General features: G+C 47.7%; 4 protein-coding genes across 25 annotated transcripts in view; 2 read left to right on the plus strand and 2 right to left on the minus strand.

The window, feature by feature from the left end:
• The first annotated feature begins 13,112 nt into the window (after positions 1-13,112).
• Positions 13,113-36,335, plus strand: RAB9A (RAB9A, member RAS oncogene family). 7 transcript variants are annotated; one of them, XM_058714034.1, is made up of 6 exons: positions 13,211-13,251; positions 29,115-29,207; positions 29,684-29,711; positions 30,135-30,165; positions 34,705-34,923; positions 35,232-36,335. In XM_058714034.1, exons 5-6 carry the CDS (start codon positions 34,751-34,753, stop codon positions 35,866-35,868), a joined length of 810 nt encoding a protein of 269 aa, XP_058570017.1. In that variant the 5' UTR covers positions 13,211-13,251; positions 29,115-29,207; positions 29,684-29,711; positions 30,135-30,165; positions 34,705-34,750; the 3' UTR covers positions 35,869-36,335. The 7 variants fall into 7 exon arrangements, with proteins under 7 accessions (XP_058570023.1, XP_058570017.1, XP_058570024.1 ...); XM_058714037.1 differs by lacking the exon at positions 34,705-34,923 and having other exon boundaries at positions 13,233-13,251; XM_058714041.1 differs by lacking the exons at positions 29,115-29,207; positions 29,684-29,711; positions 30,135-30,165; positions 34,705-34,923 and adding an exon at positions 16,954-17,043 and having other exon boundaries at positions 13,225-13,251.
• OFD1 (OFD1 centriole and centriolar satellite protein) lies at positions 13,152-94,299 on the plus strand. 9 transcript variants are annotated; one of them, XM_058714028.1, is made up of 23 exons: positions 29,125-29,207; positions 30,135-30,165; positions 52,173-52,271; positions 56,454-56,654; positions 58,616-58,684; positions 58,772-58,802; positions 66,296-66,403; positions 68,382-68,518; positions 69,025-69,198; positions 71,246-71,352; positions 73,139-73,258; positions 75,686-75,759; positions 77,020-77,111; positions 78,210-78,399; positions 79,549-79,679; positions 80,229-80,340; positions 80,875-81,468; positions 81,960-82,083; positions 86,086-86,186; positions 87,100-87,219; positions 90,346-90,503; positions 93,118-93,270; positions 93,783-94,150. In XM_058714028.1, exons 3-23 carry the CDS (start codon positions 52,179-52,181, stop codon positions 93,948-93,950), a joined length of 3,057 nt encoding a protein of 1,018 aa, XP_058570011.1. In that variant the 5' UTR covers positions 29,125-29,207; positions 30,135-30,165; positions 52,173-52,178; the 3' UTR covers positions 93,951-94,150. The 9 variants fall into 9 exon arrangements, 8 of the variants coding, with proteins under 8 accessions (XP_058570013.1, XP_058570011.1, XP_058570014.1 ...); XM_058714026.1 differs by lacking the exons at positions 29,125-29,207; positions 30,135-30,165 and adding exons at positions 51,632-51,987; positions 94,154-94,299 and having other exon boundaries at positions 93,783-93,847; XM_058714030.1 differs by lacking the exons at positions 29,125-29,207; positions 30,135-30,165 and adding an exon at positions 13,152-13,251.
• Positions 40,211-51,522, minus strand: TRAPPC2 (trafficking protein particle complex subunit 2). Of its 3 annotated transcripts, none has more exons than XM_058714044.1 (6): positions 51,392-51,476; positions 48,913-48,980; positions 45,640-45,749; positions 43,072-43,220; positions 42,559-42,640; positions 40,211-41,314 (listed from the first exon to the last, which is right to left on the minus strand). In XM_058714044.1, the coding sequence occupies exons 3-6, from the start codon at positions 45,730-45,732 to the stop codon at positions 41,216-41,218; spliced, it is 423 nt and encodes a 140-aa protein (XP_058570027.1). In that variant the 5' UTR covers positions 45,733-45,749; positions 48,913-48,980; positions 51,392-51,476; the 3' UTR covers positions 40,211-41,215. The 3 variants fall into 3 exon arrangements, with proteins under 3 accessions (XP_058570027.1, XP_058570026.1, XP_058570025.1); XM_058714043.1 differs by having other exon boundaries at positions 48,844-48,980; XM_058714042.1 differs by lacking the exon at positions 48,913-48,980 and having other exon boundaries at positions 51,392-51,522.
• Positions 94,300-113,674: 19,375 nt separating the features above from the next.
• Positions 113,675-140,811, minus strand: part of GPM6B (glycoprotein M6B) — a 147,535-nt gene continuing 120,398 nt past the window's right edge. For 4 of the 6 annotated variants that reach the window (XM_058714360.1, XM_058714358.1, XM_058714355.1 and 1 more), the window contains 6 exons: positions 127,257-127,443; positions 125,566-125,722; positions 121,383-121,554; positions 119,499-119,572; positions 118,551-118,616; positions 113,675-115,789 (listed from right to left, as the gene is read on the minus strand). In XM_058714360.1, coding sequence (XP_058570343.1) covers positions 115,640-115,789; positions 118,551-118,616; positions 119,499-119,572; positions 121,383-121,554; positions 125,566-125,722; positions 127,257-127,443 — 806 coding nt within the window. In that variant the 3' untranslated portion in view covers positions 113,675-115,639. Of the gene's footprint in view, positions 115,790-116,762; positions 117,335-118,550; positions 118,617-119,498; positions 119,573-121,382; positions 121,555-125,565; positions 125,723-127,256; positions 127,444-140,811 lie in introns of those variants that run through there. The other 2 variants (XM_058714356.1, XM_058714359.1) reach the window with 1 other exon arrangement.

Below are 140,811 nucleotides of genomic sequence, written 5' to 3' on the forward strand. Positions count from 1 at the left end.
GGGGATCCCATCACCATATTTGCTAGATTCCTGGCCCTTTATATACAGCATCTCCTTTCATCTTCACGACTACCCTGCCGGCATTTTAGAGATGAGGAAACTGAGGCAGAGAGAGATTAAGTGACTTGCGCAGGAGGCACACAGCGACAAAACCAGGTAGGGTGCTGTTTGGGGGCTTTTTTTCTTGCATATCCGTTCGCTTCCAGAAACATCCTGACTTCCTGTTAATCCCACCCAAGGTACCACTGTTTTTTAGTTGTGGTTTGTTTTTTCAATGACAAGAGTGTGTGATTTATAGATTCCACCTTGCTCCAGTGCTGTGCATTCCTCCCTCTGATGGAGAGATCAGCCGGGGGCACCGGCCACCCATGCTGGGGCTCCTGACACGGGACCCTTCCCAAACCTTGTGGCGTCCATGCGGCTTATCCGGCTTTCTGAAAAGCAAGTGATTTTTAAAATACTTAAATTTTAAAGCAGAAAAACATATAGCTTTTAGGGGCACCTGGGTGGCTCAATAGGGTAAGTGTCTGACTTCGGCTCAGGTCATGATCTCAGGGTTCGTGAGTTCCAGCCCCGCATCGGGCTCTGGGCTGACAGCTCGGAGCCTGGAGCCTGCTTCGGATTCTGTGTCTCCCTCTCTCTCTGCCCCTTCCCCACTCGTGCACACGCATTCTCTTTCTCTCTCAAAAATAAACATTTAAAAAAAAAACAGAAAAACATGGAGCTTTTAAAGGGACATTTATATGTTTTTATATATATATATATATATATTTTAATTTGAAGACTATAAGTGTATAAATGCAGCTTCAAATATCATTTCCTCTAAAATATAGTGGCGTTAATATCTTCATTCTCTGTGTGACATAGGGAAACTATATAACAAAGATAACAGTCAATTATGACAAAGTAACCAAGCTGTTTTCTATCCTTTGTTAAATTATTGCAAGCATCCTGCAGGACAATTTTTTAAAAAAAGAATTAAATTTGTTGGACATATTCTTGCTTTCTTTTAAAATATAAACAAGGTACAAATAGGAGTCATTAATCTTTTTCAAATGATGACACATTTTTTTAAGATTTTTAACATTTATTTTTTATTTACTTTTATTTATTCATTTTCAAAAAAATTACATCCAAGTTACTTAGCATATGGTGCAACAATGATTTCAGGAGTAGATTCCTTATAGTGCCCCTTACCCAGTTAGCCCATCGCCCCTCCCACACCCCCTCCAGGAACCCTCAGTTTGTTCTCCATATTTAAGAGTCTCTTCTGTTTTGTCCCCCTCCCTGTTTATATGTTATTTTTGCTTCCCTTCCCTTATGTTCATCTGTTTTGTCTCTTAAAGGACTCATATGAGTGAAGTCATATGATCTTTGTGATGACACATATTTTTTACAAAATCTAAAACGGCCATGGGAAAGTTACAGATCTAATTATTAAAGAAAATATTGCCCATTCAAACACTTGACTATTTTTAGACGGTGTTCATTTTCAAAAAGTGTAACAAACATCGAGAGAGCTCCCCAGCTGCTGCTTTGAAATCATAAAAATGGCATCCTAATTTGCTAAATTCACCCTTGTGGATGGAAACAATTAAGACGTTTCCAAGTTTGCCCGGTTGGGGTCCTCCGGCCAGGTCCGCCTAGTGCACCGAGAGCTGTCCCCAACCACAGCATAGCCAGAACTTGTCCACGCAAGCACTGCTCCACTTGGCTCTGGCCCATGGCAGGGGACCCAAGCGCGCGTCTGTCGGGCCAGCTGAAGGGGGTGGTCACCCACATCTGACCGGAGAGAACCCCCAGGTTTAAGTGGCTTGTGTGTTGGCATCTGTGAGTCCACCGGGGGGGGGTCTCGCCTGTCGTGTCATCTCACACCGAGGACTTCCATCTCTACAGCTCTGTTTTCATGCAACAGATGTATTCTCCCCTCCCCCCAGCTTTGTGACATCTCACAAGTTGCTGAGCTGAAAGTTTCCAGGCATGTTAGTGGATTTCAATATCATTTCAAAACCAGCCGGTGGCCAAAGGGCCTGGGGGTTTCTTTCCAGGACGATGAGGATGTTCAGAAATTGGCGGTGGTGATGGTTCACGACTGCGAATATGCTAAGCACCATCGAATTATGCACTTGACACGGGCGAACTGTGTGGTCTGTGACTGAGATCTCAGTAAATAAAGCTGTTGGAAAAAAATCAAACGAACTGAGGGAGGGAATGAGACATAGGACCTCTCTTGGATATTTATCTCAGCGAGTCATTGTGAACCTTTAGTATATTCCCGCGTGTAATGGAGAAATAATGGCAGTCTTCCTCAAAGGGGCCTTGCGGGAGGCTCCCCTGCCAGTTTGCACTGAGAGAGAGAGAGAGAGAGAGAGAGAGAGAGGGAGAGGCCTCTGTCCAGGCAGTTGGCTGGGCCCCAGCCTTTGCATTTGTGCGTAGAAGGCCCCTCCCGCTTTCACGAAACAAACAGGGCTAAAGTTTCCACCCACCGTCATGGCTCCTTGCGTTTCTTCCCCGCTTGTCAGGCCACAGACCTGAGCTGCACTGTGTCAGTGACATCAAGCCCCTAGAACACAGAAAATCTTAGAGCAGTGCCATTCGAGTGCCCGGTTAGATCTGCACTCAGAGAAGAAACGGCAGATGAATTCAGCGCGCCACTCCCGCCGCCTCGCAGTGAGGCCCTGGGCAGCCAGACCTGGGAGCGAGTACCAAACCGCTTAGACCCGTTGGATCGGAACGTATGTTGTCGCCAAGCCCTCGGTGACTCCTCACAAAGCGTGTTACCGTCTGCGCACGCTCTCCTGACCGCAACAAGTGGGCCTGGAAACTCCGCCTTCCTGCTTCTGCTTGGGGATGAGATGCCCGAGTTTCTAGCTAACACGGGTCTCTCAACTCTCATCTTGGCCACGAACCACCTCCACCGTCCACACTGCTACATGCAGGGGACAACTCTCAGCCCCACTCGACACGCTCGCTTCCTTCTCGGGCACGCTTGTCACGTGGCTGGCAGTGGGTTGCGGCCACTCTGTCTCAATGTTGTTTGTTGGTTCCTCGCGACTTTCTTAACCTCTTAACTTTGTAGTGTCCAGAGTTTCCTAATCGGACACCTTCTGTATCTACATTCATTCCGTACCGTCTATGTGCGAATGACTCCCCCTCTTTATGGTTCAGCTTGTGTCTCTCCTCTGAATTCCAGTTCCCCAAATCTAACAGCCTCCTTGAGAACCCTACTTGGATGTCTAAAGCGTCTCAGACTTTGTCTATCTTTCTTTAAGTTTATGTATTTGTTTTTGAGAGATACAGAGACCATGAGATCACGACCTGAGCTGAAACCGAGAGTCGGACGCTCAACTGACCGAGCCACACGGGCGCCCCTAAACTCAAGCTTCTGACCTTCTCTCCAACACGACTTCTCCACTTAATAGCAACTCCACACTTGCATAACTTAAGCTAGAAACCAGGCAGGGATGATCGACTCCTTTCTTTCTCTCGTATTAAGCTTCCAATCAATCAGCAAATCCTCTTGGCTCTATTCCAAAGAATAAGAAGGCCAACTTAAAAACGGGCAGAAGATTTGGGGCGTCTGGGTGGTTGAGCGTCCAACTCTTGATTTGGGCTCAGGTCATGATCCCAGGGTTGTGGGATCGAGCCCCGCATCAGGTTCACCCTGACAGTGTGGAGCCTGCTTGGGATTCTCTCCCCACCCCCCACCCCCACCCAGCCCCTGTTCTTCTCCCACTTGTGCATATGTATGTTCTCTCTCTCCCTCTCCCTCTCTCTTTCTCAAATAAATAAACCTAAAAAAATAAATTCTCTCTCTCCCTCCTCCCCTCTCCTTCACTCACACTCTCTCTAAAAATAAATAAATAAATAAATAAATAAACAAACGTTTTTTAAAATGGGCAAAAGTGGGGCTCTTGGGTGGCTCAATCGTTTGAGCGTCCGACTCAGGCTCAGGTCATGATCTCACAGCTCGTGAGTTCGAGCCCTGCATCAGGATCTGTGCTGACAGCTCGGAGCCTGGAGCCCGCTTTGGATTCTGTGCCTCCCTCTCTCTCTACCCCACATTCTGTCTTTGTCTCTCTCAAAAATAAATAAACACTTAAAAAAATTTTTTTAACAAAAAATAAATAAAATAAATAAGTAAATAAAAATAAAAATGGGCAAAAGATTTAAATAGACATTCCAGCAAAGAAGATCAAAGGAGATACAGTCATGTCCAATAAGCACATGAAAAGATGTTTAACATCATTAGTCGTGGGAAAATGCCAATTAAGACGGCCATGAGACACCACTTTGTGCCCGCTATGGTGGCTCTAATCAAAAAACTGGAAAATAACGAGGGTTGGCGAGGATGTAGAGAGATCGGAAATCTGCGCTTTGATGGTGGGGATGGAAAATGGTGCAGCCACTTTGGAAAACAGTTTGGCAGTTTCTCGAGAAGTTAAATGCAATTTTACTATGCAACCCAGTAATTTCACACCTTGGTACCTACGCAAGAGAAATGAAAACGTAAGCCCCCACAAAGACTTGTATGGGAGAGTTCACAGCCGCATCATTCACGATAGGCAAAAAGTGTAACAACCCTTGGGGCGCCTGGGTGGCTCGGTCGGTTAAGCGTCCGACTTCGGCTCGGGTCACGATCTCACGGTCCGTGAGTTCGAGCCCCGCGTCGGGCTCTGTGCTGACAGCTCAGAGCCTGGAGCCTGCTTCCGATTCTGGGTCTCCCTCTCTCTCTGACCCTACCCCCTTCATGCTCTGTCTCTCTCTGTCTCAAAAATAAATAAAAACGTTAAAAAAAAAAAAAAAAAGTGTAACAACCCAGCTGTTCATCAACCGGTGAATGGACAGACAAATGATGGTCTGTCCATTAAAAACATACATTTACTAAGGGCAAGAAGCCAGTCATAAAAGACCGCATTTTCTGTGACTTCAGTTACATGAAATGCCCAGAATAGGCAAATCCGTAAGGACAGAGGTAGATGCGTAGTGGCCGGGGCCTGGGGGTTGGCCTGGGGAGTGACTGCTAATGGGGGTCTTTAAAATATTTTAAAGTTGGTTTGCGGTGATGGCTGCACAACTCTGGAAAACTCTGCCCAGACGCTCTAAAAATCATTGAACTGTGTACTTAAGATGAGTGAATTTTGCTGTATGTAAATTACACCTCAGTGAAGCTGTTATAAACATCTAGAATCTGACTGTATTATGTTCTCTGCCACCGTAGATAATAGATAATTGTCTGGTTGCCTTCTTTGTACGTTGTTTTCCATTTTAGTGTTCAATAGCACTGTCATCAGAAATAAAAAAGGAAAAGGAGATAAAAAAAAAAGTTCTGTATGTTCATCATTTTAGTTCCCAGAAGACCCTGCAAATCTTAGGTAAGGAACATAGTTGAAAGAGTTGTGGGGCGCCTGGGTGGCTCAGTGGGTTGAGCGTCCAACTCTTGATTTCGGCTCAGGTCGTGATCCCAGGGTGGTGGGATCAACCCCGCGTCATGCTCTGTGCCCAGCATGGAGCCCACTTATGATTCTCTCTCTCTGCCTCTGCCCCTCTCGCTCTGCCCCTCTCCCCTGCTCACATGCGCGCTCTCTCTCTCTCTAAAATAAAAAAAGAAAAAGTCATTTGGTGATTTTGTTGCTGTTGATTTTTTGTCTGTATTACAGAATGTGCTTGGCTAGATATATGTCAGTAATTCTGAAAGTGCCTCTTTGAAAATAATCATCCCCAAATCACATTATATGAACACTATTTGCCACTTACGAGGTTTTTTTTCACTCGTTTCTAGTATAGTCACAAAATTGTACCACCATCACCATCATCTAATTCCAGAACATTTCCATCACCGCCCCCGAAAAACACCTTAAACCCATTAGCAATCACTTCCCATTCTGCCCTCTGCCGAGCCCCTGGGAACCACTCATCTACTTTTTGTCTCTATGGATTTGCCTACCCTGGACATTTCCTATCAGTGGAATCATGTAACATGTGACTTTGTGTCTGACTTGTTTCACATGTGCATTTTGAGGGGTTTTTTGTTTTGTTTTGTTTTTTAACTCAAGAAGCAAACCTTATTTTACTAACCAAAGGAACTGAACTGGCCTTTATTTAAAGTGCAGCTTTAACTGAATTTACATAAATAAATTAACATTTACATCTGTCATAATTGCACTTCTCCACATTTTTATGTCAGTAATTTTTGGTAATCACATGTTAAAACTTGACATTTTGAGGGTGCCTGGGTGGCTCAGTCGGTTGGGTGACCCACTTCGGCTCAGGTCATAATCTCGCGGTTTGTGAGTTCGAGCCCTGCGTCGGGCTCTGTGCTGACGGCTTGGAGCCTGGAGCCTGCTTCGGATTCTGTGTCTCCCCCTCTCTCTCTGCCCTTCCCCAACTCATGCTTTGTCTCTCTCTGTCTCAGAAATAAACATTTAAAAAAAAACTTGACATTTTGAAAGACAAAAAAAAAAAAACCCACTTATCTACAAGATAAAGGTCACAAGATTTTTTTTTTTTCTTTAAGAAAAGGGAAATGATATTTTCCCCTAGTTACTTACTGTCATTGGCCAAGTTGAGTTCAGTCTGATTTCATCACTACAACCCATTGTCTTTAGTAAAGACTTGTAGCCGTTGTTTGGTAAGGAGCAAAGTTAGGAATTCCTAGCCACATGTTGGATCGGTTTTTTCTCCCCTGCATGCCTTCTTCCAAACACACATACCGTGCGGTATAAAATTATTGTGCATTTGCAATCTATGACTTCCCAAAAAAAGAATTATGTGGCTTGCTATAAGGCAGTCTGTTCCTCACACAATTCCATTGTATCTCTAGGCTGAGAGATTTCACACTTGTGAATTCTCTCCAACCTATCTCTCCTCTATTTTCTCACTGCTTCATGTTATTTGGGGGCATGTTTTTTCTCCCCCTCCTCTAACTGCCCATTAAATTCCTGTGCCCATCTTAGTGATGTTTGTATCCCTCAAAGCCCCAAGATTAACTCCGGGTGTGGTAGATGGCTTAATTCAATGTTGTGAAATAGGTTTTTACTTAGAGTGGAATTTCAACCATTCATATGTATTTCTGTTCTACATATGCCACCCCACACTTTGGAAGGACTGCATCTAACTTTAATAAAGTGGATCAAATGTGACTATTGTTAGCGTTTCAAACCCAATATCCAAAAAAAAAAAAAAAAAAAAAACCAAATTATTTGAAATAAATCTATTTCATTCATGTTATGGCATTTGAAACTTACCAAATCGATCACACAAAGCCCTGAGTCATAAGAGCCGTGTTAGACTGTGTTATTGCTCAAGTATTTGATGACCTTCCCAGGGAGACAGTTCTAGAATACCATACTACTGACATCAGATTTGCCACGTGACTTGCAGCATCCCGTCCCTCCCTTTAGAAGGATTGTATATCCTAATTCGCGACTTGCTTTGGCCGAGGACACATGGGTGGAAATGATGCCTGTCACTTCCAGGCAGAAGCTTGAAGAGCCAGCAGTATCTGGTATCTGTATCTGACAGGGGCCTCTCCTTTAGCTCAGGTTCATCAGCTTGGGTCCAGAGGGAGCATGACCTAGAATAAGCCCCTGAGAGTTGGTGGGGGTGGGGGAGGTCATCTTTTTTACCACAGCATGGCTGAGCCTAAGCTGGTCGATACAAAAGTGTTGAGAGGTATCATTCCAATTACCTGAATTTATATTATGAATCACGGTAAATTTGTACTGGATGATCCAGAAGATACATTCTAACTTTGTACCACTCAGAGTTTGTACAGTTGACCCTTGAACAGCACAGATTTGAACTGCTCAGGTCCATTTATACGTGGATTTTAAGTATATGTATACACACACACATATATATTTATTGTATGATTTTATTATAAGAGTACAGTATATAATACATATACAAAATATGTGTTAATTGACTGTTTATACTATTGGTAAGGCCTCTGACCACAGTAGGCTGTTAGTTTTGGGGGAGTCAGAGTTTTATACAGATTTTTGACTGCATGGGAGTCAGTGCTCCTAACCCCCATGTTGTTCAAGTATCGACTGTGGTTTCAAATAAAGACATCAAATCCTTCTAACTTAGAGAAGGGATTTCTCAGGGAGATATGGAGTAGTTCTTAGAGGCAAGGCTGGAGTATGGAGTTTGGACAGTGGACAGGAACAATGGGAATCCACAACACGAATGGCCTGATCAAGATGCGGTCACTGCTGGGCGGAAGGCGCTGCCCCTGGCATCGTCACCTCTGGCACCATCTGTGGTCACGAGATACCAGAGGCCGCCACTACACGTGCTGGAATAAACTTTGAACTATTCCAGCATCTCTGTGTTCCCTGCCTAAGATTCAGATCTTCAAAGAGAGTATCTGATTGGCCTTGGGTCTCATGCCTGTATTCTTGTTGCCAGGGTTCTGGAAGAGCGAGTATCTAAGTATCTGGCCTTTAGAGCTTCTATAATGAAAAGACTCACAAAATAGTTGGCTCCCTGGGGCGCCTGTGTGGCTCAGTCGGTTAAGCATCCCACTCTTGATTTCCACTCAGGTCATGACCTCACGGTTGTGAGATCGAGCCCCTCCTTGCGCTGGGCATGGAGCCTGCTTAAGATTCTCTTTTCCTCTCCCTTTGCCCCTCCCCCCCCCCAAATATCCTACTTATTGCTGAAAAAAGTACTGTAACATGGAATTCAAAATTTAAATAAAAATTACCCAGAATCCTGCTGCCCCAGTGATTCAACTGTTTTGATTTTCCTCGTTGCTTGCCATTCTTTTTTTAAATAAACACTCATATGCAGAAACACCCACAAACACACACAGACACACAGGCACACACACACACACACACACACACACACAAATATACTTTTTATATCATGTAGCCATGGTGTCCCCGGAATTTCCCTTCTACTGCCTTTAAAGGCAAAGTTCATTTATGACTCACATTCATCAGGCAATCAGCAAAGGGATCAGATTCCCCCCTACATTCCAGAATCGCAATGCCTGCTCCGTTCTGCCGTCTGTAATTACCTGAGTGAAGCTATGTTTAGAATGTGGTAGAGAAAGATCACTATTCCAAATGCACCTAATATTTTTTAAGAGAATACTTTAGATCTAAGCGTGGCTAGAGAAACGACTCTAATTTCGGTTCTCCCATCAATTATGAAGATTTTCTAATAGTTTGCCTCTTTTCTTTAGAGTTGTATTGAGTGCTACTGTGTTCTAGGTTCTTAATAGACTGTTGTTCTCTCAACCAGTATCACCTGTCCACACCCTTCCCACTGCTGTTTGCTTGTCTTTAGGGCTCAGCACACGTCACCGCCTTCATGCCTCCTCTGATACCATCCCCCTGCATTCCCAACTGCACCTTGTTTATTTTCTTCAAGGCCCTTAATCCAATTTGTAACTGCACATTCGTTTCGTTCCTTATTGAATGTCTCTTCTCTTCACGGAGGTAAGTGCATATGATGTCAACACAGCTGGGAGACAGCAGCGAAGATGCAGGGGTGCTTGGGGACACCCCTTGAATTCTTCTGCAGCTTGTCCCACCGTCGTATTCTCCGCACCTGGAGCAGCGTGGGCCCTCACTACATATTTGCCGAATCACCAAGTATTAGCATGAAATGACTTTGCATTTCCCGCAAAATCCGAAGACCACCCAAGGGAAGGGAGTAGATGTGTGTCTATACCGCGGGCATTGGAAGGGTTTGGGCTGGTGTGGTGGTGACCCAGAGACTGGGAACGTGCCAGTTGCGTTGGCTCCTGACTCTTATGCCCCCTCTTCTGACAGTGGGCAGGCCGATGGAAGGAAGTATGTTGGGGGCTCTTGATTCCCGGGTAACCGTTGAACACCAACCACTATATAGAAATCATGGGACCCATGAAAGAACATACGTTCCGTCACGGCTGCGAGTCAGACTTTCCACTTGATCGCTTCAATCTGAAGATCGCAAATTCTGAAAGTTTCTCGCTGACGATATACAGATTAAGGACGATGCTACTCTTTGTGTTTTGATTTAGTCTTCCTTTTTAAGCTAAGCAGGGAAGAAATCAGATTTCTGGTATTTTCTCATAGTTTTTGATCTGACTTAAGGATCAGGATAAAAAGTTTGCATTAGCGTAAGAAACATGCGGAATTTAGTTTCTCGGCAAATAGGATGGGTGTGACGTTGGTTTGGAATATTGAAAATGTATGTGTCATATAAATGTATAAATATAAGTAAATAATGATTAGATGAATCTTTGAATATTTACTGAACTTATATAAGAAATGTTTCCTCCACCAAAGTGGGATTCTTTCCTTCATATAATATTTGATAATCTTCTTTTTCACTTATTGGATGTTGTTGCTTATGTTCCCTCTGACTTTAAAGCCAAATATAATGGATTTCAAATTACTTTTTATGCTTTTCTCTCTTCTTAGTACAGCTATACAAGTACATCTATGTAATATTGAGAACAGATCTCTTATTTTGGTGATGGTTTAGGGAAAATATAAAATTTCTGATTATTTAGATACGTCATTTAATGGTCAAATTGCCTACCATTGAGTTCTGTGTTTTTCCTTGTATGTGAGAAGTATGGTCGATTTAATTACATCAATATTTATGATACCTGAGTCTGGGGCCCACTTATTTATAGTTTTTCTTCAGAGATTCCAGAGATGATTTTTTTTCAGACTCCAGCTGGAAATGGGGTACTAACTCGCAGTGCTCACAGTAATAAGTAGGTGTCATTTAATGAAAGAAATCATTAATGCTTAGCAGCCTTGACCTCTTTTTCCTCCATGAGTGACACAGTGGATGTTGACAGAATAGAAAGACAAAAATGTTAATTAGATGAAGTGAGTCAAATGAGGTCAACTTTTTTTTTTAATGTTTATTTATTTTTGAGAGAGAGAGAGAGAGAGTCAGAGCACAAGCGGGGGAGGAACAGAGAGAGAAGGAGACACAGAATCCGAAACAGGCTCCAGGCTCTGAGCCGTCAGCACAGAGCCCGAAGCGGGGCTCAAACTCACAAACTGTGAGATCATGACCTGAGCTGAAGCCAGAGGCTCAACCGACTGAGCCACCCAGGCGCCCCAAATGAGGTCAGCTTTTAAATGTTTTTCATCAGTAAACAAGTTCATGGAACAAGAGAGAGAGAGACCACATATCTAACTTGTGTCAGCTTGCCAACCACACACATCCAACAACAAAAATCCCCCAAACTTGCCCTTCAGGGAAAAATCTTTTGACCCACCCTACTGTTGCATTGTCAACCAATTAGGTAAAGAAGTGAATGGTGGGAGAGACCAGAATATGAGTATTTTTTTTTAGTGTTTATTTTTTGAGAGAGAGAGAGCATGAGTGGGAGAGGGGCGGGGGTGGGGGGGTGGGGGACAGAGCAAAGGATCTGAAGTGGGCTCCGTACAGTACGCAGCAAGCCCGCTGTGGGGCTCGAACTCCTGAGATCAAGACCTGGGCCAAAGTTGGATGCTCAACTGACTGAGCCACCCTGGTGCCCCAGAATGCATGAATATTCTTAAGTGTCAGTTGTCTAGTGTCTAAGTAATAGTTATTTCAGAAAAAGTAACTCATTCTTCAGGTGCTGAGTATAAGCTACACTCTGCCTTGCTTACATTTTGGAACAGCGTATGAATAACTTGTAGAACCTTCTTAGAACTTTTTTTTTTTTTTTAAAACTCTTGGATTTCCCAAGGCTTACTTTATTTATTTTTTAAATGTTTACTGACTTTTTGAGAGAGAACAAGCTGGGGGGTGGGGGGGCAGAGAGAGAGGGAGACACAGAATCCAAAGCAGGTTCCAGGCTCCGAGCCATCAGCACAGAGCCCGACGCGGGGCTGGAGCTCACGGACTTTGAGATTCATGACCTGAGCCAAAGTTGGACACATAACCGTGAGATCATGACCTGAGCCAAAGTCAGATGCTCAACCAACTGAACCACCCAGGTGCCCCTTTTTGTAGTTTTCATTATTTTGTGTTTAAAATAAGATAATGAATATCTCTTTCCCCTACCTACTTTCAACAGATTTGTATTTTATAAAACTTTGCTCATATTTCCTTGGGGAAAAATTCTGCATGGATAAAAAATAGATTTTTAAAAAATTTTTATTTGAGAGAGAGCACGCTAGCAGGGGAGAAGGGCAGGGGAGAGAGAGAGAGAGAGAGAGGGAGAGAGAATCTTAAGTAGGCCCCATGCTCACCATGAAGCTCAAACCCATGACCCTCGTATCATGACCTGGGCTGAAATCAAGAGTTGGGACGCTCAACCAACTGAGCCACCCAGGTGCCCCAAATAGATTTTTTTAATAAAAGAAAAATTCATCTAAGCTCAATCTAGAACTCAATCTTTATTACATTTTCACAGGTATTCTAAAATTGTGTTTTATACTTGCAAGAAACTCTCCTAAATATACTTTTTCTACTGCTGAATGAAAAGACTACATTAGATCCTCTACCTGGAAGTGACTCCCTAAAAAGCCAGAGGTTATTTCATGATTGTGGGCCCAGCAAATCATAAAAGTGAGGCCCTTCTCTTGCGATATAAACAAACTAAATTCACCCCACGAAATATATTGAGAGGTCACTGAAAGGTCCCTCGGGTCTCCAGGGACATGTATCATAAGAGCGATGCACTCAACTCCATATATAAAGTGAGGAACTGAGAAGAAGCTTTTCCAATACAGCCTTTGCCCACTGCTGCTTTATATTTAGAGCTAACAGAGGCAGCATTTTAACAAGATTACGGAGAAGTTTTAAATTTAATTTTAACGATGCCTGTTAGGCCACAATATCACAGCTGTTTCCATTTTCCATCCAGCCGTTTGCACACTCGTTTTCTTATGGTAATCACAAAAGCCCGATTGTGCTGATGCGATCTGTTTATGCCCACGTTAGTAAACTTCTAAAGATAACTAAGATTCCGTGCCCTCTCTCGCTGGAACGCAGCCGAGCACACGAGGAGCGGCCGATCCCGGAGGGGGGGGCGGGGGAAACCACCGTTGAGCCAGGGGACAGGCGGTCTAGGAGCGAAGGTGAGGGCGGGGCGTACCGCGGCCTCGAGGCCCCGCCTCCCCGGGCCCCGCCCCGGCCCGCCGCCATGTTGTTCCCTTGGTGCTGGACGTGAGCCGCCGGAGTCGGACCCGGGCAGCGCCGCCGCCTCCTGCCCGCCCGTCCCTGACTTTCCCTCCTCGTTGCATCTGGACGGGCCGGCCGCGAGCTCCCGGGCGTCCTCTGCGTGGCCACGAGGTGAGCGGAGCGCGGACGCCCCTCGGGGCGGGGGCCGGGGGCCGGGGGCGCCCGCGTCAGGGTCCGGGGCGGGGGGGGCCCGTGCGCCCCGAGTGCGGCCTGGCCCTCGGGCAGCTGGGGCGCGCGCTGAGCGGAGCCGCGGGGCGGGCGTCGGTCCCGGGACGGGGACGGCTTTTTGCCTCCTGGCTCGTAGTGGACTGACGCAGGAGAAAAGACGAGTTCCCACACCCACACGACCCGGGGAGAGGGACACACACCCTAGCGCGCGGGGACCCACGGAGAGACGCGCAAACATCTGGAAGACGCACGGGGACACACGCACACACACCCGGGGCAAGAGCGATCCACAAACACCCGGGGCGCACACGGACCCAAACAGCCAGGGAGAGAGACACGTACACACGTACCCCGGGGCCGGGGTAGTAGGGGGGGGGGGGGGAGACGCGCGCGCGCGGAGAAATACGCCCAGTCCTCCGGGGACACACAACAGAACGCCAGCCTTTCCCCCGACCCTTCGGGGACACCCGTGCACACACCCCAGGCCACGCAAGACCAAACCGTACCCCCGAAGGATTAATGTAGACGAAGCAAAGGCGCTCGCGCGGTTTGATTTGGCGACCTCTGCCATGCTGCCTCGGTGAACATTTGCCCTACTGTTAAGATCAGTCCGGTGAGGGCTTTGCAGTGTTTATAAAGCCACTTCTAGGGGCTGGAGGCAGTTTGGGGCGTTATCTGATGGCGACGCCAAGCTAAGGTTTCAGAATCGTGTTCCTTTCTTCCAACCTTGTATGTCGAGAGGCGAGATGAGAATTTAAAGCGCCGGCCAAATCGTTGGGGAGGTATTAGTCGCCTTTTTGTTGTTGTTTTTCCTTTTAAGTGACGATACATCCCGTGACCACGGTTCCTTTGAGGAATGACTTTTCTGCTAGTTTCCAAAATGTCATGTGACCACGGGCTCTTTATATAATATTTCAGCGAGCCGAGAAAAATCAGTAGCATTTGATTGCTTTTTTTCAAATAAAAGAAACTGTTTTCACACGTTTGTCTGTCTCTGGCCCCGTCGTGATGGAAAATCCCTAACTTGTCTGTGATCTCAAAAACTGTTCCGTGGAGCCAAACTGTAGAGATGAAGGAAACGGAGAACTGTTCAATCGGGGGACTTTTAAGAAGGGTGTGAGTAGTTTCTCTTTCAGAAGCTTCTGTTGAAATTGATCATCGCGACTTGTCTGTAACTCTCCCTATGGCCTGTAGATTACCAAAGCGAAGAACGCTGGGTGCTTTCAGTATTTCTGTGCAGACACCGAAGTAAATGCCTCTTGCTTTATACGAAACGCTTTCTGGCTTGGTGACTTATTTTGGAGAGTGTTCTGATTTGGGGATATTTGGGGTTTGTCGTTTGTGAGGTCAGAGAGAGTAGACCAGAGAAAAACTAAGAACGTCATTGGCCTCGACTCCCTTGAAAGTTGGGGAAATAGTTTAGTGCCCTTCCTCTTTTCCATCCTCGCTTGTCTCTTCCGTTTCTTCCTAACCCCGCCACTCCTCCCATGGGGGCTACAGTACTCTGGAGGCCTGAGGCCAAGTTCCTTTGGTTCTAGAAGACGATTTTTAGCCTCCCCTCATTTCTTACACTGCTCGGGCAGTCACTCTGGCACTGAATGTTATGTGCGTGTAAATCGTGTTCGTACTTCATTTTATTTCATTCTCCCAACGTTTCTGTGGTGTCAGCTCCATTTTACTGATGAATTTGCTGGGAGGTGGAGGAGGGTTAGGTCTGTTTCCCCGGTCACGCAGGTAGTGAGAGGGCAGGGCAAGATCCAAAGCCAGCCATAGTGAGTTCTAACCCCAGGGGACATTTGATGGTGCCTGGAGGCATTTTTGGTTCTCCCCCGAGAGGGAGAGAGGCTGGCATCTAGTGGGTACAGGCCCGGGTGCTGCCCAGTGTCCTGCAGGGCGTAGCACAGCCCTCGGCGACACAGTGGTCTGGCCCCAAATGTCACTAGTGCTAGGGGTGAGAAACCCTGCTTTGCAGCAGTCTGTGTAACCCTGGGGCTCACGTTCCAGCGCTTCTGTAGTTCTTCCAATGCAGTGTCATTTTCCTGTTGAGGATACCTCCTCGTCGTTTTAAGAAAGAGCAGTAGGGGGGCGCCTGGGTGGCACAGTCGGTTAAGCGTCCGACTTCAACCAGGTCACGATCTCGCAGTCCGTGAGTTCGAGCCCCGCGTCAGGCTCTGGGCTGATGGCTCGGAGCCTGGAGCCTGTTTCAGATTCTGTGTCTCCCTCTCTCTCTGCCCCTCCCCCGTTCATGCTCTGTCTCTCTCTGTCCCAAAAATAAATAAAAAACGTTGAAAAAAAATTAAAAAAAAAAAAAAAAAGAAAGAGCAGTAGGGAAGGTTTGAGAACTTGGAGAGATTTCCCTTGACCAAGAAGCTTATTCACTCATTTGAAAGATTAAGGAGTGAGCAAATAATTTCTTTTTTAAAAGATTTTTTTAATGTTTACTTATTTATTTAGAGGCGGGGGAGAGAGCGCGCACCCACATGAGTGGGGGAGGGGCAGAGAGAGGGAGACACAGAATTGGAAGCTGGCAAAGCAGGGTTCGAACCTACGAACCGTGAGATCATGACCTGAGCTGAAATCGAACGGTTAACCGACTGAGCCACCCAGTGCCCCCCTCCCCCTTTTTTAAAATATTCTTTTTTTTTTTTTTTTTAGTTTATTTTTGAGAGAGAGAGAGAGAGAGAGAGAGAGAGAGAGAGAATCCCAAGCAGGCTTCTCACTGTCATCACGGAGCCCAATGTGGGGCTCAAACTCACAAACCTGAGTGCGAAACCAAGAGTGAGACGCTTAACCCACTGAGCCACCCAAGTGCCCCAACCCCCACCCCCCCTTTTTTTTAAACGTTTATTTATTTATGTTGAAAGAGAGAGAGTGTGAATGCAAGCGGGGGAGGGGCAGGAAGAGAGAGTCACAAGCAGGCTCCATGTTGTATCTTACACAGGGCTCTATCTCATAACCGTGAGATCACGACCTGAGCTGATAACAAGAGTCCGACGCTTAACTGATTGAGCTACCCAGGCGCCCTGTGAGCAAATAATTTCTGATAGCAGAATCTTTTCTTTTTAAGGCAGAAGTGTCAAAAAGGACTTGAGAACAATTCAGAGCTGTTGAAACAGACTGAGGGGTTTGGTTTCCGTATTACTGCAATTGTCAGTAAACAGTCTGTTTATGGGCAATCTGTTGGGCACTGATACGGAGGTGCTGGTGATATGAAGGGCAGTAGGCAGTGCCCAACTCAGCGAAGCTTACGGTCTAATCACAAGCGTAAGAGCAGGTTCTCACTTTGTCCTAGAACAAAATTTATTGCCTGGGCTCCTGAGGGTGGGGCTAGGTGTCAAAGAAACAAAAACAAAAACAAAATAGCTACACACCCACACACAGGTACCTGAAGGGCATTTATCATGGGGTGGACCTACATGAAATGGGGAAGAGTTGATGCGTTTTTGATAGGTTTTTAGGTTGACCGCATGTGAATATTTACAAGAATCCAATCGAGAAGCCATTCTTGTTGGGCATAAAATTCTGCCGTAGATTTAGCCTTAGTAGACAACAGCTATACATGCGTTTTTATCGTTGAAATCAAGAAAGGAATGATGACATTTTTAAAAATGGCTTTTGCATCGTTTTCTTTCTGGTGTCTTCCAGCCATTTTCACCGTACGTGTCTAAGACCGGGCCCTTCAGTATATACCTCTTCATTTTGGTGGTGGATGTAACTACTGGGTGAACTTTGGGGGTAAGTGATTGAGAGGAGGAGTCACACAGGCTGGGCTCTCCTTTTCGGAATCACTGTGAAAGTGTTATTCATGCAGTCAGCATGTGTCTTTTGTGCGTAGCTTTGCTTTTGACTCCGTGCTGCTGGACAGTGTGTTCTTTGTTAGTATATTTCCCTGCCTCTTAACAGGAGTTGTCTCCAGTGGGGCAGAGGGGATGCTGAAGTGTTCAGCTCAAAGTGATTGCTGTCACACGGGCTCTAACACCGGGATCCGCGTTCTTTCCTGATCGCAGGGGTCTTATTCTGGGAAGGGTCAAGAGGAATCGGTGCAGGAAGAACATCCATTCGGCCTCCGACGAGTCTTGCTCCATCTGTAGTTGGCCTGCCGCTCTGCCCAAGCTAGGTCACCCCATTTCTTTCTTCGTGAAATGAGACGGTTGTGCTTTATAACCTCTGTGAGATTATAGGACACCCGAGTGGAGACACCAGATGATTGGCTTCCAAGTAGTTCTGCTTCAGGCAATTTGCTAGTTAAGCAGCAGGAGGAAATCAGGCAAATGGAAGTGTGCGTGCGCGTTTGGCGTTTGGGAAATGCGTCTCACTTGAAAGCTAGCTAGGTAATAAATTGGTTAGTCAAAACCGAGGGCCGGAAAACAGGGCTTGTGACTAAGTAGGTCATCAAGAGAGAACATTTATTCGGGGATTTGGGGGGTGGGGTGTGAAGTCATAAAACGCCTCGGGAGTTTGGAAAGCTGTGATGCAGATGTAAGGTCAGGATGCCTGAGGGAGGGGGCCTGGGACTCCCGGCTGTATAAGTAGGTGGGGGAGGCCTGGCTGCCCCCTGCTGGGAGAGGTGAGGCCTGCGGGGGGCGGGGCGGGGGTGGGGGGTGGGGGGTGGCGAGAAATCTGGTTCCCAAAGTGAATCTTGATATGGTACGGTTGTGAAAGTTGAACTCTGGGTATGTCCACATTCTGTATTCTTCCGTTACTGTTTGTTAATTTGTGACCACGGCGGACTCAGGGTTTAGAATCCTGTTGCCTGTGGTGAACATAGAGAGGACAGCCAGAAGTAAATGGGCGTAAGTAAGGTGACCGCGTGAGACACATGGCTTCGTATTTTGAAAGAAAGATAGACATGAAACAGGCAGTCGAGGTTTCACATCCCGGCCTCACCGAAGCCAGCTCATTTCAGGGTGGCGAGTCTGGACACAGACGCCACTTTCGTCTAAGGCCCGGTGCCTTACGAGTCCATGCTGTTGTTTGGCCGCGGCCGGAGAATCGGCGTGGAACAACTTGACGTCTTCATTCCATGGCCACATTCATTATCCAGGTGTGGGGGACGGCGGAGCAGTGTGAGCCAACAAACTGAACTGGCAGTTCAATGTAAACTAAACTGCCTTAATTCCAAGTTCTTGTGAATTGGACCCGGTTTTTGGGTACAGAGTCCAAGGTAGTTTTCAGAACGTAGTTTTCGGAAGAGTGGTTGCATCATCAGTGTTCCAGAAGCCTGGAAAAAGCCTTACAGATTTCTCTTTCCAGAACTCGCTATGTAGAACACTTAGAGGAGTGTTGAAATGACGTAACAGGTTCAGGAAAGTCAGAACTCATTGGGCTGCCGTGTGCAGCTAGGCGGCTGCTATGGTCTGTGCAGTTTCACACGTGTGTATTTCATCAGCGCTGTGATGGGATGGACATACTGGAAAATAGCTACTTGGTTTAGTCGGAAGTCAGAACAGAACAGTGGAAGAACTGCTTGAGGACCACACGTTGGTGAATGCAGAACATCTGGAATGAGTTCTAGTATTCTCATTTCAATTAAAAAAAATTTTTTTTAACGTTTTGTATTTATTTTTGAGACAGAGAGAGACAGTATGAACGGGGGAGGGTCAGAGAGAGAGGCAGACACAGAATCCGAAACAGGCTCCAGGCTTTGAGCCATCAGCACAGAGCCCGACACGGGGCTGGAACTCACGGACCGTGAGATCATGACCTGAGCCGAAGTCGGACGCTCAACCGACTGAGCCACCCAGGCGCCCCTCTCATTTCAGTTTTTGAATGTTAATTTATTTTTGTGAGAGAGACAGACAGATAGCAAGTTGGGGAGGGGCAGAGAGAGAGGGAGAGACAGAATCTGAAGCAGCCTCCAGGCTCCGAGCCGTCAGCACAGAGCCCGACGCAGGGCTCGAACTCACAAACTGCAAGATTATGACCTGAGCCGCCCAGGCGCCCCTGAGTACTAGTATTCTGAAGTGAGGTTTCCTAAGTTGTTGTTTTGGAGCAAACAGCTGCCACCCTCATATCCTGTTCCACATTAATATTTGAGCAGTACTTGATTTTTATCACACCAGCCCTGGAAAACCCAGCTTTGCAAAGCTAGCAGCATCCTCGCCCGGAATGTCCGATCTAACGTGGAAACCGTGAACCCCCTCGGGCGCCGGTTTGCGTGGTGCCTTGCAGACACTCAGCTCTTCGGTGGTTCCTGCAGAAATTGAGAAGAGCCTGCCCTGCCCCTGTTGCCATGCGGACTGTCCCTTGACCCTCCCTCCCCTGTCCCTATGCCTTTATCCCCATTTTCTGCTGCACATGCTTCTTTAGTGGAGAAGGGAACCGCCAGGTGTGGAGCGGGTGGCCGTGGGCTCTGCGGCCTTTCAGGACAAACCCTTGTGCTTCCAGCCCGGCCAGCCTGTCTCGGTAGGCGTCCACAAGTGCCAGCATGCTTCTCTCCGGCCTGTGCCTCTTGGAGTCTGCCCCAGGAATGGGCTTTCTCATTGCTAGATGCTTCTCCCACAGTTAGGGTTCCTTGCCTCTTCAGTTTGGCATTTACTGGAACATTTGCTTCCCACCCAATTTCATTGCTCTCGTCTACAGTTGTTCCCTCTTGTCTTTTTGGATGAGTATGTTTTTTAGATGTTTTCTGTCATTCGGTGGGAGTGAAGGGAACACGTGGTAGACCCGCCCCGTTCAAGTAGACTGGGGGAGGTTACTTAATCTTTGTGAACTTGTGTTTATCGATACATAAAATATTGAGATAAAAAAATCAACTTGCAGGTGATTTGAAGGTGCTGTATGCCAGGTACCTAGTAGATACTCAGTAAATAGTGGTGGCGAATGTTTTATGGTCGTAGCATTTGTTATTTGAGCAAACGACAATGGCGGTAGGTGGGGAGGAAGTAGACGCTTTCTTGTGTGGGTGAACGGAGAAGACAAAAGAAGAAAGATTTTTCGAAGTGGGGGAAATAACTCGCTTGGTTTTGTAGATGTTGAATTTGAACTGCCATCAGCGTACCAGGTGAACATACTATAAAAGGGGTTGGAATTCTTGTCCTGAGGAGGGGGACTTCAGGAATCACTGGGTTTTATAACCGGGAAGAAGTGGTTTGGGAAGAGGTAAGGGCTTCCGCCTTGCCACAGACCTGCTTTGAGAGCTTGTTGGGAGAGGGAGCCATCTAAGTTGCCGAAAGCTAAGGGGCGTTTTATGGACCATTAAATAGGAAGTATTTTCAAGGTCGCTGCCAGGCTGTGTAGACCTTACAGAGGCAGTAATGGAGTCCTGGTTAACACTTGCGGGTCCCACCTATGCCTCCAGCTAGAGGTGTGATACTTCCTAAGACCCTTTCCCAGTTGGGCCTCTGGTCCCTTATTTGTTTAAAAACAAAGTCTTGAGTACCCTTTGAGATTTTATGTCCCGTACATCCAGACAAGTGGCTACATCTGAGAGAATTCACTGCTTACTAGGTGGGCTTCCCGTGGGAACACTGGTCAACTGTGAAGGTGTTTTCTGGAAGCGTGCATAGCCAAGTCCTAAGAGAAGCACTTTTCTCTTTGCTTTAGGGCTGCATGTACCTTAGGGCGTTTGGATGATGACTGAGGAGAAGCCCTTGGACTGGCATTTAGGAGGTCTCTGGTCACTTCTGCTGCCACTCATGGGGATGGAGAAGTTGGCAGCCTCTGTGGGGGGAGCGGAGTAGAGGGGCGGTCAGGTGTAGAGGTGAAACAGATACTGATGGCAGAGTGAGTTTGGGCTCGGGAGCCTGTTCGTAAGCCAAGTCCGCTTCGGTACCTTGGTTGGGGCAAACAGACATGATTGATGGAGAAGTGGGATGAAGTGAACTTTCCCGAAAGCCGCCTGCAGTGCTCTTCCATTTCTTCTGCTTTTGACCTGGTGCCAACTACCCCGCAGAATGGGAGCGTCTAGTCTAGTTGAGTCCTACATGCTAGACATATAGCTGTCCTCTTGAAATACATCTTGGGAAATCCCCGTTCCTCTTACTTAATTTCTTAACAGCCAAGAAGTTTTACTTCGCTGTGGTTTCACGTCTTGTGGGCATTGTTTGTGTACTCACTCTTCCCTGGGCTTCTAGGCAAGTTCTCCAGCCCTTACCCTTTTCTGCTCCAAATTACAGACCCCTGGTTTCTTATCTGACTTGAGGAGGCAGTCAGTGTTCTCTTCAGTTACAGCAGATCATTGCAGATCACATTTAATTTGTGTTTTGCTGCTTTAATGCATTTTTCTAACATGCATATTTAAGTTCATTTCTTTCACAATGCAGTCTCCTTCCGGAAATACCTAGCCAGAATTTCCAGTATTTCTATCTTGTGACCTTTATCCGTTTCTTTGTCTTTGAATTCTGCCCCTCATAGTGCAACCTTCAACTATCCCTACTCTTTTCTTTATTATTAAGCACTTTAAGTGCCTTTCACAGGTCAGTGTCTTATTACAGGTTGATTTACGCGTGTTCCTTTTCAGGACCTCATTAAACAGAACAAAACAGAATCCTCACTTCCAGGATTAACAGTTTCCCATGAGTAAATCTGTTCACTGAACTGTCACAGTTCATGGTCAAAGTGTAATATTAATAAAGTCTCGCAGGTGAGGGGGAGCATGGGGAAATGGTGATGCCAAGTAAAGACGAAAGTCTGGAGGGTGTTAGGAGTTACACAAATGGATCACACATGATATACAAATGATGTGGGGGTGTCTGGCTGGCTCAGTCAGTAGAGCATGTGACTCTTGACCTCAGGGTTGTGAGTTTGAGCCCCACACTGAGGGTAGAGTTTACCTTAAAACAATATATCAATATATCTATAGATAGGTACATATACATACAGAGAGATACATATATATGCATATATATGTATATATATAACGTAAAAGCGCACACACATGATCTGGACATGTATTGATCGTTCCAGATCCCTTTAACAGTCAGATGAAACCCTTTGTACTCTTTCCGGAGAAAAGCTGAAGCACACGCTTGCGTCCACACACTCATCCTTATTTTCACGTGTCATTCTAGGAGGTGCGTTTTCCCCCTGCAGCTCCTTCATGGGCTCCCAAGTAAGCACTCTGTACCCGCGCTGTCCAGTACTCATGTAGCAATTTAAATTTAAACCAATTAAAATGAAATAAAATGGCAAGTTCAGTTCCTCAGACCAGTCCCATTTCAAGTGGTCAGTAGCCACGTGTGCTTGATGATCACCAGATTAGATGCTGCACTTCTAGAGTATTCCCACTGGAGAAAGTTACGTCCGACCGCGGTGCTCTGTGTTCTCAGGATGGTTTAAGAAGACTTGTTCCTTAACCTCTCTTTCCCCTCCACTCTCTCTCCACCACTGTTAATGATTAGTTTGTATAGCTAACTACAGGGGTGCCTTGTTGTAAACAAAATTGTGAGTATATGTTTCTTAGAAGTTTAATTAGAGGACTTATCTTCAAAAAAGAGTGCTTATTGAAACGAGTTCTTTGAACAGGGTGTGCTGCTCTGGCATCGTGATAGTGTAGTTTGGTTTACAGTTTTTTCCTTCTCACTTTCTCTGGGCTCAGTGGTCGGCTAGGTAATTTATTTCAGTTGGCAAGTTATGCCTCCAAGTTGGTCTCTTCCTATGGTATTTTGCTTAATTCTTCCGTGTGTGTGTGTGTGTGTGCGCGCGCGCGTCTCGACCTGTTGCTGTAGAGCTAGAGCACCCATTAGACTTAGAGACTTCCTTGGCTTGCTTCTTGCTCATGCATTTCAGCGAGACAACCCAGGAAGACTGGGAACAGAGTGGAACTGATTAATTAGGCTGTTAAGTGAGACACACCGATATTAAACCACAAGGAAATGATCACAGCTCTAAGCGACAATAGACATCATTCAGGGATCATCCGTGCTTTTGTTTCCTGGGTTAGTTCCTTTCAGCCTCAGAGTAAGTGGTATGTGTCTAAGTAGGACATTCAGGGTAAATGCAAAAGGAATGTGTGAGTTTGAGAGGGAAAAAAATGTTCCTAAATTTAAACCAAGAGTGATAAATTCAAGTTGAGTGTTTGGAAGTGAGAACTAGTCAAGGGGTTACAAAGTATGTGTTATGTGTTCCAAATCTGAAATTTTGAGAAGAGCAGTTCACAAACCCAGCCTACTCTCCTTTTGGCCGCTTATTAGAGGAACGTTGTTTTTTTTTTCAACGTTTTTTTTTTTTTTTATTTTTGGACAGAGAGAGACACAGCATGAACGGGGGAGGGGCAGAGAGAGAGGGAGACACAGAATCGGAAACAGGCTCCAGGCTCCGAGCCATCGGCCCAGAGCCTGACGCGGGGCTCGAACTCACGGACCGCGAGATCGTGACCTGGCTGAAGTCGGACGCTTAACCGACTGCGCCACCCAGGCGCCCCATAGAGGAACGTTGTTTTTTAATGTTCACCAGCTCCCTGTTGCAGTCAGAAGTACTTATTTTAAAGTGGCGTTTTTGTTAGACTTGCAAGTAAGAATCAATTTTTTGGTCCCTTCCCACACAGTGTAACAGACTTCAAAAATAGAATGGGGGAAGAACTGATTGAATAGAGAAACAAAGAATTGTTAAGTGTGGAAAGTACGATTAGAAGAATAAGAATAGAATAACGAGAATAAAGGAGGAAGTAATTTACTCTTTGTTCTCGATTTTGCCTTTATTTGCTACCTCACCCCATGTAAAGTTTTGTACGAGATGTTGCAGAACCAAGAAAGGACAAATGAATGGATGGAATTAGGTGTTGTGTGTCCCTCCCAGGGAGTTGAGTTTGGAGTTAGGAAAGAGACAGATACGCGACTGACAGTGGTTAGGGTGTGAGTGAAAGCTGTAATCCGGTGGGGATGGCGAAGAGAAGAGAACCATTAGGCTTTTGGGGCCACAGCGGGCTTTTTGGGTGAGGTGATCTGAACGAAGCCTTTGCGTGACTAGGATTTTCATAGCTCTGTAGGTGTAGGGAGGGAACTCCCAGGCAAGGTAAACTGCAAATGCCTCTGAAGGGTGTGGGGACAGTGACTTGTAGGGATATAACTGGGACATGCTTGTAAGTGAGGTTGGATGGCACTGTGGATGCCATGCTCAAAACCTTTAATAATAATAATGAGGAAATAAATGGAGTTAGTTATCTGTCTAGAATGGAGGCAGTTAGATCTACAAACAATAAAAAACATGTCTGCCTTTAATCCCTGCAGGTATTCCTAGTGGAGATTTAGATATTCTCTGGGCTTGGATCTGACACCCCCCCCCCCCCCCGTTTATTGTAAAAAACCAGCAAGGGATTGGGACAGGCCAGCGAAAATGGTACTGCCGATAAACTGCCCTTAATAAACAACTGATAGTTAAGATAAGAAAGTACACAGCAGAAAAATGGGAAAAATTGTGTTGTAAAAAGAAAAGGGTTGACATACAAAGCTCTCTTTTTACCTTTAGTTTTGAGGGCTCTTCCAAAAACATGGTTCATTTTCTTTCCTGCCATGACCTACTTCTCCATTTTCCCATTCAGAGTAATGTGTGCTGTATACAAGTGTGTTTGTGCCAGTACATGGTATTGTAGCCCTAAGGGACCTATTGTGTGCATAACTGGTTTCTTTAAAAGGACACTGCTGAAGGGACAAAGATCCTTTGTGGCTTTGCATAAATCTGATTTTAGGGTCTCATTGCTAATTCTTAGGCCATATGCATACTATAGTTTGTTTTTCTTCCAAATTCTTATTTAAATTCTAGTTAACTATTCTTTAGATATAACTCACATAGCATACAATTTACCCTTTTAATGTATACAATTCCTTGGCTTTTAGTATATTCACAAACTTGTGCAGCTCTCACCACTAATTCCAGGATATCCACCCCCCCCCAAAAAAAAAAAAGAATCCCCGTACCATTAGCAGTCACTCCCCATTTACCTCTCCACTCCCATTTCCTGGAACCACGAATCTGCTTTCTGTCCATGGATTTACCTATTGTGAGCATGACATATAAATGGAATCATGTAATACGAGGCCTTTTGTGTCTGGCTTCTTTCACTTATTATAATGTTTTTGAGGTTCATTCACATTGTTGTCTGTATCAGTACTTCATTTTTATGGCTGGTTAATCTTCCATTGTATGGATACACCACACTTTACTATCCATTCAGTTGAGGGCCATTTGAATGGTTTCCACTTTTTGGCTATTATGAATAATGTTGCTGTGACCCTTCATGTACAGGTCTTGGTGTGGACTATGTTTTCATTTCACGAGCAGGGGAGGGGCAGAGAGAGAGGGAGACACAGACCCTGAAGCAGGCTCCAGGCTCCGAGCTGTCCGCACAGAGCCGGAGGTGGGGCTCGAACTCTTGAACTACTAGATCATGACCCGAACCGAAGTCGGATGCTCAACTGACTGAGCCACCCAGGTGCCCCACTTTATGTTTAACTTTTTGAGGAACTGCTGGTCTGTCTTCCATTATTGCACCATTTTACGTTCCCACCAGCAGTGTATGAGGGTTCTAGTTTCTCCACATCCTCCTCCTCAACACTTGTTATTGTCTGGCTCTTTGATTGTGGCCATCCTGGTGGTATGAAGTGATGTCTCATTGTAGTTTTGATTGGCATTTCCCTACTGGCTAATGATGTTGACTGTTTTTTGCCCATTTAAAAAATTTTTTTTTTTTTTTTATTGATGAGTTGTAAGAGTTCTTTATATATTCTGGACACAAGTCTCTTATAAGGTACGTGGTTTGCAAATGTTTTCTCCCATTCTGTGGGTTGTCTTCACTTTCTGGTTAGTGTCCTTTGAAGCACAAAAATGTTAAATTTTGAGGGGTGCCTGGGTGGCTCAGTCAGGTAAGCACCTGACTCATGATGTCAGTTCAGGTCTTGATCTCATGGTCATGAGGTCAAGGCCTGTTTTGGGCTCCACGCTGGTCATAAAGCCTGCTTTAAAAAAAAAATTAAAAAGTTTAATTTTGGTGAAGTTCAGTTTATCTTCTTTCCTTTTGTTTTTTGTGTCATCGAGTTATTTTTTAATATAACCTGAATTACAGAAAAATTTAGGAAGCATTGTACTTGAGGTCTGGTGGATAGCAGTATTTGAAGAAAATTTAAAAGAAAATGATTTCCGTTTCATTTTAATCGCAGCATACAGTCAAGGTTAGGCTTTAAGGGAAAATGAAGCTTTAAAAAAAATACTTTTGATAAACAAAAGTGACTTTGCAATCAAATCGAAACTTTGAAGCTTGAACTCAGTATTGATGGTCTGGGTTTTCTTGCAGACTTTCACATAAACTGTAAGCTTCTATATGGTGTGATGGCGGTGCGCGTGCTATTTTCTCTCTCGGCAGTAGCCCGTTTCTAACCGTCCCGCGTCCCCGTGCTTCCTCGGGGCTGCAGGACACCCCCAGTTAGGCGTTTAGGGCATCGGCATTTGCCCTATCGTTCACATTTTTGCAAGTTTTTTTTTCTTTTTGAGATGATTTGAGAAGAGTATAGGGATATATTTTTTGCTATAGTTGAGAAAACTGATAACTCGGGGGAAAGTATGGGCATTTTTATGATGGTATAATGCGTTTCCACAAAACCGAACTGTTTTAGAGAGCGTGATTCCTTTTTATTAGGCATGTGGGCATGGCGATCTCAGCATCGTTACCTCTGCACTTGGAGGTTTGTGCAGGGTCTTAGGAATGTGGGGGAGGCGGCATCGGTGGGGGATGAGCTGCGTCTACAGGGGTGAGCACGACTTAAGGAGCAAGAGAAAGAGTTCAGAGGGAGCGAGGTGAGGCGCAAAGCCTCGGTGTGAACGTTTTGCTACAGGATCCCCCGCAAGGCACGAAAGCCAGTTTGCAGTCCCAGAGCCGGCCGGTGCCATCGGTAGTCGAGGGATCTAAGAGCATCCACTGAAGCTCTACCCGAGGCCGTCCTCTTCCCCTCCCCTCAGCCACTTACCTTTGTGGACTCCATGTCCCATCAGGTGGCCCGCTGCCGGAGCTGTCTCGGTGCTGTCGTGCTGTCGTCGTTGTGAGGGTGGCGGCAGAAAGCCTTCCCAGGCCCTGCCTGGAGCCACTGGGCCAGGCTGCCTCGGCCCCGCGGCCCCCTCCACCTTTCTGGAGTGTTCTCCTCCTGCTGCTGAGCTTAGCCTGTGATCAGACCCACTTACCCTGGATCAGATCCCCCTGCGGCAGAATCAGGGCGTGGTGAGGCTGCGCTCTGAGGACCAGCATGTGGCCAAAACGATCACTGAGACGTGGCTCGGGAAGAGCTCACCCTGGAAACTGGCGGGGAGGCTCTAACACACTTGAACACACCAGTTTCCCTCTGGCCTTGAGCCTCTTGAGCAGCGGGCGACGCAGCTGGCGGCATCACAGGATGGTGGTGTACGGAAATGAAGTCCCCCAGCGCCTGGGATCACGTGTGGCCCCCTGACATGTCACACGTGGGGCCTGGGCCTGAGGGAGCCACAGGTGTGCACACGGCGTGCCCCTCACCGAGGGGGACTCTGGGCAGAACCCCCCGCACTGTCTAAGCTGGGCTTCGGTTTTTGGTTGAGGAGGAACACTTGCACTGTCTGCCACGTACCTTTCATTTGTGGGTCTTGCCACGTTGTAACGCATACGGGTTTGCGTGCAGGCTGTCACTTCCCCCAACCCCAGGTTGCACAAGGCAGCGACTAGGTGTGGCCCCATCCTCAGTGTCTGGCACGCGGGAGGCCCCACTAAGTGCTTGCTGAAAAACTGCTTTCCCGCTCGTTCCATGGAACTTCTGGGCTTCTGGGGAGATGCTTCAGAGTTCTGCAGACATGTCATTCAAAACATGATTAAACTACTGAAACTCTGTTAAAACTTAGCCACAGTTAGATGCGCTTTATTTATATCACATGCTAATGGATTGAATACTCCTAGTCTGTCAGGTTAACCTGTTTTGTTCTAAGGTTTATTTATTTTGAGAGTGTGCACGTGTGGGGGCGGGGGAGGGGCGGAGAGGGAGGGAGAGAATCCCAAGCGGGCTCCATGCCGTCAGCACGGAACCCGACATGGGGCTCGATCCCATGAACCATGAGATCACGACCTGAGCCGAAATCAAGAGGGACGCTCAACCGACTGACACCCCGCCCCACCCAGGTTAACTTGTTTTTGTGCAGCTGTTGAAATAAAGCAAACAGGTGAAAGACCCTTAGCTCTGCAGCTGCTTATTTTCATTCCACCTGCAGCTAACATTCCAACAGCTAACAGGAAACCCTCGCAAATAACTGCAAAGGCAGCTGTACCTAAGGGGTGAGTAAGTCAGCTGCCTTGAGATCTCCCTCCCCACCTTTTCCTACCTGTGTGACCTCAAGCAAGGTCGTAGACCTCTCTGAGTCGGTGTCCTAGTCTGTGATGTAGGCATAGGGAGACAATTGAGAATGGATGCAGTGAAGCGGAGTAAATGGCTTACGCGCTTCGTCCGTGTTAGCTGTTGTGCTTGTTGTTGCTGTCGTTATTGTATCTTGAACCCCAGATGTCAGCATTTTGTAGAGTCTCATTTATTTGTTGATGGCATTTATAAGTTACGAGCTGCTGTCTGTAAGTTCCACAAAGATGCCCTGTGCTTAAAAAAGATGTGTGTGGGGGGTGTAAAACTTTTGGTTTAGATCAAGAGAGGCTGGTGCGCTAGCCCAGCTTCGCATAGGCAGGCCGTCACTCCGAAACCTTCACATTGAATTTGGTCTCTAGGGCTTCCTCGTGTTTGCCTGCATAATCCTCTTTATTTGTTCTGCCCGGGGCTCTTAGTGCAATTTGATGTGAGAGATGGTCGTGAAAGAAACCAACCTTTCCTTAAAACCGCCTGTGAAGACTTCTTCTTGTGTTTGTTCCACAGAAACTTCCTGCGCTCCTATCATGAGCCTGGCGCTTTGGTGAAACGCCTTTCCCTTGTCCATGTCCCAGTGACTCTTCCCAACGGTCCTAGGAGGTGGGTACTGTTGTGGCCATTGTCCCGTGAGCTTCAGGAGGGCACGTGGCTTGGCCCGGGGTGTGTACCCTTGGCCTCTGTGCCAGGAACTGTTCTCCGTTCTGACGGTGGGCTAGATTCTGTCGCGGGAAAGTTTTCCCCTCTGCCTTGGCTGTCCAGAAGCTTCTGGACAATGCGCTGCCTTAGCCTTAGCCCAGCATTGCCTGTGTCGCAGTGGTGCGCCTCCCCCTCGAGACCCTTTTTTTTCCCTTGTTTGTGCTCAGTTTATTTAATTCTTTGAAATAGGGTTATATTCTAAGCCCCTCAAAATTTGGGCAAGTTTTGAAGAATGAGTGAAATATTTTACATTTTCATCCTAATAAAATTTTATGGTTGTCTGAGTGTGAAACTTTGAAAAGAAGGGTGGGTAGGCAAAAAAACTTCTTGAAAGAATGATGAGTAAAGTGTAATATTGATTCTAGGATTTTTTTTTTTAGGCTGAGAAAGGTCATGGACAGCTTTCAGGTGTGGTTTTCCTTTTATTTTATTTTATATTTTATTTTATTTTAGTTAGATGTAGGCTCTTTAAAAAATTCTTTTTATGTTTATTTATTTTGGAGAGAGAGAGACAGTGCGAGCCGGGAGGGGTAGAGAGAGAGGGAGAGACACAGAATCTGAAGCAGGCTCCAGGCTCCGAGCTGTCAGCACAGAGCCCACCGCAGGGCTCGAACTCACAAGCCGTGAGATCATGACCTGAGCCGAAGTCAGACGCCTAATCGACTGAGCCACCCAGGCACCCCACTGCTGGTCTTCCTTTTAAATGAAGAATCTAGCTGCTAATACAGCCAGATATTTATTTACATTTTAGTTTTTGTTTTTACTCTTAAAACTATGAAAGCAAATTGAAAGTGCATTGCTAAGGTGAGCTTCCTAATTTTTTCGTTGCAGATAATGATGCTGCTTGAACTGAACAATTAAGGTAACATTTATGACCTATGTAATATGCTTTCTTATTCAGGTTTCTTTATCGAATTTAGCTGAATTGTTAAAGTCATGTTTTAACCTTGGTGAGGATTATTATTATTGCCCTGGGGCAGTCATTCCAAACTGGGACGTATAAAAGACTTCACATTACGTTTTCAGGTGAGTTCTGAAAATAACATAACAGTATACCTTTATTCATTCAGCTTATACTGAAGTTTCAAAGCATTTTACTATTTTTGGAAAAGAAAAGGGACATTTTTAGGGTCTGTAAGCCAATTATGGTTATGTTCTTGTGTAGCTTGTCTGAAGCTAGCTTTTGTTCGATTCAGTGGGAAAGAAGATAGTTTTTATAATTATCTGTATCACGTGTATGCCTGTAGACAACTGTACAGTGAGAATCAGAAATGGTTGTATATAGCTTAGTTGTTTTAGCGAATGCCAGCGTACTTGCAAATAGGATGTCCGGGAGGCCCCAAATCATACATGGGAAATGTACAGAATCGTACCCTCCTTCCTGGTGCGTGGGTCCAGCATCCCCCAAATTTGTTTAATCAGAGTAATGGCACAAACTAGGAGATCCTACATTATTACGAAAAAAGAAAAGAACCGTGTCAGAGTATGCTGATAAAATGATAAATGGCAAATCGCAAGGAATTTCTAAGGCTTAATTTGGTAGATACGTGCAACCGGTCACCGGGGTGGAGGTTGTTAGATTGCACCGTCTGGTTTATAATTCGATGTGGAGATCCTAACAATTCAGTGAATGCCGTGCGGTAAAACTTTGTGTCTGGTAAGATAATTGGAGACTTACTCAAATACTGGGATGAATGGTCTTTGGGAATCACGCACATCTCTTACGTCCCCATACCACAGCATGGGACTTTTGTGTTCACGTATCTTGAAAATCTTGTGAAAGGAACAACCTCGGTCGGGATGGGGGCCTCCGGGGAAGGTTCTCAGTGTAGGTGGTGGCGGTGCCGCGTGGTTCCGAGGTGGTTGGGGTGAAGTGGGGCAGGGTCACCAGCAGAGGAAGCAGCGTGAGCCGGGGCGAGAGGCAAGGGAGAGCCTGGGAGCCGAGCGAGTGGAATGGAATTTCAGTTCCACCCGATGCGTTTCCAGATGACTGAAGCCAAAGATGGGGAGCCAGGCTAGGTGTCTTGTCTTAGAAGTTGGACTCCGATCCGAATGTCTGGAGAACCACCGAGGAACGTTAAGGATGGGGCATTAGCCCAACGCTTTCCCCATGTCAGAATAGCTGGTGTGCATTTTTGGTTTTGTTAGTCTTTTTTCTGTAAATCGAAACTGTTTGGGCAGGATTGCAAAGAATTAAGCCAAGGGACCGATTTATACATGTGTCGGGGGTGGGGGGGTGGGCGGCGGGCCTTGAGACTGTCTCAGTTTCCCCTCTAACACCAACGTAGTTTGCGCTTTGAGCAGAGTGATCCATTGAAGGCAAAAACGTCTCCAAGAGGTATGTACTTCGATTGCCTCACAGTTTTGTTGGCCGGTTTAAATTGTATCAGTTATAGTGGTAATTAGTAGAAATGTAAAAGAACCAGTAAGAGGGACAGGTTGCTACAGGTTTTACCAGAATCGTGTAACATGTAGTTGGGAGCGCGGAATTCTTACACATTACAGGAAGCGTTTAATTTCATAATACCGGCTCACGTTTGCACATAACCAGGAGATGGCCAGATAATGTTTACTGCACTGATTTTGCGGATTCATCCTAGTCACTTTAACCGTTATTGTTCATGGCTTCATTGCCTTCCCGTTGAGGGATCCCCAGTATCCACTTTCATGTTAGTGACCATTTTTGCCCCAGAACTGTACTCGCCACTGCAGTCGTCGTGTCTTTAAATGTGGCTATTCAAATCAGTTACAATTTAAAAAAAAAATTAAAATTCGGGGCACCTCGGTGGCCCAGTCGGTTGGGCGTGTGACTTCGGTTCAGTTTGTGATCTCACGGTTCGTGAGTTTGAGCCCCACGTTGGGCTCTGTGCTGACGGCTCAGAGCCTGGAGCCTGCTTTAGATTTGCTCTCCCTCTCTCCCCCTCTCCCCCTCCCCCCTCTTCCCTCCCCCTCTCCCCCCCCTCCCCTCTCCCCCTCCCTCTCTCCCCCTCCCCCTGTCCCTCTCCCCTTCTCCCCCCTCCCCTTCCCCCATCCCTCTCCTCCTCTCCCCCTTTCCCCCCTCCCCTCCCCCTCTCCCCTCCCCCTCCCCCTCTCTCCCTCTCCCCCCTCTAAAAATAAACAATTTAAAAAAATTTTTTAATAAAAAATTTAAAAAAATTAAAATCCAGTTCCTCATTGCCTTCAGCCACACGGCAAGTGCTCAGTGGCCACATGTGGCTAGTGGCTGCCGTACTGGATGGTGCAGATGGAAGAAGATTCGTTAGTGCTGCTTCATAGGTGGTCTTCTTTTACAAATTTTAATATACTTAAAAGCCACGGGGCGCCTGGGTGGCTCGGTTGGTTGAGCATCCGACTCCGGCTCAGGTCACGATCTCGCGGTTCGTGAGTTCGGGCCCTGCATCTGGCTTGTTGCCGTCGGCACAGAGCCTGCTTCCGATCCTCTGTCCCCCTCTCTCTACCCCTCCCCTGCTTGTTCTCTATCTTTCTCTCTCAAAAAGAAATAAACATTAAAAAATATATATATATATATATATATATGTATATATATATATATATACTTAAAATCTATGTAATAGTAAAATATTTACAGATTAAATGATATTGGGGAGTTTTGGAAGAAACAGTATTTGCCATAAGTTGATAATTGGTGAAGCTAGGTTTAGGATCCACAGAGTTTCATTTATATTCTCATTATTCAGAAATTTTGTGTATGTTTGAAATTTTCCATAATAAAGAATGAAAACAGCCCTTAATAGGAACAGTGCTTCTGGCAGCACTTAAAAGTAGCCATCTGTAGGGGCGCCTGGGTGGTTCGGTCAGTTGAGCGTCCGACTTCGGCTCAGGTCATGATCTCACGGTTCGGGAGTTCGGGCCCCGCGTCGGGCTCTGCTGACAGCTCAGAGCCTGGAGCCTGCTCTGGATTCTGTGTCTCCTTCTCTTTCTTCCCGTCTCCTGCTCATACTCTGTGTCTCACTCTGTCTCTCAAAAAATGAATAAATGTTGGGGCGCCTGGGTGGCTCAGTCGGTTAAGCGTCCGACTTCAGCTCAGGTCACGATCTCGCGGTCCGTGAGTTTGAGCCCCGCGTCGGGCTCTGGGCTGATGGCTCAGAGCCTGGAGCCTGCTTCCGATTCTGTGTCTTCCTCTCTCTCTGCCCCTTCCCCGTGCATGCTCTGTCTCTCTCTGTCTCAAAAATAAATAAACGTTAAAAAAAAATTAAAATAAAAAAAAAACAAAAAAAAAACACAAAAAATGAATAAATGTTAAAAAAAAAATGTAAAAAAAGTAGCCATCTGTAAATGGGCATCTGAAATCCCACCCCACACAGGCTGCTGGGAGAGCTTTAGTCCTGAACCTGGGCTTCCCCAGAAGGGTGTGCAGAGCACCACATTTTTGTTTAAGGTTTATTTCATTCCCTCTCAGAACACACGAGTGACAGCCCAGGTTCACATTTATTAGGAGTTGGAACTGCCCAAATGAGTCTTGTGGGCAGAATGTGCTAGATGACGATATGCTATTAAAAATTCTATTGCTGCAGGCGTCTGGGTGCCTCAGTCGGTTAAGTGTCTCTTTTTTTATGTATTAATTTTATTTTTTTAATGTATATCCAAATTAGTTAGCATATAAGCGTCTGACTCTTGATTTCAACTCAGGTCATGAACTCATGGTTCATGGGATCGAGCCCTGTGTCACGCCCTGTGTCACTCACTCTCCGTGTTGACAGCATGGAGCCTGCATTGGATTCTCCCTCTCCCTAGCTCGTTCTTTCTCTCCCTCTCTCTCAAAACAAATAAATAAAAAAAGTGAAAAAATTCCAGGGCGCCTGGGTGGCTCACTCATTGAACATCTGACTTTGGCTCAGGTCATGATCTCATGGTTCATGCGTTCGAGTCCCACATTGGGTGAGCTCGAGCCCTGCTGTCTCTCTCTCGCCCTGTCTCTCTCTCTCCCTTCCTTCCCCTCTGTCTCTCTTCCTCTCTCTGCCCTTCGTGGGATTCTCTCTCTCTCCCTCTCCCTTTTTCTCTGCCTCTTGCCCACTTACGCCTTCTTTCTCTCTCTCTCTCCAAAAAAAATTCCATTGCTGCTGGGGTGCCTGAGTGGCTCAGTCAGTTAAGCGTCCAACTCTTGGTTTTGGGTCAGGTCATGATCTTAGACTCACAGTTTCGTGAGCTCGAGCCCTGCGTCAGGCTCTTGGCTGGCAACAAGGAACCTGCTTGGGATTCTCTCTTTCTCCCTCTCTCTCTGCCCTTCCCCCACTTGCACTGTCTCTGTCTCTCTCAAAATAAAAAACTTAAAAAAAAAAAAACATTCCTGCTGACATTAATGTTAGCAAACTCCAAATAGCGTTCCTAACGAAGAGAATGGAGTCCATTTACTCGGTCGATGGCTTATTTTTGTTCACAGCCAGATCAGTCCGCTTCTGTCTCTGGTTTCCTGGTTACCGGCTTCTATGGTGATAGCATTGGAAGAGAGAAAGGGGAGGTCATTGAGGAAACCCCTGGCACAAGACGAAAGCCATCGGCGAAACCGTCACTGTGCCAGCAGAGGGCCCTTTGAAGTTGTCACGGACACCTGCCTGCTTCGGTCTCCTCCTGCATCTAACACGCGGTGGCAGGGCTTAAAGTGAGGAGAGGGGAATGGTTGAGAGCAAGGTCTTCGGGGTGGCCGTTGGCTTCGAGTGCCCACCTCGGTCAGCTGCGACCTGAGGGGGCGGGGAAGAACGAGTCCTCACCGCCGTAGGGAGCGGCAGTAGGGCTGTGCCTGCTACGTGCTTGAGCGCTCAGTACGTGACCGCTCTTGCTACCCGATGACTTTCTGTGCAGAAGGGAGTGGGGACTCTGCGTTCTGTTTCCCTCGAGCGGACATCTGTCCGCTCGTGCGTGGCAACGTGCGGGTCGGAAGGAATGTAATGGTGCCTTTTTATTTTACAGGGTTCTAAAGTCAAAGATCTTGAGAGTCATAATGGCAGGAAAATCGTCGCTTTTTAAAGTGATTCTCCTTGGAGATGGTGGAGTTGGGAAGAGCTCTCTGATGAACAGATATGTGACCAATAAATTTGATACCCAGCTCTTCCATACAATAGGTGTGGAATTTTTAAATAAAGATTTGGAGGTGGATGGACATTTTGTTACCATGCAGATTTGGGACACAGCCGGTCAAGAGCGATTCAGAAGCCTGAGGACGCCGTTTTACCGAGGTTCTGACTGTTGCCTGCTCACTTTTAGTGTCGATGATTCTCAAAGCTTCCAGAACTTGAGTAACTGGAAGAAAGAATTCATCTACTACGCAGACGTGAAAGAGCCCGAAAGCTTTCCTTTTGTGATTTTGGGTAACAAGATTGACATAAGCGAACGGCAGGTGTCCACCGAGGAAGCCCAAGCCTGGTGCAAGGACAACGGCGACTATCCTTACTTTGAAACAAGTGCAAAAGATGCCACGAATGTCGCGGCAGCCTTTGAGGAAGCAGTTCGAAGAGTGCTTGCTACCGAGGATAGGTCAGACCACCTGATCCAGACCGACACCGTCAGTCTGCACCGCAAGCCCAAGCCTAGCTCGTCCTGCTGTTGATCGTTCGGGAGGTCGCCCGTGCGGTGTAACCAACTCCCGCACGTACACGAAAACACGGGCTGGGGACGAGAATTAGCGTTTGCAGCAACGGACCATCCACTTATAAAATTAAACTAACCATGTTGCTGCCTCGTTAGTGGGTGGGAGGAGGGATCGATCCATCCACTCCTGGAAGAATCAATTTACTCAGTAGTGGCACCTTACACTTGTAATTGGTAATGGTTGTCTAATAACGTTTAATTTAAATACGTAAGTTACAGAGCTAATAGATGATCGAGACTTTAATTATGATTAAAACAAAACACTTGAATATTCTAGAAGTTACTGGTGTTTTTTTTTCCCCCCCTGGGAAAATGGAGAACTACTTTTTTATGTGTATTTTATGTAATTAGCAGTCAATTCCTGGTTGAGGGAGAAATATTCCCTAAAGCAATAATGTTCAGTATTAAAGATGAAAATCAAATGCATTTGCGTTGCAGTTATTTCATGACTTCTTCATTCTCTTTAAAATCACTGAGGTGTTCATATTTTTATTATTTTTTAAATTTTATTTAAATCCAAGTCAGTGAACATCTAGTGCAGTAATGGTTAAGTGTTTCACATGTTCCTTCTCCACATCACAGTTGGGCTCACTGGTAACCAACCACTCGTCATTTGCGTGCCACATGTGTGCCCCCACCCCCACCCCAACACAGAAGCGCACTTTGTCACTCTTGGAGGAAATCCTAAGGCTTGTTTGTCCTTTGTGTGAGGGTAAATGAAGACATCTTTTGTTCGGTCGCGTATTTAGTGCCTTCTCCATCATTGAACGTTGTGTAGGGATTTGCTCTCAAGGAGATTTTTTCATCCTCAGACTGACTGATCGAGCGGCTCGCAGTCTTCCGTGGATAAAGTTCATATGCTGCGCCGTTTGTGCCTCTGCCGTCCTCCGGAGGCCAGCTCACCCGCTGGGGGTCATCAGGGGACCTGCCCGGGCGGGGCTGTCGTGCGCTACTCATTGGGAGCCACTGAAAAAGCGTTACCATCATCATTCAGTAAGCTAAGCTTTTGAAAGTCTAATTTCCTAACAAATTGGCTCTAAGCCAAACATTTTAACACGTTGAGTTTGGGGGGATAATGTTCTCAGGTCAGAGTTGTAGTTTTTTTTTTTTTTATCTATAAAAAATGCATTCCCTCCCCCCACCTCCCCCCGCCGCCCCGGGTGCCTGGGTGGCCTAGTCGGGTGGCCTAGTCGGTTAAGCGCCCTGATTTGGGCTCAGGTCACGAACTCCTGGTTCATGAGTTTGAACCCCACGTTGGGCTCTGTGCTGAAAGCTCACAGCCTGAAGCCTGCTTCGGATTCTGTGTCTCCCTCTCTGTCCCTCCCTTGCTCCCACTCTGTCTCAAAAATAAACATTAAAAAAAAAAAAAAAGGTGCTCTTGAAAAACATCCTCCCCTCCCCAAACTAACCCTCCATTAAAAAACTAAGGAATCCACCATTAATAAATTAGTGCCTATGATACTTTCTTCCTTTTGTTTTTTCTCTGGGGGATTTTTTTTTTTTTTTTTTTTTTTCAGTTAAAAGTGTACCCGTTGTCTTGTGATTTGCTGTTTTCTCTCAGTATATGGATATATTTCCATTATACTACACCCACCTCATTTATCAGCTGTACAGAAACCATTCTCTATTGATATCTAGTATTTATCAATATCACTTGTTCAACATTGGGTATTAGGAGTAAGTTTTTTGTCCCTTTTTTAAAAGATTTTATTTTTAAGTAGTCTCTACTCCCAACGTGGGGCTTGAACTTATAACCCCAAGATCAAGAGTCGCATGCTCTACCGACTGAGCCCGCCAGGCACCCCTTGTTCATTTTTTGAATAGATGGGTCACATGTTTCAGAATCATAAGGCATAAGGGTTTCAAAATCACAAGGCATAAGGGACAGAGATCTCTAACCTTGCCACCCAGTTCCTGTCCTTGGAGGCGGCACGTGTCAGTTTCTTGGGTATCAAGCTATTTAGTATGTGAGGAAAGCATATTGTTATTAGTTTGCTGGGGCTGCCATAACGAAATGCATTCTGGGTGGCCTAAACAGTGGGAATTTTTCTCACAGTTCTGGGGGCTACAAGTCCACGATCAAGGTGTTGGTAGGTTTAGTTTCTCCTAGTGTCTCCGTGGCTTGCAGATAACCTTACCCTGTGTGCAGTACTCTTTCCCCCCCCACACCCCCCATGTCTCTCTGTGCAAGTTTCCTCCTCTTACAAGGACACCGGTCAGATTGGATTTAGGGCCCACCCTAACGGGCTCATTTTAACTTGATCGCCTCTTACAGCGCCCCGTCTCCAAATACGGTCTCGTTCTGAGGGACTGAGGCTGCAACATACGAATTTTGAGGGGGACACAGTTCCCCCCATAATACATATATATGTGTGTAGGTATTTACATGGTGTATGGTTTTGATACTTGTAGAGGTTTTTAAAAAACTACAGCTTTTCTGTAACCTTTTTTCAGCAGACTATTCGGGGATTAGTTGGTCAAGGGGTCTAGAGCTGGGAAGCAAAAAATGGGCCAGGGAACAGATCTTCACGCGTGTGAAGACCGGCGGGTGGGAAGGGAGAGTAATTCAGTTTAACACCGTGGCTTAAAGGGATCCGGGGGCTGCCTGACCGAGCACAGTACTGATATGTGACAACTAAGAGGAGGAACTAAACCTGACCCGATGTCTTCAGTCTTCAAACGGAAGGAGCTGATGGTAAAGCTCTTTAACAAGGAGCAAAAGGTAGCTGCAGATCTGATTCGTTTGAAGGAAGGAAAAGGTCCTTTGGTTGAATGGTGTTGCTTAAAGACGAGAAATACTGAAACGAGAGTTGGGGAACAAAGCAGCGGGTGACCCCGGCGGGGCAGGCGAGACGGCCGGGCGGCCGGACTGGTGGAAGCAGCTGCAGAGCCCCCAAGCGGGCGGCAGGGAGGGACTGTGCGCGCGGCCGGTCCGGGGAGGGGGGCCCGGTGGGGGCGGGCGGCGCTGCAGTGCCGCTGCTCGCCACACGGCGGCGGGCGCCCGCGCTTCTGTGTCTTCTGGTGGGACGTCTTTGAGGCCGGTCATCGCTAGAGGGCAAAACGGAACCTGGAGAATGGGCAAATGGACGTTTGAAGCCGGTGTAGCAAACGCAGTGTGCGGTGTGGAGGCTGGACACGTACGATTGAATCGATGGGGTAACGTTTTTGTCACCGCCTTGTGAAAACTTCCCTAGTTGAAGTTAAAATATCCTAGATGTTCATTTTTTAAAATTAATGTGAGCGAGGGAGCGGGGGAGGGGCAGAGAGAGAATCCCAAGCAGGCTCTGCACGGTCAGCACGGGGCCCCGATGTGGGGCTCGAACTCGTGAACCCGTGAGATCATGACCCGAGCCGAAATCGAGTCGGACGCTTAACCTACCGAGCGCCCCCCAGGCGCCCCTAGATGGTCCTCCTCTTGAGAAAACCTCGAGTTTGACATTTCTGTGGAAACGCGTGTACGCTTTCCCTTCAGGATCGTGACCCCGCAACGCCACCTCTCTCACAATACCAGTGGCTCGTGGGCAGTGAGCGCGGGGAGGAAAGCGGCCCTTGTACCGTCAGGGGACGCGGAGAAGTCCCCGCCGCGGCCGGCAAGCAGGAAGGGCCGCCGAGCCCAAGTGGACGCGCACGTCTGCGGGCCCGGGGAAGGACGGCCGGACGGCAGACTTGCGGGCTCCCTTCGGGGCGCCCTGGGAGCGCTCACACACGCGACAGGTCTAGTGCTGACCTCCTCTGCTCGGTAGGGCGCCACTCACGTCACCCGTGGCCTTTGTGTTCTGTTCCCGAGCCTTCAGTGTGACCTCCCCTCCCTCCCACCACACCTAAGCGCTGCCGGCTCCCCTGTCAGATGGCCTGCCCCTGCCCCGGGTCCCGGCGCTGCTTCTCTCCGCGCGTTCGAGGCCCACGTCCCCTCCCCTTCGAAGGCAGTCACGCGCACAGGCTGACACACCGGACTAAGGTAACCCGCTCCCATGGGGCTCCCGCTCCTTGTCCCCAGCCCCGCCTCACAGCCTGGAGGGAAGGACCCTGTGTGCGGGGTGCCCCGCGACCCCCTGCGGCCAAGGCGCCGCTCCCCTCCCCGCGCGCTCCGGGCTAATTAAGGGCGCAGCAGGTCCCCACGGGCTCCGGCCAGCAGCCGGTCAGCGGGGTCCCCCGGCTCCCACAGCTCCGCTCCCGCACCTAGTCCGAGGCGCTCCGAACTCTGCAAAATGGGTTAAGATACGGTTTGCAGACCTTCACCGGGGGAAAGAGGACCACAACAGCAGCGGTGGCGGGTGAGCGGCGCTTACGAGACTCCACGCTCTCGGACAAACACCTTTATTGAAGAAACCAAAGAGACAGATGCGGCAAGCAATTACGGCACCAGCTTCACACAAGGGTATGAGACCAAACAGAAGTACTTGCCCGAGTTACTCGGGATGGAACACAATTCTGCCAGTGCTCGCCATCTGCACGGAACAGATGTGGTCACGGTACTTGTATTTAAGTGGACATTTACCAGTTTACAGTAAGATCCCACTTATCACAGCAGAGCTCTCCCCTCCCCCTCGGCGTACAGCCTAAAAAGCAAAGAATGCCAACGCTAACGCAATATAAACGTTTCTTTGTTAACAATTTGACAGATACAATTTGTTACTAGTCGAACTATCCACCAGTTCGCTTAATCTTTAGTTTACTGTCTGAGGGAAAGGCAGTATGAGAACATAACCTGTTACTTTGGTCCCGGCCTCCCATTTTACAGACCCGGACCCAGGATTCTAGATGTATAGCACAATCACTATCCCCGGTCGTTGACCGAGGCAGGCGTGTGGCATCTGGCACCGTGAAAACCGCTCCAGCTTCCTGGGCAGCGCTACATATGCCGCCTGTGTGGTTTCGTAACAACATCTCTACACGTATCGAGGCCCGTGTGCGTGCCGTCAGCTTCATTCCCTACTGCAGAAGCTTAGCTTTAAATCTGTCTACCAAATCCTGACAATGACATTTGGTTCTGGATCGCGACATCAAGATCGAGCTATCTGAATGAGTCAAGTCAAAAGCTCATTCTTAATTTTTAGAATAAAGGTATTTTCAAGGTTATAAAGAGTTTATAAATAACACTGTTCACAAGCAGATATCGATCGATTGACAATCGTTAAGAAACTGAATGTACTGTTTTGAAATATATAAGGATTTTCATTAGGTTTAGATAAATTCAGACCACAGGTAAAACTTTTCCAGGCTATTTACTCAAGTTACTTACAATGTACACATTCCTGAGAATACCCCATTGTAGTGACGTTGTTTATTTCCAAATTGTTCTGCATTCAACTTAAAAGGTGTTTCTTCCCAAGAAACTGAACTTTTCTGTCAAATGCGCTCGATCGAATAGGAGAATTGGGTTCATAAAACGGATTCATCGCGAACTAGGAAAGACGAAGGCATTAGTGAGCTTGTGAACGTAAAAAGGCTGCAAAATCACAGATCTCTAGAAGGAAATTATTTTAACGTTCTAAATAAAATCATCAAAGACATCCAAAACGAAAGTCTGAAGATCATGTTTTCAAGTTGCACGAAAATGTTCCATTGTTAACAGTAACGCCCCCTTGGGGAAATTTTTGCCTTGGGGTTTTAGTTTTGAGGAGTACTTATGGCAAACTAATGGTGGTAGGATAAGTGTTGCCCATGGAAGCTAAACAAACTTTCAGGATTCACTCTGCGTCTGAAATACTGATCTTCTCACATTCATTATAAATATGTGGATTAATCAGTAAGGCCCTTTGGCCATGAAACTAAAATCTACCATATGCTCATAGGTAAAGAAAAGAAGTTATACCACGTTGCTATTAGGTTACTCTCATGTAATTTCTTCAACAATCTGGTTTTCAATACTGTCCTTTAACACATGGCTAAGTGATCAGTTTCTCAGTGTAGTGACTATATCATAATATATGGGAGAAAACTGTTAAATGGAATCACTAATAAGGAAAAGGAGTTAACCAGTTTTTACAGCTTAAATCACTTGACGTTGTCCATCTTTATAAGAGGGCTAAAGATTCTTATCTGCTATTTCTCACTAGGAATATTAACTGTGCTGATATGCAAAAAAAAATCCTGTCGAAGTACAGAACACTTAAATTACTAAGAACATACTTCTGGCAGTGCAGTTTAACCACCGACGTCCTAGTAATATTTTATTTTTTCCAATTAAGCTTCAAGATAGGCGAGTGGCATCATTCTCCTTGAGTGACTGTTTGGTAAACTTCCCACCAGTTTATGATCTATATAGTCACTGCGTTGTAACTTACTTGTAAAGCAGATGGAGAACATTTTAGATTAAAATTACGAAGCAATTTCCCTTATGCATGTAGCCTGCTTCCTTCTCTTTTTAGGATTCCCTGATAAAATCAAAACTCTGTGCCAAAAGGGGGAAACTGAAATCAATTTAAAAATAACCAGCACGAGTTCTGTCCTAAGCACACGTTAGCCTGGCGGGGAAGACATGCCCGACGGGGGAGTTACCAAGGGCTACTTCTGACGGGGGCAGAGCTAGTCTGAGCTGGAAACCAGCTGGAAACCACCGTATATAAGGGAGTTGCTGCCACGGGCCAGTTTCCGGTCACAGTTGCAATCCCTTTCTACAATCGGATTTGAAAACAACACACCATACCTTTATGTATAAATCGTAGACATCGGTAAAGAAGTTCTTTATTCCATCTTCTTGCCTTATGTCATGAAGCATAATGAATCTCATATGTAAAATAATTAAGGCATAATCTTAGAAGTGAAAAATGAAAAGTACTCAGGTGATAGGATACCCTTCCAATTAGTCACACGCACTGTATTATTCTGTGACGGAAAAGCAAAATACGTAAACTGGGTCTGAAGTTAGGTTTTATCTTAAAGAAAACATAATTTTTAAAGTTAGAAAAGAACTATAAAATAAAGTAAAATCAACCATATCGTTCAGATTAACCTTAGTTTTATAGGAGACTTGGTTTTAAAATTATCCGTTAAACAAAATGTGGGGTTTTTTTCCTGTTAAAAAAAATAAAAGTAGCCCCCTAAATGGCAATTTCTACCCGACACTCTGAAGTCCCCAGACTCGTAGTCTGGCATCGAGGTCCCATGTTGTTCTAGTTCGTCACCCCAACCTTTGGAGACCTTCGTTACAAAGGTAAGGATATGACCTGCAGTGACAAACGCTGAAACAAACCACTCGTTGAACTTGTCCACGGTTTTCAAGTACATGTTGTTCGACAGCCACATGTTCTCGTCCACGAGGTCGAGAGCAGCATGAGCTATGAACTGGTTCAGGTGACGATGATCATCCTAGACGACAGTGTGAGTAGCAGCAGATTAATATTTGCAGACAGCATCGAGAACGCCACCATCTCATTCTGTAAATTCTACGCAGTTTTCGGGGGTGGGGGAGCATTTTCTGCTTACTTCATTTATTACTGTCATGGGACTTACAAGAGATCTTAAGTGTTTTCACCTCACAGTCTGCTTTTTAATTTGGTAGCTAAAAGTCAACAAGTAGGAACAGCCAACCCACTAATAAATGGAACATGCTCAACAAATTATACAGATTATTTTTCTAATTCTGCAAGAAGGAAGTTACCAAATTCAGTAACCACTGAAGCATGTGAAGAAAGAGGAGGTTAAAAAGAAAAAAAAGACATTCACATCTTTTTAGAGGAAGACGCGAAAAAATACGTAAGTGGTTATGGATAAAGGAGGGCAGTTTAGGTAGGCTGCAGCCGAGGAGGTGGAGAGCTAGAGGTGACCTTGGCTTGGGTCTCAGGGTCAGCGGGGGGCGGGGGACACAGGGCAAGCGCGGGGACACGAGACAGCTGAGGTGGGGCTCTCGAAGGCCTGGCACAGGCCTCTTTCAGGCGGATGGAGCTCACGTGACAGGGGACCCGGGAGCGGCGGGAGGCCACGCTCCGCCTCGGCTGTGAGCCGGCACCTGTCTCAGCGGCAGGACACGGTCCCGTCAGAGCAGAGTGTCCTTCACGTGGGCTTCACTGGGAGAGGCGGGACTGTCCCACCACAGTGCGGAGCGGGAATTCTCAACCTGGAATGGTCTTACTCCCGTGGAATTCTCTATTTCCAGATTTTTCAAAGCACACTTCTTATGGGCTGAACTGAATTCTTATGCCGAAGTCCTACCCCCCGTCTCCGGTACCTCAGAACGTGGCCTTATTTGGAAAGAGGGTCACTGCAGACGTGGTCGGCATGCTAGGGCACAACAGCCCCTAACCCGGGATCCCTGGTGCCTTTCTAAAACAGGCGGTTTAGAGACAGACGCGCGCGTGGGGAGCAGGCCGCCACAAGCCCAGGGGCTACGGAAGCTAGGAGAGGGGCCTGGAACAGGCCTTCCCTGGCACGTTCGGAGGGTGCTGGCCCTGCCCCCGCCTCGTGCTCAGACCCGCGAGGCCACGAGCTTCGGTTACTCTAGGCCGCCCGGTCCGGTGCTCGGTCGGGTGGGCCCTGGGAGAGGCACCTTAATATGACCTGCTTGCTGAGGATGCGGTTCCTGGACCGGGCTGGGGGAGGGCCGCCAGTTGCCCCGGGATCCCCCACGCAGCCAGGCAGGTTTACCTCGCGCACGTCACCGTGACGAAGCGAATTTACTCCTTAGAGAAAGAGATTATTTGGTGTCCGGCTTACCGCCGTGTTTCCCTCACTTTACGTGGATGACCAGTCACGAGGTCAGAAGAAAAACGCAGAACTGCCTCAAGAAGGTGAGTGGTAACAGAAGGGCTAAGGTCAAGTCACGCCACAAAATGTTTTTACGTGCCCGAGAAACCACGTAAGCAGCCCTGTGCCACACGGCAACCGTTGTACGGAGACACCCCAACACAGAGTCGTAATGAGCCGCGCGCTCACGTGGATGTGGGAAAATACTGGGGCAACAAAGCACCTGGCAGAGAACACAAATTCCTACGCATTTGAGTGGCAAGATTTAAGTAGCTGAAAAGCATCATACGCTGGACATTATGCGTTACGATTCATTTCAAAACTCAGTTCTTGTCTTGAAGGACGTGAAAGCTTATTCTGGAAGCTGGGAGAGACACAGCATAACCTGCCGGCAGTTCATCAGCAACACAGACGAGTACAGAGAGATGGGAGGCCCCCAGGGATTCTGCAGACCCTACGTTTACTCTGAACGGCAACAAGGAAGTGGGGTGGCGTCGCCGAAGAGGACGGCATGTGGGCACCCAGTCAGTGGGTGGTGCAGAAGGTCCCTGCAAACCGCGCCAGTCTCAGGGGCAGCGGGGGGACACGGAGGCAAGGGTCCTTCAACCCTCCCAGGTGTAAATGGACCTGCCGCGTAGGTCCTGATGGAAATGTCACTTGGGCGGAATGCGCTTCCGTGGCATTTCCGATCAGTAGCAACTGTTCCTCCAGCCCCACAGCAGCTGGAAGTGTGTTTCTACGCGCTCACGGAGCAGCTTTTCAGAACGGGGGGCATGGGGAAGCACGTGTCAGAGAAGAGACCCAGGGCCTCCTGCTCGTCCGTGCCAAGGGTGTGCTGAATGTAAGGGTGAGTCGACGACTCAGAGGACGGTCCCTCGGTGGCTTCTACAACCCTGTGGGACTGGGGAGCAAGCCTCATGTAACCGTGGTGGATTCCAGCTACCTCCCCGGTCCAGACCTCCCCCGGCTGTAAAATCACACCACACCCTTATAATTGCAACAGCATAAATCACGCTTACGAAATTGTTTATGTTTCCTTACGCACTTTGGATTCTGCTTTTCCAGCTGGCAAAAACTCCATTTCAAAAACTGGATTATCATGGTGGCCAACAATTACAAAGTAGAAGCTTCCAGACATTGTCTTCAATATAGCTCCTAATTAAATGAAAATAACACACACTTTTAGTACTCCATACTGAAAACCAAAAAGGTTTAACAAGAAGTCTGGAATTCAATTTTTTCCTTAAACTTGACATTGTAGCAGGGACCACAAAGCTTGTCGTGCTTTCCACTCTACTGCCATAGACATTTGGCTTTTGGACTATACAGATTACATGCCTGGGATATGTCCTGTAGAATCCAGTACTTGAGTTTTCACAGGGAACCTGGAAGACCTCTGATACAAAATCATAACAACAACATCCTCATGACCTGAGAGTTTAGAATATTCAGAGTAAGCTGGGCCAAACTTGGACTGGACCAGTTAGCATTATTAGCACAAACAATGGGAAAAACGAATAAAGGGTGATTTTGTCCTCTTCCTACCTGAAGTATGTATACTACAAATCTAAGTCTCTGCAAATACAGGAGCCTAGGATATGCCTCCTCCTCCAGCAATATTCCTAAGAAAGGAAGACATGGGGCCCCCGGCTGGCTCAGTCCACGGAGCGTGCAACTCCCGATGCTGTGTAATCCTCAAGGTCCCTCTAAGGGATCCATCATCGTTCTGTTTCTTCCACCAGAAGGAAACGGACATTGGGAGGTTAAGGTCCGTGCCTGTGGTCACATCATCAGTAAGTGGCAGAGCGAGACCTGAACCTAGCTTTGTCTGATTCCAGAGACCCTGTGCTAAAAATACATACAGAAATCCTTCCGCCCATCTGTCTGTCCATGCAGATTTTGATGATGCTAAAAGCCACAGAAGCACGGATCCTCCCCTGCGACTGCTTCCCCCCTGACCTTGTCTTCATTTTATTTCTTCAGCAAACCTGTTAATCCTAGTTCTAAGACTTCTTAATGCCTCAGATGTCTTTCTTTTTGGATTATGATTTCTTCCATCTTTTCTAGAATATAAAATTGTGTCTTCCTTTGTTTTTTTTCTTTTTTTTAAGATTTTATTTTTAAATAATCTCTATACCCAACCTGGGGCTTGAACTCACCACCCCAACATCAGGGGTGCGAAGCACCAGGCACAACAACATCTGGCTCACGGGAGGTGCTCAGCAAATGTGATCTAGAACAGCATGGAGGAGCGTACGCACATGGAGGTGTGTGGACTCTTACAGCCTCCACACGGGGCAGCAATCTGGTTACCTGAGAGTATACAGTCTCACAGAGTGTACGGTGACACATGTCAGAGCCCAGGGCTCATCGAGCCACACTGGGACTTCTGCTCATTCACAGAGAACATCAGAACACCTGAAACGTATTTCCTAACCAGTACAACCTTTGTTAAGGAAATCGAGGGACAGCTGGCACTTCTACCTCTGGATTTGGAAGGCCCACGACTGGAAGACAAAGCAGATGGGACATTCTTTGGGCACGATGAGGCCAAGAGGACTTCAAACGTTATTTGGGGCAGGTGTTGGCACACCACAGCCCGCAGGCCAAATCTGGCCTTGTCCACCCTTTCATTACGGTCTAAGGCTGCCTTTGTCCGACAACAGAATGGCAGAGTGGGGCAGCTCCGACAGAGACCATCCGACCCTTTACAGAAAAGTCTGAGGGGGAAGATGAGAAAAAGGCCCAAACAGTAAAACTGAGTAACAAACACAAGCAAGAATGCTATAAAAGCTATGCAGAACCAGGAGAATCAGCAGTGATTCTCAAAAGAAAGAAATTCTCAAGGGGAAGGGGGATGGGAGCTGGAAATGTCAACAAAGTCGACAATGATCTCATTAATTGCAATAGGTTTCACGGCTAGAGTGTGCCAAGGGAAGGGCTTAATTCATTCGGTACGAACACTTAAGCAGCAGCAGCAGCAGCACACTATACACGTAGAAGGAAGCTAAGCCTCATTCCTATACCCGCAGAGTGTCAGTACAGGGTGAGGATAAACAGAAAGGGGACCGAAGGAACCATAACCACATAAAGGTTATGTCACAAACCATCCCGCTGGGCAGAACTTGAACTGCCAAGAATTTCACAGCAGCTGAAGGAGTACTGTAACTACCGGATTCTATGGGAAAAACTGGAAGGTTACTCCTTTAATATTTGAGGCTTATTATGCCCAGGTGGTAGGCAAAAGGGAGACGCACTTTAGAATTCTGTGCTGATACACTCAAGTTTGGGGGGGTGGGGTGGCGGCGGGGTGGATGTTTTATGTCTGCACCGTCCGATGTGGTAGCCACTGGTGGCTACTGTGTCTGCAAGACTGAATCTGGAACTTCATTTAATTTTCATTAATTGAAAAGGCCACATGTGGTTAGTGGCTTCTGTATTGGACGGTGCAGCTCTAGAACAGTGATTTGAAACGTTTTTAAAGCTTCCAACCTCTTCAACCTTCCCTCCATCCGCAAAGCAAGTATTACTTAGAGCTACAGCATGTAATACAAATAAAGCAACTGCCGTGTGTGTGTGTGTGTGTGTGTGTGTGTGTGTGTGTGTGTGTGTGTATGTGTCTGCTTGATTTTCCCATCACCCAAAACGGGCCCTTCAAGCATCTCCAAGGACGACTAGGTCTCGGGGTGTGGAGGAAATGGCTACACAGAACTTGGCAACGGATTAAACTGGGGAACTGAGGAAGCAGCAAGAACCAAGGATGTTCCCAAATGCCTGCCTGAGATGATCAAGCAGAATATCAAGATGAGTCGATTCGCCAAGAAAGGAAATAGGAAAGGGAAAAAAGAGGGATGAAACGAACACGTCGCTTCTAAACATGTGGTGGCAGGCAGAACAGCACGCCCCGTGGTGTCCACATCCTAATCTTGAAAATCTTCGAGTGCTAATGTACGGGCAGAGGGGAATGAAAGCTGCAGGTGGAACTGAGGGCGCTCGTCAGCTGACTTCAAGATCGGGAAAGGAGCCTGGACGAGCCAAGTGGGCCCAATATAATTACCATGCTCTTTAAAAGTGGAAGAGAGAGGCCCACGCGAAAAGTCAGAAGGAGGGTCACGAAGACGCCACGCTGGCGGGGGCTGAAGATAGAAGAAAGAGCCAGGAGCCAAGGAACGCGCGCGGCCCGAGAAGTTGGAAAGCACAAAGAGAGCCACGCTTTCTGCTCCAGAGGGGAGCACGGCCCTGCGGATACCTGGATTCCAGCCCGGGGAGGCCCGTGCTGGGTTTCTAGGCTGCTACGGAACTGGAAGAATAAATTCACGTTGGTGAAGCCGCTCAACTGGGGAGGATTTGTTCAGGAGCAGAAAACAGCCGTCGAGGCTGAAAAACCTGCAGGAATGAAAAAAAGGAAATACTTGAAGTACTAGCAGAAGGTAGGTGCGTTTTATAGGGAGACTGAGGACGGAGGGAGTTCGCTTACCACGGGAGGAAGCTTTCAAAGCACTGTAGGAAAGGCCCAAGGGAGGGGAATGAGGGGCCGGAGTGCGGCAAGGGGAAGCTACTTAGGCAGCTGGGGGACGATGACGTAGAGAACGGAGGCTGTGTCTGTCTCCCAGCACCCATCCCTCACGCCTGCAGGGGAGCCCGGCACGTAGGAAGGGCTCCACGCCTGCAGGGGGGAACTGCGCGGGTAGGGACAACAGCTGCGAGCGGTCAGGCAAAGCTGAAAACACGAGAACGAGAGGCAGGCCAGGATTAACTAGCCTCGACGCAGCAAAGAATCTCCTGAATGTTCTAGTGCTGAGCCCCTCCTGGTCCTAGAGGCCTAATAGAAGTCTGTGATGAAATAACTGCACCTTTGTATGAAGCTGAAGTTGAGGCGCTCGTGAAGAAACCCTCCATGACCAGAGACTGGACTCTCCCTGGGGTGCGAACAGCAGCCGTCACTGATGGCTATGCTGACCTGAGCTGCTTCGGAGACGGACAACTAAAATTAATGTAGTGATAACAAAAAGCTCCGCACTACCTTGAACGGAGAGAAGGTGTCTACGTGATGGAAGAACTAGGGCGATGATGGGGTGCCTGGCTGGCTCGGCCGGAGGAGCGAGCGACTCTTCATCTCAAGGTTGTGAGTTCAAGTCCCAAGCTAGGTGTACAGGTTATCTAAACCTTAGTGCCCCCTCCCGCGCCTTTCTAACTTTTCTTTTTTTTAACGTTCATTTTTTTTGAGAGACCGCATGAGGTGGGGGGGGGGGGGGTAGAGAGCGGGAGACAAAATCCGAAGCAGGCTCTGGGCTGTTAGCACAGAGCCCAATGTGGGGCTCAAACCCACGGACCGTGAGATCATGACCTGAGCCGAAGTCAGACACACAACCGACTGAGCCACCCGGGGGCCCCCAGCCCTTTTTTAATATAAAAATGAGACCACAAATCTGTGAGGCTGGCATCAGAAGGGCAGAAGCACAAAACGAATGGAAATGTGTCCAGTTAGAAAAACAAAAGTCACCTTACACTACCATCAGGAAAACGGAAGGTCACCTGGTACAGAAGTAACAAGACGCAGGTCTGCTGAATCAGCATGATTTTCAACCTGTGTGTGTGTGTGTGTCTCTAGAATGTGCCTGCACGCAGGGGAGGGGCACAGAGAAAACGTTAGGCAAGCTCCACACCCTGCGCAAAGCCCGACCTCTGGCATGGGGCTAGAGCTCAAGACCCTGGGATGATGAGCTGCACCTAAATCCAGAGTCAGTAGCTTAACTGACTGAGCCACTTGGGCGCCCCCCAAATCATGTGGGGTTTTTTTTTTGTGTTTTTTTTTTTTTTTAAAGAGGCTGCCGGGTGGCTCAGTCGGTTAAGCCTCTGACTCTTGACTTTGGCTCAGATCACAATCCCGTGGTTTCATGGGATCGGGCTCTGCTGACCGTGCGGAGCCTGCTTGGAATTTTTGTCTCCCTCTCTCAGCTCCTCCCCACTAGTGCAGTCTTCCTCTAAAAACTTAACTCTGAACTGGGTTGGAAGGAATGCTCGGGAAAGAGCTAGCGCAGGAACAGAGGATGTTTAAGCTGGGGGGGGGGGGTGGGGAGTGAGAAAGAGCAGGATCTTACCATCAAATAGAATATATGCCATCTCAAAGCAAAGATTTGACTAGGGATGGCAAATTGGCCCCTGCTGGTGCGGTTCTCATTAACCAGTAGTGAGTGCCAGGACTTGGTGCTGATTTAACATGGAGACAAAAGTTCTAGCACGAAAGCTAGCTGTGATCAATGATCCACATCTTCTGGGGGTTTGGGAAAGGGCAGTACGCTACGAGAGTGCCACGTACTTAACTCTGGACTAAACACCTCTTTCAAATCGCTCCGGAGGCCGAGTCTTGGGCTGCTCCTTTGAGGTCAAGTGGAAACTCCTTTGGGTCAATGTTACTGAGCACTTTCCAACAATTAAAATAGAACTACCAGGTTGCCTTTGAGAGGACTAAACCCTTCCTCTCACAGGACAGGGCCCACGATGAATTTTCCAGCTCCAAACGACAACCGTACCCTCGTAAACAAAACCAAATCCGATTAGCTGAATGACCTACAAAAAGGCAAGATGAAGCCAAGCTCCTGAGCTGGCCGACGCCTGCAGGCCGAAACGCGATGTGCCCTGGCCGGGCGGCCTGTGATAAGCTCAGCCGCCCCGGGGCTGACCAGATCCGGCCCGGCTGTCCGCGGGCGGGGTGGAGGGACCAGGCCAAGACCCGCGTCACGCGGGCCCCGAAACGTCCTTGGGAGCTCCCGCCCCCTACTTACTCCATCACCTACCTGCTGGGAGAAGCTGACGACGGAAACCGCCACTCCGCTCCCTCGGCGGACCCGCGCTCGGCAGCCTCTATGGGAACTCCCTAGGCAATGCTCGCGAGACTGCGCGGTTGAGGTCTCACGAGAAGTGGGAGGGACTTCCGGCCAGAGGACCGCGCCGCAACGCGCGTGCGCCGTGGTCCTCCAGGCAACGGCCGTTGGGCTTGGCAGCGTCGGGGAGGGGCGGGATCAGCGCTGAGCCGGGCGAACCCTGGTCGTACCTCGTTTTCTCTCGTTGCCTCACTACCGGTCCCCGCCCTCCAGCTGCGTGGGAAAGCCGCGCGTGAACCGCGGCCCCGCCCACCCGTGAGAACCTCGGGGGAAAGGAAGTGCGTGTTTGCCGGAGTTCCTGGTTCAGAGCGGGAGGCCGATTAAACCGTTGAACGTTTTTGTCGTTCCCGACTGCCTTCCTTTTTCCCCCCGCACCCAGGCAGAGCATGGGCTCCGAAGGCAAGGATTCGCCTCGTCCTGAGCCTGCAGCTGGGGCTGGCTCTCGACTTGGGCCGAGGCAGCCCGGGCTGGAGGGGGCTTGGCGGGGAAGCCGGCACCTGATGTCTCAGGTACCTACACTGGCCTCCTCCTCGGGGACCAGCGGAAACGTGGCCTCTTGTTTGCTTTCTTTATAGCTTCTTCTCTCCTCCTTCCCGCTTGGCCTCTTAGGGTTTCCCCGGAGGCCACTAGTCTGTCGTCAGAAATTCATGGTTCCTCCTCCCGCCGGGTAACCCGTAACCATTCTTTTTTCCAGTTCGCCATGCCCCCCACATCTGACGTGTTGAGTCAAGATGAACTGCGAAAAAAGCTATACCAGACGTTTAAGGATCGGGGTATACTGGACACGCTCAAGGTATCCGTTTTGGGCCTGTCACATAACTTTGACGAGTGTAATCGTGTAACCGGTAGTCCCCATTTAAACCTATCCAGGTTTTGGGTTTTAAAAATAGGACATAGATTGTATTGGTGAGTTACCTTTGTACGTTCCTGCAAAACTCTTTGTTCTGGAACAGAAGTCTTGAAGATGGTGTAGAGTTTGAGCCGTCTTAAAAGGGCTTATTCAAATAATAGATTTACCGGACTGACATTAAGGTAGTGGCAGGTAACTATAAAAGGAACACATTTTGGTAAAGTTGGACTCGGTTTATAAATCTAGCTTGCAAGTCCTGAATGACTAAGTGGTTTTGTAATAGTACTCCCTTTTGAATAAGGGATATTGGCATTCTACAGGAAACATTAAGTGTACTGCTTACCATAGAATAATTTAGGGAATGAGAAATTTCTTCCTTAAGGTGGATTGAAATGTATTACTATTTGGGCGGCAAATATTAGTACGCATTGTATGAACAGCAAGGAGTAGGATTAGCTTACGTGTTTTCATTGTATACATTTCAAAAGTATATTTTATATTTAAAAAGACAAACTAGGGAAAAGTGAGCTTCTTAAAAAATCTTTCTCCCTCATTGTTTTGGTAACCTCAAGCTTTAGATTCACCTGAGAGAGAAAAACATGGAGGAAGGTCATCTGTAACACAACCGCTAATTGTGGTTTTGTTTTTTAAAGACTTTATTTTTAAGTAATCTCTATACCCGATGCAGGGCTCGAACCCACAAACCGGAGACTCGGAGTCCCACGCTCTGACTGAGCCTGCCAGGCACCCCTCCTTTTTAATGTTATGTAGTGAACATTTTCCTGTGTCCTCGAAAGTTCCTTGAAATCCTCATTTTCAATGATAACAGGCCTGTCTGAATGTGTGGGTAATTTATGGAGCAGGCCCCTGTTGAAGATGTACCTTCTACCCAGGTGTACACATTCTTTCAATTGTCTTTTTTTGGTCTAGGATAGGTTAAGTGGCATTACTGACTCAAAAGGATGAGCAGTTTTAAGGCTCTTGGTAGGAGTCTTTTTCTAGAAAGGTAGTAATAGTATATATTTCACCAGCAACTTGGTAATGCTTATTTCTTGAATGCTACAATGACTTTTTTTTAAACATTGGAAAACCCTTATTTTAAAAGTCTTCTTTAATGCTTATTTTTGAGCGGGCGAGGGGCAGACAGACAAAATCTAAAATCGGTTCCAGGCTCTGAGCCTTCAGCACAGAGCCTGACTTGGGGCTCAAACCTGGGAATGGTGCGATCATGACTTGAATCAAAGTTGGATGCCCAACCACCGCAGCCACCCAGGTGCCCCAGAAAACCCTTATTTTAATATTCCTTTGATTATTGAGGTTGCACATATTTTCTGGATATTCATGTTTTTTTGTGGATTGGCAGCTTCTGTTCCTTGCCCATCCCCCCCTGGGGCGTTTTCTTTTAATAGAAACTTAACCTGTGTTCCAGTTTTGCAGCAATACATTATCTCGGTGTTCAATTTTAACTTGGTTCTAAAAATCCTGATGTTATATTTTTAATATGGCCAAATCTGTTATTTTTTTTTTTTTTGCTGATTATTCTCAGTTCTTCTCCACTAAAATGGATATTCACCTCTTAAGTTTTTAAAGAGCCCCCCTTTTTTTTAAACAGTTAAATCTTTAACCCACTTGGAATTGTCATATATGATGCGTTAATACGCTTTCTAATGTGGCATGGTCCTTGGATTCCTGGCCAAGCCATATTTTCTCTTAACGCTACTTCTGGATTTGATTTGAGGGTGTTTTATTTCAGATCTAGAGTCACAACTGATACTAATCTGTCCTGAACCTTTTTAAGCTGTCCCGGTTTGGGTTTGGTATCAGGATTATGCTAGCCTTGTTCACTTTACAAATGGAGTGTATCTGCTGGAGACCTACTGTTTACTTTTTTGCAGCTGGCTGTCAGGTTCTATTCCAGCCTAAGCAATGGCAAGACAGATTTTTACCTCCTAAGTCTAAGGTCATTTTTATTTTCTGCATTCAATGACTGTGGCTTGAGTGAGTTTTAATTCTTAAAACCCACTGAATTTTTTAGCGGCCTAATTCACATTCCCTTTGGGTATTTGAAAAGAATTTGTATTTGCGGTGAAGTACAAAGTTGGATCTCTTAAATGGGCTTTATCAACTCTTGTTCCTTACTTTGAGTCTACTGTTAACTTGTGAGGCAGATATACTGAGGATCCACAAGTCCCTACTCTTCCTCACCCACAATAATTGTACTTACTTCTGTTGTAGGAACATGAATTCTGAATGGATTTCCCTTTTCTCATTGGCTGCTGGAGAGCTCCCGGCCAGTTTTGCAATTCTTCCAGCAAGGGCTGGTTGGCGTGCTTTTGTGTTTGTTGAGTTGGGGATTCATCTGTAATGCCCTCTTCTCCCCGCCCCCCCCCAGCTTAATTTTACTTTCTGCTTCTATCCCTTCTCTAAATTTTATCCTATTTTAGTACTTGTGTGCAAGACCCCCTAAATCATTATATTAATGAAGCTGGGTCTAAATAGGTTACTCAGTATGTTATAAATCTCATTAAATCACCTCTAAATTTAACTGGTGGAGGATGCTATAATTTCTCGTTCTATTTCTGTTACTGAGCTACACTAGATGAAGCAGGGCATGTGTACTCTGAGTAAAAATGTCTTGTTTTACTGTGGGACTTGAGGTGTGTACTAAGTCCTGTTCTATACTGGTAATGACCTACCGTTCTACCCTTGAGCTGAAGGATAAAAGAGGTACAAGAACTCAATTGGTTTCTTGGATTCTATTAATATGAGTTGATTAGGGAATATCTACTGCTGAATCCCACAAGTCTAGGTGGCATACTTTGTTTTTTTTGTTTTTTTTTTACTATCTTTTTGTAATGTTTATTTTTGAGAGCCACAGAGCGTGAGTGGGGGAGGGGCAGAGAGAGAGGGAGAGACAGAATCTGAAGCAGGCTTCAGGCTCTGAGCTGTCAGCACAGAGCCCGACATGGGGCTCGAACTCAGGAACCATGAGATCATGACCTGAGCTTAAGTAGGACGCTTAACCGACTGAGATACCAGGCGCCCCCCCAGGCAGCGTACTTTTTTTTTTTTGTAATTTTTATTTATTTATTTTTTTTAAAAAAATTTTTTTTTCAACGTTTTTTATTTATTTTGGGGACAGAGAGAGACAGAGCATGAACGGGGGAGGGGCAGAGAGAGAGGGAGACACAGAATCGGAAACAGGCTCCAGGCTCCGAGCCGTCAGCCCAGAGCCCGACGCGGGGCTCGAACTCACGGACCGCGAGATCGTGACCTGGCTGAAGTCGGACGCTCAACCGACTGCGCCACCCAGGCGCCCCTGTAATTTTTATTTTTTAAAATTTACGTCCAAATTAGTTAGCATATAGTGCAACAATGATTATAGGAGTAGATTGCTTAATGCCCCTTACCCATTTAGCCCATCCCCCCGCCCCAGGCAGCATACTCTTAAGCTCAGTCCAATTGTAGGTTTCCAGATGATATGCAAAACAGGAGAACAAATACCAGTAGTCTGAGTAACTTAGGGAGTTTTGTTAAAGCCCAAATGAATAACATTAGTGTTAAAACCTTGAGAAACTGACCTGCTTTTGAACCCTAACTTTCTCACAAAGTGAGAATTCCTGTACTTGAGTGTCTTGAGATGTAAATACTCGATGGGAAAGTACATCTTAGTAAGTTTTGGGGTTGACTCATTTCACTTGCATATGTGATTTCCCTTATGGGAACTCAACTTTATTTTAACTAACCAATATGCCCGATATTTTCGTACGTTCCAACAGTCCACAGAGGTGAGAAATGGGCAGAATTGTCTCCTCTACTTGATAGCCTGATTTAAAAACTGCTGAGATGGGCTCCTGGGGAAGTGAAGTTAGAATCTGCCTGCGTTGGGCTGACCACCAGTTGAGCTCAGAAGCTGTGAAACAAGTTTCTTTTTCAGAACCCCGTGGGCTACTTGTGTCACAGGGTAAGACCATGTACAGGGGAAGGCTCCTGACTTTGGGTCCTGGACCTAGAACCATACTGGAAATGAGGACTCTAATGCATGGGTCAATCCTGTATAACTCCAGTTGAGCGATTCTGCTCAAAACGTTTTCCCTCCTGTTTGGTTTTGGTTGTTTGAGCTAGACACAACTCCGGAAGCAGCTGATTCATGAATTGATGCACCCTGTCGTGAACGAAGAGGTGCAGCTCCAGTCCGTTCCAGTGGAAGGGAGTGCCCTCCTGATAGGCACCTCTAACTCTCTGGTGGCAGATCACTTGAAGAGATGTGGCTATGAGTATTCGCTTTCTGTTTTCTTTCCGGAAACTGGTGTGGCCAAAGAAAAGGTAAAGTGTTGAGTCTTCTGTTTTTGAATTTTCTGTTAACAGCTTCTTTCTAGGTAATAGTAAGTGCTGCGTAATAGCCGAGTGTTCCTTGGCTAGCTACATCCATTTCTCCCTCATCTTTGAGTTCCCGTCCTACATTCTGTAAAGGAACAAAGGAGTACTGTACTAGATGGTATATCGTTACCAATTCCATGGAAGCTCCGTTAGTCTTGGGTAAAATCATGATGTGCAGTCACTAAGTTTTGGAGCTAGAATTGGTCTCCCGATCTGTGTAGTCTAAGACGCAGAGTTGCCATTTATGTTGACGGTTGGAAGCTTGTCACCGTCGTGGCGACACCACAGGTATCCTCTGCATTGTGGAGGAGGAACCAGCCTCTGGAGAGGTGAAGTAGTTTGCTCAAGGTCACGTGATTTGTAAATAACGATGCTGGGCAGTAAATCTAGATCTCTAAAACATGCTCTTTTTACTAAGTCTCTGCAGATACTTACATTCCTTGGGATTACACTAGAGAAGTGAAGGGTACAATCATTTATAAAAATATGTGGCATGCTCAAATACTAAAACACCTGTTTTTACCACTTTCCTAATGACTTTCTGTTCAATGGGAATGGTAGAGAAATCTAGCCCTGCTTGATATTAAGGGTTGATACAGCAAACTGCCTATTTTTTTTAATAGACTTAATTTTTTTAGAGCAGTTGAGGTTCAGAGCAAAATTGAGCAGAAAGGAAGGTACCCCATGTGCTCCTTGCTCCCACTCGTGCACAGCCTCCCCTACTAGCAACATACTTAGATACATTTCCACAGTGGGACCTACATGGTCACATCTTCACTGAAGTCCATAGTTTAACGGTTGGTGTTGTCTCTGTGTTTTTACTCTTGATCTTGTCGATAATTGTCCAAAAGCTTCCTATTAAGAGGTTTTAACAAAATAAGAACAGTGTTAGTATTTGAGAATCTTAATATGCTTTATTAACGACCAAATTTTATTAACATTAGGAGTTCTTTTTGGGTCCCTCAATCTTTAAGCTTTTTTGTTTTTTTGTTACTTTTTAAAGTTTATGTCTGAGAGAGCATGAGAGAGCATGCGTGCACACACAAGCTGGGGAGGGACAGAGGAAGATCGAGAATCCCCAGCACGCTCCGGGCTGTCAGCGCAAAGCCTGACACGGGGCTCGAACCCAGGCACTGTGACCTCATGACCTGAGCCGAAGTCAGATGCTTAACAGACCGAGCCACTCGGGAGCCCCTGTTGTTTGTTTAAAGGAAGCTCTGTGCCTAACGTGGGGCTTGAACTCAAGACCCCGAGAACAAGAGTCACGTGTTCTACCGACTGAGCCAGCCAGGTGCCCTGAAGTTTCTAATTACATGACCCAGTTGGGCATGTTGCATGAGTAATAGGCAGTTACATAGCTGTTCCAGCAATAGTTAACCTGCTCATATACTTAAAGGTGTTTACTGTAAAATGCCGTGCAGAATATTTTCCTGAAAGGAAAACCCTGTCAGTGTTCCGAGGGAAGTCCTAGTACATGATGCGTGTTGTAGTAGAAATACAGATTAAGAATAGCCACCCAAAATGTTTAAAACTATTTTAGATAGGCTTTTGTCAGTCATGGTTGTAAAGACGGTAAAACTTGGTATTTTGAACCAGTAGTATTTTAAAAACTTGATTACCATTGAAAGACCCTGGGATTCACACGTGTGTTCGTTGGTTCATCAGATATTTGAGTGCAATCTGTAAGGCATTAACCATTTGTTAGACCCATTATCTTTGTGAAGTATTTGGAGGTTAATTCTGTGATGGGGAAAAATATTTTATCCTTGTGACTTGAATAGGTTATCAATAGTATAAGAAAGCGCTTCAGTTTTACGTTGTTAGTGTGATTCTTAAACTTTAAGAACATCCTAATTTATCGCTTAAACATCAGTGTAAAATGTCTACTTAATTTTTTTTTCTTTAAGGTATTTACTATGCAAGATCTGTTAGAACTCCTCAAAATCAACCCTGAATCCGGTCTCTACAAATCACTGGTAGGACTGTTGAGTTGTTATAATCTGCCTTGGTCTGTTAATTGTAACTGAACAGTTGAATAAAGGTAAAATATTTTCTTTTAACAGATGTCAGGATTTGATAACAAAAACAAAAAAGGTAGGAGCCTTCATATATGTAGAAAATAGCAACATTTTTGTCATGTACTTTATCCTGTAAAACTCTGAAAGTAATCTTGAGGGGTAAGAGTAGGGAATTGAATTGGAATTTGATTTTCCCTGCTGTGACAATACCTTGTTATTTATTTTGTTTTTTGTTTTTTGTTTTTTTTTGTTTTTTTACAGATTTTATTTTTTTAAGTAATCTCTTCCCCTAACATGGGGCTCGAACTTAAAACCCTGACAGCGGGAGTGGCACGCTCCCACCATCTGAGCCAGCCAGGTGCCCCAATACCCTAGCTTTTAAAAAAAAAGATCTAATTTGACCAATGTACATCACTTCTCCAAATTTCAGTCCTCTTAATTACTCTTAGATACTCGCACACAAAAAACCCACTGTAGACAGTAGTTGATACAGCCCCACAAATGATCTGCAAGGTACTTTTTGTAAACATACCCACTGTTGGGAACATTGCCCCACACCCAGACAGTGTTAAGGCTCTAGGTATCTTTGTATCCTAGACCTCCTCCTTGATAAAGTACATGTCTATAAAGTACAACTTAAAAATTAATTGCTTAAAGAATGAAATAACTGGTTAGTAGTGTTACATAAATATTTATTAACTGTTGATATGGGCCTGGTAAACTGCTTTAATTTTGGCCTTGATAAGAACCATCCTAGAGGCCATTCTATAACTGCCACGGGTACAGACTGTGGGCTGGACTTGCCTACGGACTTCGTAGCATGAACTTCGGCTGGTAACTTGCCTGTAATACATAGTCTTTAGGTCTTTTGAATAACCCGTAACGTTATGTAACGGCCCTTTCGTGTTGGTGTGCCCCTGGGTTTTGTCTGTCGCCGGCATTGCTATCCTCCCCAGTCGGGCGTTCTTTTCAAACTTAGCATTCGGCAAACATTTGAGTATTTACCTTCTGCCAACTATTAGTCTGTGACTGAATTGCCTAGTCTCTTGGGAGTGATGTCAGCAGAGGATGAGTGAATCAGATCACAAGACCTCCTAGAGTGCCTGCAAAGTAGGGCATCCATACTGAAGTTGAGTATGGTAAGTGATCCTGTATTCTATATGCCGAGGCAGTACTGTTCCATGTAAATTTTCTGTAGTCATGGGAATGGCTCTCCCTGTGCCATCTGATATGGGAGCGCGTGGCTATCCCTGTGCATCTGATAGAGCTAGCCACGTGTGGCTGTTGAAGGGTTGAAATGTGGCTAGCGTGGCTAACGAACTGACTGTTAAGTTGCAGTAGCCACACGTGAATAGTGGTCATACTGGATAGCACGGGCCTCAGGTATATAGTGGGTATCTGTAGCTTAACTCTGTGGGAAGGAAACTTGGGGCCTGAAGGGATCTTAAGAAATGGTATAACCACTCTGACAGATGGGTGTTTTCTCACAAAGCTAAGCATACTCTTCCCATCCAACAGTGATGCTCCTAGGTATTTACCCAACTGACTCGAAAACTTAGGTCCACGTAGGTCCCCGATAGGAATGTTTGTGGTACTTGATAGTGATGGCCAGAAATGGGGAGCAATCAAAATGTCACTAAGAGGGGTGGATAAAGAAACTGAGGTGCATCCAGACAAGGGAATACTAATGAGGATTTTGATGACGGTATTTTGCACTGTTAATCCATGCAAAAACAAACTACCTTTAAATGCATTTTGTTAGGGAAAGGGGCCGGTCCGTAAAGGGTACATATTGCGTGATTTCATATATGATTTTCTGAAAAAGGCATAAGTGTAGAGCTGCTGAACGGATCGGTGGTTGCCAGGGATTTGGCGGAATGGGGGTGTTGAAGGTTGAATAGGTGAAGCACAGGGAATTTCTTAAGCGAGTGTGTTTCCTATGATCGTGGTAGGATCTATGTAGCACTATAGTGGTCCGAGCCTGTAGAACCTCCTGGCATAAAGGGTGAAGCTTAATGTATGCAATTTTAGGAGGTCAGGTGCCCCAGGATGGATTGCAGACAGTGACAAAATGGTCTGTCCTAACCCCAGTCCCCCCACCCCCCAAGGAGAAGAAACGATGCTGAGCTCCTCAACATTGGAAATGAAGATTTTATGACTAAAGGCAAATGAAACTGTATATAGGCCCTGGATGTGGAGTGATAGCTGGCTCATGGGGGTACTGGTTAACTGCTCTGAAACCATTGTACATGGATGCTGGATTTGGACAACTAACGCAATGGATAGTAGAGGGCGAGAGCCAAGTTTCTCCCTGTTAGAGTGTGATTTTACAGTTGGGTAAGGGGAGGAGGCTAGAATGATGTGTGTGATAGTGGGTTTGTTAGACCCCTCACTGTGAGCTCAGGTTTAGCTTCATACATATGCAGAGGATCTCTATAGATCAATGTATCTGCACGGGTTCGTAGAACACTCAACTTTCGTTGTGCAGGCTGAGAGGGCCTAGAAGCAAGGACACCCTAGTAACTGTGTGCACACCTAGTGCCCGGTTTGGAACACTGATAGGGTTTCGAAGACCATTCCATAATAGGAACCAGGGCTCCCCAGAGCGATGACTGATTGTAGGACTGGGGCAGAGAAGGTACAAGAGGAGCCCGGAGTGTTGTCTAATGCTAGACATAGGGAAATGCTTAATAAGGGGGTGGGGGGGGGAAGGCACTGTGAAGGAGCTCCTAAGGGCCAAAGCTAGAACAGTTGAATAAATGGGGAGACCAGAGCAATCCTTCTCAGAGGGGTATGCATACGGGGAGGGGAGAGGGGAAGTGGAACCAGTTAGGACCCATGAGAAGCCCTGCAGACCTGGGAAACGGTGATGACCGTTACAGTGAGCGAGGGGGAGGAGCACCTCTGGAAAGATGACCCTACTGCAGCATCTCCGAGAAAGTTCCTGCGGCATGTCTACCTTGTCTCCAGAGGCAGAGCAGGCATGCCTGAGCATAAGAGTAGCAGGAAGGTGTGAGGAGAGAACGGGCTGGCTGACTGGGGGGGGGGGAGAGAAACGGGCAAGAGAGGATGAGCAGATGAGCCAGAGACGAATTGCAAGTGTATGTCTAATGAGAGGAAGTGAAAACCAGACTTGGAAATCTTGGGGAAAAGGGAGGTGGGAGGCCTTTACCTTCGTTCATGCAGAAGCTGAGTCCTTTCAACTGTTGGAAGATCCTAAAGCTCCTAATTGTTCATTTAATGTGTATTTATTTTCGAGAGCGAAAGACACAGCATGAGAGGGGGAGGGGCAGAGAGAGAGGGACACACAGAATCTGAAGCAGGCTCCAGGCTCCGAGCTGTCACCACAGAGCCTGACTTGAGGCTTCAACCCACAGACCCATCATTACCTAAGCCAAAGTTGGACGCTTAACCGACGGAGCCACCCAGGCACCCCAATTTTGTTCTTATGGCTGAGTGATAATTCCACTGTGTGTGTCCCCCCGTCTGTGCGTGTGTGCACACACACTTAGATACCACATCTATCCGTTGTAAACAATGCTGCTGTAAACCTAGGGATGCATATGTCTTTTCAAGTTAGCGTTCGTTTTCTTTGCACAAATACCCAGTAGTGGAATTACTGGAACATATGGTAATTCTATTTTTAACTTTTTTTTTTTCCTTTGGGTAGAGCACATGCATGTGAGCAGGGGAGGAACAGGGGGAGAGAGAATCCCAAGTAGGCTCCACACCCAGTGTGGAGCCCAACAGGAGGCTCGATCTCACAACTATGAGATCATGACCTGAGCTGAGATCGAGTCGGACGTTCTTTAACTGAGCCACCCAGGCACTCCTATTTTTAACTTTTTGAGGAACCTCCATACTGTTTTCCACAGTGGCTGCACCAGTTTGCATTCCCACCAGCAGTGCAAGAGGACTCCTTTTTCTCCACATCCTCACCAGCATTAGTTTCTTGTGTTTTTTGGTTTTAGCTGCTCTGATAGGTGTGAGGTGATTGATCTCTCACTGTGGTTTTGATTTGCATTTCCCTAATGGTGAGTGATGTTGAGCCTTTTTTTCGTGAGTCTGTTGGCCATCTGAATATCTTTGGAAAAGTGTGTATTCAGGTCCTTGACTCGTTTGTTGATTGGTTTTTGTGTTGGATTGTAGGAGTCCTTTATATATCTTGGATATTAACTCCTTACTGGATAGATCATTTACAAATATCTTCTGCCATTCAGTAGGTTGCTTTTTTGTTTTGTTGATGGTTTTCTTTGCTGTGCCAAAGCTCACTATTTTGTAGTCCTGATAGGCCTCTTCAGGCGAAGGAAGCAAGAACTATCTAGAAAAACACTTATCTACAGTTGATGTCAAAGATATTACTGCCTATGTTTTCTAGGAATTTTGTGATTGCAGCTCTCACATTTAGGACTTTAATTCATTTTGAGCTTATTTTTATTTGTGGTGTAAGAAAAGTGGTCCACTTTTATTGTTTTGCATGTAGCCATCCAGTTTCCCCAACACCATTTGCTGAAGAGACTGCTTTATCCCCCTGGTGTATACTCTTGCCTCCTTTGTTGTAGATTAATTGACCATACGTGCGTGGGTTTATTTCTGGGCTCTCTGTTCATCTATGTGCCTGTTGTCGTGCCACTGCGTTACTGTTTTGATTACGACAGCTTTGGGGTACATCTTGCAATCAGGAATTGTGGTATCTCCAGCTTTGTTCTTTTACCTCAAGGTTGTTTTGGCTCTTCAGGAGTCTTTCGTGGTTCCATACAAATTTTAGTGGTAGTCCAGTTCTGTGAAAAATGCTGTTGGTATTTTGACCGAGATTGCATGGCGTCTGTAAATTGCTTTGGGTAACATTGACATGTTAACAGTACTGGTTCTCTGAGTCCCTGAGCACAGAATATTTTCTGTTGGTGTCATCTTCGATTCTTTCATCTGTGTTTTAGGGTTTTCATAGTGTAGGTCTTTCAGCTCCTTGGTTAGGTTTACTTACAGGTGTGTGTGTGTGTGTGTATATATAATTTTTTTTTTTTTTTTGGTGCAATGGTAAATGGCATTTTTTTGCTACTTGATTATTACTGTATAGAGGTGCAACAGATTTCTGTATATTAACTTTGTATCCTGTGACATCACTGAATTCATTTATCGGTGCTAGTGTCTTTTTGGTGGAGTCTTTGAAGTTTTCTGTGTATACTATCATGACATCTGTAAATAGTGACAGTTTTACTTCTTACCAATTTGGATGTTTTTTTGTCCAATGGCTGTGGCAAGGACTTTGAGTACTATGTTGAATCAAAGTGGTGAGAGAGGACATCCTTGTTTTTCCTGATCTTAGAAGCGCTCAGTTGTTTACATACATTGAGTATGAGGTTAGCTGTTTTTTATCTATGGCCTTTATTATTATTTTTTTTAACTTTATTTGAATTGAAGTTAGGTAACCGAGAGTGTAATACTGATTTCAGGAGTAGAACCCAGTGATGCATCACTTAACATACAACACCTAATGCTCATCCCAGCAAGTGTCCTCCTTCATGCCCGTCGCTCATTTAGCCCATCTCCCCACCCATCTCCCCTCCAGCCACCCTCCGTTCTCTGTCTTGAAGAATCCCTTATGGTGGGGTGCTTGGGTGGCTCATTCGGTTAAGTGTCCAACTCTGGGTTTTAGCTAAGGTCAGGATGTCACGGTCATGAGATCAAGCCCCGCATTGGGCTCTGTGCTGATGGCGCAGAACCTGTTTGGGATTCTGACTTCCTCTCTGTGCCCCTCACCTCACTTGTGCCATGTTTCTCTTTCTCAAAAATAGACATTAAAAAAAAAAAATCTTGGGGCACCTGGGTGGCTCTGTCAGTTGGTTAAGCATCTGACTCTTAGTTTTAGCTCCAGTCATAATCTTAGGTTTGTGAGTTCGAGCCCCGCATCTGGGTCTGCACTGACAGCGTGGGGCCTGCTGGAAGTTCTCTCTCACTGTCTCTGTGCCACCACTTGCACTTTGTCTCTCCAAAGAAACTTAAAAAAAAAACAAAAAAAACAAAAAAAAAACCACTCTGATGGTTTGCCTCCTTGTGTTTTTATTTTCTTTCTCCTTCCCTTCCCCTTTGTTCATGTGTTTCTTAAATTCCATGTGTGTGAGATCATGTATTGGTCTTTCTCTGACTGATTATTTTGCTTAGCATAATACACTCTAGTTTTTTTATTTTTTTTGATACAAAATTTATTGTCAAATTGGTTTCCATACAACACCCAGTGCTCATCCCAACAGGTGCCTTCCTCAATGCCCATTACCCACTTTCCCCTCCCTCCCACCCCTCACTTTATTCTCAGTTTTTCAGTCTCTTATGATTCGGTTCCCTCCCTAACTTTTTTTCTTTTTTTAATTTTTTTTTTTCAACGTTTTTTATTTATTTTTGGGACCGAGAGAGACAGAGCATGAACGGGGGAGGGGCAGAGAGAGAGGGAGACACGGAATCGGAAACAGGCTCCAGGCTCCGAGCCATCAGCCCAGAGCCTGACGCGGGGCTCGAACTCACAGACCGCGAGATCGTGACCTGGCTGAAGTCAGAGGCTTAACCGACTGCGCCACCCAGGCGCCCCAACTTTTTTTTTTTTTTTTCCTTCCCTTCCCCCATGGTCTTCTGTCAAGTTTCTCAGGATCCACATGAGAGTGAAAACATACGGTCTCTGTCTTTCTCTGTATGACTTATTTCACTTAGCATAACACTCCAGTTCCATCCACGTTGCTACAAAAGGCCAGATTTCATTCTTTGTCGTTTCCAAGTGGTATTCTATTGTACATACAAACCACAACCTCTTTATCCATTCATCAGTTGATGGACATTTAGGCTCTTTCCATAATACGCTCTAGTTTCATCCACGTTGTTGGAAACGGAAAGATTTGATTCTTGTTTGATCACCAAGTAATATTCCATTGTGTGTAATATTACACACACACACACACCCCACCGTCTTTGTCAGTTGATGGACCTTTGGGCTCTTTACATAATTGGGCTGTTGGTGATAGCGCTGCTATAAACATTGGGGTGCGTGTGCCCCTGTGAATCAGCATTTTTGTGTCCTTTGGATAAATACCTAGTATTGGAATTGCTGGGTCATGGGGTAGTTTAATTTTTAGTTTTTTGAGGAACCTCTACACTGTCCTCCAGAGCAGCTGCACCAGTGCAGATCCTATTGATCTGACTTTTTTTTGTATAAACTTGGTCCATGTCTTGTCTAATTTCTCCATTTTTTTTGACTTGTAACAGCTCTTTGATATTATGAAAATTACTCCTGTCTCCACATCCTCGCGAGTACTTTGTTGCAGTGTATCACTTGTCTTTTGACTTGATTTCGTGCCATCTAGGTTTCTAATTCTTATGTTGTGAGATTGATACTGCTCGTTATTGCTTCTAGGTTGTGTGTCATGTTTGCAAAGTCCTTTCCTTAGAAATTATTCTTAGAAGATCTAGAATGTAAGAAAGGATAATGTTTAAAAGCCAAGATCTTAGAAACAGGGTTGATGCAATGGTTGAATGGAAAAAAGTTCCACGCCGAAACTGTATTATGCACTTTGTGTCTTGTAGGTTTTCTCATGGAGTTTTTAAAAGAAGTGGCAGAGTATCATCAGTCCAGAGCGAGCTGTGATGTGGGAACTCAGACAAGTTCCACGTTGCCTGGCCAAGACTCACTTGGTAACTGTGGCTCCCCTTCAGAATTTTAACGTTTCTGTCTTCTCCTCGAGTGAAGGAAAGGACCTGATGTGCTGTACTATGGGTCTGTTCCTTGACTGGGAGGGGTGCAAGCCGCAGGGGGCACAGGTGCCTGCTTCCTCCGGAAGCCTCGCGGGAGGCGGCCAGGACCGCTCGCCCGCGCCACCCTCCCCTCTCTGAAGGCCCACGTGCTCCTCTGTGTGTTGGGTTCAACCTCTCATAACTGGGAGGTTCTTCTCTAGGTTTCCTCTAACTTGAATTTATGGCCACTAAGTGAGGAAATCCTTGACTGTGTGCCTTGTGGAGAAAACTAGAGAAGTCAGTGGCGTATCCCTTTGGTTTAGAGCTGAGGAAATGGGGGTCCCCAGAGGAAGCGCAACTTGGAAACGTTCCTTCTGGGTCAGAACGGGATAGTAGAATCCAAATTTTTTTTTTTTTTTTAATTTTTAAAAACTTATTTTTGAGAGAGAGGGGGAGGGAGGGGGAGGGTGGGGGAGGGAGCATGAGCAGGAGATAGGCAGAGGAAGGGAGACACAGAATCTGAAGCAGGCCCCAGGCTTGGAGCTATCTGCACAGAGCATGACGACGCGGGGATCAAACTCCTAAACCGGGAGATCGTGACCTGAGCCGAAGTTGGACGCTTAACCAACTGAGCCACCCAGGCACCCCTAGAGTCCAAATTTTTCTAAAATTACATGATTAATCAGTTTCTTGGCACCTCCTGAGTCTTAAGGAGAATAGTACTTTTAACCAGTAAAAAGAGAAGTCTGTTATTAGTAAAACATAAGCTATATGATGAGGCCTTCATTTTGTCCTAGGTTTTATTCCATTGGGAGCATGGTATATGCTTATTCTAGAGAAGTACTGTCCAAAAATAGCCACATGTGTAACTGTTAATTTTCTAGTAGCCATGGGGGGGGCGGGAGACAGGTGAATTTATTTTAATATAATTTATTTAACCCAGTATGTCCAAAATATTCCAACATGTAATTGATCCAGAAAACAATAAATGAGATTATTCTATATAAAATTTCCATACTCCATCCTTGAAACCTGGTGTGTCTTTTACACTTAAAGCACCTCTCAATTTGAACTGGTCCCACTTCATGTACTCCATGGCCACGTGTGGCTAGAGAGTCCTGTATTGGACGACACAATTGTAAAGCATTTGGAAAACCCAGAAAAGTAAATGGAAAACCTGTTGAAAATTCTCTAAAAAGACGGACGCTGCCAATCTCTTCAAACCACTTGTGTCAGCCGCCTTGTCCGGTGCATCCTTTTTGGCGGGTGGTGTTCTCCACGATTGAGCTCATCCTGCAAGTCCGGGTTTGTGGTCGGTTGTTGCTGGCCCGCAGCTGTTGTGGGGGCTGTGGGTCTACTGGAGAGAGCACTAGAACGACAGCCCAGCAACAGACGAGCTTGCAGCCCCAATCCTGCCCTTACACAGTTGCTTAGCCCTGTGGGACTCACTTAAACTATATGGGCATCTGCTTCCTTCTCTGCAAAGCAGAGGAGTCAAAATACGTGATCTTTGATTTATTTTAAGGTCTGTGTTTTGAACGTGTCAGTCGACTTTAACCACAGTCCAATAAAAGCACTCTCTGCCTTGGCACTTAGGGACTGGGAAGAGATGCCAGTGTTTTCTGACTTAAGTTGCACTCTTGGCTTTCTTTCCCCCTGACATTGGATGGTGAGAATTTCCGATGTAAGGAATGGTGGAAACGGTTGTACAGTGAACACTTGTGTACCTAGACTTACCCGGTAAATTTGTGTCCTCCTTGCCTGATCGCTTATCCGACCCATCCATTAATCCATCTTAATTTTGTGGCGTTTCAAAGTAAATTGCAGACATCCTTCCCGTTGCCCCTAAGTATACTCTGTGCTTTTGAACAGAGCTCCAGCCTCTTGCTCAACTGACAGCAGTTCCCTATGCTAACTTCCTGTGTTGTTGTTTTAACAGTGGAGAAGCTTCAGCTTATTGATGATCAGTTTGCAGGTGCTTACCCTCAGCGTCCAAAGTTAGAATGCTTAGAAGTAAAGTTAAATGAATATAAAAGAGAAATAGAACAGCAGCTTCGGGCAGAAATGTGTCAAAAGGTGAGCTGTATCTTGTTGCTGTGCTTGTCTTGAATGTCTTTTAAAAAAAAAAAAAAAAAAGGTTTAAGAGCAAATGTAAGCAGGGGAGGGGCTGAGAGAAGGGGAGAGAGAATCCTTAGCAGGCTCCACGCTGTCAGCATAGAACCTGACTCAGGGCTCGAGCTCAAGAACCATGAGATCATGAACTGAGCCGAAATCAAGAAGTCAGGCGTTTCACCAACTGAGCCACCCAGGTGTCCTATGATGTCTTCATCTTGGGTATAGGGGGGAAAAATAGAGAATTTCTATTAACAAATGTGATACACTGTTACGCATGATTTTTCTTTCCAACTGATGTCATTTTTTATGCCTTTTGAGTGAATCCTACAGGTACAGTGAATGAGATGAAAGTAAAAATGAGTTAAACTAAGTATATTAGAGCATTAGTGTTAAACCTAACCCTGAAGAGAGAAGTTATTTTCTTAGTGTAGTTTTGGTATTTACAATAATTGGTGATCGATTGGCAGTTAAAGTATTTTAAAGATACTGAAGTAGCAAAAATTAAGATGGAAGAGAAAAGAAAGTCTGAGAGGGAATTGGCTGAGTTCCGGAACGAATTGGAGAGAGCTTGTCGAGCAAAATCTGACGCCCTTATTTCTCGGGAGAAGTTGGCTTTTGAGAGAATTCAGAAGCACCAAGAGGTAAGACTTTACAATTCTTTGCCAGGTGTCTATTTCCTGCGGCTGTTTGTAGATGGGCTTCAGGCCCTAGAGTGGGTTGTGACAGTTGGTTAGCCAAGATCAAGCCCTACAGGTGTATGAGGGATGGAGGTCAAGAGCACAAGTGGTAGGACTGGCCTTGAAAAGGTTATGGAGACTTCCTCCCCCGAGAGCGCTGGGAGGAAGGGACTGCGGGTGCTAGCTTCCATGTTGGGAGCGGGCGAAACTCCCCGCTGAATACGCTCCCTCCTCTCGGGCAGATGGGAGGGTTGGGGGGCAGCCTCAAGGAGAGGATCGGTGTGGAATGGCTGCGTGGGGGTGGGGGCCGAGCAGCCCTCCGAAGCAGGCCGGACTGGCGGAGCTGTGTGGAGGCCCTGGCCGTGACACGGGCATCCCGCAGCCGAAGTGGACCCAACCAGGTGCTTGTAGGCAGTTGGTGTGGTACAGTCAGGTTAGCGAGGGCAGGAAGACCGAGGCGCTTGGGCAGTGGACCTGACGGAGCTGAGTTTACTTGGCTTGAGAAGGGCAGCCTCTTGAGGACATTGGGGTTCGGTGGGGTGGTGAAAGGGGTCGGAGGGGATGGTGGGCGGCTACTACCCCAGGGGGGCTTGGGGGGGGGGGGGGGAGACAGGGCTGTGTGGTGTTCTCGGAGGCATCCAGGACAAGATGTCGGGACACTGATAGATGGAAGAGTAAGCGTGGGCCCATAGGACAGGGCTGCGGGTTGAGATGTCACGTGAAGACTAGAAACAAAATGCAATATGATGCCCTTGGGTCACAGGGGTTGAGGGTCCCTGGAATTGCGGAGTCTAGGATTGTGGAAGGTGGTCATTCGATTTCTCCCGGAAAGTGACTGGACAGGAAGTGGAAAGGGTGAGGAGTGGCAGGAGGGATGGGGTCCACTCTTTGAGGAAAAACTGGTTCCTTTCCCAAGGGGCTGTCTTAGATGAGCCTGGATTCGGGACACTGTTTGCTGTGTCCAGCCAGAAGCGCTGCTGTGTGGAGGCCTCGAAAGTTGGAGGGCTCCCTCCCAGCGCCCACCCTTGATTACAGCTGCTCAGAAAGACCCAGTCATGTCCTATGATTTCGTGTACCGTTTCTGGTGATGGGGCTTTTAGAAAAAAATCAATGTTGGAGCCACTGTCTTTGAGACGATTGGATGTTTACGTTAACAACTGCATCCTCAAGATGGGTGACTGACTAGTTCAGATCAGTTACCAGACCAGAATATTCATTGAGTTCGCTGCTTCTCTTAAGGCTCTGGACAAGATGGCCATCCTCATGCCAAGCATCCTGGCTTTATTCCGCTACCTGCAATACCCTTCTTGTGCCCCCGATGAAACCCTCTTGGCCTTCAAATCCAGCTTCTGTGTCCCTTCCTTGTAATGCCTTCCCTGACTGACTCCCTCAGGTCCTGTTCCTGCCACAGTCCTGAAGTATTTTAGTTATAAAAGTCATCACATCCTAGTGTGTAATTTCGCTTTCCCTGACTACACTGACTTTTGGAAAGATGGGAACTCTGCCTGTTCGTCTTTCTCTAGTTCTGAGTGTGCTGTTAGACACATGCCAGGTACTCTGTGAAGCCTTGCTCAGCGAACACACAAATGGAAGCGTGGCCCGTTCATTCAGCTTGTTAACCGAGTCAGAATGACCTATGAACTGAAACTTTGAGACGACAGAACCAGGGGCATTCTATTCTTTGGAACTCTTATTGCTACATGCACATTTCATGTCCTTTTCTTGCTGACGCACTTGTCGAAATGTTAAGTGTCTGGGAGATGTCAGTTAGGTAGATTAAACAGAGCAGAGATGTTAGGAATATATGCTAATGGGGCCAGTCATTGAAGGAGGGAATGCATGTTTGGGTGGCTAAATAGGCAAAAAGAGTATGCTGAATTGGAACCTCTTGAAAGTGAAATTGTAACCCTAAGTATCTGTAGTTCTCTGGAATCGAGGAAGCACTATATTAGTTCGGATCTGTTGTATCTTCTTTAGCTTGCTTGCTGAAAACTAATGCTTCTGTACACAGATTGAAACCAAGGAGATTTATGCTCAGAGACAACTTCTCCTCAAAGATATAGACATGCTAAGAGGCAGAGAAGCAGAGCTGAAACAAAGAATGGAAGCTTTTGAATTGTAAGTAACGTGTGTTCGTTTGGGATATTCAGAATGACGATTCAGAAGAACTAAATACACGTCTTAATAGTCTGATGTTAACTGCCAAATAGAGTGTTCACTTGTAAAGGGGATCCCACCTACTTTAAAAGGCACAAAAGAAGAGAAAGACTAGGGTTTCACTTATGAACTAGTACACATTAGAATGAAAAGCAGAGTGAGACGCCATCATCGGGCTACAGTATGACCAGACACGTGACTTGAAGAAGCTGATAATGCTTGAACAAATGCCATGTTTCTCATTTACATCCGGTCATTCACATCCAGTAGCTGCATGTGTGCAAAGTAACAATTCCAGATACCTGGACCTGCTGCCCTCTCCTGCACTGCTGCTGTCGGGGGAGGGGGAAGACGGTGGCTCCGACTCAACTCCTACTGGGCGAAGAAACTACTGGTGGTGGGTTTTGTTTTTTTTTTTTTTTGTTTGTTTGTTTGTTTTTTTTTTTCTTCTTAGTACCAATTGCGGAGGGGCAGAGAGAGAGGGAGACAGAATCTGAAGCAGGCTCCGGGCTCTTGGCTGTCAGCACAGAGCCTGACCAGGGGCTTGAACTCCTGAACTGCACGGTTAGGACCTGAGCCAAAGTCGGACGCTTAGCCACACGCTGAGCCACCCAGGCACCCCTGGGTGAGACCATTTCTCTTGGTGTGTGTGTTCCTTTCCCTAAGTGCTCACATATGTATCCTTCAAATCTCAGCTGGGATTAAGAGCAAGCTCCCCAGTCTGTAGTGGGTGGAATTAAGCTTTCTTTCCCATTTGGCGTCTTGAAACTCGAAATATTCCAGGAACCCTATTTTATTTAAGAGGTTTGTGTTTCTTTATTAATGTTTTTTATTTACGTAGGTTCTGTTCATTTGATTTCTTCCTACCTTACTCTCTTTGGAAATTCTCAAGTGGCAGTTTGCTAATGTGAGAGAAAAGAAAAGGGACAAAGTTTGGGCAGATTCTGGATTGTATAATCATGATTATGTAACCACTTCTTTAACCTCTGTTTGCCCTGCTTCTCTCTTGTAAGCACATTAAGTGAAGTGAATGGATTTACTCGTCCTTTGCTGTACAGATGGGGCAGCAGAGGGAGCTCTAACACCAAGCCTTTATGCTTGGCTGGGAGCCCTCCCATCCCTGTGGTTTGGTCTAAGTGCCTGTGAACCTGATTCCTGGCTCTGGAATGGGTTTTGTAGGTGTTTGAAGGTCTCCCCACGAAAAGCACTCCATTCTTCGAATGTGGAGGTTCTGATGGACCCATCTTCCGTTTTCGGCCTCTTCAGTCAATAGATGATTGAATGCCAAAAACGAATCTTGTACCTCTAATTGTTAGGGGCCAATCAGTTAAGTCTCACAGTTAGAAATAATATTCTAGAAGAAACAAACACTTAAGGTACACTAAAGTTGGCTTTGTGGCTTTGTGACTAAAAGCATCCTTCTTTGACCCCTCAGTTGATTGTGGCCCTTGATCCCCTGTACCCCCTTTTTGAGTGTGGGTTTTCTCCTGTAAGTGTAGAAAAGTAAGAAACCACTTTGGTCACCACACATTGACACTCCCCTTAGCCAGGTGCCATCTGCTAGCTGATGAGCTGAAGTTGGTAAAGTAGAGGGACTTCTGGCTCTTTCAGTTCACTTCCCAGCAAGGAAGCCTTGTAAAGGTTTTACTCCGGAGCTAAAAACACAAGGCGTCTCTTTCCCTCTGAATGTGTTACTTCAGATGTTGGGGTTTTCTTACCTGCTTTCTTTCTCTTTGGCTAATTGCAGGGCTCAACGGCTACAAGAAGAAAAAAATAAAAGAGCAACTGACGCCCTTAGGAAACGGGAGTTGAATGTCCAGAATATCGAGGAGACCTATGACCAAAAGCTCAAGAATGAGCTGCTCAAGTAATTGCTTGGCCTTGTTAAAGAAATCCCGTGTTTGAATTAAGCTGCTGGAAACATGGCCACGCTGATGAAGTAGATAGAGCCAATGGTTGATGGCAAAACTGAGGGTTGAAAAACATCTATGTTGTCATTGGTAGCCCAGCCTTTCCTGTGAGCATTTAAGATGGGTTTAAAAAGGTACAGAGAATAGCCTGCTCTGCTCATTTGACAAAAAAAAAAAAAAAAAAAAAAAAAAAAAAATTGTTTTTAACATTTGTTTTTGAGAAAGCAAGACAGAGTGCAAGCAGGAGGAGCAGCAGAGAGGGGGGACCCGGAATCCAAAGCAGGCTCCAGGCGCTGAACTGTCAGCTCAGAGCCCAACACAGGGCTCAAACTCCTGAACCACAAGGTCATGACCTAAGCCAAAGTTGGACACTCAACACACTGAGCCCACCCAGGCATCTCTCATTCTTACTCCTAGCTTCTCTGACACTTCCTGAGTGCCTGTGGTTTGTTTTAAGTTGTTAGGGCACTTTACGACTTGCTCATTTTGCACAGCCAAGAAGTCATAACATTGAAATTAATAAATGCTCAGTTAATAGTAAATGCATGTGTAGTGAAGAGAGGATTCAACTCGGCTTCTCAGGGTATTTATTAGTAATTGACCTCATTTTTATTGCCTTGCTCTTAATTTGTCATTGTGCCATTACATCATACCTGCAAAGGTTTCTGGAGGCTATTTTACTTTTGAGAGAATGAGGACAAGCAGGGGAGGGGGCAGAGAGAGAGAGAGAGAGAGATGGAGACGGAGACAGACCCAGAATCTGAAGCAGGCTCCAGGCTCTGAGCTGTCGGCACAGAGCCTGACATGGGGCTCAAACTCATGAACCATGAGACCATGACCGGAGCCAAAGTCAGATGCTCAATCAACTGAGCCACTCAGGCTCCCCTGGAGGTGGTTTTTAAAAACTGCTGTTGGGGCACCTGGGTGGCGCAGTCGGTTAAGCGTCCGACTTCAGCCAGGTCACGATCTCGCGGTCCGTGAGTTCGAGCCCCGCGTCAGGCTCTGGGCTGATGGCTCGGAGCCTGGAGCCTGTTTCCGATTCTGTGTCTCCCTCTCTCTCTGCCCCTCCCCCGTTCATGCTCTGTCTCTCTCTGTCCCAAAAATAAATAAAAAATGTTGAAAAAAAATTTTAAAAATAAAAAAATAAAAAAAATAAAAACTGCTGTTAAAGATAAGTAGGCGGCGTCTGGGTGGCCCAGTCGGTTAAGCATCTGACTTCAGCTCAGTTCATGATCTCATGGTTGGTGAGTTTGAGCACCACGTCGGGCTCTGCGCGGACAGTGTGGAGCCTGTTAGGGATTCTGTCTGTCTCTGTCTCTGTCTAATTAAAAACAAAACTTAAACACCATTTTCATTGTATGACTTTTGAAACAATGGATTTTAGTACGTATTTTATGTCCACTCCTCTAACCTACTAGTGAACACTGAAGTAGCTCTAGTCATTAAATGCAGAATAAATGAAACACGTACATGTGAATTCAGCATAGCCGTGGATACAGAGAACTGTTGGGTATCGTTTGTCTTGGTGTGTCCTTGGAGGCCTCGGGTGTCCTTCTGTGGTTTCAGCCAGTGTTGAATTTGGGGGGACATCATGGGAGTGCCTCTCTGTTTTCTCTGACCTCTGAACCGCAAAGTCAGTTGGCAACAGCTGGTGGAGGTGGCTGAAACCCCGTAAGATGAGCCTTTGGGTGTCTCTTTTAAATTTTTTTTTTCAACGTTTTTTATTTATTTTTGGGACAGAGAGAGACAGAGCATGAACGGGGGAGGGGCAGAGAGAGAGGGAGACACAGAATCGGAAACAGGCTCCAGGCTCCGAGCCATCAGCCCAGAGCCTGACGCGGGGCTCGAACTCACGGACTGCGAGATTGTGACCTGGCTGAAGTCGGACGCTTAACCGACTGCGCCATCCAGGCGCCCCTGGGTGTCTCTAATTCAGATCTCACGCTGTTGGCGGTCGGCCGTCAGGACTGTGCTCAGCCCCTAAGGGCAAAAGTTCCTCTCTGAGGGAAGAGAGACAGGACAGGTGAATTGCAAGTGACCGACTTGGTTATCATTTGGGATTTAGGGCCCGTCACCCACACCGGAAGTTTAACTTAATTGACTTCTTGGTGTCGGTCGAGACCAAGGGAGAAATAATTGTGCTTGGTGACCTCGCAACAACAGGACCCTTCGTTGTGTGTGATTGAGTTTGGGGACCGAATTTACAGGATCGCAACAGTTCTCCAGACCTTTCACGTTTGGAATTCAGATCCTTGGCTCTCTTCTTGAGAGGGTCTGAGGTTTGCATGTGGTCACTTTCGGTGCCCCGGTCCCGTAGATAAGCTCGGGTATTGATAGTCCATCCAGGAGAATGACAAGCTCATTTTAGTTTTTCTGACCTGCAGGTATCAACTTGAACTCCAGGACAACTATATTGCTAGAACTCACAGGCTGATAGAAGATGAAAGGAAGAATAAAGGTGACTCTGGGGACGAGCTGTGTTCACTGTGACAGAGGCTGTTAGCTTGCGAGTGCCTGTTCTGTATTCTAAAAAACCTAGCGTTTACACCTGGTGTTACTGCAAAAAGTACATGGTTTTTATTAATCTTACAAAATTGGTTTTTTAATACATTTTTGTGAATCTTTACGTTTAACCTTTCATATATTCGCAAAGGTTAGTGATTCACAAGCAGGATTTTATCCAACTTTCTTTCAGTGTATTTTGATAGATGTGACTATCAAGAAAGTGGCAGCGACTTTTTGCCATCGGGTAAATACTCTTAACCACGAGACACTACAATTTTTACTTCCGGAAAATTGTAACTTCTCTGTCCCTGTGATCTAGTTTATTTCTTCTACTTCTAATGTATTTGTATGCTTCATGATATTTTCACGTGACATAGAATCTTTTTTTGGTAAGTTTTTTTATTTGAGCGAGAAAGGAACCCCAAGTAGGCTCCACACTGTCAGTGCAGAGCCCGATGCGGGGATCAAACTCCTGGAACTGTGAGATGACGATCTGACCCAAAACCAAGAGTCGGATGCTTAACCAACAGAGTGACCCAGGCGTCCCTACTTGACCTGTAATCCCTTAAATTCTTGAATACATTAGCCCAAGAGTAGGAAAGCTGGATAATTTTTTAGTCTTTGGGATACTTGACATCTTAATATATTTCTGGGAATTTGTCGATGAAAAGAAGTTAAACTTCTAGTGGCGATTTCAAATGGACTCTTGGGAGTAAACCAGGGCTAAGCACTTGATGCTGACCGGCGAGGTCACCCCGTGTACATCTGCTCGCAGCTAGCCCGTGGAGGCTGATACTTCTATGTGCTGTCACGCGTTCGGCAAATCAGGGTTTTGATGTTACATCTCCATAGACCGTGTGAGATGAAGTGAAAATGACAAAATCGTAAATACAGAATCCCAACAGACAAACCTGTCTTTAAGGAAGTTCCGACCTGACGGCATGCGGGCCCTGTGCTCAGAGCCGATGGTGTAAGTGGTGACTTTTGTGCAGCAGGACTAGGCTTGCCGCGTATTTGACCGTTACTTGCCGTCACATGTTGAGTAACGGGGCTTGTTTCTTACTTGGCTGCTGATTTGTTTTGACCTTGACATCTGCTATTCAGATAATGAAATAATGGTCATTAGGTGTGACACAGTGGCCATAAGTTATTAAACGACTTGTATTCACTAGGAAAACTTAATGATGTTAATTGGTTGGCTCTTTTCTTTCAGAAAAAGCTATACATTTGCAAGAGGAGCTCACAGCTATTAATGCGAAAAAGGAAGAATTTGGTCATTCTGTAAAACGTGTCAAAGAGCTCGAGGTAATGAAGTCTTGTGTTTTGAAATCGACATGAGGCAATATATGAACCTAGAGCTTTAGTCCTGCGTGATTTATCTTACGTTGTCCTCTTGACATGTTGGGACTTGTTTCCATCTTAGTCTCCTGGGAAAGCACAGCAAGAGGATGTCCTTTGGGGCCTAGATCCCTGCCTGAATCCTGTGTCTCTCCCTTTCTGCTTGTGTGCCTTGGGGCAAGCTCTGTGACCTCAGACTCCTCCTGTGTAAACTCTGGGATGTTCCCGCCATGCGTGGTTGTGGAGGGAGTTCGGGGAGCTAAGTTTTGCACGTCGTACGCGGCTTGTATGCACTAGCTTCTACCTCAGCCTCTTCTCCCTTCCCATCAAGGGCAGGAAAACTTCCTGTCAGGATGTCAGGATCTCCCAGCTTAAAACCCGATGAGATGCGCTTGTCACATGCCACTGTTACTTCACTTGGATTAAGCTGTGTGTTTGCGGGGCACCTGGGTGGCTCAGTCGTTTACAGCGTCCAACTTCGGCTCAGGTTGTGATCTCACAGTTCGTGGGTTCGAGTCCTGCGTCTGGCTGTGTGGTGACAGCTTGGAGCCTGGAGTCTGCTTTGGATTCTGTGTCTCCCTCTCTCGCTCTTTTTCTGCCTCTCTCAAAAAAAATAAAAACTTCTGTGCTATGTGAAGGACAGAGGTGGAACTTGAGGTACATAAAATGTTAGGCACAGAACCTATTTTTGTAGCTTGTTTTGTAGCATTTTAGAGAGCATAGTTTGTAAGGACTTGTGTATTAGAGAACTCTGTAGGCTTCTGTAACCACACTTGAGCTGTATTGTACTACTAAGAGGAAAGCACCCCACAGTACGTTAGTGAGATCTCCCCCTTTGATACTTAAATGCCTTGCTGCAATCTGGGGTTGATTTGGGGGGCCCTTAGTTGCCTCTGGAGGAGAGGACTTCTGCTGTGGTTCGCGTCTCCTTGCAGAGAAACAGACTTGGGTCAGATGACCTTCATTAAATCGTGGCGCCCAGCCTCAGGCAGCTTGGCAGCCTGGACGTAGGCGGGACTGTAGCCACCCACTGTTCACACACAGGTGTTGCTGTTTCGATTCCAGCTGGAGTTAGAGTCGGTCAGAACCCAGTCTTTGGCGATAAGCAAGCAAAACCACCTGCTGAGAGAAAAGGTGAAAGAAATGAGTGACTATTCGCTACTGAAACAAGGGAAACAGGAGCTTCAGGCGCAAAATAAATTACTTAAACAACAGCTGGAAGAGACCAGAAGTGAGAACTTGCGTCTTCTAAACCGTAAGTCTTGTCTTGTCCGGATTGGCGTGACTTTGTGATTGACACTGGCTCAGTATTCCGAAACTGCTCTGTCCTGTAAGGGAGGCTTCAGTTGAGAAGATTTTCTCAAATTTCGTGGATTGAAGGTACATTCTTTTCACTCGCTGCCACGAAATTGCATCGCTAACAAGTTTTCAACTGTATAAATATGCCTCTCTGGGTGGCCCTCGGCTCCCCTTTCCTCTGAATGCTGGTTGGGTTTGGCCAGTGGGGACACACTCCTGTGCTTGGAGGGAGAGAAAAGAGTGAGGTTGAGGTGGCTGTGATCCCTTCTGCGTCTCCTCCCGTGCGGTAGGCCGGGGCGGGCCCTGGGCCTCAGCCAGGCAGGAGCCCAGGCCTTGGCTTCTCAGGGCTCTGTACCTGCTCACGGTCTCCGGGTCTGGGAATTCCTCCCCTCCTGACCCTCCAGGCCCTAGGAGCGTTGACAACAGGGCCCCGGTAGCCCGGGGAACTACACTGTGCTTCGTGGCTACCCGATGTGAGTCCCTTTATTGAAGGATCTTCTGGTGACCCGAACTGGGGATACCATCTGCTTTCTGCCTGGACCCTAAGTGCCACTGACAGATGCCCAGGTCGGACTGGACCTCGGGGCAGTCGTTGGCAGGTTCTGACAGGGCAGATTGGTGGGCTTGCATGTTAATTTCTGGATTTGAAAGAATTCTTTTACTGGGAGTACAATCCTGGAGAGCTGTGAAGTGTGCAGTCACGTGCATTAAATTCTCTTGGGGCGTCTGGGTGGCTCAGTCGGTTAAATGACTAACTCTTGATTTCGGCTCAGGTCATGATCTTGCAGTTCATGAGTTGGAGGCCCCGCGCCGGGCTCCGCACTGACAGCGCGGAGCCTATTTGGGATTCTTTCTTTCTCCCTGTCTCTGTCCCTCAGTGCTTGCGTGCGTATGCATGCTCGGCCTCTCTCTCAAAATAAGTAAACTTAAATAAACTTTTTCTAAAGTAATTCTTTGGGAAGTTGGTGAGTCGAGATGGCTCTTAGTCTCCTTAGTTACTATCATGTACAAAGGGAAGAACAACGTAAAGCCTCTTGAGCTGCTTTTGTTAGGTGAAACGAGAAAACGTGAGGCTGGTGACGAGCAGGCTTTTTTACCTTCACAGACCTGGCTCAGCCTTCTCCAGAGCTGGTGGCTTTTCAGAAAGAACTAAAGAAAGCAGAGAACGCTATCGTGTGTGAGCATAAGGAGTTCGAGACCCACAGGCAGGCCCTGCAGAAGCAGCTGCAAAGTGAAGTGAGTACTGCCTGGCTCACCCAGGCATCTGGGCGGGCCGCTCTGTGGGCCTGGGGACTCGGTGTGTGCCACACCGGCACCAGTCAGCCGGTGGCATCAGAAATGAGCCCCCAGTCTGCTGATTACTCCCCCAGTGTTCTTTGTCCTTGGAGAAAACTCTCAAGCTGTTGTGTGACCTTAGGTTCCCCATAGTAATAAAACCGAGAGGAAAGTAACCCCCCCTGAACACGCAGTTTTCCAATCCCTGTTGGTGCTCCCTGGTAAAAGTACCTGATTCCCCCCTGTGATGCAACAGTATCGATGCTCTTTCTGACGTCTGCCTCTTGTGCTGGAGTAGCTGTTGTTGGAGAGGAGTGAAAAAGGAGCTGTGGAACTTGCTAGTGGGTTCTGTTGTTGTTTCATCGGGACCCCGGGGGTGATGGGTGTCTGGCTGCTGAGAATTGGTCAAATCGACAAAGAACATCAGCCCGATGAGAGAATTGTGCCTTTGGAAGTATGCTGTGTGATTGGTTTTACATTAATTTCTTTTCCTTCTCTGAATCTTGGCAGATTGAACGTTCTGCACAGCTGAAGGCCCAGATCCTCGATTACGAAGATTCCGTAAAGAGGTTAACGAGAGAGGTGGCCGATTTGAAATTGCAACTGACACAAACCCAGACGGGTTAGACACCTCTTTAACTTGTGTGTGGGTGGGTGTGTGGGTGCACACGTGGGAGAGAGAATGCGAGCAGCTTCTGATGCTTGTGAACACGTAATGATGATGTTTCAGTGAAGTTGTAATTCTCACAGTAGGGAAAAGCTATAGAAATGTGTCACCTTAGAAGTAAAACTCTTGTCTTGGGGCACCCGGGTGGCTTAGTCAGTTAAGCGTCCGACTTCAGCTCAGGTCATGACCTTGCGGTTGTGGGATTGAGCCCCATGTCAGGCTCTGTGCCAACAGCTCAGCCTGGAGCCTGCTTAGGATTCTGTATCTCCCCCTCCCCCCCTCTGCGTGAAGAAAGCAGGCCTGTGAAGCCATAGCTGGTACATGCACTCTCTTGATAAATGTTGATCATGACTGCAGCTTCAGAAAGTGTTGAATGTGCGAGTTTGTCCTGAATACTTTGATTTTTGCAAAATAATGCTCTTGATCTCTTTTAACTCTATCCTCCACCTTTTCCCATCCTTTCTCACACTGTCGTTTTGTAACCCATAGCCCTAGAGAACGAGGTGTACCGCAACCCAAAGAACTCTCTGCTCGATCGGCCCATCAGCGGATTAATGGGTGGCAACGTGGTGGTACCTCACAACGGTGACCTGAACGGGGATTTCTTGAAAGATGCTTTCGGACTGGAAAGGCTGATGGCAGGCATGCTTCTGTCGAGGATCGCAAGTGACCCAAGTGCGAGCGCCGGGAGTAGTTCCCCTGATTCTGACCTGGAGTTTGTAGCCAAGACCAAGGCAAGGGTGAAAGAGCTAGAGCAAGAGGCCGAACGTTTGGAGAAAGCTTTCCGAACTTACCATCCAAGGGTTCATCCACGCCCCACGGGAAGGTCTTCAGCCAAGAGCCCGCCACCCCTGCATGCGACAGGAACGCTCAAAAAGACCACTTCCGGCTTCCCTGGAAGACGTACTTCCGCAGAGGACGCGGCTGTCCCCGAGCAGCCTCTGGCAGGCACACCCGAGGAGGACAGGAGCAGCGCTTCGGCTTCTGAGGCGCGGCCGCGCAAGGGCACGCCCTCCAGACGCCTCTCCTCCACTTCCCTGCCCAAGGCCAAGAGGAGCCTCCTTGCTAAAGTGTATCTGGAAGGTGAGCTGCCAAGAGGGTTGCGGGGTGCTCTGCATTTGGAAGCTTCTGGTGCTCAGAGGGCCTCTGAACCGAGTGAGAGTGCAGCCCGGGACGGCAGGAAGGAGCAGGGGCTGAGCCTGGCAGGGCCCGAGCTCCAGCAGTCATGTCCTCGGTCTCAACCTGCCTTGTCTGGCTGACGGTGGCATCTCCCACACGGGGCGGGGATGCCGAGGGAGGTAGTGGGGTAGTGTCCCATTTTAGCAGTTTCCTCGGCAGGCAGACCTGTGCTGAGTGACCGGTGGCTTTCCCTTTACCTCTGGTGAGTTGCATATATTTGTCACTGCTGTAGTTGTATTTAGGTGCTTGAATCATCCGTTTGGTAGATCATCTATGTGTTCTACCCAACTGTTTGCAAGGGTAATGTTAGCTTTTTCAAGGTAACAGAACTGTTCAGAAACGACGTTGCTACCTTCTCCTTGCAATTTGTAATGGTCAAGCTTTCTGCCCTTTAGGTGGGGACAGATCCCGTGCTGCTGGCTGCATTCCTGGTCCTGAGACAACGCCCCAGCCATCACCCTCTGAGTCCGGGCACAGCCCTTCCCTCCACCTGCTGCCCAGCCCTCCGGAGCAGGCCAGGTAACCCCGCCTTCCCCTCGGCCACACCCACTCTGGGTAGCCTCACCGGTCTCACGCTGGACTTGTTGGGGGTTTGGGGGATATGAAAGACCACGTAGCAGTACAGAATTTGTAATCAAATTGTAAGATGACGTACGATCTTTGAGAATCCTCTAAATAACCATGCTTGGAGAAAATAACTCCTTTTAGCAAGTAAGTAATTTCTACTGGTTTGCCAAGCGTGGCGTGTAGAATAGAGACGATGGGGTCAATAAACATCTTCATAGTTGCAAGAGTAGACTCAGTTTATAAAGATAAAACCAATGTACAAAACATGCAAAAACAAATGCAGTTGAAAACAATTTTTGGGTCCCCTGGAGGGCTCAGTCGGTTAAGTGTCTGACTTTGGCTCAGGTCATGATCTCACGGTTTGAGTTTGAGCCTCGTGTCGGGCTCTGTGCTGACAGCTTGGGAGCCTGGAGCCTGCTTCGGATTCTGGGTCTCCTGCTCTCTCTGCCCCTCCCCTGCTCATTCTGTGTCTCTGACTCTCTAAAAAATATTTTAAAAAAGTTGAAAACATTTTTACACATTGTTAGTCACTCAAAAATATTTCGGCATTGAAAATACAAACAACGTTCTAATTTTTTTTTTTTGGACCCGAGTATAGTTGACTCACGATGTTGGATTCGTTTCAGGTGTACAGGATAGTGATTGGACTCTGGACGTTATGCTGTGCTCCCCACGAGTGTAGCTGCTATGCAGTATTGTTAGACTCCCCTTGAGCGAATTCCCTGTGCTGTACCTTTCATACCTGTGGCTTCCTCGTTTCCTAAGTGGAAGCCTTTACTTCCCACCCACCTTCACCCTTCTGCCCACCCCTCCACTCCCTCTCCCAACTGTCAGTTTGTTTTCTGTATTTAGAGGTCTTACTCCTTCTTATTCACTTATTCTTGAGATGCCACATAGAAGTGAAATCATAGGGTATTTGTCTTTCTCAGTCCGACTTATTTCATTTAGCATCATGCCCTCTAGGTCCATGCGCGTTGTTGCAAATGGCAAAAATCGCATCCTTAATTATGGCTAATATCCCGTTAGGTATAGGTGCGTGTATACATGCTTACACACCCACGTTTCTTTATCCATTCTTCAGTCAGTAGATACTCGGGTTGCTTCTGATCTTGGCTATTGTAAGTAATGCTGCTGTGAATAGAGGGGTGCATAGATGTCTGCAAATTAGTATTTGTGGTCTTTGCATAAATACCCAAGAGTGGAATTCCTAGATGATCTGGTAATTGTATTTTTAACCGTTTGAGGAAGCTCCGTATCATTTTTCAGTCGCTGCACCACTTGGCTTTCCCACCAACAGTGCTGGAGGGTTCCTTTCTCTCTACACCCTCACCAACACTTGGTGGTACTCGGTGTTTTGATTCTAGCCATTCTGACACATGTCACCTGATCTCTCCTTGTAGTTTTAATTTGCGTTTTCCTGATGATGAGTGATGTTGGGCATCTTTTCCTGTGTCTTTTTGCCATCTGCGTGTCGTCTCTGGGGGCTGTCTCTTCAGGTAGTCCGGCCTTTTTGGTAGGATTATTTGGATTATTGGTGTTGAGTTGTATAAGTGCTTTACATATTTTAGTTTTCTTTTTTGAGAGAGTAGGAGAGGGGCAGAGGAAGAGGGAGAGAGAATCTTAAGCGGGTTCCGTGCCAGCACAGAGCCCTACACAGGGCTTGATCTCACGACTGTGACATCATGACCTGAGCCAAAAGCAAGAGTCTGACACTTAACGGACTGAGCCAGCCAGGTGCCCCTACGTGTTTTGGACATCATTGGATTTATCATTTACAAATCTCTTCTCCCATTCGGTAGGATGCCTTTTGTTTGGTGATGGCTTTTTTTTTTTTTAAGCTGTGGAGAAGCTTTTTATTTTGATGTAGTCCCAGTGGTTTATTTTTTTTCTCTTGCCTCAAGAGACCTACCTAGAAAAATGTTGCGAAGGCTGCTGTCACAGAAATTCCTGCCTGTGCTCGCTTTGAGGATTTCTATGGATTCAGGTCTGAGGTTTAGGTCCTTAGCTTCTTTTGAGTTGATTTTTGTGTTGCGTATAAAAAAGTGGTCTAGTTTCTTTGTTTTGCATGTAGCTGTCCAGTTTTGCCAGCATCATTTACTGAAGAGGCCGTCTTTCCCCATTGTATATTGTTGCCTCATGTGTCAGATTAATTGGCCATATTAGTGTGAATTTCTTTTTGGGCTCTCTATTCTGTTTGATGGACGTGTCTATTTCTGTCAGTGCCATATGGTTTTGATTACTATAGCTTTCCAGCATATCTTGAAATCTGGGATTGTGATCCCACCAGCTTTGATCTTCTTTCTCAAGATTGCTTTGGCCCTTTGGGGTCTTCTGTGGTTCCATACAAATCTTAGTCTTTGTTCGAGTTCTAGTAAAGATGCTGTTGGGGCACCTGGGGGCTCAGTCGGTTGAGCGTCCGACTTTGGCTTGTGTCATGATCTCACAGTTTGTGGGTTGCAGCCGCATGTCGGGCTCTGTGTACACAGTTCAGAGCCTGGAGCCTGCTTTGGATTCTTTCTCATTCTCTCAAAAATAAACATTATAAGATTATTTTTAAAATGTTGTTTGTATTTCGATAGGGATTGCATTGAATCTGTAGATTGCTTGGGGTAGCAGGGACATTTGAACAACGTTACTTCTCACAATCCATGAGCATGGACTGGCTTTCTGTTGGTGTCCTCTTCAGTTTCTTTTATCAGTGTTGTATAGTTTTCCAAGTACAGGTCTTTCAGCTCCTTGGTTAGATTTATTTCTAGGTATTTTACTATTTTTGGTGCAATCGTAAATAGAGTTATGTTTTTGTACTACTTCATTAATAGCGTACATAAATGCAACTGATTTCTGGGTATTTTTCTATACTGCAACTTCACTGAATCCATTTATTCTAATAGTTTTTTGGCGGAGTCTCTAGGGTTTTCTATGTATAGGATCATGTTGTCCGCAGAGAGTGACCGTTGACTTCTTCCTTTCCAATGTGGATGCCTTTTGTTTGTTTTTGAGAGAGACAGAGAAAGAGCATGTGTGCAAGTCGGGGAGGGACAGAGAGAGAGAGAGAGAGGGAGACACAGAATCTGAAGCAGGCTCCAGGCTCTGAGCTGTCAGCACAGAGCCCGACGCGGGGCCTGAACTCACGAACCATGAGCTCATGACCTGAGCCAAAGTCAGCTGCTTAACTGATTTAGCCCCCCAGGTGCCCCATGGATGCCTTTTCTCATCTGATTGCTGTGGCTAGGACTTCTGGTACTATGTTGAGTCAAAGTGGGAAGAGTGGACCTCCTTGGCTTGTTCCTGATCTTAAGTTCCAATTTGCATATAATGGAAGTAAACCCTCAATTGGTAGTGGGTCCTGGGGTACGACTGCTTAAGCAGACGTGGGTGGGTGTGTTCAGGAGCACAGGGGTGGGTGGCTCAGTCTGGGATTGGGGTCTCCTGTGGGACCCCTGTTGATGCCTAGTCCCCATGGCAGGAGATGCTGACTCCTTCGTTCTGGGCTTCTGCATGTGGATTCCATTTTCTTGTACAGAGTTGAAAATTGCCACGTGTGCCTATTATCCTAAATCGTGTTAATGGTTTTTTAGATCACTCTTGTAATAAAGCCAAAAAGAAAGACGAGACACGTGTGCTGAGGGAGGGCTGTTTAGTTTACAGGGGGCTTGGAGTGTAGCACTCTTAGCCGGCACGTGCTGGCGGTGTGCACAATTGTTTTCAAAACGCTTTCGGGTTCTTTAGGAAATGAACTGCTCCCGGGAACAGCATGGTGATGAGGGTAGCACTTCTCTCCCAGCCAGTGCGTGGGGGGTGCCCACTGCAGCGTAGCCCTTGTTGTCTGTGAGTCCAAGGAAAACTGCTCTTCTGCAACAGTTTCTTGAGTCCCAAAGAGTTTGCGTCATCCTGCGCTCTGGGGTTTTATATTCCTTCAACGTGACATCCTTGAATTTTATTCTTCCAATCCAGTCTTCATCAGAGACAGACAGAACTTGAAGAACAAGGAGAACTTTCAGATCCAGACAAGCTACCTTTTAAGGACAATGAGGAATTTGGATCATCTTTTGAATGTAAGTTCAAATAGGAGTCCTGGTTTTTAGAAGTTAAGAATGTAGAAAGCTTAGTTCTGGTGAAACATAACCACGGTCATAAAAAGCGAAGCTGTTACAGATTAGGACATTTTGATTTTTGTGGTAAAACCACAGATATTAACATACTGCCTCATTTTTGAATCACAAAGATTTTCGGGGGGTGGGGGGTTGTTCGGAGTTCTGTTCGTTAAATGTTTCTGGATAGTTCACCATTTCAGAGTGGGAGCTAAGCCTCTAATTGAATCCTCAATTCAGTTTACCACTTTTGGGATTGCCTCAGATTTAAAATGATTTTTTTTGTTTGTTTCTCCTTTTATGGAACAAGAGCATGCTAAGTTAGATTTGTTTGAATTACACTGATTCCATTGACTGCCTCAGATTTAGAAAGCCCATTGTTTGATTAAAGAATAGAGGTAAAATACTACAAGCTTAAAGAGTCTAGAAATGGTATCCTGGCCATGGCCCCGCTTTGTATATAAGCTGTCATCGTGTTTCGTGAGCTTCATCGCTAAGTGTGAAAGGTAGAATATTTTGAACATTTAAATGGCTTAGTAAACTTTTCAAAATCCCTGTGACTCCCCCTTGTTAGGCTCGTTAAATCATGATTTTAAATACAGTTCAAACGATTAGCAGCAACCAGGTGAGTTCTGGGACTCAGCTGATTTTCCTGTTGGGTGACGGATTTGATCGTGTGAATGAACGTGATTCTCAAAGCTAAAGAACACTTGCAGACACTTGAACACGGGCAGACAGGCGGCTGTGATGCAGACTCTAGAGCTGGCCCGGCTGCTCTGGCCGAGACTTGATGCTCGGGAGCGAGCGGTTCCCCCGCCGCGCCGCACGCCCTTCCCTCGCTGTGGTTCCTGAGGACTCGCGTTCACACCTCTTGCAGATGCAGGGAGCACGCTGAGGCAGTTTGAGGTGGACGGCCTCCATCCTGCTGGCGACGTGCCTCACGTGGGTGCCGCCGCCGCCGCGGTGTCTGCCGGACCTCTCGCTTGCTGCCACCCTGGTAAGTTTTGCTTTGTTTGTACTCACAAAATAAATTAACGAGTTAGTGGTAGTTAATACTACTTCGTTTTCTAGTTATTTGCTTCTTCCATGCATTAAAGTCGGACAAGAAAAACCTTCCCGGGGCGCCTGGGGGGGTCTCAGTAGGTTGAGCGTCTGACTCTTGATTCCCACCCGGGTCACGATGTCATGCTTTGTGGGTTCCAGCTCTGCATCGGGGTCTGCTCTGAAAACTGGAGCCTGCTTGGCATTCTCTGGTCCCCCTGCATCGTCCCTCACCTCACACTCTCTCTCTCAAAATACATAAAGGTTTTTCTTTTTTTAAAGTTGATCTACTTCAATCTTCAGGGAAGCTGATGACATGGGAGGAGAACTGGGTGTCAGACTTGTCTGGCCTGGCCCACCTGGTCTTTCCTCTTCCCTTCTCCAGACCGCCTGCTTCCCTCCCCAGTGGAGACATTTGAGCTCTGCCCCAGGGCTCAGCCGACAGGCGTGTCCTTTTCTCCTTGAACCAGAGTGTTTTAGCCTCAGAGGTGAAAGGAAATGCCTCAGGTAAAACCACCCGTAGGTCCTTCCCAAACATCGGCAGAGCATCATCCCTAAAACCCATGGGATGCTTCTTGAAACCAGTCTGTTGGTTTCAGGCGCAGTTGAGAATATGAGGAATCACTGAAAGGAGCAAGAGGGTTGGTTTTTGCTGGTTCCAGAGCAAGTCATTTCTGGAAAGTGCTCACTCAGACTCAATCAAGAGCCTTTTGCATATTGGATGCTTTTCTGGAAGCTGCCCCTGCTTCATGCAGCTTCTAGCAGGACAGTCAGCAGGCCATGGCTGATGGCATCCGATAGGAAGCTGATGGGGACAGTGGTGCCCTAGAGCAGCTCTGATGGGCAGACACTGGAGTGAGTAGAGAATAGAAATAATGCAATAGAATAAGGGGACACGAACTGAGTTGACAGGCCTTCTGTTTCTGACAGGTACTGTACGTTACAATAAATGGCTTCTTAAATTACTATTAAACGGTGGGGTTACGTTTTGATCGTTGAGGAACTCTCAGATCTGTTGTTGTTTCACGTCGTCTTCTGGGCGCCAAGGGAGGTAAAGCCTAAAACTTACTATCTTTGTGCCAGTGGAAACCGTGCTTTTCTTGGCTCTTCCATCCGAAGAGGTTTCCCTCTGCCACTCTGGAGCCACCAAGTACACCTCGCAGCGAAGGAGCCCTTTCCTCATTGTCTCTTGAAATCTTCCCCCAAACGGCATCCTCGCCCTGAGGTCGCCGCTCCGTACGAGTGACGTGCCTCCAGCGAGGAGGCTGCGTTTCTGCCTGTGCAAGTGGCCAGCGGCCGCCTCTGGGGTTCGAATTTCATGACCAGGATCAAGTGGAGACTGTGCTGCCGCTCTCCTGTGGGAGACGCTAACTTTTGGTTGGTGACTAGAGCACAGCCACGAGGCTGGAAGTCCCGTCGTGAATCTGTGCTTGTCTGTGTTAGCCTTGCTGCGAAAGCTGAGGTTCTGGACCAGAGCTGGAGGAGAGAGGTCAGCGTAGTCCTCTGTGGAACTGAGATCAAGTTAAACACGTGAGGCGTGGGGACGTGTGTTGGCAGCCTAGAGAACAGGCGATTCAAACCCGGACCTTGGCCGGAAGGGACAGAAGTAGGGAGACGGGTGCTTATGGGTCTTGACAAGGCAGGGACAAGGTACTGTGTGAATATGGCGCTGAAGGGGCCACTTGTCACTGTAGGAATGAGGAGCTCACAGAAGATGTGGCATTCAGGTGAGGGCTGGCATCCTGGGTGGGGCTTGGGGGAAGGGAGCACATCTGCTTGAGGAGGACGTGCGAGCGGGTAGCAGGGCAGACGGCGCTGTACTCGGGCACCCGTGTGCGTGCCGGTGCCTAGACAGGAGGTTTCGGACGTGAACGTTCAGGTGATCCAGGAGGTCAGGCAGGAAGGGAAAAGGCAGTTTGGCACTCGACCGCCACGGGTTTGGATTCCACCGGAGCGGAGCGTGTGCACAGCACATCCGGAAGTGACTGGTGCTCACGCAGGTGAAGGTGGGCTGCCTGGAGGCCTGGAGAGACCTTGGTCACGGAGACCCTTGACCAAGTGATGTCGGCCACCCGGGTGAACGGTGATGAGGACCTGAACTGCAGCAGGAGGAGGAAGAGGAAAGTGTAAGCCCTGGTGACCGAGTGGACGTGGTGTGGCCAAGAGCATGACTCCAGGGACAAGGATGAGGAGTTCAGCTAGGAAGCCAGGGCTGCAGGATCTCCTGTGTCGATGGCAGGGAGCCCAGTAGAAACATGGGTGTGAGCAAACATGGAGAGAGGTCAGGACCGGAGAGGGAGGTGTGGGAAAGGTGGGGGATCAGCCCGGCGGAGGTGGGCGGCGGCAGTTACTTGGCTAGACCAGGGGGAGGGTGTGGTGGTGTCCCATGGGGGGTGCAGGAGAGACTGCAGCACCCCTGCACGGGAGCAAGGCGGGGAGTTACAAGAGGGCTGTGTCTGGGCGCCTGGGGGGCGGGGCTCAATCAGGTAAGTATCCGACTCTGGGTTTCCGCTCTGGTCATGATCTCCTGTGTGGGTTTGAGCCCACGTGGGGCTCTGTCCTAACCGCACAGAGTCTGCTTGGGATTCTGTCTCTCCCCTTCTCTCTGACCCTTCCCCACTTGTGCACACACACGTTTGCGTTCTGTCTCTCAAATAAGTATACTTAAAAAAAAAAAAGGGGGGGGGGGTGGGAGCTGTGTAAATGAATAGGGACTAACGGTTAAGTCTGAATCCTAGAGATGGGGGGAGGCTCCTAACCAGAGGCAGAAGTGGAAAGGTAGGGCTTGCCTGGGGAAGCGGTGAGGAGGTGGGCAAAGACGGGGAGAAGATGTGATGGGGGGGCGTGGGAGGCAGCTAAAGTCATCGTGGTCAGGGTGGCTTATCTGCATCTCAGCCAAGTAAAGGCGGGGTGCGGTGCTCAGAGTGGGTTTGGGGGCTCACAGATGGAACAGGCCAAGAGCCCTCTGAGAACCCGGCAGATTCTTCCTGAGTCTTGGGAAGGGCCCCTGCGAAGCAGTCCTGCTTACATCTGAAAAATCTGATGCTGGAAACGACTTGCTCTTTATTTTCTGTCCCATTAGGTGTAGATCAGAAACCAGTGGGAGAACAGAAGGAAGAAGAAAAAATATGGGAACAGCACATGACAGAACAAAAGCAAAGAGAAGAAATAAGGAAGAGTGAACTGCAAGAAGCTTTAGAAAGGGAACGAAGAGAACTAGAGAAGCTGGATCAAGAGCGGGTAACGATCAGTGCAACCCAATTCTCTCTACCGGCGTTGGCACGGTGCCCTTCCTGAGTCCCTTGCTCTCAGGGAGGGAGGTCCTTGCTGTGTCCCAAAGTCCTAGGAGTGGCGGGCAACTTTGTCTGGTTTTGGTTTTCTACCATACAACATTCTTGCAGTATTACGGACTGTGTTCTCTATGCAGTACTTGACGTCTCTGTAACTTATAACTGGACGTTTGTACCTCTCAACCCCCTTTATTTCACCCATCCGCCACCCACCTATCCTGCTGGCAAGCACCAGTCTTCTATATTTGAGCCTGGGTGTTTTTGGTTTGTTTTTTAGATGGCACATAGAAGTGAAATCATGGGGTATCTTTCTCTGACTTCACTTAGCATCCTACCCTCTAGGTCCATCTTTTGTCGCAAATGCCAAGATCTCCTCCTTTCTATGACTAATACTCCGTTGTCTGTATATACTACATTTCTTTTATCCATTCGTCTTTGGACAGACGGTCAGTTGCTTCCATATCTTGGCCATGGTAAATCAAGTTGCTGTAAACAGAGAGGTGCATGTATCTTATCAAATGAACGTTTTGGGGCTTTTTTGTATAAAGACCCGGTTACGGATTCACTGGATCCTGTGGTAATGGTATTCTCAATCTTTTGAGGAACCTTCATTCTGTTCCTCAGAGTGGCTGCACCAGTGATGACTCCTCCACATCCTCGCCAGCGTGGGTTGGTTGTTTCTTGCCTTTTCAATTTGGGCCATTCTGATGGGTGTGACGTCCTATCTGGTTGCTTTGATTTGCATTTTCCTGATGATTGATGTTGAGCATATTTTCATATCTCTGCTGGTCATCTGAATGTATTTGGAAAAATGTTTATTCAGGTCTTCTGCCCATTTTTGATTGGATTGTTTGGGGTTTTGTTTTTTTCCTGTTTTGGTATTGTGTAAGTTCTCCATATATTTTGGATAACCTTTCATTGGATATATCACTTACAAAAATGTTCTCTCATTCGGTAGGTTGTTGTTTCATTTTGTTGATGGTTTCCTTTGCTGTGCTGAAACTTGTATCTTGATGTAGTCCCAATGGTTTATTGTTGCTTTTGTTTCCCTTGCCTCAGGAGATCTATCTAGAAAAATGTCAAAGGCCAATGTCTGATGACTACCTATGCTTTCTTCTAGGAGTTTTATGGTTCCAGTTCTCACCTTGATGTCTTGAATCTTTTTGAGCTTGTTTTTAAGAATGTGGTCCAGGCGCACCTGGGTGGCTCAGTCGGTTGAGCATCCGACTTCGACTCAGGTCATGATCTCATGCTCAGGGTTCAAGCCCCGCACCGAGCTCTGTGCTGACAGCTCAGAGCCTGGAGCCTGTTACAGATTCTGTGCGTGTGTGTGTGTGTGTGTGTGTGTGTGTGTCTCTCTCTGCCCCTCCCCCACTCGTACTCTGTCTCTGCCTGCCCCCCCCCTCAAAATAAACATAATAATGTGGTCCAATTTCCCCAGCACCATTTATTGAAGAGACTGTCTTTTCCCTACTGTATATTCTTGCCTCTTCTGTTGTAGATTAATTGACCATATTAGTGTGCGTTTATTTTGGGGCTTTCTATTCTGTTCCATTAATCGGTGTGTCTGTTTGTGCCAGTGCCATACCGTTTGGATTACTACAGCTTCATAGTCTATCTTGAAATGTGGGATTGTGATACCTCCGGCTTTGCTGTTTAAGATTGTTTTTGGCTATTGGGTCTTTTACGGTTCCATACAAATCTTAGTATTAGTAGGTTTAGTATTACTAAAAGCCTGCTTTAGGCGTCCCAATCTTCTCCTTTCCTTTAAAAGACTGAGAGAGGTTGTGTATAACATAGACCTTAGGAGTTTCACAACAAAGAGGAGCTTTTATGAGCTCATTGGCATGCATTCTCCTCTGGTCCTGGAAATAAGCCATAAATAAAGTTTATTTGTGAGAGAGGGTGGGAGGGAGAGAGGACACGCCCATGAGCGGGGGAGGAGGGGCAGAGAGCCAGAAGCCCAAGCAGGCTCTGCACTGCCGGCACAGAGCCCACCTCGGGACTTGAACTCCCATGAGATCATGACCTGAGCCAAAACCAAGAGTCAGACGCTTTAACCCACCGAGCCACCCAGGCGCCCCTAGATCTTGCCTTTTTTAAATGGGGTTTAAAGAAAGCTTCCGAGGTCAGCTAGGTGGGATGAGAGTAACCCAGGGGAAGTGACTGTTGGTCACCGGTGCCTTCCTGGGGCTCCCTCGTCCTCCTCCTTCCTCTGGGTTTGTTCTGGCCTTCTTGGTCCTGATTGTGGTTCCAGGCGTGTGGATTACTCTTGTCACTTTACACGCTTGCTGAGTCTTCTTGAAATCTTCCATATGGATGTTCTTGGACTCCTGGTTAATTTGGCCTAAAGCACAGGACACGTGAGGCGAATTAATCCCCTCCTTCATTGAGATGGCTTGTTTGGTTTCTCTTGCATGGCAATGACTTCAATTAAGGAAATTGTTCTTTGGCATGCAGGTTGTACTTAAAGGATCAGGATTACATTACTATGCATTTTTAAACGTTTAAAAGTTGTTGTGATGTATTTGTGTTTCCTATGCTGGTGCCTATGTATTCCACAGAGGATGATTGAAGAATCATTGAAGATTGAAATGGAAAAAGAAATGGAAATGACTGTTGAAGAAACGAAAGACCAGCCTGTCTGTGGTGAAAATCCTTTAGAGAAGTACATGAGAATTCTTCAGCAACATCAAGACCAGGAGTCTGCAGATAAGGTGCTGATGCTTTGGACCGGCTGTCTGTGGAAGGGGTGCCAGGGGATGCTTTGGTTTGTTTGAAGACCTTAGGACGAGAATCTGCCTTCTCCGTCGGAGACCAAAAGTAGAGGCGTAGAAGATGCAAAGTTCAAATAGAGCCTTGAATCTCTTGGCCAAATTTCATCACTTTTGTTTGGGTAAAGATGGAAGAGATCTCGATGTGTCAAATTTGATAAAAGTTGACCTGTGTCTCATTATTTTAAGAACAAGAAAGAAAAAATGAAAGGTGTATTCATGAATAAAAAATGCATTAGTGCTCTCTGAGACCTAAATACTTAAGTCTCAGACACTGGGTGTTGAGAATGGGTAGCAGGTGGTTTATTTTGATACACCTACTAAATTTGATGTTTAGAAGTCACCTCTTTCAGTTTCTTAAATGACCTTTATCTCAGAGTTGTTAGAGAAATCAAAGTATTGAATAAAATTCCTACATGTGTAATTTCAAAATTCTTTTTCCCTCTTGGTATCAGAGTTCAAAGGTGGTCAGAGAAGGCTCCCAAGTGGAAACACTGCCATCTAACAACAAAGACGAAAGGTATGGTTCCCCCAACGTGACGTTGCCTGCACAAACCATCACGTGGGGGCTTGTGTCAGCCAAAGGAAGTGTCCAGATGTTTGAGTCTGTCTGTGAGAAATGAGTGAAACAATCAAAATTTAGGGACTTCAAAAAAAAAAACAAAAAAAAAAACCAAAACATACAGCATCTTTTAATTTGTGAAATTGGTTCTGAAATAAATAGTAAGCAAGGGCACAAAGCCCACAGGGAAAGAATGAGAACATGATAAAGATCCCTGAATAAATTTAACAAAAATTTAATAACAATATTTTATTTTTCCTTTAGTTTCACAGGCTTTTCTCCCGAAGGGCCAGATGACTTCTGGTAACCATGTTTGCTGCTGACTGCCTTACCCATGTAATGTGACTTGAGGCCTGTTGATTTTCTGTAACGACACAAAATCCTCAATAAAAATCTTACGTGAAATCCCATGTGATTGTGTTTTTCATAATTTTATTTGGGTTATAAACGAAAAATCATCTAGTCTGGCAACACCTCTTCAGGCTTTGTATGACGCTAGAAGGAGCTGGGGGTGGTAGGTTTGTTTTCACCTCCCCATTTTTGTCTTGCGTGATCTGTATTCGAAAACTTACTGGCCAAGTTCCGGACCTACATTTTGGAAGTCTCCTCTGTTGCTTTCCTCTCCAGAGTTGGGCTACCTACCCCCTGCCAAACAGGAGGCCATCTTCCCCACGCTCTCCTTCTGATCTGGCACTGGAAATAGACACAGGTCCTTCCATCCCAGGCTCTAGAAAGAGTACGGTATCCCCTCCGGTCTTGCCTTTTGACATCTTTTTCTTAGGAACAAACACAACTCCTTAGATGGTGATCGAGAAGGTGACGTTTGCCAAGCACTTTGTGTACCAGATACAATTTAAAACCTTGATAATGTATAACCTCAATTCTTGTTATCACCATATGAAATGTGTACTAGGACTATCCATATTTTACAGATGACAAAACACGAGGCACAGAGGTTAGTGACTTGGCCAGGGTCTCCTAGCCATCAAATTGCAGAGCCGGGACGTGTGCCCCGGTGAGAGACCGGTGCAGCCTCCACGCTGGGCTGTTGGGGAACTGCTCCTGTGGAAGACCTCCCACGGCTTACAGCATCTTGTCCGGTAGCTAGCCCTTTCCAGGGTGACCTTGAGGGACCACACAGGGAACAAAGGAGATAACTGCCCACTGATGCAGCACCCCAAAACTTCCCCAAGGGGAGGAAGAGGCTCGTGTGCTGCCGTTCCCCTTTCTTCATGCACACCGGCACCACAGTCTAGCGTCTGGTGTGTGCAACCGCCTCGGAAGGAGTTCTCGAATGACACTGCCAGTATAGTCACCAAAAAGCATACCTAGGACGGCTCTGAGGGTGACCAAGCACCCGGTTTGCCTGGACCAGAGAGGTTCCCTGGGACATGAGGCTTAACGTGCTAACCGATGGTCACCCAGCTCCTGACGTGGGGTGGGTTTGTCCGGTCTGCCTTTCCAGTGAGGTCCCAGAGACCCACTTCCCTTTACAAATACAGACTGGGCTGAACTGGTTTTGCCAGGGATTCTTACTAGGTCACCGAGTTCCAGGACACCCCCTTAATTTCTGTTTCTGAGGCTTCATTTTTAGTGTATAGAAGCCCAACTGATTTCTGTATATTGGTTTTCTATCCTGCAGCTTTACTGAATTCACGTCTTGGTTTTAACGTGGTTTTCTAGTGGAATCTTCAGGGTTTTTTATATATAATGTTATGTCGCCTGTAGATAGAGACCATTTTACTACCATTTTTTGATTTGGATGGCTTCTCTTCCTTGCCTAATTGCTCAGGCTTGGGCTTCAAGTATTGTGTTGAATGAAAGTGGCAAAGTTGGGGCATCCTTGTGTTGTTACTGATCTTCAAGGAAAAACTTACAGCTTTCCACTGTTGAGTAGATTAGCTGTGGGCTTGTTACATATGGCCTTTATCGTGTCGAGGCATGTTCCCTCTATACTCCGTTGAGAGTTTTTATCAGGATATTGAATTTGTGAAATGTTTTTTCTGCATCTAATGGAATGATTGAATGATTATTATCCTTCATTTTGTTAATGTGTTATATGACATTGACTTGCAGATGTTGAGCCATCCTTGAATCCTTAGAATAAATCCCACTTGATCATGGTGTGTAATCCTTCTAATGTACTGTTGAATTCAGTGTGCTAATATTTTGTTGAGGATTTTTGCATCTATGATCATCAGGGATGTTGACCTGTAATTTCATTTTCTTATAATGTCCTTAACTAATTTTGATATCAGGTTAATACTGGACTTGTAAAATGAGTTTGGAAGCGTTCCCTTCTGTTTTTTTAGTAGAACTCATCATCTGGTCCTGGACTTTCTGTTGCTGTTGGAAGAGTTTTGATTTCTGATTTGCTCTCCTTACTAGTAATTGGTGTCTTCAGATTTTCTATTCATGGTTCAGTTTTGTTAGGTTGTGGGTTTGTAGGAAGTTATCCATTTCTGCTAGGTTTTCCGGTTTGTTTGGGTATTATTGTTCATAATGGTCTTTTAGGAGCCTGTGTATTTGTGTGGTATCAGTAATAATGTCTCTTCTTTCATTTATAATTTCAAGTCCTCTCTCTTCCCCCCCCCCCCCCTTGGTTAATCTAGCTAAAGGTTTTGTTTACCTTTACAAAATACCTAGCTATTAGTTTCATTGATCTTTTTTATGGTCTCTCTAGTCTCTATTTCATTTATTTCTGCTCTGGTCTTTGTATTTCCTTCCTTAAGCTACTTTTGGGCTTAGTTCTTTCTGTAGTTCCTTGAGATGTAATAATGGGTTTTGTATTTAAGCTCTTTCTTGTTTCTTAATGTAGGCATTTACTGCTATAAACTTCCCTCTTGGGACAGTATTTGCTGCATCCCAGAAGTTTTGATACATTATGTTTCCCTTTTCATTTATCTGAAGATTGTTTTTGATTTTTCTTCTTTGACCCATTTGTTGTTGAAAAACATGTTGATTAATCTCCCTGTATTTGTGTGTTTTCCAGCTTTATTCTTTTTGAAAAAAATTTAACGTTTATTTCAGTTTTAAAGACAAGGGGGGAGGGTCAGAGAGAGAGGGAGACAGAGAATCTGAAGCAGGCTCCAGGCTCTGAGCCATCAGCACAGAGCCCGACGCGGGGCTGGAACCCACAAACCGTGAGGTCATGACCTGAGCTGCAGTTGGACGCTCAACTGCCTGAGGTGCCCAGGTACCCTCCAGCTTTGTTTTTGTAATTGATTTTTAATTTTATGCCATTGTAACTGAAAAAGATGCTTGATATGATTTCAGTCTCCTTAAACTTTTTGACTTGTTTTGTGGCCTAACATATGATGTATCCCGGAGAATGTTGTGTGTGTGCTTGAGAAGAATGTGTTTTCTCCTGTTGGTTGTGTGAAAATCCATAAAGGGAAACCTTACTTAGAATGGAGTTGGAAGGCCCTGTAGGGCGGAGCTCTCACACACATGAACTTTCCATCACTGCCTACTTCATTCCTGTGCCAGAAATAGTTCACTTTATTGCTCCAATAGGAGGAAGGAAGATTGTCTAAACAGCAGCAGCCTAGCCAATAAGAAACTGCCACAAATCAGCCGGTAAGTAACCATCACCACCCTAAACTCTTGCTTTTCTCCAATAGACTTTGAGCCCCTCCCAACTTCCTCCTTGTTCTCTCTAAAGTGATGTTCCTCTCCCTTGTTCTGCAGACTCTGCCTGTGGTTAGCCATAGCTTGCAAGTTCTGAATTGCATTCCCTCTGCTACTCTTGCATAAACTCGTTTCGCTGGTAGAACAACTTGCTCTTTTAAGGTTGACATTACCTGGTGATCAGAAGTGGGATGTGAAGGAGATGAAGCCCTGAGGAACTAACGACCCTCCGAACTGTGTGCGATGCTCACATGAGCCGTTCGTGCCCTCTGATTACCAGTCGTCTTTTTCCTAGCGGTTGGATAGATCTCCTCTCAGACTCCTGCTCCCTCTCTTTGGTTCAGCTCCAACTTTAGCTGGGATCTGTTTTTGTTTTTAGGAAGGCATCACCCTTCCTGGGGAGTACTCCTCGGTTTTTGTTTGTCCTGTTTCTGTTTGCTGCACCTTCTTGGTGAGTCACCTGTCATGATCAAAAGGGGGGGAAACGCATGATTCCGGGTGTTTCAGAACAGCTGTTGGAAAACGGTCTCTCATAGTTAAGACACTTTAGGGAATCCAAAAGCAAGATAGGTTCGACCTAGTCCTTGGACCAGGCTCTTGTGCCTTTCTGGAAAAATAGGCGAGTTTTTGGATACTCTGGAGTTGTAATGACCATTCTGGGGAAACTTTGACTTAGATAAATCCACCTTAAGGGGCACCTCAAAAGAGGATCCCAACCCTCTCAGAGACAATGGAGTACATCGTTTGGTATGCAGAAGCTTCTAAAAGCCAAGATGATTTCAAAAACATTCCTAAAAAGGATCCTTTACAGCACGCAAATAAAAATTTTTTCGTGAAAAAACAAAACAAACTAGCCATCTGAGCAGGTAACCTTAACTGAATCCATCTTCTACAAATACAGTTTGAATCCAGCTCCTGTTTTTTGAGTTTTCAGGGGCACCTGGGTGGCTCAGTTGGGTAAGCATCCAACTTGGGCTCTGGTCATGATCTCAGGGTTCATGGGTTCACCTCGGGCTCTATGCTGACAGTTCAGAGCCTGGAGCCTGCTTCCCAGTTCTGTGTCTCCCTCTCTCTCTTTGCCCCTTCCCCTCTCATGCTTGCTCTCTTTGAAAAACAAATAAGCATTTAAAAGAAAACTAAAACTTTGGAGTTTTGTATTTGAAACGTGGCTAAGGTTTTTTGTGAGGGTTTTTGTTTTTTCTGTTTTTTAAACGAAAGCTCTTACGATCTCTGTTTACGTATGTGGATGTCTTTATTCTTCTACCTACAGATAGTATTGCCAAAATCAATTTGTAAAGAACTCTATTTAAATCGGCTTAAAGAAAAAAAACATATGTAAATTAAGTAAACCCAAATGTTTTCTGGGTTCGCATGATCCGGGATAATCAATAAGTAAAAGGTAATTGAAGTTTGTTGGTTTAATTAAGACTAACATGCCTTAGAATTCTCAACATTGAGGGGCATGTAGGTGGCTCAGTCGGTTAAGCATCTGACTTCAGCTCAGGTCATGATCTCGCGGTTTGTGGGTTCGAGCCCCACGTCGGGCTCTGTGCTGACAGCCTGGAGCCTGCTTCGGATTCTGAGTCTCCTTCTCTTTCTCTGCCCCTCTCCCACTCATGCCCTGTCTCTGAAAAATAAGCATCAAAAACTTTTTTAAAAACAGAATTCTCAACACTGACTATAATACAAACATGTTGTCTCTCTTACAAAGTCTGTCAGTAAGAAAATTCACCTGAGGTGATGGGTGCTGGTGTCCAATGTCTCATGAAGTTTTTTGTGCGTAATTTGAACATAATTGGCGGGGACAGTATTTGGCGAAGGCCTCCTCAGAACAAGGAAGGCAACGTGGCCCAATTAACTCCCATACACGAATGCCTGGCTATGACACGACTCTCTAACGTGCACTGTGTCCAGTTGGACTACATGTCACCGTATATGGGAGACAAAGAAGTAGAAATTGCATAAAAGGTTACACCCCGGCGTGCTCGGGGCTCAGCCTTTTTGGGCTCTTTGCCTGCTGAGCCCGTGCCTGCGGGAATAAAGCTGCTTGCTGGGAAGAAGAGCCTCTGTGTTTGGTCTCACTGCGCGAGAATCCTGCTACGTGTCTTGGGGGCTCGCTTCCAGGATTCAAAGTCGATGCTTTCCCCCTCCTCTGTCACCCCGGAGTGTGAACCTCGGAGCGCTGGGAGACGACACCTCGCCTAGCGCCAGTGGACCGCTTGATCCATAGGCGACCGGCCCCTCCCGGTGCGGAAGCACAATAGAACCCGTGAGGCCCAGGAACCGGCTCAGTGAGTGCTGCCCAACAGACTGGTAAGATCCAGGTTCGTTTTTGCAGACCTGCCCCTAAGAGGCAGAAGGAGAGCCTGATCCCCCCCCCTCCCAGAGTTGCCCGAGTAGGTCCATAAGGAATAAGGAACCGAAACCTCAATTCGAAGGCGCTGGGTGGCGGGGTGGAGTCGCCGTGTGACTGTGTGCGAGTGAGACGGACAGCCGAAAGGTTCCGACCCGACCGAAGGCCAGAGCGAGTATTGAGTCCCGGTCCAGGGTTCCGTGGCGACCTCGTACGGTTTAAGGTGGCGTTAGACTTCCTCAGGAGTGTGATCCGGGTCAGGGCTTGATACTGAATCCGCCAACGCTAAGAGGCTCCTGAAATCTCTCCTGGAGGATGGCGAGTCCTGGCCTCCAGAGGGAGGTGTTCAGTACAGTACTTAGAGTTAGATCTGTGTCGTAGGAGACAGGGTAGATGGTCAGAAGTTCCCTAAGTGCAGGTGTTCTTTGCCTGAAAGGGGCTAAGAAAGGCAAGTATTTGCAGACTCACCCCCTGAGGCCTCTCCTCAGGAAAAGCCACCTATTAGACCCTTATGCCCTCCTTATCCAGGAATACCAGGGATAAAAAAAAAAAAAAAAAAAAAAAAAAAAAAACTTCTCCCCCTGAAATCAAGGCCCGTTCAATGTATCTACTGACTGAAATGCCTCATGATGGATTTGGCCCCATAAAGTTTCCATTTCAGCAAATAAAAAGGACCAGGGCAAATTTTCAGACAACCCTGATCAATATATACAAGTATTCTAAAACCTAACCCATGTTGCTGAAAAAAGAAAACAAAACCCCCAAAAACTCAGGATACCTAGATCTGTTAAGAAACATGCTTTATGCTTAACAATTCAAAAGTTGACCATCTCAAGATTTCTGATGTAACAGATAATTCATAATTGGTTACTACTTAGTTTTCCCTGGAGACGAAGGTTTCTAAGAGTTAAAATTCTGCTAAATATAATTAAGACTGATAAAAATAAGGAAAGTAACTATGTAGAAAAATGGGAGATGTGTAAGAAAGATATAAGGAATGGGAATACATTTTTGTTGAAAGTAAAAGAAAGTAATTTTGTCCTAGATGAGTCTGGTTGTTGGGAGAAAAAGGGCTTTGGTCAAAATCTGAAAGCAAAGGCAAGTTGTAGAAGGTTTGTGAAGGGAAATCTTTGGAAAGAAATTTTACATGTGGTCAGGACGGACTAAGGTTAAAACGAATGGATTTTAAAAGTACACTGGTATGAAATTAAAATTCTGCGTTACTTTGTTAAAAAGGCAAAGGTTTCTTGAAATGTTGGTATGTTTTTGAAAAAAAATAAAGTTTGTTTCCCCCCTTTTGTCTGCCCAAAAAGATGGAAAAAAATTATTTTAACCAAAAGGGCAGGACAGCACACCCTTTTGAGTTAACTGAGGCCTTGGTTGAAATTGCCCCTCCTTTAATCCAAAGGCTGGGGAGACGGTGATGATGTCCTCACTGCCAGCCTCCAAATGTTCCACATTTGTGTTCTTTCTGTTTAGCACGGGAATGGATGCCTGTGCTGTGTGAGGGATAGGTGACTACCATATATAAAAGGCTTTTCCTGGGTTACATAGGAGCCATTTTGCCACTCTTAGCCCAGTGTATGCCAATTTGTGGCCACCTAGATACTCTAAAACGGATATCCACATGGCTGGAACATATTTATGTGGGCACTGTTGAAAAAGGCAAGGGAATAGACCTCGACTTTGGTCCTTTTGGCCCCCTTGACGGCCAATTTTATCCTTAAAAAAAAAAAATGGTTTTTCACCAGCCTTCTAAAATATATTTGTAAAGAGGATTACTGTTGGGCCAAAACAAAATTAGCGCGTCCTTCTACAACCAGGGAAGTCTTCCCTGGTCACAATCGATACCCCCTGAGGTCCTGTAGGCGGAAGACAGAGGGATAGGAGAAATCAGGGAAGACCAGATCAGCTCTTGGAGGTAGGGTCAAGCCTGGCTAGGAGCAACTGCTCCCAGCACCTCTCTAGACTGACAAAATTCAGGGCCAGGAGATGAGGCTTCTCCTGGCCAACTCTTGGGGTCAGGAGATGAGGTTTCTCCTGGCCAGCTCTGGAAAATGAAGATAAGGGACGGTCTCCTCCTCCTTTTTCCTATAGATGGGCAATTGCCCAGCCAAGGCCAATACTCCTTTGGGACGCATTCTGAAAAATTGGGATGATTTTTGACCCATAAACTCTGGGGGAAAAAAAACAAAACAAAACAAGACAACTCATTAATTATCATGGGGCTGGGGGTCCTATTAGGGAACTTCCAGTTTCCTACTGGGGCCCAGATTCCATCCCAAGATCCTAATTGGAACTATGACCATCCCATTAAGAAATGGTATTGCCACCACTTCCCAGCATGTGCTTTAGAGAAATTAAGGAGGTCTAAGGTTAAGCCCTTTATGCTAAATTAGCCACTATTTTTTTTTTTCTTTACAAACACGGAATGAGAGCCCAAATGGCTTCCTGGTGAGGTTGAGGGAGACGCTCATTAAATATATGGCTATCTCCCCTGACACCCGTGAGACTAAGACGATTTTTTTTTTTTAATTTTTTTAATGTTTATTTATTTTTGAGACAGAGAGAGACAGAGCATGAACGGGGGAGGGTCAGAGAGAGAGGGAGAGACACAGAATCTGAAACAGGCTCCAGGCTCCGAGCAGTCAGCACAGAGCCCGACGTGGGGCATGAACCCACGGATTGCGAGATCATGACCTGAGCCGAAGTCGGACGCTCAACCGACTGAGCCACCCAGGCGCCCCGAGACTGAGATGATTTTAAAGGACAAGTTTGTCACTCAGTTGGCCCCGATACTCAGAAGACACTGCAAAAATTGGCTGTTGTCCTGGAAGGAACCCTAAAAGAGCTGTTACAAGCTACCATTCAGATATATTACAACCGAGATCAAGAGGGAAAAACAGGAAATGAGACTTAAAAAAATCTGAGGCCTTAGTCGTGGCCTTAAGCACTATGTCAGATCAGACTTCCCAAGCTCCTGGCCGCAAATGCCACTTATATGGCCAGTCAGGGCACCGGAAACTAGACTGCCCTCCGAAGGGACGACAGGACTCAGAGCCCTGCAAGCCATGCCCCTTGTGTAGAGACCATCACTGGAGGTGTGAATGCCCTCATGGACCTCTATATGCGAGGCTCAGATAGCCAGTGTTCCTGGAAGGGACTGATGGGCCCTGGGGGTCTTCGGGGTGGCTCCCAGAACCAAGTGTCTATTGGAAGCCCGGAGCCTCTGGTAACTCTGGAAAATTCAGGTCACTAAAAAGCCAGTTCATTTCCTTCTTGGTGCCGGGAGCCACCTTTTCTGTCCTCCTCCTTTCCAACCCCTCACCCACCCTCTGGAGGGACCCACTCACTGTCGTTTCGTCCGCCCCTCCCGCAGGAAAGGTAGCCGAAGCGGGTCCCTGGATTGACCACAGCAGAGTGGAGCCGGCATCTCGAAACTGGGAGTGCGTTCCTGATCCGTCCACACCGTGCAAGCTGACCCCACGGAAACAGCAGTCAGCCACTCCAGAGGCTCCGGGAGACTGCAGCCCTGCCCTGGTCACTCTGGAAGCCGGCTGATCCACGCACGGCAGAAGCTCGAGAAATCGGCGGTCCGGTAGAACGAATCGACTGTCCTTATTTTCTGTATGTTTCCTTACTGTGATGCACTATCACCCCTTGTTCCTCACTGGTATTGTGATTCTGGCTCTACTCTTTGCCATAGGATGGGCTGAGTACCCCCTGGCCGGCTGGAAATGTGGTGAGACATTTCTGTGAGCGCTCCCCTTCCTTTTGTGGACAGGATACTTCGTTGGTACCAACACGGGGAAACCACAGCTGTAGGAGACCAGAAAATGCGATTCCCACAGCCGTTAGAGTAAAACAAAATGCCCCAAGTCCTACTATCAGGGCTTGGCTTCTAAAAAGTTCAGTTCCTGGAAAAAAAAAAAAACCTGTCTTGCCTAATGGGAAAAAAGTTCATTGTGGTCTCTGTTAAAAATGTAACATGCCTAGACCAAAGATTTTACAACTCAACTGCCTGGAAAACCCAATGGTGGGGGACCCCAGATCACCTTGAGCCACATCCCTGCCCCTTGTTTAACTTCTCTCATCTCCAAGAGGCCTAGACAATGTCAACGCAGCCGTCAGATGGCGGGTCGCAGGTGGACTAGACTGGATATGTGGAAGGACAGCCTGTGTAGTACTCCCCTCAGTCTGGTCAGGGTCATATGTGCTAGAAACTAATCGTCCATCTTTCTTCCTGCTCCTACTTGCCAGAGGGAAACATTTGGGAGCCCAAGTGTATGGGGACAGGGAGACTCAAATCAAGCAGCGTGCCTTACACATTGGCGATTAAAAAGATAATAAATGGCCTCCCGAGCGTATAATCCAATGGTATGGCCCTGCGGCCTGGGCAGAGGACGGTCCTCGGGCTGCCACACCCCCATTTACATGCTAAACAGAATCAGACTGCGAGCAGTTGTAGAAATTATCGTCAACGAAACTGCCAGGGCTCTTAGCCTCCTAGCCAAGCAGCAAACCCAAATGTGCAATGCCATCTATCAGAATCGTGTGGCCTTAGATTGATTACCTGCTTGCTTCTGAGGGAGGAGTCTGTGGAAAGTTTAACCGGAGCGACTGCTGCCTACAGATGATGAGGGAAAAGTCCTAGAGGACATCACAGATCGAAGGAGAAAGGTTGTCGATGTCCCCGTCCGGACCTGGAACAGTTGAAACCCGGGGGATGGTTGTCAACTTTCGGGGGGCATTCAAAACCCTCGCAGGTGTTAATCTCTTTTGATTTTGGGTGCTTGTTTAATCCTACCTTGCCTAACTCTCCTGGTTATACGGTCTGTCTCTAGCCTCATTGAGGCAATGGTCAAGAGGAAAGTGGTCATGCATGTGATCATGATATGGAGATATAAACCTCTAAACCAAGATGATGCTCTTGGACCTAAAATAGGGGGTCCCTCCCTAAGGAACGTGGCGAAGGCCCCCTCAGAACAAGGAAGGCAAAGTGGCCCAATCAACTCCTATACACGTATGCATAGCTCTGACACGACTCTGTAATGTGGACTGTGTCCAATCAGACTATATGTGTCACCATGTATGGGAGACAAAGAAGCAGAAATGGCACAAAAGGCTGCACCCTGCTGGGCTCGGGGCTCAGTTTTTCGGGTACGACCCCACTGAGCCCGTACCAGCAGGACGAATAAAGTTGCTTCCTGGGCAAAGAAAGCCTCGGCGTCCCGTCTCTCTCTCTCTCTCTCTCTCTCTCCCCCCCCCCCCCCCCCGCCCCCGCAAGAATCCTGCTATATACTGGGTTAACGTAAATGATGTAATTTCATTGAATACCTGGATAATTTTTTAAGCAGGATAAAATACTAAAACATTAGTTACTGAACACAGATTTATCCACTTAGGGCTTCTTCTTACAAAGACCCCCAAAATATTGGGGTCTGTTAGTAAAATGTGCTGAGAAAATTTTCTATGAGAAAAGCATGTTTCTCGAAATAATGAAACGTATTCATAAATTTCAGTCCACAATTGCTTACGTTTTAGCTTTTGCTGGGAATTAAGGATTCTAAGGGTTAAGAATTCTAAATGGATGTAAAGTGTAACTGTTCCAGACAATCAGGATGAAGGAAGAAAACAACTGTAGTTGAACAGTGTGCAGATGATGGGGCTTTGGAGTGGTGGGGATTCGCAGCCGATGGCCAAGAAAGAATTCTTGCAACGTCGGGTGCAAGAATTCTTGCAACGTCCTTGGTGCAAAAGTGATTTTATTTATTTCAATTTTTTTTTCAACACTTAATTATTTTTGAGAGAGAGAGCATGAGCAGGGGAGGGCCGGAGAGAGAGCGAGAGGGAGAAACAGAATCCAAAGCAGGTTCCAGGCCCCGAGCTGTCAGCACAGAGCCCGATGTGGGCTTGAACCCATGAATCGGGAGATCCTGACCTGAGCCGAAGTTGGATGCTTAACTGACTGAGCCACCCAGGTGCCCCAGAAAAGGTGACTTTATTGAAGCCTGAGGACAGGATCACTGGGCAGAAAAAGCTGCCCTGGGGTTGTGAGGACTGACTGATTATATACTGTGGAGTTGGGGGAGGTGGTAAAGAGAAAATGGAGGCCTCCAGAGGGACTTTGATATGCTCAAGAGGACTCTTAAGATGCCAGGGACCTTGCCATTGTCAAGTTAAGGTTGTTTTCCCTCTAGTAAGGCATTAACACTAGGAAAGTAGGGGATTCCTGGAGAAATGTTCTACTCTGTATCAATGGGCTGCAGGTTATAACGAAACTTAATTTTACCTGCCATTCCCTTCTTGCCTTAGTTCCCCACCTCACTATGGAGGGGAGGGTGATGTTGGGGCTCCAGGAAACGGAGTCTATAGGGTTCTGGAGATCAGGCTATTGGTAGGATTGCCTTTTTCCTGTAATTTACTAAGACATTTGTAAACTGATGGAGACGTTGTCCTGTATGACTGTGATCTCTTTCAGTTAACCATTGGTCTTCTGTCCTGTACTCTGTTCTAGGGCAGCCAGGAGTGTCTGAGGAGTGTCCCACACATCCCACGGGGAGGGGAGGGGACTGGGGGGGCTAGCTTGTGCTGGGCCCTCAGCCTGCCTTATGCTCCCTCATCACAAACCTTCCGGTATTCTTGTCAAACTTCTCTAAAATTTGAAACGAAGTTTTTTTGACCTCAAACTAATGATAAGAATTTCTAGAGGGTCCCTGGAACATCTCAAAACATTCTCTCTTTATAAAAAGAGAGATGTTCTACTAATTAGGTGTATTTGTTATGTTAAATTACATGGGAAGCATTGTCAAATCAGGAATATTAAGCCTTCTTTATTTTGCGTTTGTATAGGTGTGAATATACGCGTTCCAAAAATTACACGAAGTTTAAAAAATTCTGTATCCTGGTACAATGTTAGTAGTCATAATTTTAAAACGTATGTCACAAAATGAACCAAATTTACTATCAGTTGCATCACTTTTTTTTTTGTAGGTGTAGGTGTGAACTTTTTTTTTAAGAAAAATTTTTTTAACATTGATGTTTGAGAGAGAAAGTGGGGGAGGGGGAAGGAAGGACACAGTGCGAGGGTGACAGAGTATCCAAAGTGGTCTCTGGGCTGAGAGCAGTGAGCCCCATGCAGCACCCCAACTCACGAACCGTGAGATCATGACCTGAGCCAAAGTCGGATGCTTAACTGAGCCACCCAGGTGCCCCTCTTTTTTTTTTTTTTTTTAATGTTTATTTCGAGAGAGCGTGCGCATGTGCGCACCCACATAAGTGGAGGCAGAGGGAGAGGGAAAATCCCAAGCAGGCTCCGCAGGGTTAGTTCAGAGCACAATATGGGGCCCAAACCCACAAACCGTGAGATCGTGACCTAAGCTGAAATCGAGAGTTGACACTTAAGGGACGGAGTGCCCCCAAGCGCCCCTGCGTGTGAACTCTTATCAGATCTTTAACTGTGGCCATTTTCAACGTTTTTTTTTTTTTTTTTTATTTTTGGGACAGAGAGAGACATAGCATGAACGGGGGAGGGGCAGAGAGAGAGGGAGACACAGAATCGGAAACAGGCTCCAGGCTCTGAGCCATCAGCCCAGAGCCTGACGCGGGGCTCGAACTCACGGACTGCGAGATCGTGACCTGGCTGAAGTCGGATGCTTAACCGACTGCGCCACCCAGGCGCCCCAACTGTGGCCATTTTCAAGTCCGTTGTCATTGACGGTTACTGTTGTGTTCTGATGCTTTTACAAGGAATGTTTTTTTTGTTTTTTTTTTTTTTAATTTTTTTTTTCAACGTTTTTTATTTATTTTTGGGACAGAGAGAGACAGAGCATGAACGGGGGAGGGGCAGAGAGAGAGGGAGACACAGAATCGGAAACAGGCTCCAGGCTCCGAGCCATCAGCCCAGAGCCCGACGCAGGGCTCGAACTCACGGACCGCGAGATCGTGACCTGGCTGAAGTCGGACGCTTAACCGACGGCGCCACCCAGGCGCCCCTACAAGGAATGTTTCTACAGGAGTGCTTCATCTTCAAGGAGGTTCATGAGAAAGGAATTTGCCAGGTGCTCTAGAATACAGGGATTTGATTCCTTTAAGATAACACCGAGCTGGGTAAGAATTTCTAAAACTAATGAAAACTGATTGCTTTAATGGTTTGTCTTCCTGATGTAAAGGCCCCTCGCCTTTCTTCCCCCCCTCTCCTTTTAAGCTCTCTATAACTTAAAACAATTTGGTAACAATGACTGAAGCATTTAGATACTTTTTTCTCTACCTGCACCCTCCAGAATTCTGAAACTCTTATTAAATATTCTCATTTTTCCTGACAGTGTATTTTTGGAGGTTCAGTGAGAATCTGTTCTTTTTGTGTGAGGATATCCAATGCACCTAGCCTCTGCTGCTTTTGATCCACAGCTAATAAAAAGGGATATACTTCAGTTTTGCAAAAGCACGAGCAAACCCATTGTGAATAATTCCACTCTGGTAGGACAGTCTTCCACGGAGTACTCCTGGCACGATGTGCACGCCGTCATAATGTGCAGCCCAGAGATTTCGTGTATTGGGAAAGACCTCTCCGGAGAGACTCTTCAACCCCAAGGAAAGGCCCTATCAGGGACTATGGACGGATGTTCGTGCTGCCTAACTTCGAAGAACATACTCTTGGATCCACGTATCCCATGGAAGAAGGTGCCAAACCCTGAGTGGACGCACACCGTCCGGTGACCCGAAAGCAAAGATTCCCAGAAGCTGAAACACATGAAGCTGAATGAGACTGCTCTCCCGAGGTGACCATGATGTGGTTCAAAATGGGGTTTGGGAACCAATAGCCAAGAAGGAATTCTTGAGACATTTTCGGTACAAAGGGGTGGTTTTATTAAAGCCAGGGGCAGGGCCCGTGGGTGGAAAGAGCTGCCCTGGGGTTGAGAGGAGTGAGTGATCGTATACTTTGGTGCAGGGGGAGGTAAGGACAAGGAAAGTTTCCAAAAGGATTTTTTTTTTAAGTTTGCTTCTGTTGTGGGTGGCAGTGTGTATGGGGGGGAGGGGGGTGGGGGGTGGGGAGAGAGAAAGACAGCATGTGCCGGAGGGGCAGAGAGACAGATTCTCAAGCCAGCTCTGCACTGTTAGCCTGGAGCCCTACCAGGCCTCGAACTCCCAAACCATGAGATCACGACCAGAGCTGAAATCAAGAGTTGGACTGCCTCACGGACTGAGCCCCCCAGGCGCCCCCCAAAAGGATTTTCATATGCTAAAGAAGCCTTACAGGATGCTGGAGGCATGGCTACTGTCAAGCTTCGGGTCGTTTGGCCTCTAGCAAGGCAATGACCTAAAGCCCATACAGGGTTCCTGGAGGAGAATGTCCCACTCTGCCTGCCCCAAGTATCCGTCAGCGGGCTGCAGGTTATCAGGGAATTTAATTTTCTCCTTTGCCTTCGTTCCCCACTTCAACTAGACCAGGCCAGTACGCCTTTTTCTTGCTGTCACTTCCTATTCCTCCCTGTCCGACTGTTGAATGTGCCCCGAAACTCCGATAGGTTCATGATGTTGGCGATCCCTTGGTGTTACCTGTCACAGAGTGTCTTCAGTCCCAGATGCCACTGTTGACGGTACCTGCAGGTCTATGGCGGTTACCTGTTGGATGAGGCTCTCATACCTTGTGTCAACCTTTCTCCAACCACGGCCACACCGGTTCAGCCGAACACTTCCACGTTTGCCGATCGTGTGACATTTGCACCGCACCCCCCCCCCCCCGCCCTCCCCCTACTTTGTTTTCCTTGCCTGAATTCAATCTGTTCCCCTGCGAGGGAGGTACACATGGGCTCCTCCTTCCTTGCAAGGCTTTCAGAAGAGCCCCTTTCAGGACGAGATGGCACCTCCTGGAAAGTCAGGCCGGTTCCTCTGATTCCCGGCTCGGAAAGCTCACTCGGGGAATCCCAGCGAAAAGATGTGTCGGTAGGCAGACCCTAGACGAGGACCTCCGTGATCCGCGTCGCTTTCCCTCCCGTCTGCAGCGGACGGCGTTGCCACGGGCCTAGCAATGCTCGCACAGCTGGAGGGCAGCGCTGATTGGGAGCTTTCACGGTCCCTGTCACCATCCACGATAAATCACAGGCCTCCCGTTGTCCCACCCCATCCACCCTCCGTGGCCACCTGAGCCGGGGACTTGCAGGAGGCGGCGCACGTGACTGCAGGTAGACCTCCGCGGGGAGAGCTGGTCCACGCCGCGGCCACAGCAGCGAGCCGCCCGACAGTGACCACTCGACTCGTGGGCTGAAAGAGGTGGGGGCAGGTGCACAGGCCTCGGTTACCTGCTTGTGGCAAATACTGCCTGCCGCACCAGGGTCGATGCCTCTGGAGGGGTAGAAATCGGATCGCGCAAAGCCAGCGTGGTCCTTCGTTCAGCTGGCTACCTCCAGGCCTAGGGTCAGGGTTGAGAACCATAATCCAGTTTGGAATTGTCCTCCTATGTTCGATTCTGCTCCGTATCATTCAAGTTTCGTACCCGTGGCCTGTCAAACCTTTGTAGAAATGACGGACCCGGTAAGGTAACGCGGGCTCGGTGCTCCGAGCTAATCTCCAGATAGAGACTTGGGATGGGCAATGCCTGAGCGTTCTCCCTCCTAACCTTGTCACTCAAATGTGACCTTAAGTGGTTTCTAACTGCTCTGCACTTTCCCTCTGATTTGGGACAGGATAACCAGGTAAAGTCCCAAGGGACAAAAATTACTAAATACAGAGAACTTAACTCTTGATCACTTAACGCTTTTGGAGAAAGATCTTGATTTTTTTTTTTTTAATGTTTGTATTTATTTACGAGAGTGTGCGCGAGCAGGGTAGGGGCAGAGAGACCAGAATCCAAAGCAGGCTCCAGGCTCTGAGCTGACAGCACAGAGGCCGACCAGGGACTTGAACTCAGGAGCCACTGAGATCATGACCTGAGCTGAAATTGGAGGCTTAACCAACAGAGCCACCCAGGCACCCCAAAGGGAAACTTGATTTAGAATGGAGTCAGGAAGGCCTAGAGGGACGTTCTCACACATGAACATTCTCTCACAGCTTCCTTCGTATTCCCAGGTGGGCCCAAGTTCCCTTTATTGCCTCTGCAGGAGGAGGGTTTTCTCCTTGCCCACCAGTCACCTGGCAGGTGCGAAACCGGGCACCGTCCTGAACTCTGGCTTTCCCCCAAGAGACTGTGGCTCAAAGTGGCCCCTCCTCGCTACCTCCTTTTCCCTCTGTAACGTTCCTCTCCTTTGTTTTGCAGACTCTGCCTATGGTTCGCAGTAGTTTGGGTGTGCCAACTCGCAATTCTTCTGCTATTCCTGAACAAACTAATTTTGCTGGTAAAATAACTTGCTGTTTTATTTTTAAGATGAACAGATGGAATGTTCTGTAAATGTCTGTGAAGTCCATCTGGTCTAGCGTGTTGTAGAAGTCCAGTGTCTCCTGACTGCTTTTCTGTCTGGATGATCTCTCCGTTGTTGAAAGCGGGGCACTGAGGTCCCCCGCTGTGACTGTATCGCTGCCTAGTTCTCCCTGGAGCTCTGTTAATATTTGCCTGATACGTCTATGTGCTCTGATGTTGAATGTATCACTGTTTACAAATGCTCTATTTTGGGATCAATTTACTTTTTAACGATTACATGACGAATTTGTCTCCTGTGACAGTTTTTGGCTTACAGTCTACTTTGATACGTGTACAGCTACCCCTGCTTTGGGCTATTTGCATAGAATACCTTTTTCCATTCCTGCACTTTTGCAGGAATGTGTCCTTAAAGCTAAAGTGTTAAGTAGGCCGCATATCTATGGCTTTTGCTTTTTAGTCCGTTTGACCACTCTGTCTTGATTGGAGAATTGAGTCCATTTACATTTCATTATTGATAGGTATGAAATTCCCATCACCGTTTTGTGGTTTTCTGTTTATATTTTTAAAACACGTTTATTTCTGAGAGAGAAAGAGACACACAGCACGAGCAGGGGAGAGGCAGAGAGAGAGGGAGACACAGAACCCAAAGCAGGCTCCAGGCTCTGGGCTGTCAGCACAGTGCCCGGCATGGGGCACAAACTCACAAATGGTCAGATCATGACCTGAGCCAAAGTCGGATGTCCAACCGCCTGAGCCACGCAGGCGCCCCTGATGATTTTGAGTAGTGGTATGCTTAGGATTCATCTTAAAGAGCTTCAGCTTAAAGAGCTTTAAGACTCTTTCTTTAAATTTTGACACTTCAATTGTAATATGACTCGGAGTACATTTCTTTAGATATTTTTGGGAACCCTTCAGGCTTCCTGGCTGACAGGAGGAATTATCCTGGCCTCTCTTCCAAGTTGGTTGATCCTTTCTTCGGTTTGATCTAGTCTGCTGTTGAACCCCTGTACTGAATTTTTCAGGTATCGTGTTCAGTGTGATTTGATACTTTTTAATATGTTCTCTTTGTTGAAATTTTCAGTTTGTGTGTTGTTTGGACCTCTCCAAGCATCGATGGAACTTAATTTGAACCCTCAGGTAAGTCACTTTGTCATTTTTAACACTTATTTTCTGAGTGTGAGCATGGGAGGGGCAGAAAGAGGGACAGACAGAATCCGAAGCAGGCTCCAGGCTCTGAGCTGGCCGCACAGAGCCCGACACGGGGCTCGAACCCACCAACCGTGAGGTCATGACCTGAGCTGAAGTCGGACGCTTAACTGACCGAGCCACCCGGATGCCCCAAAAGAGGAAACGCATCTTTTCAGATGGCTTTGGACGCATGCCGTGCGATGTGGGAACTCCCCTGTAGGCTTCCCTGCTCCCCTCCCTGCACAAGAACCTCTGAATGCATCTCTGTTCACATCTTCCCCAGGTAGGTGAAGTTCACCTATCAAAACAGTGAGGAAGGCTGGGACACGGTTGGGGAAAAGGACTTTGCCAAACCTGACTTCACTCATGAACTGTGAGAGCAGGAGCTGAGGCAAAATCGAGCGGGACACTAAAGGCACCCCAGTTATCATTCTTTAATGGACTCGTGGCTTTATTTTCATCTCCTAAAAAGTCAAGTTCACAAGGTAAAAACTAGAGAAATGAAAAATCGCTCCTCTGCCTTCTAGAGGTTCCAATACCTCGTGGTAGGATTACTGTCATTAACTAAAAGATTGCACGTGATCTTATCTAGACAGGATTTATACATAGCTTATTGTTCAGGGGACTCCTGTAACAATCGCACAAAATGCCACAGAAACGGGAGGTATTAGGGCGTGTGGCAAAGAGCATCCTCATTGGGCTCCTGATTGTTCTCCTGCTGAGCCTAGGGAAGGGTGATGATCCTGAGGTGGCACCTCATTTAGAAAGGCAAGGTCTCAGTAGGGGACAAGAGCTGATGCTTAGAAAGGTCAGGTGAAGAAAATCCAAATGCAGACTCGTGCCAACAGGTAAGTAGTTTAAGCAGATAGTCAAATGAAAATCCCAAGTGACAAACTAAGCTCTGCTGCTGTCGAGAGTACCTGTTGGATCGAGCTCTTTTACCCTTCCTGCAGACATCTTCTTTTAGTAGACTTTTACACTTCGGGTTTGTACAGGAGCCACGGGTGCCCAGACCCTTAGGAAGGATGGTCCTTGTTCTTACTTTCCCCAAACCTGAGCTTTGTGTTAACCCCACACCTATAATTGCTTTCGTTTGTTGAAGTATCTGTCCTTCACAGAACTCTAGAGCTGTCGGTAGCATTGTCGTGGAAACGTGATGTCCATACACATGTGAAATGTCGATTGTGCGTACTGTTTAAAAATGACACCGTACTGCAGACACAGAAAGATAGTATTTTATGTATGGTAAAAAGGCAAGTGAGTGAAGCTATACTTTTATTGCATTACTCTTAGTACATCCACAACTATTTCCACCTAGATATTTAAAATAAGCATACACAAGTATTGACTATTATCTACAAATATTTATTGTAACACTTGAATAGAACTACAGGAAGCCCTTGGCACTGATAGAAAATATTGATTCACTGTTAGGTTACAAAAATTTATACATAGCAAAATTTAATGCTCTTTACATAAAAAATATTAGACTACTTAAACAAAACTTTCAAAAATTCTTGGTAATAGCTACCAGAATTAGAAAAGTAAAATTAGGCTTTAGACACTGCCTCTTCTAGAACACTGGACTCTAACAGCACCTCCACTGCTGGAAAAAAAAAAAAATATTGAAGTCTGTCATGCAACAGGAAAACAAAACTAGCTATTCTGGAACTGTTCTACACAGAAGAGAGCTTCTCCCAATTAAAAAAAAAAAAAAAAAGTCAAGATCCAAATAGGCATTTTGTAGGCATTAACAACAACAACAAAAAGAATCCAAATGAAATCTTATCCTTGATGTTCAATTTTAATAGCATCTTGACAAAGGTATGCTTCATCTTAAGACATTTCTGCACACGTGTATGTTTTAAAATCCAGGAAACAGCCAAACCACAAGTTAATTCTTAACATGAATATACAGAGTTAATCCTATATTATGCAGCCCCTTTTAAAAGCACGGATGCACCCAACGGTTATATGTATCATTTCATAAAGAGCAACACAAAGTTTACCATCACTAATACCCAATACCTCTAATCACTTAATGTTCTGGAACAGAATGATTTAGAAGGCAAGTTTCTTTTGAAAATGGCTTAAACTCAAGGTGGATTTTTTTTTTCTTTTTTCTTTTTTTTTTTTTTTTTTTGCTGAACATCAAACTTTTATTATTCCAGGAATGATTTAGATTTAAAAAAGGAACTAAATACCAACCCTAATTTAAACTACTGAAGTATTCAAGTCTAGAAAAGTAGGAGGTCTGTGGTCTATTTGTAATTCGGTTTCAGATAGTTGGTATGAAACTGTAAACTTGCTATTGAGACCACGTACAAATGGTTTAGAACGGTGGTCATTTTAATAAGGTAACACTTCTTAATTCAGAAAAACATTTGTGGAACCAAGGGCGATGAGGGATTTGGGGTCTCCTGTTGTAAAATTAAGTTCTTAGAAATTGAAAACAGATACTCATTAAGGCAGAGCTGACATTTATTCCCCAGGAACGACGACGCCACCTGGGCCGTTGGATTAGAGGAAAGCTATTATAGAATTGACTTTGGAAAGCTTGTCGATGGGCCACAATCCAGCTTCCTCAAGGGTAGGTGGAGCCGAATTAGAGTTATCAGCGTTCTTGAAAAATAGATTTCCGACTGGATCGGGAGAGGAACGGGTCCTGGACTTAAAGGGTAGGGACGGCAGCTAATTGAAACAAAGAGTTCAATCGTTAAGACTCACATGGTCTCGGAACCCAAGTTTAATAAATGTCAGCTGTGGGAAATGGTACTCTATTCCCTACCCAGGTAAACCCCGCGGACAGAGGGCACACGTGAATTTACGGTCACACTGCTTCGTGCCGGCCCATCGGCGGTCCCGCTCCAGCAGTATGCCACGTGCCCGTGGCCTCTCTCGCGGGAGGCTTGCTCTACGGCTAAGTGGGAACAGGCCACCTATCTCAGAAAGCTGAACCATCGTTTTGTCCAAGTGTTGCCTTTTAAAATGGCTAACGTGAAGCCTCCGGTATCTGCGCTAAAGAAAAAGACTGGCCTCCTGGCAGGTGTTCCTAGAAATCCCTCCCAGCAGCTCGAGACAGACAGTGAAGTGTTTGTACCTCTACATTAGTTTGGTGGGGGGTAAGGGGGGGGGGGCGGGGGGACACATCTGGACGGCAGAGCAGCTGTCTGTGGATTTGTCAGAACTGTCACTTCGGCGGCGGTAACGCTCTGGCAAACGTTTATGTGTAAGAATTGAGTTGTTCTTTGGACCGAGACTGGATATCCTGCAGCTCCTGCTCTTCCTTTGCTTTGATATCCTGGCAAGCCTGCATTTTGCTGGCGTCCTTTAAGTAAGCCCAGTTAGAAGACAGTATCATGAGGAAGTGGATCTGGAAGAGAAGGGTGCGCATGATGGCTAGTGAGCATGGCAGAAGGCAAAGCGAGCTGCGAGGCAGGTTAGACGCTCCCGACTGTAAAAAGGGAGAGGGTTATTCTGCGTTAATACTCGTCGTGCGAGCAGAGCCGTCGGAGCCCGGCAGCGAGCTCCACGAGGACGCTTACGAGTAAGAGGCGGAAGGAGAGTTAGTATACCAACGTGATGAACTGGAAAACATGGCCCAAGTTGCTGTTAAGAAAAAGCAAACAGGAAGCAGGAGGGGGGTGTGTGTGGTGGTGGGACCGTGGGGGGCGGGGGGGGGGAGTCATTTTAAAAACTCGTGCAGACGTTCAGAAACACGGCGTGTGCGGAGTTGGAAATAAGTGTAGTGCGAGGTTCTAGCTTGTCGGTGGCTAAAAACCAGTTCCCCAGAGGCCTCAAAGTGAACAATGTGTATTTTGAGTAGATGCGAAACTACACACGTAACACGGAAAACTTACGCGAATGTCAAAACCAATAGAATTAGGAGCTAGACGCAAACAAGCATGCGGTCCGTGTTAACACGTTTTGAGCCGGGAAGCTACCTCTTCCATTGGGTCACGGCCCTTCCTGCCTGTCACAGAATGGAAGAATCCTCATCCTTGACACTTCATGTAGCAAACACTTCTTTCCCACCTAGTTTCCTGGTTTTCCCTGCAAAATCTACACCTCGAGTTCCTCCTCTCTCCTGTTCAACGTAGCGGAGGCTTTCCGACGGCAGGCACGATTGCTCTTGCCGTTAAAATCTTACGTGCGGGTTGAGAGCGGGCTACGAGGAGTCGGTCACTGCTCGCCAAAACACAGGGGCAAGGTTACCCATCCTGTGCCTCTGCAAGGGAGGGCTGTGGTGTGCGGAAAGAAGAACCCTCCCCCGCCCCGGTAGAAACCTCTAGCTGACTTACTTGAGGGGCACATATGGGGCAGTGAACCGGGGAATCAGCAAAAAATTTTGTAATCAACTTTACAATAGGTCCTTTTTTTTTTTTTTTTCCAGAGTCTAACACAACAAAACGCAGATCAGAACGGATCTGTCTTCCATCTCCTGTGGAGCACTCCTGTTGGTTATCAAGCAAGCAAAAATAACGGAAAATGCAGGTATTACAGAGTGTTAATACTTCACTTAGAGATACCCCTCAAAGGTCAATTTTTTTTTTTTTTTTTTTACCGGATGCTCACCCAATGCCAGTAAATCACTGAATCCTTTTCACACCGTGGAAATAAGCCAGATCTCACGGTTTTGTAATTCACTTAGGGTGAGACATGTTATTAATCTACAAGGCAAAGTGAGTCGACTAAAGCTATGTACAAATGACTGTAGCAAAACGGTAGCATCTGACTCTGCTTTCATCGGGGGGTGGAGGGGTGGGGGGGGTGGGGTCAGTGATCTTTCAGGCTACCGCGCAGAGCTGTCTAAAGCTCCTTGTTGGACTTAGGCAATTTAGAATTTAGTGCAGCAGTCTTCCCGACTCTTAAACTTCAAAACAGCATAGTTATATGTAGTAGCCATCATGTAGATCAGCTGGTGGGAGAGAACAAACAGGAAGTGAGATACAGGTGGTCAGGGCCGGTGCCCGCTCAGGCCCCGGGACTTTCTTTGTCCCCCATTTGCCACCACACAGCTTTTCCTGCGTGCCACCCCCCCCCCCCCCTTCTCGTACGCACCGCTGGTCCTCACCTCTGCCCTCAGTACCTTTATTAGGAAGACTTGGCTGGGTCCACAGCCTGCCGCTGGAAGCTAAAGGCCCTGTTTCCCCTCGTCTCCCCCCACCCTGCCTCCTCCACGCCACTTAGTCCTCTTTGTGCCTGTGTCTCTGCAAGAGAACAGGTGGCCAGCGTGATTTTGACAGGCCCGAGTTTTCAGGGGCTCTAAAGAGCACGTGACGTTTCCTTCCTGCTCCCCGCATCTTAGATTTCTTGAAATCACAAAGCAGGCCCTCGGGCATTACACCCGGATGTGCGTACGTACATGCAAACACGCAGTAGGCTTGCGCCCCCACAAGATTTGCAGGGTCCCTATCTGCAACTCTCCTCCCATGCTAAAGTGACTCTGTAACCCCCCCCCCCAATCACTGCTCGGGGCACTTTCACAGGCACCGGTGGGCAGGCCGCACCGGGGTGACGACGGGGTCTCCCGACTGTCGTCGACTGAGGCACCGCGCTGCGTGCTTTCCTGGTTCGGACCGTACACGAGTGTCCTTTCTGCAGGTGAGTTCGTGCCGGGTTTTTTTTTTTGGTTTTTTTTTGGCTTTTTGTGATTTTGCTGTGCACCTGTTTCCTAACCGTCGTGCCGAATGAAGTGTTCTCAAAAGTCTCGAGCCAGCAAGAGGGCCCCCGAGGTGCCACCCGAGCTTCGGTCAGGGAGGAGTTGTACTGCGGTTCAGCGATAATCAGTATATACCAAATAACTGTCTTTAAACAGAAACTCCTAAAACAAGGTCATGTGTTCATCAGCTGGCCGAAAGCGAACCCCCGGTCTCCCCGCAGAACAGGGGCTCAGTGTTTAAGGAGACTTGACAAGAACATCAGTACGTGCATCTATGTGTATATATACGCATTTCCGGTTGGAAATTAACCTTTCCTGGCAAATCAGTAAATGCCTCACGTGCAAGCATGCGCTAGGCCAGCCCGGGTGTCTTGTCCCCCCAGAATCCAAATTCCACTACCCTCCAGCAGTGCTGCGTCCCCGAGTTGTCTGCCAGGAGCTAGACTAGGCCAGCCTGGGGCCCGATACTCACCAGAGCGATGACGGTGGCACCGGCTCCGGCGCAGGCCACAATGAACAGGTGATAGGACACATAGAACTAGAAAAGAACAGGGCACCGTGTGAGCACTGTATGTGGAAGGATGGGGCCTCTGCCCGTTCGTTCTCCTCGATGGGCGGCGGCCAGGCTCCGTGCCAGCGTGCACGGGTCTGGGTCATAGCCCGGCCGCGCCACCATGCGGGAAGCTTCAGAAACTGCTGCTCAGGCCGTGCCCTCCACTAGTCTAACCTCAGTAGCTGGGCCTCCACCGGGAGTGGAATTGCCCTCCGGGACTGCCCCGTGGAGCCATGTTTAAGAACCCCTGCTGGGAGCCAGTATGGACCTTACATACTGGCTAACGATGGAGGCAGGGGCTGATGCTAGGAGTCTCTTAAATATGCAAGCTCCCACTCGTGCATTTAAGAATGTTCTTTTATAGACAGTTATAAACCGATGCCTAAAGAATATTCTGAGCTCTGCTTTTAAACCAAAGCGGGTTAGGATTTATTTACTGCCAGTTAAGGCTGAACGAGAGATGAACTGTGACTAGATTGATAGAAATTGGGCTTAGATACAGGTTCAAGGAAATCTTTTCGGTGGAAATTAATTTGCATTTGTTCTGTGATAAATGTCCTACTTTGAAAAACCAAGTGAAGGTGAAAGAAGGCTGTGGCATGTATTTCCAGATGTGCAGGATTCAAATTCTTGCCCAAAGAGACAGCTCTCGGTCCATTTCCCACGGTCCAGCCCACTAGGTGAGGATCCTTAGCGTTTTCTAGGTCACAAATGGCCGAGTGCTGGTGATTACGTACAAGGCCGTCTACAGAAAGCTCTCCTTCCTAGCATTTGCACTGGCTCTTGCTTTGTCTACGGCCAAGAGCCCTTTCCTCAGCCTGCTTTGCCAGGTGACTGCTCTAGGCCCCCTGCCGGAGAAGGGTTTACCTCATTGGTGTTGCAGATGTTCTCCAGGGCAGAGCCACAGATTTTTCCTGGGAAAGCATTCCAAGGGATGATACCTGTGAAGTGAATCCCAACACAACGTTCGTCATTATCAGCACACACGGCAGTGCCCCGGGCTCTCGATGGTCCTCACCACTTGGGTTCCAGTTACAAGGTAATCAATCATCCACTCTGTTCTTCATCGACACTTGCCCTGTCTGCCCTCGGCAGACCAGGCTTTTTAGAATCAATAGCAAGTCCTCCTCGGACAGGAGGACCAGAGCAAAGTCAAGTAGGCCTGAATTGGTTTTCCCTCCAAATTATGCTTTGTTTAGTTGTGCCGGTATCTGTAAAACCTGATTTCCAAAGCTGTTTGCCCTAGTTCCCACGGATGAACTCTAGTTAAACAGCTGGAGGACAGCCACCCTCGTGAAGCATTTCCTGGTCCGTGGACTTGTTACTGAAGTCCCGAAATGGAGAGTCAGTACACCGAGTTTCAAGGCAGTTATTTGTTATGTAATTTGGATTTTGTAGGTCTTTTACAATTGCATTTTACAGTGGTATTGAAAATCCAATTGGAAATTTCAAAAAGGGACACCCGTGGAGTCTACACCAATTACTGTGTGCCTCTCACTATAACCTTGACCTTTCCCCGCCATGACACTGCCCCTTGGGTTACTGTTCTGTTTGCTGTCACGTAGTAAGCACATGCTTTTAAATAGGAACGTTACTCTTCTTCTCCCAGGAAGTAAGGAAGGATTTTTTAAAAAGTTGCTTATTTCTTCCCTTCTTGCCATGGGCCAAGAATCAGTCTTCATACTTCAGGGGAAGGGGCAAAGACAAGTCTCCACAGTGCTTTCATATACAGAAGACTGAAAAATATGATCACCGAGGGCCAAAAAGTTTTAGGGAAAGTATTTACTAAGGCAATGACAGACCTCTGTTTACAAATCCTCTTTACACTCTGTTTTCAAACCCTCAGCAAGACCAGTGTGGTAGAACCTTGGTCTTTGTGAGAAAAGAGTAGTGCAGTGGGCAGTGCTGGGCAAGCTTCTGGTTATGTTGGAAGGAAAGATGTTGAAGCCCGGCCCCATGGGAAAAACAAGCAGCACAAATGAAATGGTCCTCTCTCTCCGGCAATCTTCACTGCAGTTTTAATGAAAAGTTCTTTCTCCCCCCCCCCCCCCCCCCCATCTCGCAGTTTCTGCCAAGAACAGGATTTCCTACCATCTCGGCTAAGAAGCACTAATTAAACTCCTTACTTAGGAGGCCGCCTCTCAATTTCATTGACAGGAGGGGCAAGGGCGCCTTCTGGGGCTTGGCAGAATGACCCAGCCTTAGCTGCCTGCTGGGAGGATCCCATTCATTAGAAAATAGGCTTCAAGGGGTTTCCAACCACCGGCTTTGACAGAGTTCAGTCTGGTGACTTTAAAGTACGTCTGGATTTTATGTTGTTTTCCAGTACAGATAAAGGTTAGTCGTCTTTAGAAGACCGGATCTGAAGAGTGGGCCACAGCAATTAATTGGACTGCAGTGTCTATGCAATATTTTGGATGGAAAGGGGAGCGGTACAAAACGGGAAACAACTTGAAAAACAAGTCTGTAGCCTTTTGAGATCCAGGAGTGTTTTCTGATCATAACACACAGCTCCTTTATAAAGCAGTTGGAAAGGGTTCTGTTGCCACATAACCAAAACTTGAACTACAACTAAGAGCCTAAGTGAGGTTTTCCTCCAGAAAACAGAGCACAGGTTAAGAGCATACACTATATGAAGAGAAGAGTAAATGAAACGGATCACGATGATTAAAAAGACGGCCCTAGAACAATTAAGGTCCAGGCCTATGCACAAGAGGAGAAAGGGTCGTCTTGGGCGTTAGAAGGAAGTACCGTATTGCCGGATGTCCACGCAGATCTGCTCCACGCCGGCCGTGCCGTTGGTCTGGGGTGACCTGATGACTTCGCAAGTTGACCATATGTTGTAGAACATAAACACGGGCACCGCAGAGAAACCAAACACGCCGAGCCAGGCCACTCCCAGCACGTAGGTGAGGAAAACGAACTGAACCGAGGAGAAGGAAAAAGAACCATCAGTGACCTGGGTAGCGTGCAGGCCCCGGGAGGAATGCTCACGTAGTTGGGGCCGGATACCGGACCTGTGGGATGCATTCCCGGCACCGCCTGGGCCCCCGGAACGACAAGGCAAAGTGAGGGGGCGGGGGGAGGGGTAGAGGAGAAGCGAGGGCTGGGGCAGGGTGGGCACGCTCTCCAGAGCTAGAGGATGGAGAATGTTACAGCCCGAAGCCACCACCGCCGCGGCTGTTCAGGGCCCTCGCTTCCCTAATGAGGACGTGAGACGCCAGGAGGTGATCTCCCTTGTCTGAGATTCCAGAGCCAATCTGAGCACCAGGTACGAGGGCATCCCTAAGTATGGGTTCCACACTTACCATGGGAGAGTGGTGGAGGCTTGGACAGGCCACTGAATTCTAAGCTATCAGTTTCTCAAAAATTGCCTTTATTTCACACAACATATGGGCAGTCACTCACCAGTGCTACAGCTACAGGAAGCCCTTTCTCAAAAGGAAGCGTGCTAGGTTCAAGATCCTGCGAATTCACTATGAACCTTTAAAATAGCCTTGAACACAAACTTCATGCACAGAAGATAAAATTCTCATTTCCCTCTACTTTCCTTCCTAACCTGCCTTGGCTACCAGTTTTCAGAGAACTTTGAAAGGCTGTTCCAAAAACGTCACGTCCCGGTATTCATATTTTCAGAATGCGCACCCACGGAGCTTGTGGGCAACGGTTTAGAATTCTAATTTGGCTTTTAAGCCGATGCTGAAGACCCGAAGCTTCCCTCGATTTTGCATACTGCAGGAACAGAGCGGGCTGAGCCCCGATCAGCCTGGGGGGCCAGCTCCTGCTGGTCCCAAGCCCCTGAAACTGCAGAAATACGTCACTCTTATTCAAGGGCGTTTCTACCCTCAGGAACATTTGCATTTCTAAAGAGCTCCAAAGAAGCCGATTTCAGCAGTTTCAGTGCTCGCGGATGGGCTACTCCCGACTAGGCTTCCTTTTCTTACCCTTCCCAAGAATACTTTCTTTCTAGTAACACCACAGAGACTTGTAAAAGGGCTGGGGGTTCCCGGCTTGGTTAACCTTTCAGCTGTGGTCTGGACTCCAAAAGGTAGGCCAGGGCCCGGGGGCCAGCGCCCCCTCGCGGCCCGTTCCCGTCATGGCGGCCTGAAGCAGGCAGAGCCGCTTTCTCAGTGCCCCAGGCCTTCTAGGGAACCAAGGGCAGCTTTGCAGGCCCCCGGCTTCCAGGTGGGTGGAGCACATTGAGCTTCTGCACCTCACCGGCCATGTTGCCTCCAGCTGTCATCAGGCCTCCCCACCGAGGACTTCTTGACGTGCCCCAAGGCAGGGCCGTTCCATGATCTGCTTGAATGTACAGTCAGACCCCCGCGGTCCTGTGGTTCCGCTCCTGACGGAGCTCGGGACGCTCCTATTGGGCTCTGCACTGAGAGTGCAGAGCCTGCTTGGGATTCTCTCCCTCTCCCCATCCGCCCCTCGGCCTCCTGCTCTGTGCTCTCTAAAAAAATAAAATAAAATAAAACCCCCACAACTCATTTAGGCCCTTGTTCTGTGAACCTGACGTGAAACAGCCACCCTGAGGGGCACCCAGGTGGCTCAGTCACTTAAGCATCCGACTTCGGAAAGAGTAAAGGGGCACAGACAGGGCTCGGACTCCCGCAGGACCGGTGTCCACACTGGCATCGCCTCTGGCAGCCCTGCCCTGAGACTGTGACAGCGATCGCCCGGTCTCAGTCGTGCTGCGGGAATTAGGGACCGGCCGGGCCCCTGATGCAGCACAGGCCGGGGCAGAACCAGAGGGGCTGCCTCAGAAACTTCCAGAGCTCACCGGGTAAGAGATGCCAGCCGCAGGTGCCACTTGCCATAGGCCGTGGGCTCCGAGCACAGGAAGATAGCGAGAGTGACACGGAGGTTGGACCTGAGGTTTTAACAACCTGCACCCTTGGGGGGGGGGGCTCTCCTTGGCCACCTCCTTGAGCCCCATGACATTCCTTACCTCCCTGGTGGTGGTGCCTCCTTCGCTTGGGTCTTCCCGGTAGACCGGGCTGTGCCCCACGGATCTTTTCCCCTAAAACCTCGGTGTCACCTTGTCCGTGCCTGCCACAAGTCTGTCAAGCGTCAGCCCCAGTGTTCCCAGAAACCCCAGCCCAAGTTCCTCGGTGACACACTAGGTGACTGCCCGTGGACACCAGCAACGGTCTGACACCGAAAGAACAAGCAGCCTCCTCGACGGGCCGCCGGGCCAGAGACCTGGCCCTCACTCCCTCCTCTCACGCTTAGCCCCACACACCAACCCTAGCGTTTGGCTTGCCCCCACTCCGAATGTGTCCCCAGTCCCCGGAGCCTAGCTGGGATCCCGCCACTCGTCACAGCCTCATACTGGCCTCTCGCTCTCCCTCCCTGCCGTCCGCTGTGCTCTCCTTCCTGAGTGGGAGTCTCCCACTCCCCGCCCCTCTTTGTCACCTCTGTTCGTAGCCAGGCACTCCGGGCCTTTCCGATCTGGTCTGTCCCGTCCCCCGCAGCTGTCGTTTCCTCCCTTCTTCACTAGACCCTTCTGGTCCGGCAGGGGCACACTCGTGGCTCCCAGGAGCACCCCGCTCTTTTCTGGGCCTCGGCCCTGCCCCTGCTGGTTCCCAATCCTCCCACCTGAGCTGGCCACAGAGCCCCCCTCTTACTGTGCGGGCAGCATCGGTGCCCCACTGCCTTGTGCTCCTGTCTGGATTTCTGTCCCCGGCCTGTTTGGCAAAGGACTCTGAAACTTGCCAGGAACCAAGGGCCAGACAGGGAAGCAGCAGGGACGGTGCATCTCAGTAGTTTCCTTAGGACCAAGGTCGCTCCTGGGATGAGCAGTGGCCATGGCCACCCAGGGTAAGACGGGGCCTCCGCACCGTGCCACGGGGCACACACCTGCTCACGGGGAAATACGCTACAAGCTGTGGTCCTCCGAGGAGGAAGGAGGGTTTTTCTGACTGCTGGGCGCCCCCCGGCATTTGAAGCCAGACCGTACGTCCTTTCTTCAGCAAGACCAGAAAGTTCCGTCAGCGCCCAGACTCCAGGGAGATGCTTGATGTGAACGCACCATTTACGAACTCAACGTGCCCCACATCCGACTCCATACGTGACTCTTCCTTCCCAGCCTCTCTGCCCACCACTGAGTTTCCTTTGGTGACGCGGCCCTTTGTAAGCCTGTCTTTTACCGAGCTCTTAAGCTCTGCCCTCCTCCAGACCAGAGGTCGGCAAATGCCGGCAAGAGGCCAGACGGGGGTCAGTTTAGGCCCCGCGGGCCACGTACCGGCTCGGTCTCAACTCTTGAGCTCTGCTGGGAGAGCGTGAAAGCAGCCACCGACGGCGTGGATGTGGCCGGGTGCCAATCATACGACGCTCACCAAAACGTGAATCTGACATCATTTCCATGGATAATTTTCCCCACCAAGTTAAGGACACATAGCCATTCTTAGCTCGTGGGCTGCGCGAAAACAGATGGCAGGCCAGATTGGCCCCACGGGCTGGCGTTTGCTGCGAGCTTCTTGAGGACAAGAGCCTGTGACTAGCAAATACCCCACCGGGTGCTTGGGAGGAGAAGTGCCTGGGACTTCCAAGGAATCGCGACAGTTTATCCCGGCACACGGTCTTTAGGGCCACGGTCCGTGTTCCAAGACAAACGCAAGGGGGCGCGGAGACAACATGGCAGTTCCCTCCTTTCACAGCAAGAACTTTCTATCTGAAAAAACCATTAGGGCCCTGATGGCCTGTATATTCATAAGGGAAATGCTTGGTGCTGCGGCAGCAGGCGTTAATCGTCAGCAAGAATGAGATGTTGCAAATTGTTCCATCTCTGCAACTCTAGAATGTACGAACAACATCCGCGTCGCGGACGCTCCGTCCACCCACCATCGGCTCATAGCTTTGACCAAATACAAAGGGAGGCACAGGGGCGTGGCCCTGCTTGTGTGTCACATAACCAGAGGCTCGTACTCACCATCCCACTGATGCACCGGCCGCAGGCGGTTGTCTTAAACTCGCCGTGCAGCTCCTTCACGGCGCTGGTGGTGTAGAAGCCTTCTGCCAGCAGAATGATCCCATACAAGAAGAAGAAGGACGCGATCCCGTAGATGACATACTGCACCAGTTGTATTCTGCAGAAAGGAAGGCGAGATCCAGAAAAGGGAAGTGGACCACGGGGCGAGGGCAAGATGTTTGCGCCACCGGAGGGCGACCATGACGGTGGTCGGGTCCCGTGACCCCTCCCATCCCAGCGATGGCTGCCGTGGGCTCATGCGGCATTCCAGGCCGGCCTCCCTGCCCACGCCACAGCAACCTGGGCCTCTCTCCCAAGGAGGGCCCAAGGGTCAGATGGACAACCTCTCCAGGCAAGGGAGAAGTCTGCCTGGTCAAGGGCAGAGGCCCAGCTGTCATCTTTTAATATGCCCCAAGTCCTGTGCCGTGAGGATCAGAATCCTCATCGGGCGCATAAGGACACACAGGCATCGACTGCGAAGTTAAGTGACTCATCCAAGGACACGCAGGGAGGGGCAGAGCCAGTCTCTGAACTCTGCTCCAAGGACCGCATGTTCTTTCCGCCATAGCAAAACGCCTCCCAACCAGGCCTCGTGCATAACGTTACTCTCACGAGCCCCTAGAGAAGCGCTCAGGGGCTTGTTTAGGGAGGAAGTTGTGCACTCATCTTCTTATCACACGTGGAAGCGTGGGCATGGGGGTTTTCTGATGCTTCTTGGAAGTTTAAGAGCCATCGACTGGGATCACTAGCTCGTTAGATCGGTATACGGCTCCCGGGATCAGTTTTGGTAGGTATTTCTTGGACTTCCTTGCACACAGCTGACACTCAGGGAGCGCCTTGTCCTGGCTGGGGGTCCTTGCCACCTCCCCCACCCCCACACATTCCTGTGGATGTCATTTGCGAACACGGAACAAAACAAAAGACAAAGAAGAAAATTCCCTAAGGACTCTTCCAACATCATTCCATTATTGTTCAATAAAACTTCCTGCCTTTTGCAGCTGGGAGAGAAGCTTCTTTCGGTCACAAGACGCCTAAACGTGCGGTGAGACTTTGGCAGTCAAGGAAGGAGCAAGACCGCACTGAAGGAAATGGAGAAAAGGAGAGTCTCTGCTGGGCCTCCACTGAAAATTCCAGAATGGGCAGCCAGAGACTTGGGGCTAAAGCCCTGAAACGTCCCCTTTTCTGCATCAGAGGATGCTCTGGGATTCGTTCTCCTGGAGGAGGAAGAACACTGCCCCTGCACGCTGAGAGTTGGGGCAAGTCAACAGGGTCCCTCGCACTCGGGGATGGTCCTTTCCCGCAAGGACCCCAGACGGCATCGCTACTTAGGAGCTAGGGAGACGGTCTCTGGCGTGACCACCTTGCCACAGCCCCACCACGTGCACGGCGTGTGTGTGTGTGTGTGTGTGTGTGTGTGTGTGTGGAGTCCTGTGTGTCCCCCTTGCAGTCCCCGGACGCCCCTGGGGCCAAACGCTCACTGCCTACTTGGCCCTTTCCTTTTTTCCTCCTCTTGTGCGCTTTTTTTCCATCTGCCTGCAAGGAAGCTTGAAGGAAAGCATCCGTTTCCTGCCAGGAGAGCTCACTGGTCCTTTCGAAACCATCACGGGGTAGTTGCATTTGAAATCCGTCTCCAAGGGGAAGCGGGTACTTACACCTCGCTCAGCAAGGCATGGTCGCTGGTGTTGGTGGAGAAGTGTTGCTCGAGAATCGCCACGGTGCCCGCGAGGGCCACGTGCCCACAGCCACAGAACAAGGCGACCCCAGAGAAGCAGAGGATGGTGGCCACCAGAGAGGCGTAGGGGACTCCTCCCAGACACTTGATGCAGCATTCGAAGCAGCCTGGACCCAAAGGAGAGAAAACGCAGCGGTTACGGCACGACGCCTCGGTCTTCATCGCTTACCGCACCTCCGCAGAGACGCGCTACCGTGCCCGTCTCCCCTCGCATGCTCTGTGCCTAACAGCTCAACGGGCCAAGGGCCAGCGGGGTCGTGCCCCGCTCTGTGCTGAGCACCCTGGGGCTCCGAGAGGGAACGTAGCTTTAATTTGCTCGGGGTGAGCACAGAGCGGCCAACTGACAAATGTTCTGGAGTAAGTCCCGATTCTAGACCTTCCTCGTTGACCTGGGGCGGGCAGGGCAGGCAGGCGGCTTCTCCGGGGACGCCGAGGGGCACGCACTCCGCTGAGGAGGTCGAAAGAGAGGACAGGACGGCAGTGAAGCTCGAGTTTCACGAAGAATCAATAGTGACACCCCCCCCCCCCAACCTCAACCTCGGGGGGTTTCGAGTACCTCTATTGCCGTAGCAGCCAATGGCTTTCTCCCAGCCTTTGACCTCCTGGGCGACCAGAAGAAGCAGATACAGTAAATCACACTGTTGCTGCGTTCAGAAAAGGGTCAACGTGGTCATTGTGGAAAGGCGATGGGGGTTTGGGGGCCTTACAAGTACAAAGTCACCCACGTCCACGCGAGTGGGTCCGCTCAGGTTTCCTTCGTGTCACTCTCGAATGCCCTCAGCTTTCGAATACAAAGACTTCATTCCTCCTCCCACCCTCCCCGGCTTCCACCTGCCTCCTTCCCCAGTGCAGGTGGTGCAGAGTAAGCTCGAATTGGTGGGTGACATTTAAGTACTTGAAGGAAAAGGAACAGAGGGGAAAAACAGAAAAGACAAAATGAGCGTCCATGAAGTGAAATGAAGGAGAAAGAGCCACAATTCATGGTTCATCTTGAGAAGATTTTTCTTCATTAAAAAAACAACAAAACAAAAAAACCAACTCGAGATGTCCAGAAATCTCTTCCCAAGGGGCAGCGCCAGGTGACATTTTCAGTTCGGAGACCTTTACGTTTCGGTTAAAGCAGTGCTGGTCTCGGGGTGATGGGGGTACCTCTCCTGACCTCCCATCGCTGTTTTAAGTAAATGGCTTGTCTGGGAGATCGAACTTGGACGGCATTAGGATGTTTAACAGCAATCAAGAGCGGTTCACTGCTTCAAGGTGAGCACATTAAGCCAGCTAGGTATTCCTGCCCCCCCCCCCCCGAAATGGTCTTTATAGTAGATAAGAAATGACCCAGCACAAAACGCTGGAGACGGACTTTGCCATTGGGGAGGGCATCTCATTCAAGAGTAGCATTTGCCTGGGGCGCCGGGGTGGCTCAGTCGGTCAAGCGTCCGACTTCGGCTCCGGTCATGATCTCGTGGTTCATGGGTTCAAGCCCCGCGTCGGGCTCTGTGCCGTCAGCGCAGAGCCCACTTGGGATCCTCTGTCCCCTCTCTCTGCCCTTTCCCCACTTGCTCTCTCTCTCAAGAGATAAATACGCATTAAAAAAAAAAAAAGTAGCATTTGCCTAAGCCCACCCCAAGAAGGGACTATGAACACTCGTTACCACATTTCTCTTCAGTTTGCTGGAAAATAAGAAAGGTCAGGGCTTCATAAGCAAGGGTGCTGTCTTTCATTTCCAAGGATGGCCGGCTGTTGCGATGAAGAACCACGTCCCGGAAGTGGATCGCGCGACTACGTACAATGGGGACCAGCGCGCAATACGGTTCAAGTTCACTAGCAAGGTGGTACCTTTGAGGGCTTTGGACATTTGAAGTTTGGGAGCAAGGGCAACGGACTTCCGTCTTAGTCGGTCATACAACTTTCTGGGGAATGAGGGGAGGAGGGGGGAGAAGGCGGCAACCGGAGGTCCAAACGGTCTCCAGACCCGGCCCAAGCAAGACAAACTATGATCCTCAGCCTCGTGGCCCGTTACGTGAAGAGCAAGGAGACCCGTGTGTCATAGCTGTCGCTCACCGCCTCCCCCGTCCTCAGCCCGTTGGGGGGTGTGATGAACAAGATCGACGGCAGCTTCCCTGGCTAACAAGTGGTGTCCACTCCTCACCGGACACAGCTGTGTGGCCTTGGGACTGTGCTGTCCAGCATGGTAGCCAAAAAAAGAAAAAGAAAGAAAAAAAAAAAACCCAGTTCCTCAGTTGTACTAGCCACGTGTCACATGCTCAACAGCCACAGAACGTTCTCTCATCACAAAGCACGGCTTTGGAAGACCCGTTTTGACTTGCCACGTATTCCGTTCTCTGTAAGGCGAGCTGGGTTCTGAGTTCTACTTTGGATTTCACGAAGTCGGTGCTTTGGGAAGGCCCGGGTACAAATACAAAATAGCATGTCCCCCTTGCCTTCAAGGGGACCACACGAAGCCGCAGGCACACAAGTAACGCAATTATCATAGCACAGCGTGACGACGGCGAGTCAGAGACTGATGGAGAGCCACGGGGTGGGGTGGGGGGGGCGGTAGCAGGGAGAGGACAGCAGGAGGGGACAGAATTCCTATCCGAGAGGGGTCGGGCACAGCTTTCTGCAGACAGGCCCGGTGGCACTACGGCTCCATCTTGATATGCTAAGCGTGACGAGGAAGGCTGCCTGAACAACTTATTTTTTCAATTACTCCCAAAGGTATACTCCAGATACCCCCGTGCGGTGGGTCTAGTTTTGGAAAAGCAGTCACCACGTTGGGCATCGTGGTTCCACACACACAGACGAATCTCCCGGGGACCCTGCTGGCCAATGTGAGGAGAAGCTTGTGGAATCCGCCACGGGAAGAATTTACAGGAAACAACACGGCTGGATGAAGGGTGTATTCTCCCTTGGCTGGTCAGTTGCACGCTAAACTCGCACGTGTGGTGGCTATCCAACCTTCTATAAATGGATCACCCCCACTGTACCTTCTCTGTCATTCTAGAAAGCTAGCATCTTCAAACACGGGCAGTCTGGTCATATGCCACACACTTACCCCAGAGAAACCAAGACCGACCTGAATACGTTTTCTAAATGTGTTTCCTAAACGTTAACAGCATCTCCGACCGGCAACACAGGCGGGTAAGGCTGTGGCAGAGGCGGTCATGATGGTGACACGTGCTCAGGCCAGCCTCACCGGCACACGACCTGTGCTCTCACAGGGCCCCGTGCTCGCTTTAATGCTGTTGCTGCCATCTTGAAGTTCAGCAACCCGACTCTCTCGAGGGACTAGCGGTGTGCTAGAAAGAATGACTTCTCCCTTCCCTCTGGAGGGAGGCGCCAGTCCCCCCCGTCCTAACCCCCAGGGGCAAGGCTCAGCGTTCTCCTCGACCGGGGGTCGGCAGACGACAGCCTGTGTTTTTGTAAATAAAGTTTTATTGGAACACGGCCGTACCCATCCGTTGACAGACTGCGGCTACTGCTGCCCCACCATGGCACCCCTGAGGAGCCCGGACAGGGAGCGCGCGGCTTACAAAGCTTGCGACATTCACTAACCATTTCCAGAAGGGCTCGGCCGACCCGCCCCGGGGAGCAGTGGGGCCGAGAGGGTGCTCCCAGCACCAGCGGCATCGGCATCACCTCTCAGCAGACTGGAAAATGCCAACTCCTGCAACTCACCCCCGAGCCACCGAAGCAGAAGCTCGGGGGGTGGCCCCGGCGATCCGAGCCAAACAAGCCTTTTGGGGTATCGTCACGTACGCTCCAACCGGAGAACCCCTCGAGAATCACGCGAGCTCTTTACTGTCTCCCCACCTCCACCAGAGGATTCCTGGCTTCTGGCCAAGACGGCGTAACGGGGAGCTGATTTATTCTCCTGCCTGAAACACTTAAAAAACTGGACAAAAGATAGGAAACAACGGTCTTCAAGGTACGAGACGGCAGGCTTACGCAGAACCACCCGTGGCTTACGAGTCAATTGGTAAAATAAATGCTCAGCAGAACCAAAGAACCAGGGTTCGCTCCAAAAAGAGAAACTCTTCCCCCATAACCTGGCTCTTATCTCCGTTACTGGGGTCTCTCGAAGGCCTTGTTTAACCGAAGCTGTCGGTTAAGTGGAGTAAGAGCTCCGGGCGGGGACAGCAGCACTGGGAGGAGGGAGCGGCCCGTCCACTCCTTCGTTCCATCTCATTCCACGAGTGAATATTCAATGCTCCCCAGGTGTCTCCAATGTCCCAAGCGTGGGGCTGGTGGGCTAAGATGGGCACGACACACCCTGTAACGGAGCTCACGGGCGGTGGGGGGAGAGCGACATTCACCCAATGGTTTACCCAGAAGTCCTAGGAGAGCAGACGGGGGGTGGGGGGGACACGACGTACTGAGGCTTGGGGTGGGGTGCAGCGACGGCTTCCAGAGCCTAAATACGAAGGGTGGATTTGAACTCATTTGGTAAAGGGAAAGGATAGGTGCCAGAGGGGGGCTCCGGGAAGCAGGCAGATGGCAAACAAAAGCTCTACGGTGGAAAAGGGCAGGGCGCTTTCCCAGGGATGACAGAAGCTAGAACAGAGAGGCCGGAGAGGGCAGCGGAAGGAAGGCAAGGAGGGATCTGTCGGAGCTTGACCCCTTGGGGCTTTCCAGGCTGCGTTAAAGACTCTGGACTTGATGCTCCGAATCAGGGGAAGCCACGGAGCACTTTTATCCGCAGGGAACAGGTTGGGGTCGTAAACCCTCACTGTTCCTCCAGCGAGGCGTGACCAGAACGGGGCTAGGCTTTTCGAACACACGTGAGTTCCGTTTTAGGCATGCTGAGTTTGAGGCGACTGCTTGTCACCTCAAGGGAGGCTTTCTGGTGGGCGATCGGATTCGTGGGTCTGTAAGGAGCTAAAGAGGGACGCCGTTGGCTTCTGTTGGATGGCAGCGAGAACTTTCTGAGGCCAACCAAAGCCCCGAGTGCGCCATTTATAGGTTGAAAGCAACTTAGACCCTGCGCTTTGCAGAGCGTGGTCCTTGGATGGGCAAGGTCAACCCCAGCAGGGAGCCGGGGAGAAACACAGGCTCTCACCCCACCCCCACCCCCGATCAGCAAGCCCCCAGGTGATCTGTGCACAGGCAAGTCTGAGGAGCCCACTTGTGCCAACAGTCCCATCTCCCCCATGCCGGGGGGTGGGGGGGGGGGTGCGTCCCGCTTTTGTGCGCCGTCCGTGTTGGGGGTTTTCTCCCTAAGAGGCGGCCCACCGGACCCGGCCAGAACACTCTAGCCACCTGCCAATCAAACGCAAGTTCCAGGGTCTGCAAGGAAGCAAAACAAAATGTTCCAAGTTGTTCGGCGGGCCTTCCGAAGAGTACAACGGGAGCGCCTTCTCCGAATCAGAGGACCGCGGAGCGCCGCCGAGGGAGGTGCCTGCTTCTCTTGGACGTTCCTGTAAATGCACGGACTGAGTTTTCCCAGGCTTCAAACCGGCCGTGACGTTGGGTTCAACGCGCACCAGAAAAAGCAAGGAAAGCATTTTGTGATGACTGTGATCGGCTCATGTAAAAGGCGGGGGGTGGGGGGGGGGGAACAAAACCAAAAACAAAAAAATCAAAGCTAGGGTTTCTAGCACATTTTACTAGTGATTGTCGGTGCCTCTCTCCAACCGCCCCCCCCCCCCCAAACCTCTGTTAGGTTAATAACGTCTTAAGCCTTCATTTAACCAGGCTCTGGCCAAAGAGGTTTTTAGAATTTGATTCACACAAAGACTCCAGTGTGCGTTAGCCTAAGACAGTTTAAATATAAACCATATAGTAGGGGGAAAAAAAAATACGCATCAGTGCCTCTGACTCTCAATGGCCATTTTGTCTCCAGCGTCTCTAGAACCTTTTGTGCAGAACAACAGAATAAAACACGTTTTGTCCCCGGGCTTGCGGATGGCCGTTGCCATGGCTGAGTTCATAAGAGCCCAGTGATTTGCCCCGAGTCGTCTGTGATCCTGGCTGCAGATTTAATGCTGGCTCAGAAGGAGGGACGGCAGGAACAAGGGCTCAGATTCTTCCCCAGGGAATGAGTGAGAGAGAGAGAGAGAGAGTGCGAGAGCGAGCGCGTGCGCAACACAGACTCTCTCACACACACACACACCCCAGGCCCTCTAAGCTCCGCCTTCCCTGCTACTTTACTGGTTTCCAATGAGCCAAAAAATGGAAGGAATTAACCAAGGTTTGCAACTTTGAAACAACAGGCAACCGGAAAATGGAGGCAGACAGAATCCTACTTCAGAGAAACAACACTGAATGTCAGCAGACAGAGGCCACCCTCGTTCTGAAATGGCCTGAGCAGCGGTTCTCAACAGGGGGTGGCTGTGTCCCCTAGGGGACATTCAGCACCGCCTGGAGCTATTTTTGGTTGTCCTCAGTAGTGCCAAATGTCACCAGGGCCAAGGTGGGGAAATCAAGATCGCAGGAACAAAAAAAGTATCCGTTGTTGAGATCGGTGGTTTTCCAGTAGGGACGCTTTTGTCCTCCGGGGGCCTGATGGCAGGGGGTGGAGAGGTTTTCAGTCATTGCAACCCGGAGTACACCTTTGACACGTTGTAGGTAGGAGCCAGGAACGGTGCTGAACCCCTACGTTGCAGTGCGCCACCCTCCCACCGCACACGTGCGCACGGACACACGACAGAGGATGACGGGGCATAAGACGTCAATAGCGCCAAGGGGGAGACCACCCGGCTCAAAGGTTACAAGAGCCGTCGCGGTCTGCAGCAGATTCTACCATTAAAAACAAAAAAGTCTAGGGGGCCCCTGGGTGGCTTAGCCAGTGGTTGGGGGTCTGACTTGGGCTCAGGTCATGATCTCGCGGTTCACAGGTTAGAGCCCCACGTCAGGCTCTGTGCTGACAACTCAGAGCTTGCTTCGGATTCTTTCTCTCCCTCTTTCTGCCCCTCCTCTGCTCATGCTCTGTCTCTCTCAAAAATAAATCATTAAAAAAATTTTTTTTTAAAGCCTTAAACTTTGTTTTAAAAACATAGAGCAGAAGTTCTCAAATTTTGCTGCAAGTTAGAATGGTCTGAAGAGCATTTTAAAGCCCTGATGCCCAGACTTCACCACTGACCCATGAAATCATTATTTCTGAAGGTGGGACTCAGGAACTAGGTTTTTGTCTTTTTATTTTTTTATGTTTTTTTTTTGTTGTTGTTGTTGTTTTTGGAGAGAGAAAGAATGCAAGCAGGAGAGGTGCAGAGAGAGGGACACACAGAATCCGAAGCAGGCTCCAGGCTCCCAGCTGTCAGCACAGAGCCCGACGTAGGGCTCGAACTCACGAACCTTGAGATCGTGACCTGAGCCCAAGTCGGACCCTCAACCGACTGAGCCACCCAGGTGCCCTGAGGTTTTCTCTTTTTTAAGGACACACACAAAAAAGCTCCTCAACTGATTTCAATGAGCATCCAAGCTAAGGAATAAATGTCACAGAGAAAGAGGCAGCAAACCATGGCCGATGGGCCACACTGCTCTTCCTGTGGCCTGGGAACTAATAATGTTTTTTTTTTTTTTTTTCACATTTCTAAATGACTTTTTAGATGTCAAAGAATCACATTGTCTCATTTTTTTTTTCACGACGCAAGTATATGAAATTCAAATTTCTGTGTGCATAAATAAAGTTTGATGGGAACACAGCCACATGCATCAGTTGACGGACTGTGTGTGGCTATTTTCAAGCTGCAAAGGCAGAGCTGAGTTGTTGCCACAGATATTTACCATCTGGCCCCTTACGGGAAAAGTTTGCAGAGCCCTGTTAAACAGCGGGGCCTCTCAAACTTGAATGTGCCTAGAAATTCCCTGGGGATCTCGTTAAAAATGCAGATTCCTGTAGGTCTGGGGAGAGAGGCGGTTCCTTCTTTCCTTCTGCATTTGTCACCCACTCCCCAGGTCATTCTATTCTGCGTAAGGGGGAACCGGAACCGGGGTGGGGGGGTAGGTGGGGACCAAGGCCCTGGGAGACCCGGGGACTCTTTCAGGGGGTCTGCCAGGTTAAAACTCTTTTCATCAATAGCACTAAGGTGTCAGTGTTTTTACACCTTTTGAACGGTCTGTGCGACGCAACTTTGGGGGGCAGGGGCAGAAAGCACAACGTGTGACTGCTGTGTTGAGGAAAAGTTCTCATGGAATGGAGTTGCGAGCTGAACTAGCACCCTTTTTTTTTTTTTTTTTTTGAGCATCCCTTTTTCTTGAATCAGTGACTGACAAACCATAGTTACTAAGACTTGGGTGTCTGGCAGAAATTGTCTCAAAAAAACATCCGAGTGCACTAGCCTGTCCTGTCAAAGGAAACAGTTGACGGAATCCGTTTGTTGCCAACCGATGTGGGCAACGTGCACCTGCCGTAGTCAAAGTGCCAGCTTCCCAGTGCTTCAAAGACTTCTGGATGGACTTGGTGGCCGTATTCACAAATGAGACTTTTTTGATCTGGCACAACGGAACGTGCCAGTAGTTGGAAGACCCGCACAACTCAGAGAACCAATGCTTTCCACAGGACCGACGTGCAACGTTACGCGATCACCTGAATACGGAGCCAATCGAAGTGCAAGAGAGCGCCACAGATTTTAAAGGAACAGAACACAAAAAGGTCACAGGTATGGCGTCAGAGTCCGCATTACAAACGAGCTTTAGGAATCCGCCCCCCTGGTTGGATTTTGGTGTATTATGGAAAGGCCATTAACACATTCCTCCATTCTCCAACTATATCTGCAAGAGACCAAGTTTTTCAACCAAAGCTAGTTATCCAAGATGCCTCTGGATGAGTGCCGACGCGGACAGGAAAACGCAGCTGGCTGACGGAAAGCAGAGAGTAAGGAAATGTGCAAAAATCTAACACAATAGGACCCTTCTCCCTGAAATTTTACTTTGTTTTGAAAAGTACTTCTCTTTCCTAAACACTATTTACGTTAACACGTCCTGGGTTTGTTGTTGTTATTTTAAATACATATGTCCATTTAATAATAAATGGGGTATAATTTCTAATACATAAACTATTTAGAGACATAACCCACATCACCAAAGCTTTTTTGGGGTCTGTTATTTTTAACAGTGTAAGTCAATGGGTGCGGGAGGGGGGGCTTCCTGATAAAGCACTAAACGGCAAATCACTCGAATGACCATTTGTCCCCCCCCCCCGCCCCGTTCTCTCTCGACCTTCTTAGAGTCACCGACATAAAAGTCCGACTGTACGATGCTAAGAATGTTGAAACTATTTTGAATGATGCAAAAGAATCAACAAAGTCAAGAAGCAGACACTTGCCGGTCTCTTCCTTGGCCCCTCGCGGGAACCGGCTCTGGTTTTCCTAAAGATCGCATGTGTGCTCTGTGCCTAGTTTCTAGGTGTGGGGGTGCATCACTGGGGAAGTAGACACAGAGTAGGGGAAGCGAGCTCTAAGTTCAGATGACACAGATGTGAAAAGCAGGGAGATCGGCAGGGCGTTCAAGAAACTGGAGAACTCCCCACAACAGGGAGCTATAGCAGCGGTCGACCTCCCAGACCGTCGGGGCGAGAGCATCTGTGCATTCCCAGCGGATCGCTGCTGTGTGAGAGGCACTAGGCCGGCCCTGCGCGGCCGCGGAAGGGTGGCCTGGGGGACATAAACACACGAGAAATCATTTAAGAAGGGACACCGGGAGTGAGGTAGGGACAGATAAGGAAAGGGCGATGGGGGGGGGGGGGCGGCAGAAGTGTAGACAGGCCTTGAGGAACAAGCAGATCCTGTGGTTAGGACAGGTGGACAAGCATGTCGGGAGGAGAGCAGGCCCAAGGGGACGAGGGGCGCGTGGGAGAGCTCAGGATGTGAGGACACCACGGCAGCATCGGGAAAGAAGGCGGGAAGGGAGGTGGGGCCCTTCTGCGGGAGGCCTCCCAGCCAGCCCCCCAGGCCTCATGTGCCTCACTTTGCAGGCAGCGGGGACAGAAGGCAGGTTTGGGAGCAGGCCAGTGACGCGGCCCGAGAGATGCTTGTAAGAAATTCATCCGGCCGGCTGTGTAGGCAGGACTGGAGGGGGTGCAGAGCAGCCCCTCCCCCGGTGGGTGGGGGCAGGATAGGCCTTTAATCAGAGGGCACAGCGCATGTTCAACAGAGGCAGGAAGGATGAAAACCGGACAGGGAATGGAACCATTAAGCAGCTTTTAATAAGGAAACACCAGGCCCAAAATGGCGTCACTTAGGCCAAGTCCTCAAACCAGGGGCTTAATACCTAGCCTAAGTGCTGTTTCAACCTCTCCCAGAAATGCAGTCTTAACCGCTCAGTCTGGAACTTTTTCAGTCAGCCCTGCACCAAAGAGTCTGCCACAGGGGCCTTCTCCATCCCCTGAAGAAAGATGAGGTCCTCCGCATGGTAAGACCCCTTGCTTTTCCCCCCTAAGGGAGAGGGGCCTTGACTGGAACAATGCTTCTCTTCGGCTAAAACTTTCCTGCCCTCCACCCTCTGTCTGTGGAAACCTTCCAGTTTGAACAAATATTCAGAGCCCCTCTACTTGCTAGACGGGATGCACCAATGGATTCGTGAATCATTTAACAAAACCAATTAGATCTTTAAAATTTACTCAGTTGAATTATTACTTAACACAGTCAACATCACACCACATTTTATAGGAGTGGCTTGGCGAGAAACAGTGAAAGAATTTATGCGAACAAATCGTCATAAGGGCCATTCCCGAGAATGCAAACTAATCCGGAGAGACGGAAAGCAAATCAGCGGTTATGTGGAGGGGTAACGAAGGGACCCCGGGACCCCTGCAGCTCCATGGATGTGTCACCATCTGCCTTGTGCTGCTGGTTTCACTGGCACATTCGTACGTCACACTTATCAAATAGGCCACTTTAAATGTATGCACTTTATTACGCATGTCAATTATACCTTCGAAACAGTAAAAAGACCTGCTTCTCAAGTCTGATTTTTTTTTTTTTACAAAAGATGCCAGAAAATTCGAAAGGCTGTGAATCCTCTTGGGGAGCTAAGGACTAGCAGCAAAAGGCAGGAGCCACAACCACCACTCGGTGACAGGGAAGTGAAAGGGCAATTGCCATCAGGAGAGAAGACCTTGCTCTAGCTAGAGGGGATGAAGGATGTGCTTTTTACGGCGTGTGGCAGGCGGCCTCCTAAGATACGCCCAAAGATCCCTGATCTTCACATGCCTGTGTAATTCCCTCTCCCCGCGGGCGGGCGGGAGGGACCTAGGGACTTGCTTCCCTGATGAGGTTTCCAAAGACCAGAACTTCTGTCTTGCTAGCACCTTCGCCCTCCTCCACTCACTTGCTCTAATGAAGCTGCCTGCCATGTCACGAAGGAGCCACGGGAAAGCCCGCGTGGCGAAGGACCAAGAGAGGTCTTGGGCCAACTGTCTGCGAGGGACCGAGTCCTGCCAACGAGCACAGCAGCAAGCTGGGAAGTGGATTCTTCCACGGTCGGGCCTTCAGATGAGACTGCGGCCTCGGCCAACCCTTGCGTGGCGGCCTCGTTAGAGACCCAGAGGCCACTGAGCCAAGCCCAGACTCCCGAGCTACAGAAACTGAGAGAATATATGTTGCTTCTACCAGCTAAGTTCAAGGCTAATTTGCCACTTAACAGAAGAGAACCACAGCTCTACAGCAGAATCCTTTCACACGTTAGTAAATACGGAAAGATGCCATGACGACATAAAAACGTCAAGAGGCGTTCACGTCAGATTCAGTAGCACTGTCTGCTGAGGATGTGGCGATCTGGCGTGGGGCATCTTGATGGTAAGCACGTATACAAGTTGCCTCTGGGTTTCAAGTTGCCATTTTCTTCAGAAAGGTGTTTTCTGAACTGAAATGATCCTCTGCCAAAGGTGGTATAACGAGGAGCTACTCTCCTCACCAAGGTTATGACCCTCTGTGAGTACAGCAGTGTCGCTCCAACCGCAGAGGGCACTGATTAAAACATACCAACTTCCCGGGACGCACCCCGAGGCGGACGCATCTCGGGATGGTGCAGAAGGAAACAGCTCAGAGAAGGACTTGAAAGAGACCAGAGAGGCTGAGCTTCCAGAAAGAGCCATGGTACTCTCTGAAACAGGGCTGGGCTTTAGCCTAAAGCCTGTGAACGGCGGATCCCCTCGGGGAGCAAGAATTTTGGGGGCTGGAGAGAAGAAGGAGAGGGAGTTTGAAGATCTCAGGAAAGGGAGTGATTAGCAAATCACTTGGGTGCTGCCTCCCCTAAGTAGATTAACTTTGCAACGTGGGCTAAGAATGCAAGTACTTTAAGTCAGGGGTTGGCAGGATTTCTACCCCCCGCCCTGTAAAGGGCCAGACAGCAAATATTTCTGGCCGTGCAGGGGCATGGGGTTACAACCACTCAATTCTGTTGTTGTGGCAGAAAAGCAGCCACGGACAATCTGAACGTGAACGGGTGTGGCTGGTTCTGACGTTTTACCACAAGAGTTATTCCTGGGGGGTGGGGGGGGGGGGGAAGCACTGTCCACAGAAGATTCCAGATAAAATGCAGGCATGATGATTGTCAGAGAAAGCCTCATCCCACCCAAATGACTCTCTGACACCCAGAGCTTTCTGTTTAGCACAAAAGCCATTTTATATAAGCTTCTGACAGACGTGGCAACGCGTGGGTGTGGGTGGCTTATTTGTGAGCGAGCAGAAGGGATGCCCGAAAGGACACAGCCTAGGGGGCGGGGGGGGGGGGGGCAGCCTCGAGTCTCCAGCAGCAAACTTCAGCTCCGTCCCAACCACTTCGCAGTATCTCCCGTTCGCTCTAAGGGTGGCAAAGGGTCTCAAGACACAATCCAGTTTCGTTAACTCTCAACAGAAAACACAGCACACGAGGGGTGTCATAAAGGAAGCCGAGACCAGATGTCACTGTGTTGAAAAGACTGAGAATCACTGCTTTGAGTAATCCACGTCGGTGTCCCTAAAACCAGAGGTGTCGGACGGAAAGCCCCAGACCAACATTCAATAGTGATCGATCTGCTTTGCGTCTCGGCTCCATTCGTTTGCCGCCTCTGAGCACGGTTACATAATCAGGCGCTAATCACAGGCTAAGAACATAGCTGACAAAAAAAAGAACAGTCACGAACAAGAAATTATATATATTTGGCTGACATAATCATAGTCTTTGGTAAATACACCATAAAATCATTAACTGCCGTATACGGCACATTTTTTTGGTGAAGACGCACGCAGGTGATTTGAAAATGGAATAAGTGAAGGGCACCTGGGTGGCTCAGTCAGTTGGGCGTCCGACTCCAGCTCAGGTCGTGATCTCACGGTTCGTGGGTTCGAGCCCCGCGTCGGGCTCTGTGCCGACAGCTCAGAGCCTGGAGCCTGCTTCGGATTCTGTGTCTCCCTCTCTGTCTGCCTCTCCCCTGCTCATGCTCTGTCTCTCAAAACTAAACATGAAAAGAAAATTATAGCATGAACCTAAGCTGTAATACACTTACGCTGCGTCCACTGTTAGCCTCTGCTTCAGCGGAAACACCGTGACTTACTGGA

This window comes from Neofelis nebulosa, chromosome X (assembly GCF_028018385.1).
Source record: "Neofelis nebulosa isolate mNeoNeb1 chromosome X, mNeoNeb1.pri, whole genome shotgun sequence".
Classification (NCBI taxonomy): Eukaryota; Metazoa; Chordata; class Mammalia; order Carnivora; family Felidae; genus Neofelis; species Neofelis nebulosa.

Coding starts and splice junctions, on each gene's coding strand:
- RAB9A (XM_058714034.1), top strand. CDS start 34,751: ATGGTGATAGCATTGGAAGAGAGAAAGGGGAGGTCATTGAGGAAACCC. Junction 34,924..35,231: donor ACGCGGTGGCAGGGCTTAAA/GTGAGGAGAGGG, acceptor TTTATTTTACAG/GGTTCTAAAGTCAAAGATCT.
- TRAPPC2 (XM_058714042.1), bottom strand. CDS start 45,732: ATGTCTGGAAGCTTCTACTTTGTAATTGTTGGCCACCATGATAATCCA. Junction 42,641..43,071: donor TTTGTCACTGCAGGTCATAT/CCTTACCTTTGT, acceptor TATTTTACATAT/GAGATTCATTATGCTTCATG. Junction 41,315..42,558: donor TCTACGATTTATACATAAAG/GTATGGTGTGTT, acceptor CGTCTTTCCTAG/TTCGCGATGAATCCGTTTTA.
- OFD1 (XM_058714025.1), top strand. CDS start 51,865: ATGGGCTCCGAAGGCAAGGATTCGCCTCGTCCTGAGCCTGCAGCTGGG. Junction 77,112..78,209: donor AACGTGTCAAAGAGCTCGAG/GTAATGAAGTCT, acceptor TTTCGATTCCAG/CTGGAGTTAGAGTCGGTCAG. Junction 78,400..79,548: donor GAACTTGCGTCTTCTAAACC/GTAAGTCTTGTC, acceptor TTACCTTCACAG/ACCTGGCTCAGCCTTCTCCA.